The 127,336-nt window shown below is 39.7% G+C and overlaps 9 protein-coding genes across 10 annotated transcripts; 3 read left to right on the plus strand and 6 right to left on the minus strand.

Annotated features, from left to right (window-relative positions):
* Nucleotides 1–606: 606 nt before the first annotated feature.
* On the minus strand, nt 607–26,911 carry LOC131977428 (polypyrimidine tract-binding protein 1-like). 2 transcript variants are annotated; one of them, XM_059340722.1, is made up of 15 exons: nt 26,889–26,911; nt 21,341–21,374; nt 13,707–13,767; nt 13,318–13,490; nt 12,977–13,123; nt 12,757–12,885; nt 12,436–12,546; nt 12,169–12,343; nt 10,838–10,915; nt 10,074–10,207; nt 7,814–7,847; nt 5,377–5,469; nt 3,821–4,037; nt 3,624–3,701; nt 607–2,034 (listed from the first exon to the last, which is right to left on the minus strand). In XM_059340722.1, exons 1-15 carry the CDS (start codon nt 26,894–26,896, stop codon nt 1,902–1,904), a joined length of 1,605 nt encoding a protein of 534 aa, XP_059196705.1. In that variant the 5' UTR covers nt 26,897–26,911; the 3' UTR covers nt 607–1,901. The 2 variants fall into 2 exon arrangements, with proteins under 2 accessions (XP_059196705.1, XP_059196706.1); XM_059340723.1 differs by lacking the exon at nt 21,341–21,374 and having other exon boundaries at nt 26,889–26,907.
* Nucleotides 26,912–29,511: 2,600 nt separating this feature from the next.
* On the plus strand, nt 29,512–40,468 carry stil (STIL centriolar assembly protein). Its single transcript, XM_059340734.1, has 15 exons — nt 29,512–29,926; nt 30,732–30,842; nt 31,135–31,250; nt 31,343–31,518; nt 32,764–33,008; nt 33,251–33,334; nt 33,790–33,876; nt 34,157–34,328; nt 34,409–34,512; nt 34,595–34,691; nt 35,742–36,861; nt 36,942–37,158; nt 37,898–37,994; nt 38,106–38,377; nt 38,852–40,468. Exons 1-15 carry the CDS (start codon nt 29,847–29,849, stop codon nt 39,408–39,410), a joined length of 3,537 nt encoding a protein of 1,178 aa, XP_059196717.1. The 5' UTR covers nt 29,512–29,846; the 3' UTR covers nt 39,411–40,468.
* A 1,354-nt stretch (nt 40,469–41,822) lies between these two features.
* serpinc1 (serpin peptidase inhibitor, clade C (antithrombin), member 1) lies at nt 41,823–51,573 on the plus strand. The gene is made up of 8 exons (XM_059340726.1): nt 41,823–41,974; nt 43,361–43,727; nt 44,897–45,112; nt 45,195–45,332; nt 46,327–46,545; nt 47,409–47,583; nt 48,851–48,915; nt 49,770–51,573. Exons 2-8 carry the CDS (start codon nt 43,362–43,364, stop codon nt 49,944–49,946), a joined length of 1,356 nt encoding a protein of 451 aa, XP_059196709.1. The 5' UTR covers nt 41,823–41,974; nt 43,361; the 3' UTR covers nt 49,947–51,573.
* Nucleotides 51,574–52,255: 682 nt separating this feature from the next.
* On the minus strand, nt 52,256–64,341 carry zbtb37 (zinc finger and BTB domain containing 37). The gene is made up of 4 exons (XM_059340724.1): nt 63,986–64,341; nt 61,593–62,537; nt 61,416–61,515; nt 52,256–59,865 (listed from the first exon to the last, which is right to left on the minus strand). Exons 2-4 carry the CDS (start codon nt 62,516–62,518, stop codon nt 59,344–59,346), a joined length of 1,548 nt encoding a protein of 515 aa, XP_059196707.1. The 5' UTR covers nt 62,519–62,537; nt 63,986–64,341; the 3' UTR covers nt 52,256–59,343.
* A 2,023-nt stretch (nt 64,342–66,364) lies between these two features.
* Nucleotides 66,365–70,597, minus strand: LOC131977435 (uncharacterized). The gene is made up of 5 exons (XM_059340731.1): nt 70,515–70,597; nt 69,916–69,948; nt 69,503–69,793; nt 68,443–68,703; nt 66,365–66,964 (listed from the first exon to the last, which is right to left on the minus strand). Exons 1-5 carry the CDS (start codon nt 70,591–70,593, stop codon nt 66,783–66,785), a joined length of 846 nt encoding a protein of 281 aa, XP_059196714.1. The 5' UTR covers nt 70,594–70,597; the 3' UTR covers nt 66,365–66,782.
* A 2-nt stretch (nt 70,598–70,599) lies between these two features.
* Nucleotides 70,600–73,634, minus strand: LOC131977436 (uncharacterized). The gene is made up of 3 exons (XM_059340732.1): nt 73,314–73,634; nt 72,305–72,565; nt 70,600–70,926 (listed from the first exon to the last, which is right to left on the minus strand). The coding sequence occupies exons 1-3, from the start codon at nt 73,573–73,575 to the stop codon at nt 70,745–70,747; spliced, it is 705 nt and encodes a 234-aa protein (XP_059196715.1). The 5' UTR covers nt 73,576–73,634; the 3' UTR covers nt 70,600–70,744.
* Nucleotides 73,635–78,884: 5,250 nt separating this feature from the next.
* Nucleotides 78,885–85,012, minus strand: s1pr1 (sphingosine-1-phosphate receptor 1). The gene is made up of 2 exons (XM_059340728.1): nt 84,940–85,012; nt 78,885–83,085 (listed from the first exon to the last, which is right to left on the minus strand). The coding sequence occupies exon 2, from the start codon at nt 82,955–82,957 to the stop codon at nt 81,827–81,829; it is 1,131 nt and encodes a 376-aa protein (XP_059196711.1). The 5' UTR covers nt 82,958–83,085; nt 84,940–85,012; the 3' UTR covers nt 78,885–81,826.
* Nucleotides 85,013–98,412: 13,400 nt separating this feature from the next.
* dph5 (diphthamide biosynthesis 5) lies at nt 98,413–105,549 on the plus strand. The gene is made up of 7 exons (XM_059340729.1): nt 98,413–98,703; nt 99,081–99,205; nt 101,640–101,748; nt 102,506–102,626; nt 103,819–103,858; nt 104,245–104,348; nt 104,969–105,549. Exons 1-7 carry the CDS (start codon nt 98,569–98,571, stop codon nt 105,199–105,201), a joined length of 867 nt encoding a protein of 288 aa, XP_059196712.1. The 5' UTR covers nt 98,413–98,568; the 3' UTR covers nt 105,202–105,549.
* Nucleotides 105,550–106,470: 921 nt separating this feature from the next.
* On the minus strand, nt 106,471–120,468 carry slc30a7 (solute carrier family 30 member 7). Its single transcript, XM_059340727.1, has 11 exons — nt 120,315–120,468; nt 119,920–120,021; nt 117,895–118,008; nt 117,569–117,656; nt 117,141–117,270; nt 114,352–114,621; nt 114,162–114,209; nt 112,766–112,901; nt 108,518–108,608; nt 107,077–107,226; nt 106,471–106,985 (listed from the first exon to the last, which is right to left on the minus strand). Exons 1-11 carry the CDS (start codon nt 120,392–120,394, stop codon nt 106,938–106,940), a joined length of 1,257 nt encoding a protein of 418 aa, XP_059196710.1. The 5' UTR covers nt 120,395–120,468; the 3' UTR covers nt 106,471–106,937.
* Nucleotides 120,469–127,336: the final 6,868 nt, after the last annotated feature.

Genomic DNA, 127,336 nt, shown 5'->3' on the forward strand with positions numbered 1-127,336 from the left:
CATGTTGGTGGAATGTGAAGCATTTCGTCTAAAAGAGATTCAAGAAGCCAAACAAGAGTTTTAACCACGTTCATTTAACAATGTTTGACTTTAATTTGAGACACTTTGGACACTTAGTCCATCACACAGTTCTTCTGAGGAGCAGGTCTGAATCAGGATTTCTGTTCCGTTTGGTCCTGAAGAAGGACAAAGAACCTAAACTTGGCGACCGTTTGAGTTTCCCAGGTGTCTTGAACGCATCACGACTGCTTGGGTTCAGAGGGTGAAGCTCCGTCACGCTGAAGTTCAGGTGGACGTCTGAGCAGCTGGAATGTCGACGTAATAATATTAAGACACACAGATAAACCAAACCAGCACCTTCTGGTTTCAGTACGTTTGTGACGGCGGCGGGGATTCTTCTCCGTCAAACTTTCATTGTGGAATAAAGAGGAATTAATACCTGATGTCCGACTCGGCGCTGCGTTGAAGGCACTCCACGTCGTATCTGGTTTTGCGATAGAGACTGAAGTCGCACCAGCGGGTTGAATCCAGTGAAGCGGTCGAGAAATTAATAAAAACATTCCCACAGGAAAAACATCAACGCCTCAACCAGTTCACCGTCTTCCATCTTTTTTTTTTCATTTGAAGTCCTTAAAACCAGAAACCTGAGGCAGGCGGATTTGTTTGCATCTAGAAGGCCGTTTTTGGTTTCAGCTGTAGTGGATCACAAACTTATAAATAAAACCGTTCAGAGAGGCAACGCGAGAGACGAGACGAGCTAACATCGTGATTCACAAACCCGACACGACACGACAAGAGAAACAAAACAACATTCGTCAGATTGTAAAAAGCAGCAGAAGAACCGCCGAGTTCGCCAAGACACCAAAAACAAGTCAAAGTTCAGGAATGATTAAAATATTGCTACAATATTTGATTTGAATAAAACGTGATTGCATACATGGAAATAAAGAAATCAAAGAGGAATAGAATAAAATAAAAAAAAAGAGCATCTAAGGCCTAGAGACCAGCAAACCCGCTAAAACAGAATCCGTTCACATGTTTGTCGCTACAGTAACCAGCAGTACAAAACACTAACATAAAGGAAAACAACACCAATAAAATACACATAAAATAAGGATATATCTGAAATACATCAACAGTAAACCTTTTTCAACTGTAAACCTGCTCTTTGCCAATTTACAGAGGCATGATGGGAGATTTTTTTAAATTTTTTACATGTCAAAGTTGAGGTCATTCTGACTTCAGGAATAAGGCACAGGGATCATCTGAAGGCCGAACTAAGCCTTTCTTAACGTGGCCCAGACGGAGATCTGACAGCTCCAGGGTAAATACACGACTTCCCAAAAACCGCCAGAGCCGATAATTTAAAGACAGAAGCGTTACTTCATAGGGGAAACTTTAAGGGAGAGGATTAGGACCACAGGAGAACTGTGAAGCAGAGATTAAAGAAAGAATTCTGAGTTCATAAAGTCGGAATTTGAAGAACTTTAGTCAGTGATCCCAAGAAATAAACTTGTCTTTCATTCCAGAATTAAAGTCAAAAGGCAAGAGCGGCTAAAATGTAACAACTTCAAAACGAAGACACAAATAAACGACTGATCACAGTCTGAACTCCGACTACAATCTGAGGATTCAGGTTTGTTTTCCAAAAAATCCCCACAAACTGACTTTTTTCTTCGACTTCTGAGATTAAATCCCGAATTCTGACTTCCTTTCAGAACTCCACTGATCCTTAAACATGACCCTAATCCTCTTTAAAAGGCAAAGAACCTAAAAATGAATTTAAAAGAATAATTTAACATCACACCAGACTTCACGGTGGTTTCTGCAGACATGCGTTGGAATGATCGGAGTGTAGTGGACACCATCGAGTCGACGAGTCAGATGGTGGAGTCCGAGGCTCAGATGGAGGACTTGGAGAAGGAGACTCGCAGGTGGTGGTTCTCTCCCAGGTCGTGGTTGTGGAACTCGATGAGGGACTCGATGGCCTCCTCCACTGAGCCCATCTGGATCAGAGCCATCTTGTGGTCCTTCCTGAAAGAGAAACCAGCAGGTTGTCAGACTCTACACAGGTCACATGATGGAATATGATAAAGGGAAGAGATTTGAGACGAGGCATGAATTACTGGTTCAGGACAGGGCAATAGACAAAGGCTTCAGGGAAGGGATGAAGACAAGTACAGGGACTTTTGGGCAAGGGTGAAGGCTTCAACATAAGGAAAGCATGGGTACTTTTGGGGCAAGGATGAAGTCTTCGGGATATGGCAAGTACAGGGACTTTTGGGCAAGAATAAAGGCTTCGGGATATGGCAAGTACAGAGATTTTTGGGCAACGATGAATTCTTCAGGATATGGCAAGCACAGGGACTTTTGGGGCAAAGATGAATACATAAGGATATGGCAAGCACAGGGACTTTTGGGCTAGGATTAAGACTACGGGAAAAGGCAAGTACAGGGACTTTTGGGCAAGGATGAAGTCTTTGGGATATGGCAGGCACATGGACTTTTGGGAAAGGATAAAGACTACGGGATAAGGCAAGTATAGGGACATTTGGGGCAAGGATGAAGTCTTCAACATAAGGCAATTATGGGTACTTTTGGGGCAAGGATGAAGTCGTCAGGAAATGGCAAGTAAAGGGACTTTTGGGTCTTCGGAATATAGCAAGTACGTGGACTTTTGGGCACAGAAGAAGACTTTGAGATAAGGCAAATACAGGAACTTTTGGGCAAGGGCAAAGGCTTCATTGCTTTAGGGCAAGGGTGAAGCCCTAAGGACTATAGATCAATGGTGAAGACTTCAGGACTTTTGGGCCAGGGCAGGCACAGAGTCTTTGGGGCAAGTGCAGGAATAAGGGATTCAAGGGAAGGACTAACTGTTTGAGCCAAAATGAGGGCTTGAGAAAATGTCAAGACAGGTATAAGGACTTCTGGGGAAGTACAAAGGCTTGGAGGTAAAGACAAAGGAACAAGATGAAGGCGTCAGGATACTAAAAGAACAGGGAATTCAGTGCAAGAATGTGGGCTTCACTAAAACCTGAGAGATTCTGGATAGGGCAAATAGAAAAGGCAGGAACTTAAGGGTTAGGGTGAATGAAGCAAGAATAGCAGCTGCTTCAGAAGAAGGACGTGGGCTGCAGGGCGAGGAGGAGGAGCAAAGAAAAAGAAAATTCTGGCAAGCACAAAGACTTTAGGGTAAGGGGGCAGCTATAAATCAAATCAACTTTGTATCAATTAACACTGTCTTAAAGGGCTATATAAATAAAGTGCTGTACATGGTGGGACAGACCAACAATAAAAACAGAGCGAGTCTCAAGCTGGGTAAAAACCAGTAAATAAAAGTGGGTTTTAAAATTAATCTTAATTAAAAAAAAAACCCAAAGAACAAATAAAAACAAATAAAACAGAGCAAATGCTCATGTTAAGTTAAAAGCCAGTGAATAAAAATGGGTTTTACGATTTCTTTTAAAAGATAAAAGGTTGTAGGAGAAATGCTTCATGGCAAGAAAAACGCTCCAGAGAAATTGATGAAGGCTTCTACATAGACTGAAGGGTTTCAGTTACTTTAGGGAGAGGTCAAGCATCAATAAAGCTTTAAGAGCAGAGCCAGGAAACAAAAGACTCACTGGAAGAACTTGAAGGCCTTGACCATGGCTCCTGAGGAGGAAAACAGCATCTTGAGATCCTCCTCGACCACAGACGGGCTGCAAACACAAAGCAGTAAAATTAAAGTTCCTGGTACTTTCAGTCAGGTGTACTAAGTGTCCTCAGTTTGGACTGCAGGCGTTGAGGACGTTCTTGCTCCTGCAGCTGGACGACTTACGGGATGTTGGAGAGATGTAAGGTGGCGGAAGGCGGGAAGATGTTGGAGTAGTTTTTGGAGCCGGGCTTCTTGAAGCGGTGCAGCGGGGAGTTGCTGTAGTCTTTGGTCAGGCCCTGGTCCTCGTGGCCTTCACGGGGGAGCTGAACGCTCGTGTGTTTGGACGGCGTGATGCGCAGAGGCTTCCCGTGCAGCTGCTGGCCGCTCAGGTGGCTCATGGCTGCAGACAGACAGGTGACGAACTCAAGTTTCTCAATGGATAACAGAAGTAATTGCTTCATATTTCATTTTTCCTGAATTATGTGTTTATGGGTTTTTTAGTTGCTTGCCTCAACACATTTAAGGCGGGAAAGCATTACTGCATTTCTACCATTAAAACCGGGGCGCTGTTGCTTTATTCTACCATTAAAGCCGGGAAAGAGGATATGTCATTTTGTAGTATTTGTAGTTTTTTTTCCACCTATTTTCAGTCTCTTGGCCAATGAAATGCATCACAATACATGTAGGAGTGTCACAATGCATCATGAGACTTTTCCAGAACTTTGAAGTCATGGTGGAAGACGACTATAGTGGAGGGAGCTCAGATATAACAGCTATAAGCTCTCAAATACTTTTTGAATTTAATTTCTATCAGCAGAGGCTGAAAAATCTATTATTTAGTAGGAAGAGTTGACACTTCTGTTGAATTTACAGAAAAAAGGTTTTAGGGCAGGGGTCTCAAACTTGCGGCCCACGCACCAATTGTGGCCCTCACCTTGATATGAAAGTTTAATGTGAGTTTTATATGAATGGCACTTTAACGTGTTGTGTGTGGAAGGTCCCTTTAATTACTTTTTTTGGTAAAAACTTTTTAAAATAATTTTGTGTCTTTTTTGGGTCATTTTGTGTCTTTTTTAATAATTCTGTGTCTTTTTTGATAATTGAGTCTTTTTTGTGGTAATTCTGTGTATCTTTTGGTCATTTTGTGGCTTTTTGGTCATTTTGTCTTTTTTTAAGTAATTTAGTATTCTGTCAGTCAATTTGTGTCTTTTTTGGTCATTTTGTGTCTTTTTTGTGTCATTTTGTGTCTTTTTTAAAAATAATTTTGTGCCTTTTTTTGGTCATTTTGATACTGCCCCAAATGGCCCCCAGGTAATTTGAGTTTGAGACCCCTTTTTTAGGGGGTTATTTTAAAATCGCCCAGAGGTTTTCCAGGCATTTTTCCAGGCGTTTCAGGCCTAAATGGGTTAATATGGAAATGTTGGCTTTTCCTTCTTTTCCAGAACTTTGAAATCATGGCGGAAGACGACTATAGCGGAGGGAGCTCAGATATAACAGCTATAAGCTCTCAAATACTTTTTGAATTTAATTTCTATCTGCTACAGAGGCTGAAAAATCTATTATTAGTATGAAGCGTTGACACTTCTGTTGAATTTACAGAAAAACTTCAGGTTTTAGGGGCTTATTAGGTTTTACAGGCGTTTTAGGCCTAAATGGGTTAATATGGTATTTCTTCCAGCAAGTTTTAATTATTTAATTATCATATACAGTGTGTGTATGTGAGCGTGTGCAGTCGTTACCTAGCTGAGCCTGTGTGCAGTCAGACATCTGAACCAGAGCGTTCTCCTTCTTGTTGAAGAGAATCTTCACTCTCATCACGTCGCCATAAACACCTTAACACACAGCAGGAAGAGATTAAAGGTCACACACACACACATGTTGAACAGGAAGTCACACAACAATAATCTACTCAGCTGAGTATAAAACTGGTCTGACCGCAGCCTGCCAACACACTGACCCTTATTCTGATTAAACTGCTTGATAATAAGAGGCTGGGTGTAAAACCTGCAGGTGGAGCAGCAGTCCTCACAAACCAATTTGTGAATTTAATTTAGAAGGCAGCAGCTTCTGGGTGTTAAAACACAGGAAATGCAGTGAGGAAATTAAGGGTAAGGGTCAGAGAAAATTAAAATGGCAGATTCCACCGTGTAGGAGCTATGAATTATGGGAGTGTTGACCAGCAGCTGATTCAGCACTGAGGACATGCAAACTGAGAGAAACCCGGCATGCAAACTCAAAAACTTTACTGAAATCAGATGAAACACACAATAAATGCAGCTCGGATTAAAAACTGTCACTTTAAAACAACTGAAACAATATTTCTGAGAGTTTAAACTCTGCAGCTGAGCGTGTTTTGTTTGCTCACAGCTGTGAAACATGACTGAGGCTCCCTGTGGAGACACAAACAAGCACACCGAGACTCTCTGCAGCACAAAGTAGATTTGATATAAACTGTCAGAGTTTTCCTCAGTAACAGCAGAGTTCAGCAGCAGTTTATTGAATCTAAACAGTTTTACTTATCGGTTCTTTCTGCATTCAGAAACTGATTTTAACCTGATGAAATGTGGATTAAATAGGTTTCTGACTAGGGTTGTCAAAAGTATCGATACTCAAACGTTGTATCTGGATACAATACTCATTTTCAAAAGTATTGATTGAAAAGTCAACCTGCAACCAAACAGCAGCACACACAGCCGATTGTTGTTCTAATTGTTATTGTTTATTGCATTTATTTATTTTTTGCACTACCTCTGACCTGAAGCTTGTTATCATAGTTGCAGTTTCTTTTTGCATAACTGTTTATTATAAATATTTAACCTGTGGTTCTGTTCATTTTTACATGTTGCATTTTTCTTGTTAATAAAAATATTTCTGTTAAATTTTGGGGTCTTTGTTTTTATCCTGGTGGTAGGAAAATATTCCATATTCAGAAATAGGGTTTGTTTTGGACCAAGTCCACTAAAATCAATTAAAATGACCACACCGGGTTGCCTAATTGAGTCCTATTTTTCATGATCACTCTGGTTCAAACACTCACAGCTCTCTCCTTCTTTTAGTCACGTTGTTGTTGCACATTTATCAGTCTGAACTTGATCCACAACTGCCTGGTTTTATCTCACTGGTGTTGCATGAAAAGTGGCATGAAATAACTTCTCTTTTTAATTTGACACTTTATAAATAGAAGCCAAGAGTGCACACTTGGTAGTCCTATTTATATTTATGCAAACATTTAATGATACTTGCACACAAAAAACGGGGAGAAAAACTTTCCGTCTCTATAAAGTATATTCTTGCATGTTTTTGTGGTTAGTTGAGCTGCATAATTCTTGTTTTTGTTTGTAATATTAACTTTTGTGGCATATAACTTTACGGTTTAAGGTTTTGAACGATCTTTTTTTTTTTGAAGAGATATGAGTTATTGTTATTTTGTTTCCACTATTTGTAAATATTATCACTGTTGCACCTTTGAGTCCAGAATAATAAATTACACCATCATAGTATCCTCTGAGTACATTTGTGTTTTTTCCAATTTTTGAGCAGTTTGAACTTAAAAGAGAAGAACTTAAAACAGAACCAGACCCTGAGTCAGAACCAAGGGACTCTTTAAACTTTTAAATGTCATGTTTCATAGCTGTGAGAACAAAATAAAACTTAAAAACTGTTAAAATAGATGCTGCTGGGGGAGATAACGGGCGGCCTGTTTGTAATTTGGGTGAAATAAACCTTTATTCAGACATAAATATCATAAATCATCAATAATTGTTTGGATCAAACCTGAGAAACATATGTTCAGAATTATTATTATTCATCACTTTTTAAAACTTATTTTGAAAGACTGATTATAAAATAGAGCTTCCTGTAATCTGACAGCAGCAACTCTTAACTAATTTATTTGTTTATTTAAATGTTGATATTATTTTGAATCTGTAATAGTTTCTCTCTGTAGTTTTGGACTTTTTCAGAAGATTAAAATCTTTATTTTTAACGAGTTGTGTCTAAAAAAAACAACTTAAGAAAAGCTGCAAATATTGTGAATAAACTCAAATCAACACGCAGAATCTGACAAAACCAGCAGACACTCATCATTTCTTCATAAAAAAAAAAAAATTAAAAAAAAGGAAAAAAAAAAACAAACTTACTGAATAATTTCAAAATAAGAAGCTAGTGACAACATACCGAAGAGAATAAAGAGGCAGTGGGGCGTAACTCTCTTTAAAGACAGCAGAGAAGGCAGCGGAGGGACAGGACAGGTAAAGGTGGGAGGGCAGGACAGGTGGAGGGTCCGAGGCGTTTCCATGGCAACAAATTAAAAAAGGGGAGAAAAAAAAAAGACAGGTGAGGGGTCAATCAGAAGGTTAATTACCTTTGGAGAGGAGGGGTCAGATTACACATGACTGGACAGGTGTGTGTACAGGTGAGTGTGTGTGTGTGTGTGTGTGTGTGTGTGTGTGTGTGTGTGTGTGTGTGTGTGTGTGTGTGTGGACAACAGGGTTTAATGTGAAGTCATTAAAAACATTACAGGAAGTCAGAAGAATGAGACAAAAAAGGTAAAAACATCAGTGAGAACAGAACGTCCAGACAGCCAATCAGAGCCGACGTGTGACATCATCACATGCAAACTGACACATACAGGTGCATCTCAATAAATCAGAATATGATAGAAAAGTTTATTTACGTCTGATTAAATTCAAAAAGTGGAAATAACACATTATATAGATCCATTACACACAGAATGAAACATTTCATGTCTTCATTTATTTTATTTCTTCTAATTATAATGATTATGGCTTACATTTAATGAAGACCTAAAATTCTGTGTCTCATAAAAAATTGAATATTTCAAAAGACCAATTTTAAAAAGTATGTTTAATATGGAAATGTTGGCCCCTGAAAACTAGGTCTATGTGCAGTCAGTACTTGGTTGGGGCTGTTTGACTTGAACTACTGGAAATGGACTTTTCCATCATATTCTAATTTATTGACATGCACCTGTATCAAAAACTCTCCTACAACACATTAAAGTGTCAACAGTTGAAGGACAATTGTTTACATGAAGCTCAGAGTGAAGAAACCAAACCAGAGGAGACTGTTATTGTTCAGAATATGAATATTATAACTGATATCTGTTTGGAAGTTCTGCTGAAGACGTGATGTCCTTGAACACAACGTGCTGCTGCACCGAAACAGCTGGTTGATTGTTGTTGTTTTTTAAAGACGGTAAAAAAAAAAAAAAACAACTAGAGCCTGACAGATATATTGTTGGTGTTATCAAAGGTAAATCTGTGTGGAGGTAAATGGTGTTAGCTATTAATATAATATAATATAATATATGGCTATTAATATTTAGTCTGCACACAGAACAGTAACAATGTTTATTTAATGCCATATTTAATGCCATTTATTTTATTCCTATTTAATCCTTATTTTATCAGTTATAATTTATAGAATTGGCTGACAGTGTATAACAATGGAAAATTTTATTTCATAAAGTTTAATGTTTGAGAAAGTGGCTCTCTGGGTACATTTGCAGAGTGGTGAGGAAAAAAACAGATCAGTGCATAATCCACATAAAAAAAAGGCAGATTTTTATTCCAGCTCTAAAAAAATACTATATTAAAATAAAAATTAGTATCAGCATGTTTATATTTTGGTTGCGCTCTACAACAAACATATTTTGTGCATGTAAACGTAGAGGGTGGATTCTCTGCAGAAATAAAGCATCATTTCTGCTCTCCGCTTTTATTCATTCAGGAGATGTTTTATATTTTTTTCACATTTATGTGTGAATATTCTTTTTTTATTATTACTTTATTGCAGGTTATGAGATTAAATATTAGCAGCTTCATCACATTCAATTCATCCTGCCACATTTATGCATTTTTTACAAGAGACAGTGCCAAAACAATAAATAAATAAATAAGTAAATAAATATTCATGTTTAATTGTCTGCTTATTCAATTAATTATTTCATTGGGGAAAAGAAAAGAAAAGAGATTTTTTTTTTTTTTTTTAATAAATGTATGTGTGAATGTTCTTAAGGAAAAATGACATTAATATTTATCGTGATAACTTCTGGGACATCGCCTGACAAAAATAGTTATTGTGACAGGACCAGTCGTGTGTTTGTGCTACAAATTAACCACAGAGAGGACAGACAGAGGACAGACAGGGGGACTAACTTTGTGTGAGCTTTGTGGTCCTCTGTGTCTTTTATTTATTTGACTATGTTTATCTGTTTGATTGTATTGTTTTATTTATAGCATTTTAGATTTGTACACTTATTATTTATTGCTGATTGTTATATGGAAATGCTTGTTTTATTGTTGATTCTATGTACAGCACTTTGGACACGTTTTTGTTGTTTAAATGTGCTAAACAAATAAAGTGGATTGGACAGACAGACGGAGGACAGACGGAGGACAGACGGAGGACTCACCTCGGGGTTGAGGTTGCTGACCAGCAGGACAGAGACTCCAGCAGAGATGTGGGGAAAGCCGAGCCTGGTGGTCCCGGGGAGGGACAGGGAGGCCAGGGTCCCGGGCAGAGCGGGGACCAGCCCTGGGTAGTGGGCTGAAGAATATACAAATATTATATTTTAGACATTAGAATGAGTTCACAGGTGAATCTGACTGCAATTATCTGAATCTATGATAAAAGAAATAAAACGGAGCACAAAGGAAACAAATTGGTTTTTGTGTAATTTGGAGATTTGGGGAGTTCCTCAAGGTTCGTACGCTTTGAGTGGTCAAATTCAAGCGCTTTTCACAGACTTTCCAGGTTTATTTTCAAGCTTTTCCAGGACCTTACAACGGTTGTAAGTTGCATGTTTTAGATGAGTACTTACATGCTAAAAGGGGTAATTTCACTCAAGCATACCAACAGCGATGGTTTTACACTTTTAACAACCAAAAGTACAGTTTGCTAATCTCAATATTCAATTTAGTATTTTTTTCATTGAACATGTGATTATCTATAGTCAGATTGCAGGTGAAATACAGTAAGAATTTCAAGCATTTTCAAGAACTTTATCCAAAAGCAAAGCACTTTTTAAACCTTGAAAATACAACATTTAAATTTTCAAGGATTTCAAGCACCCATACGAACCCTGGTTCCTTTAATATTTTGTCCATTGTCTCATTAAATACCGTTCGTTAGGTCTTATTACAATAAACAACATGTAAGTGAAGCAGACAGACTGACCTGCAGGCTGCAGGTTGAAGGCGGGCTGGAAGGCGTGCGTGGCTCCGGCGTACGGTCCAGCAGAGATGATTCCTGGAGCTGCACAGAGAACATTTACTTTACATATTCATCTTCTTTATCAGAAATGTTTCATGTTATTTGTATTGAAAAGAAATGAGAGCTGAAAGACAGAGACGTGAGGAACGGCACATTAAACACGTTTTTAATCTTGTCTGACAATCCAACAGTTTCTAAATAGTTTTCATAAAGTTATAATAGCTGTAATACAGATTGTGTTAGACTTTTCCGTTCTGTCATTATCTATTATCAGTAATTTCCTTTTCTTATTTTAAGATATTAAATGGCAGTTAATTTTCATTTTTTTAATAATGAATATGAAGAAAATCTCACAGGCCATCATGCAGTTTTAAAGGCCGGGGGAGGAAAAGAAAAACGGTTTGGTGGTGATGTCACTTTTTTAATGTCAACACCATAACGCCTCAAAATAATGAACAGAGAAGAGGTGAAACGAGCTCGTCCTCCATCCTTCACAGCACCAATCCTCTTTATTTCACCTCGTTTACCAACTTCTTCACATTTACTCTCTTTAAAGACACTTACAGGACATTTTGCTATCGTGCCCAATTGATAATCCGTTAAAGAAGTTTCTTTCTAAAAAATATGCAACTAATTTGCATCAGACTATAATAAAGTCATTCTAAAATTTGACCCTTTTTGACAAAAAAAAATAAATAAAAAAATTAAAAATAAAAAAAAAACGACATACAACTTGTGACTTATTTTTTGGCCAATTTTCAGACATCCCATTATTTTGTGTTTTTCCGTCATTTATGGACAAACTATGTTCTGATATCTATCTATTGGTATGTGTTGTGTTGTGTGTGTTGTCTCCTCTATTTGTATCTTACCTATGTACTTGCTGTCTTTTATACTATTAATTTTTTTAGGGACTACGGATGCAAACTAGCAGCTTTACTATAATCCGGCATATTTACAAAGATGTTTATCGATGTTCATTAATGTGCACTGTCCCTATCCAAAAATAAAGTATTCATTCATTCATTCAAAAGATAATAATAAAATCATTTTTAGGAATTTTAAAATTTGACCTTTTTTTTCTGCATATTTTCTGTTTTTCTGTTATTAAAAGACAAACAATACAACTAATATGCATGAACAGACTATAAAAAAGTAATTTTTAGGCATTTTAGAAGAAAGCATATTTGAAGCTTTTCATTGAAATGAAATTATGACTGCAGAGATTTATTGCAACAATTCAAAAGTTTATGTAAAGTGACGTGTGTGTGTGTGTGTGTGTGTGTGTGTCTCACTGAAGGCGGTCATGGCCGGGTGCTCCATGGTGGGCTGGCTGTCCCCAGAGGGCAGGTCCGGCCTGGTGAAGTCGCGGCTCTTCTCGTTGTTGTATTTGACGTTGAGGCTGGTGAGTTTAGAGAAGCTGATCCTCAGAGTGCAGCAGCCGTTATAGATGTTCTGTCCATCCAGAGCCTGAGGACACAGACAGACAGAGGGACAGTCTGAGGTCAGACCTGGTTCAGGTGTGTGTGGCAGTGTGGGGACCAGCCGGGCGAGGGCCTCACCAGTTTGGCGGACTGTGCGGTGGCTCCGTCAGGATACTGCAGCAGCGCCTGGAACTGACTGTTCTTAGTGAAGACGATGATCCGCAGCACCGTGCCGAACTTACCGAAGATCTGAGGACAGGAAACACATCAGACTTTCAAAGTAAAAGTGAACTCAGAGAAAGCTCTTCTCTCAGGGACTCAAACACATCCAGTTGTTTTGTTGTTGTTGTTGTTTGCGTTTGTCTAATTCCTGTTATGTTAAGCGACTTTGAGTACCTTTAAAAGCGCTATAAAAATTGAATGTATTATTATTATTATTATTGTTGTTGTGTTGTTTACCTGGCAGAGGGCGTCCAGGGTGACGGGGTACACCAGGTTCTCCACCACCACCCTCAGCACGGTGCTCGGAGCCGCCACAGCTGCGTCCACATGAGTCGTGGTGAGGGCCCGCAGAGCAGCCTGGGCCCTCTGAGGGGAGGAGGGAGGAGGGTCAGCACACGCTAACACAGGCTAACAACAGCTAACTCATGCTAACAGATGCTAACAGATGCTAACGTACCTCCTGGTTGGGGGAGTTGTCCGTCTTCAGCTCCTTGTGGTTGGAGAACTGGACGTAGACCGGATGGTGTCTGATGATCGGCATCACTGTGGAGTAATAACCCACCATGTTCTGAGCCGCTTCCTCCGAGTTCATCTCTAAGAAGGCCTGCAGGGACATACAGGGGACATAGGACAGGTGAGGACAGGACAGGACAGGACACAAAGGACAGGACAGGTGAGGACAGGAAAGTTTGGGACATGCAAGTATTGGACAGTTGGGGACAGTTTTGGACAGGTAAATATGAGACAGGTTAGTATGAGGGGACAGTGTGGGGACATCTCCCTGTCGGAGTGACTGACCTGGTTTTTGGCTTTGAGCATGAGCAGGTTGGAGACGTCTCCGAAGGGCAGCCCGAGGCTGATGACCTCGGCCTCGGTGATGTCGTTGGGAAGCTTGCGGATGTGGATGACCCTGGACGGCAGCCCCGGACCTCTTATGTCACTTTTAAACTTCTTACTGTCGTTGCCATTGGCTGCAGAGGACAGGAAATGACATCATCATCAGCTGCACGTCAAGACCCTTTTATAACTCTTTTTAAAGAAACTCATTAATATCTCAATGTAAACAAATAAAAAATAATAATGTTTATGACATAATAAACAGTGAAGTTGATCAAATAAAGCATTCATTTTGTCTTTGTACAGTTTTTAATTGAATGTGTCATAAAGGATATTAAGAGTTTTCTGACCTGTGGTGCTCATGATATACGGGCCGTTGGAGACGCTGGAGAAAAGCTCGTCAGATCCTCTCTGAAACACAGTCAGGACACAGCAGCAGTCAGGAAACTAATCATCTGTCTAGAAAATGTCAGAAAAACGTCCCTGGTAAGTTCTCAGAGCTGCTGTGAACTCACAATGACTCACAAACATGTTTCATTTATCATCATGTGAAGAGGAACTAAAGCAGGAAACCTTCACATTACACATTGTTTAATTAATTCTGAAACATGACTTCAGATTAATTATGTTCGCCAACATGCGTGCGAACAGGCTGCAGCCACCAGAGGGCAGCAGAGAGAGACCAGACACAACATGCAGCATGTTCTTAATGTCCCTGATGTCCTCTAACTGGTCTGAGATCAGGCCTCAGGGGGTTCCTGTGGACTTAATAAAAAACAGATGGAGACATTCAGCTGACTGCAGACTTCTTCTTCTACTGTAAATAAAGACGGACGCTGTGTCTCAACAACATGGAGGTCTGAATATCCGGATACAGGCGATATCTGCCATCTTCAGCCAATTAATATCAGGACATCCTGATGTGGATTTTCAGAATTAAAGCCCTCTAAAATGGCCTTTATGAGCTGTAATTCCTTATGAATTCAGATTAGTTTACAGGAACAATCACACTGGTGGGTGATTCTCATGATGCCAGGCTTAGTTCTGTCTGTGAAGATTATAAGGACATACTTTATTAAACTAAACATATTTCACTTTTATATGAATGAATAATATAGCCACAATGAGGCACAATTCATTGTTTTGTGTCATTATATTTTCTATATTTTTGAATCACACATTCATTACTGTAATGCGTCCAGATAAAAATGTCCTGGTTTCCCCACACTTGCATACAATAAGTATTTAATAAACTTTATAAAAATAAATAATTTGTTTGAAAATGTATAATTTAACAGAATATAATCAAACATAATGGTTTTTAACAATTTATAAAGAACAAAATCTAAATGAAAATTGATGAGAAAAAATGGTTAAATGTTACGGTAATGATAGAATCGTTTGGCAAGCACTTAAATATGCTCAAGGGTAGCTGGTATCACCAAAATGTATTTTATTAAAATATACACATTTTTTAATGCAAAGAAGAAGAAAAAAAACATTTGTTGTTTTTTTTATTCAAAAATGTGTTACGGTAATGAATTTTGCTCAGAGTGTCTCCTTAAATTTTTTAAAATAGATTATAAATTCATATTAAACAGTGACTTTAGAGTGTATATGTTATAAAGGCTCAAAGTAAATATGTATTGAATGCTCTTGGATTTTTGCTATGAGCTGCACCATGTTCATGAGAATCACCCTGGTGATCATCTGCATTAAAGGGTTTAATCAAACACTTTTCTTATATTAAGAGAAAATATAAAAATAGTGAGAGAAATATAAAGTCTATTGCAGCACATCCTGATAAAACAGATATTTACAGTCTGTTCTGTTCCTGTGTGTGTCTGAAGGAACCTGATCAGCTCAGATCTTCTTTCAGCTCCTCACATGAATAATCCAGCAGAAACCCGAGTCTCCTCTGTGGATCTGATGTCTGACAGCTGCTGACTGACCAACCAACCACCAGCAGCAGCCCTCCACCCTCCACCTCCACCCACCTCCCTCAGGCTGCAGCAGGACAAAGAGCTGCAGAGGTCCATATCTGCTGTCTGTCTCCACACTCAGACTCAGAACATCCTGATAATCCAACATTTAACTGACGGGTTTAACCCTCTGGAGTCTCCAAAAGCTCCAAATAATCCAGACTTGTTGACTCCATCCAGACTAGAAAACAAAGCAGCGTGGAGCCCTACTGTACATTTACCTCTAAAGTTCTGGCTGTAAACTCCATGAGGCCAGTTTCAGTTTGATGATGATATACCAAGTAAAACTGGAGACAAGCTCAAATAGATTTAGTATCAAATGATAGAACTGGATGGAACCCTCTTATATGTTAGATTTGACACCTTTGTTCACATTTGCAACATTCAAAACTTTAACGAGCATGATAGTGTTTTGAAAGTTAAAAAAAAGATTCAAAATTACATTTTATGTTGGACGAAAGGACTAAAAAAAGAAACAAAATGACAATGAATGAAAAAAATGGACAAAATAGCCCAAGACTCCATAGAGTTAAACCAGAAAAACAGCTGTAAGAGTCCAGCTGGAGGCCTTCATCATCATCATCATCACTGAGGTGCCGTTGAGCAAGGCACCTAACCCCCTCACTGCTCCCAGCACGGTGTGTTCAATGGTGTTTGCAGTGTGGGTTAAATGCAGTTTCAGTGTGTTTGAGTGCAAAGTAAATCTTAATCTTCCTCGTCACGAACCGCCAGCGCATCACGATTTATATAAAAATATCTAGTTGTGATTATTTTAGCTGATATTGTCACAATGCGATTTATGCAATTTGATAGAATCATAAATTTTGTATCCTTTTCCCAAAAAACAATATTAAAATGATCATGATGTGATTGTTAATGACGATCTGAACCAAACAAAGATCAGGACAAGAGAAGAACCTTTTTTTTCCGGTACATTACTCAAATGTTTATTAAAAAAAACTGAATGTTCTCAACTCAATCATTCAGCTCACACACTGTAATAAACATCTCCTGCTTCAGACAGATGTTCTCAGGTATTAAACAGCGTCTGACAGATTTAACGTGAACTCTGAAGAACCAACGTGATTCAGTCAAAACCATTAAAAGAAGTTCGGTACCAAACCAGCATCAAGAAGTCTCTGCAGCTTCACAGAACAAATGTTTCATCTTCCTGCAATTCAGATATTTCACTCGCCCATATAGTCAACTGTGCAGCTCTACAACAACCCAAATTACCAAAAGAAAGTTGTGAAAAACACAATAAAAACAGTATGCAATAATTGGTAAATCCTTGAAAAATCCTTAAAAAATAAAAAAGATAATTCTCCGTTTTCTCCTCTTTGTCAGATGCTCAGAATCTTTCATAAGGTTCTGACGGTCGGACAGAACAAGACGTCTCGTTGCATTATTCCAGATCAGATCTGGCAACAGTCCCGTCCTCCTGAATGAAGGTAGCGTGTGCCAGTAGGACGGGTGATGAAACGCTCCAGGACAACGACAAAACTATAAAATTATCCGTCAACAACAACAGATGAGCCGTTTATTTTCCACAGACCACAACCAGCAGGTCCAGCTGACCTCAGACCAGCTGGTTTATAATCAGAATCAGTTTCTGGGTGAATGTAAACAAACTAGAGGAAGTCAGAGCCCTGACGTGTCCCTGCAACAGGTCCGAGTGTTCAGGTGGTTTCAGACGCCTGAGGAGGAACCAGATGCTGCTCCTCCTCCACATCACAGCCGCTCTGCCTTCATGTGGTTTTGGCTCAGATTCTGGTTCTGGTCCTAAAACCAGCGGCTCACATTCCTCTGTTTGGTATGCGTCCGGGACCGCTCTGCAGCCGGACGCATACCAAACAGAGGAATGTGGAGCAGAAGACACAGAACGAGTGAAGAAGAAGGAGAAGAACCAGTCCAGATCTGATCGGGTCACATTCACAGTTAGAACCAGTTTATCTACATCAGGGTTCTGTTAGAACAAACTGGTGCTGGTCCACAAATCCTGCTGGATTAAAAGTCGAAGCCAATCGGAGGATCTCCAGTCAAATATTTTTTTAGTTTACTGAACTTAAAAGCAATTAAAAAGCAGGTTTTATAAAGAATGACATCATCACGGTGTGTAGATTCATCGTGTTTTGGATTAAAAAGTAGCATCTTATTTTAAATTCCAAATAAAATAACAAATGAATAAATATTACTCAGTCAAAGTCCTGGAAACAAGACGGGCTCTGGGTTTGTTTTTAAAATCATCTGGGCATAAAAACCTCAAAATAATAACAATAATACCTCATCCACCTTCACAGATGAAAGGGTTTCCATTTATTGTGACATTATTTTGTCATCATTAGTTCGTTCTGTAGACTGTAAAAGTAAGTGTGTTTGGGAAAAGATCAAATTAGTTCAAACGACTTGTTTTTCTAAAACAAATAAGGCTTCTGCAGCTTTTTAAACTGCAGTTATTAGGATAACCGGACCGCTTACTAAGTCTCAGTTAATTAGAAGAAAGTGACATTATTCCCAACAACCCACCAGCAGCTTTAAAAGTATGTTTTCTTTTTTTTTTTAAATCCAATATTTGTGATAATTGTTGTCACTTGGAAAGGTGTTGTGTATATAAATTCTATTTTATTACAATTTCAAAAAAGAATTTGTCAAAGAGTTTCAACTTGTTTTTTTCTGTTTTTCTGATTTCTGTCATTCTAACTGTGTTATTCTGCACAAAGACATGTTGGAGTTGTTCCCACTTCTAGTCATGATTGTGCTGATTCCACAGAGCTGCAGGACTTGATGCAAGATGACAGGAAGTGATGTCATTCATTAAAGCTTCAAACTAGGTTTTAAATCCATCAGTGATCCATCAGTGAGTTTCTCTTTAACAAAAACATTTTAGGGATCTCTTAAAAACTCATAATCACATATAGATCAATATTAAATATCCAGAACAGGAACTCTCTTTCATTCATTCACTCTGATGTTCAGCACTTCATACTAATGCTCCCTTCAGAATAAAAGCCCTCTGGGGAGGATATACTGCCTCGTCGACTACAGGAAGACTTTTAATGCAAAACATGACATTTAGAGTCCAGGTCATCGATCAGCTGATCGGTGCTCTGAGTGGACAGACTGGTTCCTGCTGGTTTGTTCAGGTTCAGAGCTGAAGACACAGGAAGTGAACAGCTGATAGTCCCGTTTCCTCCGACACTTCCTCGTACCAAACTCACGACTCCGGAAACACCAGATTAAAATCGCCATTTCTGTTTCTATTAAATTATCGATCATCTGCGTGTTCACACATGATGTGTTCGAGGACCGTTGGAAAGATCACGTGAAGTTTAAGTTTGAAAAGTTTAAAAAAAAAAACATTCAACATTGACATTCCCAGGTCATGTAAGATCAAAGATATGATAATAACATAAGACAATAATAATAATATGCAATTTTGCACATAGGTTTTTTTTCCTGTTAGCTGCAACTCTTCAAAAACAAACTAAGCCTAAAAATATACATGTTTTTATGGGACTTTTTTTGTATATAGTTTTATTATGTTTAAAGTTTTCCTTTTTATATGTTCATATATGCATCCTATGTTTACATTTTCAAGTTCCAAAACAGTTCATTGAGCATATTTGTGGTTTATATTATAGTAGATAGTATCATTTTTCAACTCGGATTTCATGATTTTTGTGTATTTTTGGGCTCAATATGTTGAAAAAGTAGGTTAAAATGAGAAAATAATTGTCAGATCATACAGGTGAAGAAAAATGGACACCAAATATGGGTATAGTAAACATTTCTCATGTGGTACATGAAGGGCAAAATCAAAAGTATTCAAAAACGGCTCAGACCCCAGAGGGTTAAAACTAAAACTGACAATAACGCCGTTTTTTCTTCTTCTTTCTACGATAATCTGTGCATTTCAGGTGATTTTTAAAACAACACACACAATGCAAACCTGCCAACAGGTTTCCACTGAAGGAAACCAAAAGGTCAAAACCGAGTTGGTAAGTGTTGATGTCGAGCCGGATCAGTTATCTGCAAGTTCTCCCCTTTAAAATCGTACCGGCATCAAAAACCCCGGTTGGTTCAAATGCTCCTTTAAGTCATCTCATCAGTCGTTCTGGTCTCAGATTTCATTTGTCATTAATCATTTTTCATGCTGAATTAATTACTTCCAAGGAACTCATGGGCACGTCTCTGGAAACACGAGATTTAAAGTGCTAGTTTTTCTTGTGCATGTGCACACATGATCTGTTCGAGGACCGTTGGAAAGTTAAAACTGACAATAACGGGTGTTTTTTTTCTTCTTTTCTTTCTACAATAAACCCTGCATTTTGTATTTTGGGGGATTTTTCAAGGACGGCAACCAAAGGCCAGGAGTTGGTTGGCAACTGTAAACGTATCGTAGAAGAATGAAAACAAGTTTGGTTGTGGCGGAAAAGGGCTTAACATCTATTGTCCCTTTTAATGTATTAATAATAGGCACATTCAGTGAGGACGGAACAAAAACACTCTGTTAAACTCGTCTAGCCGTCATATGATGACACAAAAGTGATTGAAGTACCGATCTCCATCTGCAGCTGAGAACTTGATCAGGACGGATTATTTTGGCTTTTCTAAAACAGGGTTCGTACTAGCAGTGGTCAAATTCAAGCATTTTTCAAGGACTTTCAAGGTAAATTTTCAAGCTTTTCCAGTATCTTACACCTGTTGTAAACTGCATGTTTTAGACGAGTAATTACATACTAAAAAGGGGAGATTTCACTGAACCATACCAACAGAGATGGTTTTACACTTTTAGGAGGAATGGTCTTCATTTCAGATAGGCTACTCATTATTTTAACATGTGATTATCTATAGTCTATAGATGGATATAGTCAGATTGCAAGAGAAATACAGGAAGAATTTCAAGCATTTACAAGCACTTTATCCAAAATCCAAGCACTTTTTAAACCTTGAAAATACAACATTTAAATTTAAGCATTTTCAAGGACTTCAAGCACCCGTACGAACGTTGTAAAAGAAAAATCACGTTGCATGAGGCAAGATCAGCTGTGTGACGTTATATGATGAACTGGATTCACAGCTGAGACGCTCATTTATGGGTTGCTGGTTTGAACATTTGTTTTTTAAGGTAAGGTAGATTGGCTGATTTGTGAACTTGGTTGCATCTCTGTTAGGGTTGTCAAAAGTATCGACACTCAAAAAAGTATTGATACTAAAACGTTGTATCCGGATACGATACTCATTTTCAAAAGTATCGATGAAAAGTGTTATTTTCTCTCTTGACTTCCCAGAATGCAGCAGAGAAAAGTCGACTTATCAAGCTTGCCTAATATTGTGCACAGCATCCAGAATATTGTTCTAATTGTTATTGTTTATTGTATTTATTTATTTTCTGCACTACCTCAGACCTGAAGCTTGTTACCATAGTTGCAGTTTCTTTTTGCACAACTTTTTATTATAAATATTTAACCTGTGGTTCTGTTCATTTTTACATGTTGCATTTTTCTTGTTAATAAAAATATTTCTGTTAAATTTTGGGGTCTTTGTTTTTATCCTGGTGGTATCGAAAATGGAATCGAGTATCGAATATTTTCCTGAGTATCGGTATCAAGTTAAAAATCTTCGTATCGTGACAACCCTACTGTCTGATGATGCTGCAAACAACCAACAACAAGTGAGGAGAGAAAGCCTGGACTATTAGTGGACAAAGAGCATAAATGAACAGACGGATCTACTTTAGAGTTAAATGTGAGGAGAATTAGCAGGATTTATAGTGAACGGGCCAAACGGTGTAAAGAATGTGATAATAACCTGATTATCCTCAGACTGTAGAGGAATGTGACCAAACCACCGCTAACCGTTATAACACGTTTATAACCTCAACACTACGACTCTGATCGGTCCCAGATGATGTTCAGAGACGTTCACAGCAGAACACAAACCAACAGAGAGGAAGAGGAGGAGGAGGAGGAGGAGGAGGAGGAGGGAGCAGAGGTGCCTACCTTAGTACCAACTGTTATATCTTGGTGGACACTGCTGTGAAGAGAAGACAGCGTGTTAGAAGCAGCCGGGAGAAAAAACCCAAAACAACAAAGCCAACAAATGAGGTTAAAGCCTGAGCAGACGGAGCGAGGGGCAGAGGAACCCAGCAGAGAGGTCAAAGGGCAAACAGCTGATTGTTATGTCACTTTCTGTCTGTCTGGATCCAAACCTGCAGCCTGGCTTGATGCGTTCACTGTCATCACGTCAAAGCTGGAGGGGATCTGTTAAACTTAACGAGATGTGGAAACAGCTCGGCCCGTCCCCATAATAATTAATTATGATTATTATTAATTACGCCAAGACTTTTTACATTGGCACGCTGCATATTAAACTGAATATCTTTAGGTTTTAGACTGACCAAAGAAAAAATAATACATTTAAAGAAATCACCTGTGACATACATTACATCCCTTTCTTGCCCATGTTTATATTATATCTTTTTTTAAGTTTTTAAATTTACTTGCCTATGTTTATATTGTATATTTTTATATTTTAAATATATATTTTTTTAATGTTTCACTGCTTTTTGGAGTCTGCTTTTAATCTCATTGTACATGTTTATAGTGACAATAAAGGCATTCTATTCTACATTTTTCACAAGTATGTGATATTTCATAAACGATTAATCAAGAAACTAATTGTCCGATAAATAGATAATGAAAACTACTTGCAGCCCTATAATATATGTCATCCCGTCCAGATTAATAACAGTACAGACAGGAGCAGGGTAATTGTGTCTGACCTCGATATCTCCTGTTGTGTTTCCTGCAGGTTTGTTTACTGAATAATGCCACAAACACTTTCACCATCATGATCTGTGATAGACAGCAGCTTTAACCAGCTGTTAATACACCCGGACACAGCAACCAGGCCTAGTGAACAGGAAAAATTAATAATTTCTGGATCAAGATATCATCTAACAGAAATAGTTATCGTGAGATTCTCATAGACTTAACTAGAATTCACCAAACCCATGATTCCATCAGAAGTTATATTTTATGGTCATGGACGGATTGAACTTTTTTTCCCAGCAGTGAAGGCTCCATTGTTTTAACTATTGAGTATTTATTGGTGAAGATCAACAGAACTCTGACAACTTTCATTTACATTTTTAAATCCTTCTTTAATAGGATCGACTACAGTGTGATATAATAACTGATATTTGTTTGATGGAACGTGCCACATCGATCGCTGATCCTGCTTTTGATTTCTATGTTTTTTTAGTTCACAATTGAAATTGTGAAACTTTTAGTTTACAGTGAGCAGAGATCGAGAGTCCCAACAAATATATGTAAAACACTAAAATGTCCCAGTTTTTACTTCAAGTATATTGAGGATATTTTAATTTTCTTTTCATGTGTGAATATTCTTAAGAATCAAAAGTTTTATTGCTGTTTTAAAAAGGGATTTCTGGCATTTGTTCCCATTATTTTATCATGATATCAGCGGCATAAATTGGTCATAAAAATTGCAATACTATAATTTATCACAATCATTTAAGGGACATTATCGTGACAGATTACCGGACTGAATGATTTAAATTCTGATAGTGAAACGAGTGATTTCCAGGGGAAAATGTATCCCTCGTTTTTTTACAGACAATGTTGGTTTTTGGCCCAACAGGTGACGCTGTAATTGCAGCATTTGGTCACTTTGGGGCTCGTTTAAACATTTAGACACTAACGATAAACCTGGATTCACAAGAGAAAATGCAGAGTTGGGAGTCAGAATGGCGACGAGTTTCTCAGCTAATTGGTGACAACTCTTGGCACAAAATGTGAACGTTATTAACTGTCAAATATCAGAGAAAAACAAGACGTGTGACTTTGAGCTGAATACGTCTGTGGTTGCTTGTAGTAACTTGGTTTGAGAAAAACAAATGTGCAATTAAAAACCTAATGTTACCCGCTCTGTTCGTGTTTCTAACAGCTACCGATGGATTGATAATATTTGCTTTTTTTGCAGCATAAATTGTTCTTACAACTACAATAATAATATTGTTTAGCGCAATCATTTCTGGGACAATATATGGTCTAACAGAGATGGTGATCGTGACTCACAGCAGCTTAAAAGAAGAAAATAATATTATATTCAGTGGGGAAAACACAGAGACAGTAAAGAGACAGCAGGTCCAACCACACTCAACATCTGAGACAAATAATAATACGTTTATAAAGACAACAAGCAGGAAATAAAACAGACGAGCTGGATAATTATTTAAGTTAATACAAAACTCGGAAAACAAAAGATTGGAGGGAATAAACATTTTTCTATCTTTCATATTAAAATGATCGTTTGTTGTGCACCCACTGTGGAGCAGGATTCACTCTGTGATGATATTTAATAATTAAACTGATGTGAAAATATATCCGTGAGAAGAGGAAGTCAATAATTAAAGCCTCCGGACAGTATTACTTCCTGTTTAGTGTTTTCCCAACCAAACAGCTTACTCAGCAGTTTGGAAAACAGCGATATGATGATGAAATAAGAGTTTTCAGACCACAGATGAGATGAGAAGCAGCATCGACTATCTCGCTCTCTCGGCCAGTCGTTCTCCTCTTCAGCGCCTCCTCGCGGCGAGGAGGAGCAGCGCTGCACGCCTCCATACGACACACAGCAGGAGGGACACAGGTCTTGCTGAGGGACGCTGTTTTTGGTGAACTTTTGGAGGGTTTCAGCGTCTACCAGCAGCGCTCAGAAACATCTATCCGTCCTGCTGTGCGCCGTCAGAAAGAGACGCTGCAGCTTGATAACGCTGCACTCATCATGTGTTCATCTTTAAAAACAGGCAGCGTTTGGTCAAAACAGTCCCTTTTTATTTAATCAATCAATAACTGAAGCTGAATCACATGCTGGGACTCACAGAGATCAATAAACACTAAAAATGAGTCCCTGATAACAGGCTGAAATCTGGAATTTAATTTGTGTTTTGATGCATAATAATAAATATAGTGAGAGAAAATAAAAAAAGAAGGTGTCGCCACAGTTACGGGACAAATAAAACAGACTTTTGGAGAACAAAAATATTGTAGAAATATTATAAAATACGTCCAACACATCTGTCTTTAAAGACGACTAAAAGGAATTACAGACGGGGGAAATAAAACAATTCCAGGATGGAACAAAAGGAGAAATGCTCAACATAAAGCGTGTTCAGAGGACAGGCACGTGTACTCAGGACAGGTAGGCGTACGTGTCTCAGAGTTGGAGGTAAAAGGAGAAACCGGCTGGTCGGGCTGCAGAAGTCGACCCCTCGGGGCCTGAATGAGCCCTGACAGAGCACAAATATTCACCGGAGGAACCCGAACGCCTCGCAGCAGGCAGCTAACAGCAGCTTTAGCATATTCATCAGTGGACACGACCTCGCGGTCTGCAGAGGCGTGGTAAACAAACAGGTCAATAACAACAAATAGATCATTAATCAGGAAAAAACAAACATGTCCGTTTCCCCTCAACAGTTTTAACACCAACAGGAAGTGTAAACAGCTGCAGAACAGACAGGTCGCTCTCATGTTTCCTCCCTTTGACAACAACTCAGACCAGTTCTGACTCTCAGTGACTTCCACACAAATACAACATTTTAAATAAATTATGTTTGAGATTTAGAACTTAATTCAACCTACACTGAGCATGAAGAAAAGCATTTAATCTAAATAGCACATGTTAACAACATTTTAGCACCAGTTGTTTCCTCTCTGCAAAAAAAAAAAAAAAGAACATGACACCAAACTCCATGTGAGATATTGTCAAGTTTGAGTTTTCTCCCATAAAATCCAAACCACGAACCTAATAAAACATGATCTTTACACCTTGAACTATTCAACTGGAAACACTTTAATTCGGCACACATGCAACACAGAATTTCTCATTAATTCTTGATAAAAACTACAGTTTAAAAGTGACTTGTTTAGTGGTTAAAATTGGCTTCAATTTCGGCCTTCAGTCTGAATTACCCAGTTTTGTCATTTGACATCCGAGTATGACTTACCTCCATTTATTCTCGTGATAAAACTGAACTCCATATGAAATATGGTCAATTTAAAGTTCTCTTCCAAATTCCCAACACAATAAACCTGATAAAGAATGGCTGTTATAGTCAAACTAATCAACTAGAAACACTCTTCAATTCGGCACACATGCAACACAGAATTTTGCTTAAATTCTTAATGAAACTACAGTTTTTAAAGTGACTACATTTGTTGCAAACGCTCAGTTAAGCCAGCTTTAAATCCGGCCTCCAGTTTGAATAACACCCAAATAATTAGAATTATTACTATTGTTAAAATTATGTGATTACACCGCTTCACCAACATCTGGGCACACGTTACTTCCGTTTGATCCGAAGCACATAGGAAATATTGTCAATTTAAAGTTCTCTTCCAATTTCTCAAAACAATAAACCTAATAGAGCATGGTTATTATACTTAAACTAATCAACTAGAAACACTCTTCAAATCGGCACACATGCAACACAGAATGTATCATTATTCTTAACGACACTACGGTTTTATAATTATATTATGACAACGCTTCCCCAACATCTGGGCACCTCTTACTTCCGTTTGATCGGAAGGAAGTAAAATTGAACTCCATATAAAATATCGTCAATTTAAAGTTCTCTTCCTCATCCTCAAATAAACAAACCGATCTTATTATGACTTTTGTACTTTAAACTAATCAACTAGAAACACTCTTCAATTCGGCACACATGCAACACAGAACTTTAATATTTTTTTAATGAAACTACAGTTTTATAAGTGACTGAACACTTAGTTAAGCCAGCTTTAATTCCGGCCTGCAGTTTTAACATTACCCAAATAATTAGAATTATTAATATTATTCAAATTATGTGATTAAACCGCTTCCCCAACATCTGGGCACCATTTACTTCCGTTTGATCCGCATCAATAAAAATTGAACTCCATATAAAATACTGTCAATTTAAAGTTCTCGTCTTCATCCTCAAATAAATAAACCGATCACATCATGACTTTTGTGTTTAAACTAATCAACTTGAGTAGTTCTTCCATTCGGCACACATTAAACTCTTTCAACTGCAACAATTTAGACAAAATATGAACTTTTACAGAGAGAGTCTGTCCGGCAAAACAGCCTCAGTGGGCGTGAGAACCTCGCGAAGCTGCACTGCAAGTTAAAGCACGTCACTAAGTGGCTCTCACACACATTTATTGACCGATCAGATGTTATGGACCCGGCTAAGTGTTGGATAAATGTGTTCCTGCAGGTAAACAAGGCCACGGGTAGATATGAGGTGGTGTGGATGGAGTTTGGTGCGGAGCTGGCCCGTCCCGAGGCTAACGCTCTGCAGCTAACGCGGCTAGCTTCCTGCTAAAACACAAACTTCAGCGACAGTTAAACGAACAACAAGAACACCAGCGGCTCCGTGGAGGGACACGGTGTGGCGCCGTGTGTGTGTTGCTGCTGTCAGGTGTCGGTAAAACAGAGAGAAAGCACATTAGATATGCGGGAACACGGAGCAGAACTCACCCGTCCATTGCACAACACGGAACTGCGGAGCAACAGGTTCCAGCCACAAACACCAGCCTCCGCTCATATACACCGACAAAATGGCGTCCGGCCCGGAGGAGCTCCCTGATTGGACGGTCGGCTCAACTTGTGGGCGTTCCAGACCGGAGCCGGGCGCTGATTGGCCGGTTGGTCGCCGAGAGCAACAACAAAGAGCTGAAATTCCAAAGATCAGAGATTGTTTGTGGAGAAGATGATCCACTCAGAGCGGGAAAACCGACACGGGGTTTCTGTCCCGGGAAGTGGGCGTTGTCCCGATAAAACACAACAACGCGTTCACAAAAAAACAGTCCCGGGACTTCAGGGACAAGCAATTATTTAACCCTCTGATGTCCGCGACAATAAAAAAATATTTAGTAAAATATAAATTTCCGCTTTAATCTTTAACCAACATCATTTCTCAACCAAAGGTTCAATTATTTTCTAAATTTTAACCCTTTAAATGCCAGTTTACACAGTGCCACTGTTGTTGTTGTTATTGTTGTTGTTGTTGTTTTTAAGAAATAAAAGAAAACTGAAACATTGGACTTTCTGTTTACAAAATGATTGTTTTTGTTGTTTTTTCTTACAAAATTAATTATAACGATGAGATGATTGACAGAAAAATAATTGGCAACTATTTTATTGGGACAATGAGTTCAGTGGACAGTGTGTTTAGTGGACAGTGTGTGTAGAGGACAGTGTGTCAGCAGCAGGTTTGTGTCTGTTGGACTCGAGTCGAGTGACGCTGATAAATAATTCGTCACCTTGCTGCTTTTCAGAAGATTACTGTCTGTGTGTGTGTGTGTGTGTGTGTGTGTGTGTGTGTGTTGAATAATTCATGTGTGAGCAGCTGGCTCATCTTCCAACACACACACAGTTGGCTCTGCTGCATTGAAGGTTTTTTTTTCTTTTATTTGACAAACAATTGATCACATGATCAGGAAATCCCGTTTTCATGGTCATGTGACTCTGTGATGTCATCATGAAGTAATAATACATTTTCATAATTAAAACCATTCAGATGTCACATGTTATTTTGTAGAATAGTTAAATTAATGTATTGCCATGTAAACTGTATGTTAATATAAAGTGAAGTGTTTTTATTCTTATTTAGTAATTTAATTAATTCTGTAACTGTTCTGTATTATCTGGATTATAACAGCAGAAATCAGAGGGAATTATTATTATTTCCAGCCAGATTTTAGTTTGAGCCACTTTAGTAAAACATTTCCAGTCAGAAAGTCGAGTCACGAGGCCTCCTGCTTCTGCACGGCTCAGAATGGATTATGAAATAGATTAAGATTAAATAATTATATTAGGAAACATGTTGGTGGACACAGAATGAAAGTCGTTACAATTAATAAATATATTTATATTTTATGGGACTTGTTTCTATATGACAACAATTTACCAACAGTCCCCTTTAAGACATATTATTTATTTATTTTTTCATAATATTCACTTTATTTAAGCAATTTGAGGTAATAAAAACTTTTTTAAATCATTATTTAAATAATAATCCATGCCACAGAGGGTTAAAGATGGCACCTTGTGGCCCTGAGGAGTAACTGCAGTCTGTGTGCTGGAAAGTTTTAATGATCATTAAAATCTGAAATGCTACTCCCAACTGTTGGGAATATTACTGTGCATGAAACTGTTTCATCCATATAATGTGATATTTATAACACATATATTGGTTTAATTAAAGAAAAACATGATTCACAAGCTGAAAAACTAACTGATTTAATTATAATTAATGACCATTCAAATTTGAAATAGTAAAACTAACCATGAAACCAGTAACCATTTTATCCCCATATAATATAATATAATATAATATAATATAATATAATATAATATAATATAATAATTAATTTAATTTAAGAAAAAAAGCATCATAACAAAATGAAAATCCAATATAAAAATGTATTATTTAGATTATGTTGTATTATATTATAATATATTGCTCATATTAACCACTGATTTAATTATAATTAATTACTTTTGAATTTGAAATTGTAAAACTAACCATGAAAAGGATAACCATTGTATCCCCATGTTATATAATATAATATAATATAGTGTAATATAATAATACATATTAGTTTAATTAAAAACAACCACATCATAACAATGTAAAAATCAAATATAAAAACAGTTTATTTATATTATATTGTATGATATTATATTAACCATATCAACCACTGATTAATTATAATTAATTACTTTTAAAATTTGAAATTGTAAAACTAACCATTTTATCCCCATGTATATATATAATATAATATAATATAATATCATTAGTGAAAATCAAATATATAAAAACGTATTTATAATTAATATTTATATATTATTACATGATATGATATATTATATTATATTATATTATATTATATTATATTATATTATATTATATTATATTATATTATATTATATTATATTATATTATATTATATTATATTATATTATATTATTACTGTAGTTTTTATTCTGGCCTGTGGGGGCGCTGTTGGGCTTCAGTCAACTTCATCTGCCGCTGACGTCATTAGAACGGGAACCGAAGCGACACGTCATTGGTCAGAATCTCTCCGGCGGAGCTTCCTATTGGCTGGCTGAGTTGCCCCGCCAGTGGAGAGCAGAAACAGCGCCATAATTAAAACTACCTGCTGTTAGTGTCTGTTAGCGGCCAAACTTTAACAAACAGCTTCACATAAACGGCGCTAAACTCAAAGTTTGGGATTTTATTAAACGTTCATTTTTCGTCCGGATGATCCGAGCTTCGTGCCGTATCTGAAGCTACCGGAGCTACCGGAGGCGCTGATGCGGACCGAGCGGGGAGCTACCGCGGCTAACGTTAGCAGGAGTTAGCTGAAGCCCCCGCGGTGTTTCTGGCTCTCACTGACCGTTAATAGAGCCTCTCTGTCGGCCACAGCGGGGATGAGCTGCCCGGTGAACCTCCAGGCTCTACCCTCCGGACTGCTGGAGGCGGTTTGTACTCCAGAGAACCTGAGAGGAAGGTGAGCTGATGTTAGCACCTCCAGGTGACTGACACACCTGCACACTACGCTCAGGTGTGTGTGTGTGTGTGTGTGTGTGTGTGTGTGTGTTTAAAGGTGGAAGAAGTATCTCTACTATCCATGTTTACAACTGACCACATTAGGACTTCTGTCTTCTATAGCAAACATGTCATATACCACTTACATATATTACACATACATAGGGATATACTGTGTATATCTCTGCATATATTTAATTATATGTATTAATTGGTGTTCATACCACTTCATGCAAGAACTTATTTAACATGCTAAAAATATATTTTAATATTCACCTTTGAGATGTGTAGAATTATAATATTTCATAAAATGGAAATACTCGAGTAGAGCATGGCAATATATAGATATTGTGATATTATTCATTCCAATTTTGTCTCAAATTTTGGATATTGTAATATTTAGACTGTCACGATAACTATTTCTGTTAGACAACAAATTGGCCCAGAAATCATTATTAAATCATCATAAATTAAATTATTGTTAATTTAAGACCAATTTATGCAGCTGATAAAATGATAATATTACAGGACACTAATACCATTTTAAAAGAGAAATATGATAGTCAGTAAAACCTGTGTTACCAACATCATGTTGGTGACATTATTTAGCAAACAAACCTGCATGGAAACACAACAGTAGGTGGAGGTCCTGTATGTGTTCAGAGAGTATGAAGGGGTGAATTTGTTTGTGTGAATATCAACAATAACTTTAAGGATAAATGTGAGAAGTTATGAAACTCTCCGTTCTCTCTGCTGTCGTTGTTCAGAACCTCCACGATGAATTCTCTCACGCCGCTGAGTTTCCCCAAATCCAGATCAGCTCTGTGGGACAGCAGCCCTGCAGGAGAGAAGCTCCGCCTCCAGCTCTGCGCTCACAGGTAAACAAACACACACACACACACACGCACGCACGCCTCCTGCAACATAAAGTGTGGCATGTGATGTAAACATGTCTGCCGTCTTCTCCTCCTGCTGATCTTCCTTAATAGATCTGTCATAAATCTGTCATAAAAACAACATGTTAAAGACGATAGTTTTCATGGTGTTTTCACCTTTTACTGGATTGTGATTGTTCATACATCAGCTGGAAATAAACATCACGGTTGTTGTGTTGATGACATTTAATACGTTAAAATGTGTGTGTGTGTGTGTGTGTGTGTGTGTGTGCAGGAAGCCTCGGCTGGTGCTGCTGGAGAAAGCTATGCGTCTGGCTCAGCGCCACGCCCGTCACAGCAACAAGCCCCGCCTCCTCTGCTTCCTGCTGGGCTCGCTGTCTGTCGACGCAGGTAAGAGCTCATCCTCCGCTCTGATTGGTCCACAGCCACCCAGCAGGTCATCACTAACCTCCCTGTCTCCTCCTGTGTTTGTGTGTGTGCAGACGAGCAGGGGGTCACGGTGACTCTGGACCGGTTCGATCCGGGTCGGGACCAGGCCGGAGCCAGGGTCCCGTCTGCTCTGCTGCCCGGAGACGTCCTGGTCCCCTGTTTGTTCTCCACGCAGGCCGAGGCTGGCGGGGTCGTCCAATCAGAGGCTGAGCTGCATCACTGCTTCAAGGTGAGTCAAAGGCCACAACTAGGGACGGGAATAATTAACTGATGGTGGATTAATGGTTGTAAAGAATTTGGTTGATCACTTGGAATTTTTTTTTAATCGATCTGTCTTGTTTTTTTTGTTTGTTTTTTTGTTTTTTAATCTCTGACTGTGTATCAGTATCATTGAACTGAAACATGCAGATCGTTCAGTTCTGTGGCCGTACGTCAATAAGCCAATGAGCTGAGAATTAAGTTGGATAAAGCTACAGTTTATAAACTGAAAGTTGCAATAACAATTATCAAAAAAAGAGTATTATTATTTGAGCAAATCTAGATTCATGTCTCAAACCTTGCTAGCATAAATTACTGAGTTTAATTTGATCCAAAACATTTTCAAACACAAAACACATTTAAATATGTAAGAAAACTAACCTCATGCCTCTTCGGGGGCTAAAACAAAAAACATTGAACTCCTTTACGATCGACAGGATCAAGTCTCTTTTTGTCCTTTCAAAATAAAAGCGACTGTTATCAAATCAGGCTCTTGCATAGTACTGTATGTATAGCTTTTATTTTGCCCATGTATGCATGCAGAGATTAATCAATTAATTGATCGTTAATGTTAAAGATAATCAAGTTGGCAGGTTTCTTCCAAACACCCATCACTAGTCACAATCAGGGGCATGTTTACCCAAAATCTTCTGTCATTGACGGGATAATCTGAAGGTTGTTCGTCACAGACGGATCAGAAAACTGACGGCGACCTGCTGTCACTTCAAGTCGTTCAGCTCCCGTCCAGTCGGGGGCGTGGCCACAATAATGAGCTGTCGAGTGTTCAGCAGCTTCTCCTGTCGTCATTGTAACCTCCTGTTACTGTCACCAACAGCTGACTTCAGTTGTAGAACAGGATGCTGCTGTTGTTTTAGTGTTTCTCCACAGTTCAAACTGTGTCCTGGTTCAGTTTAAACCTGTTGATCACATGAATGATCTGCAGATGAAACTGTTTGTTTTTTAACTATGATTAAACTATTAATGACTTATTGATATACTGATGTCCAGCATCATTCTCACAGCACAACTGCATGTTTCTGTGTCTGTAAACAAATGCAGCAGCATAAAGATGTTTGTTGTTTTGGAGGATTTAGGGAGATTTTAGGTTTATTTAAACCTGTTTACAACAGTGAAGTTACCTGTCTGTCTGTCTCTCTCTCTCTCTCTGTCTGTCTCTCTCTCTGCTTGTCTGTCTCTGTCTGTCTCTCTGTCTCAGGCGCTGCAGCAGTGTGTGAGCAGCAGACAGACTCTGGACGTGTCTCAGCTGATAAAGGTCAGAGGTCGTGTCGTCTGCTCTCAGCAGTCTGACGCGGCGTCGTTCTCTCTCAGCTGGTCGGCCGTCTGTCCGTCCTCCGTCGTGGAGGTCCAGCCGGTCCGAGCCGTCCCCGTCATCCCCACGGCTCTGCTGAGGAGTCTGACCAGCGTCCACCGGCCGCCGCACAGCACCGGGCGCCAGAGAGGGTGAGCATCACTTCCTGTTTGGGGAAGGGGGCGAAGTCAGAGCCAGTCTTAAACTCAAAACCTGTTCAAGACCTGAACTTATAATATCTCCATCTTTATTTTTTTCTGCATTTTGTGTTTGTGTGTTTCTCAATTTAATGTTATGTTAAGTGAGTTTGAGTACCTTTTTAAAAGCCCTATAAATATCAAATGTATTATTATTATTATTATTATTATGATTTAAATGGTCTCTGTCCCTGCAGGTTCCTCACCATGGACCAGACCAGGAAGCTGCTGCTGCTGCTGGAGTCCGACCCCAAAGCCTCCAGCCTGCCGCTGGTCGGACTGTGAGTGGAAACATTCATCTGGATGTTCAGACATTAATTTGTTTTTAAAAATTAATTATTTTATATTTACATTTCATGAAAACCCACGGTTAAGAAGACTTATTATATATTTAGAAAAATATATTTTATATCTTTGTATGTATTTCTGATTTAGTTAAAGTATATTTACATTTCTTGAATATCTAAAAACTATTGAAATAAAACAAAAAATACAGTTCTTGAAAAGCCAATGTTAAAAAATATATATATATATATATAAAAAATATATATATATATATTCATTTTTATTCATTTTGAATATATCTTTTTTTAATTTACCTCGTTTTTGTATACATTTCCGTTTTTAGCTAAAATATATATCAATAATCTCTCTCTCTTTATCTCTATTCATATATATCTTGTGTTAAAAAGAAAATAAAGGTTGTTCTCTAACTGTGCTTCCTATCATGTTTCAGCTGGCTGAGTGGCGTCACACAGGTGCACCACCCTCAGGTGTGGGCGTGGTGTCTCAGGTTCCTGTACAGCTCCGCCCTCCAGGACAGGTGAGTCTTATCTTAATTTAACACTTTATTATTATCAAATTGTCAGCTTGGAACGACTCCAGCCCCCCACCACCCGAGTGCTGATAAGCGGTTGAGGATAATGAATTAATTATTATAGAAATATTGATGTATTTATTTAGCAATTTTTTTTTCACTCTGAGTAATTGTTGTAAATAATATTAATAATTATTAACATTGTTGATTATAATGTTTATTATAATAACAGCCATAGTTGTAGTTTTTGTCTCTGAATACTCGTCTGGTGTTTGTGGTGTTTCAGAGTTCTGTCGGAGCGTCGCTGTTTCCTGCTCGTCCTGTTCGGCTCCACACACAGAACTCCTCAGTTCTTCCAGTGTCGAGGACCAGAACCAGGACCAGGACCAGGACCTGGACCTGGACCACAGCTGGACTACCAGCTGCTGACGGCCTCCCAGAGTGTCACTCTGTACCAGGTAACAACACACCTGACACCACACACTGCACTGATTAATACTGATTATTAGTGATTATTGACGGAGGTGGCGTCCTGCAGCAGGTGGTCCCGGTGGAGGGTCAGACCCTGCAGTGTGTTCTGGGTTCAGAGGATCCCAGCAGACAGACTGAGGTCTTCAGAGAGGCTCAGACCTCCTTCAGCAGGTACCAACAATCTCTGACTGATTAATGATGATGGAATCAATAGTTCCAGCTCTAACTGTCCTGGTGTCCCGTCTGTCCTTAGAGCTGCTGGTCTGTCTGTCAGCGATCAGGACTCTGGAGTCGAGGACGAAGACCTGTCCCCCCGGCCGTCCCCGAGCCCCCATCCCCCTGCCCCGCAGGTCAGTCACAGGTCTTATGCTAACATGCTAACGTAGCTTTTGTTTTGTTCTGTTTTTTGTTTTGTTTTAACTTAAGTTAGAAGTAATTGTATCGTATTGCAGAGGGTTACTTAAGTCCTCTTTTTACCTGTAGCTACCCTTTTTCCTTGATAATCCACTTGTACTCATAATACACAGTTATTGTATTAGGAGGGGTGGGGGGGTGGGGGGTATTCTGTTTAATTAAGCCAACAAGTTAAGTATGAATCAGGGTTCGTGCGGGTGCTTGAAATCCTTGAAAATGCTTCACTTTAAATGTTGTATTTTCAAGGTTTAAAAAGTGCTTGGATTTTAGATGAAGTGCTTGTAAATGCTTGAAATTCTTACTGTATTTCTCTTACAATCTGTCTGTATCCATCTATAGACTATAGATAATCACATGTTCAATGTAAAAATAATGAGTAGCCTATCTGAAATGAAGAGCGTTCCTCCTAAAAGTGTAACACCATCTCTGTTGGTATGGTTCAGTGAAATCTCCCCCTTTTAGTATGTAAGTACTCATCTAAAACATGCAACTTACAACAGGTGTAAGATACTGGAAAAGCTTGAAAATTTACCTTGAAAGTCCTTGAAAAATGCTTGAATTTTACCACTGCTGAAGTGTACAAACCCTGATGAATATGGTTGGTTAAATAACTTAATTTGAACTACAAATTACAGGGCTGATTTTATGAATGTTTACCCTGCTGTGAATGTATCAATGTTATGTGGAAAAACAATAAACACATGCTTTAAAAACAAAAGCATGCTAATGGAGCTAACAGAGCCCCATCAGTTGCACAGAAGAGATTTTATGGATCTGACCAGAATGTGAAGCTTTGTGATTGGCTGTCTGAGTGAAATGCACCCTGGGAGTCGTAGTTAATAATAAGTCTCAGGACTTTTTATTTTTTACTCCAAACTTCAAGACGTGTCAGTAAAGGCTGGAGACTGAACACTAAACTATCTGATGAGTTAATTTGAAGACTAGAAACTTGATGCTGGTTAAACTAACGAGTGTTTTTGTTTCAGACTCGTAGAGTTCAGCCGTCTGTCCCTGAACTCTCTCTGCTGATTGACAGCAGCTTCATGTCCAATCACAGCGGCTGGCAGGAAGCTGGCTCCGCCCACAGACTGCCTCCTCCTCCTCCTGCAGACAGGAAGTCTGCTCCTCCACCCAGAAACACCTCCACCACCTCCTCCTCTGCTCCTAGACCTGCTGCTCCTCCTCACCTCCACAGCACCCCCAACTCCAACCTGCAGCAGCCCTGCACCTGCTGCTCCACCCCCCACTCTTACGACTGCACCTCCATCTTCTCCTCACCGGGACTCGGACCCGCAGCTCCTCCTGCTCCTGCTGCCTCCTCACATCATCATCACCACACTCCTCCTCCTCCTTCCAAAAGCCATGCATCTACTCCTTCTGTTCCTCCTCCATCCAGCTTCCCCCCTGCTTCTCCATCCTCCCGTCACAACACTCCTCCTCCATCCAGTCTGCATCCCGCTGCTCCTCCTCCTGCTGCCTCCTCCCATCATCACCACCACACTCCTCCTTCCACAATCCATTCATCTACTCCTTCTGTTCCTCCTCTCTCTAGTCTCTACCCTGCTCCTCCTCCTCCATCATCCCGTCACCACAGTCCTCCATCCAGTCTGCATCCTGCTTCTCCATCCTCCCGTCACACTCCTCCTCCTCCATCCTCCCGTCACACTCCTCCTCCTCCATCCTTATGTCACAACACTCCTCCTCCGTCCAGCAGCCATCCATCTCCTCCTTTGTCCTCTCATCTCCATTTTCCACCTCCCTCCTCCAGCCACACCTCCTCTCCTCCTCCCTCCACTTGTCTCTCTGCTCCTCCTCCTCCCTGTGCCTGCAGCCACCACCCTCCTCCTCCTCCTCCTCCTGCTGCTCCTCACCCCGTGTCTCCCCCCTGGCTCTCCCGTCCCTCCTGTGTGAATCAGTGCTGTGATCAGGCGGGAGGAGTTCTCCCGTCTGACACCTACCAGCTCCTCCTCCATCAGGACCGCCAGCTGCGCCTCCTGCAGGCTCAGGTCCAGATGCTGCTGGAGGCTCAAGGGAAACTTCAGACCTCCAGCCAGCAGGTGGAGGCGCAGACAGCCAGGAGCACCGCCAGCATCGCCGTGGGGACAGGTGAGACAGACAGACAGGTGTAGACAGGTGAGACAGGTCAACTTCACCTCTCTGTTGTTAACACTCGTCTTGTTTTTCAGGTGCAAGTCTCTTCTGGGGCAATCCTGTCCAGCCGTCCCTCCTCCATCAGGAGGCTCCGCCCTCCTACCCCACACCTCCCCCCTCCTCCTCCTCCTCCTCCTCGTCCTGCAGACCTCCCTCACACGCCGACCTGTCTGTCAACTTGCCGGTGGGCGGGGCTGAGGATGGTGACATCACGGGTCAGGAGGTCACCTGCTCCCCGCCTGGTCAGCACAGGTGAGACTCGATGTGGACATGACAGGAAATGAATAACTTGGCTGGATGACTTTAAAAACTGTTGTTTTTAAAATGGAGCCTGGTGTCTGAATGCTTTCTGAATCTGCAGACAGCTGATGGCATCTCTGTGTTGAAACTGGAGACTTGTTGTAAATAGGCGTGTTTCCACTGAGTACCTCTTGGAAAGCGGCTGAGTGTTTTGGCTCCTCCCACTAGTTAGTTCCCCTCTGCCTCTGTTCCCATGCAGGTACTTTTGTAGCGGCTAACCAACGGAGTTAATGTGACAACAGACCGACGCGGCAAACGGTGTTTCCAACTTCGTGACTTTGTCTCTATATTTAGCGAGTATTCAGACCCATTTAGAGTCTCTTTTTTTTTTTTAAAGCAACTAGCGACAAGTCTAGCAACTTTTTCTGTTGTTATTGGAGACTTTTGTAGACTCGTTCCTCTTCTTAATGAGTAGCAGGCGCCGTCCCAAAGCACTCACAAGCGGCCCAGTCCTCCTGCAGCAGTCTCTCCCAGCTGCAGTCAGAGCAGGAGATGTTAACCACTCAGCCTCCAGTCTGTACGAGTCTGCAAATTAATTAATTAACCGGCAAAATTGCCGCTCAGTAACGACTCAGAAAGTACCTACCCGAGGCAGGTACTTTCTGAGCTGTTAACTAGAGGGAAAGTACCTAATGGAAACACGCCTAATGACTCGACACCTGTTAAAGACTTGTGACTTGTGTTGTTGCAGTGTGAGCGGCCTGCAGAGTCCAGTTCTGGGAGAGAGTGCGAGCATGTACAGAGCTACAGACGACCAATCACAGCAGCGCTTCTACCACAACCTGATGGTAACAACACATACACACAGACACACAAACAACAACACAAACAACAACAACATGGAGTCGGTGTGATCGTAAACCTTTTAAATATTGATCATGTGACTTGTGTGACCTCAGAGTCAGCTGACCAGTCGTCTGCAGGAGTCGGACAGTAAACAGGAAGACGAGGAGGAGGAGGAGGAGGAGGAGTTCAGGAGGAGGAGCTTGTCTGTTGTTTCTGACCGCTCCAGGTCCTCACAGTCCTCTGAGTCCTCCAGGAGGAGGCGGAGCTGTGGAGACTCGGTGGTCAGCGCCACGGTGAGGCAGCTGCAGCAGCTCGGCGTCGACGTGGACCCAGAAGATCTGACAGAGTCCGACAGAGTGATCCACCAGACTATAGAGAGCGCCAGGTACACACCTCACCTGAGAGGAAAAATAGATAGATACAGTCATGGAAAAAATTATTAGAGGATTGTTAGATTGTTTTCTTCAATTTCTTGTTCATTTCAATTCCTGGTACAACTAAAGGTACATTCGTTTAGACAAATATAATGATAAGAACAAAAATAGCTGATAAGAGTTTAATTTAAGAGCTGATATCTAGACATTTCCATGGTTTTCTTGATAATAACCAAAATCATTATCAAGAAAACCACGGAAAATGTCTAGATATCAGCTCTTAAATACAACTCTTATGAGCTATTTTTGTTCTTATCATTATATTTGTCTAAACAAATGTACCTTTAGTTGTACCAGGAATTAAAATGAACAAGAAATTAGAGAAAACATTGGTGGTCTAATAATTTTTTCCATGACTGTATGTATATTTTTATGGTGAAATGTCCCTTTCTAAAGTGTGTGTGTGTGTCTGTGTGTGTTGTCAGCACGTTGGCGAGCATCAGCCCGGCGGCGGTTCTGTCCCGTCTGAGCGTGTCCGACCCGACGACCAGCTCTCTGTTCCCGGGCGGCAGCGTGGATCTCAGTCTGGAGGCCAACGCCATCGCCCTGCGCTACCTGAGCGACTCCCAGCTCAGCAGGCTGTCTCTGGGAGGCCACGCCCCCCAATCTGCTGTCACCTCCACCTCCTCCTCCTCGTGCGCCTCCCTGCTGTCACCTAACAACATGTCTCTGGCCACCAGGAAGTACATGAGGCGCTACGGCCTGATTGAAGAGGAGGACGAGGAGGAGGAGGAGGTGGTTGAGGCTCGCCAGCCGCTGACTGAAGCTCTGAACATGAAGCTCCTCCCACAGAGTCAGCTGATCCGGGACCTGCGGCCCAAAATGCAGCTGTTGGCCGGTGGCGCCAAAGCGAACGCCACCGACAAAGAGAACTGCTCCGGCAGGCGGCCATCTTTAGTGAGGGCGAGCAGCCGTCAGACAGAAGGATCTGTGGGAAACATCCTGGACCTGAGCCGCCTCAGACAGCTGCCCAAACTCTTCTGACTCCGCCCACGATCTTCTGACTCCGCCCACACCGCAGAACCAGCAGCACAGCGAAAACTCATGTTTTTTAAATGGAGTCTGGCGTGGTCTGACTCGCACCAAAACACTACAACACCAGCTGAAACCACAAAACGATGTTCAGACTGACGCTGTCGAAGACCTGCTGGAACATTTAAAAACTTTTAAAAAGGGAGTCTGGTCTGGTGGGACTTAAAGCGGCCTGAGACAAACACAAACACCAGCTGTCTGATGGTGCTGGTGACTTTAAAACAGTCATATTTTTAAATGGAGTCTGGTGTGTTCAGTATGTGATGACTCTGCTGGTCTAACTCAGGTCCTGGTTTCCATCGCTGGAGAAGAAACAGGAGCTGAGGTGCTACTGGATGATTTTAAAAACTATTACTTTTTCAATGGAGTCTGATGGAAACACTAGTCTGTTTTGATTTTCTTGGTGTGAAACAACAAGTCCAAACCACAAAACAACTTTCAGTCTGACGATGTTGAAGACCTGCTGGAACATTTTAAAAAACACGCTTTTTTAAATGGAGTCTGGTCTGGCTCACACCAAAACACCAGCTGTCTGATGGTGCTGGTGACTTTAAAACTGTCATATTTTAAATGGAGTCTGGTGTATCTGAAGTGCATTACGTATAAAAAGCCTGCTGGTCTGACTCAGGTCCTGGTTTCCATCGCTGGAGAAGAAACGGGAGCCAAAGTGCTACTGGATGATTTTAAAAACTATTAATTTCTATATGGAGTCTGGTGGAAACACTCTGCTCGTCTGATTTGAGTTGCTCGGTGTGAAACATCAAGTCCAAACTTGCGTCAACAGCTGAAACCACAAAACAAGTTTCAGTCGGGTGTGGTCCTGTTTTTTAAATTTTTTATTGTTTGACTGGTTTTACTGGAAATCTGCCACTTTTTATTAGTTTGTCTGTTTAAATTGTATCAGATGTTTTTTGTGTTGTTGTCTCACTTCCTGTTTTAATGTGAAATGTCTTTTGCACAGTTTTTTTTTAAATATATATTTATGATTTCACAATTAAAATTCGTAATACTTTTAATATGTTTATCCTCCTTTTTTGGGGTCAAAACTTCTCTTCATCTTCATGTTGTACTTACCAAACGGCAACCTCCAATTCCAGCAGGGGGTGCTGCCGTCGACTGCAAAAGCATTTGGGTTCATTCATTTAAATTGCAAAATGAGAAAACTTCTCACTTGATTTATTACCTCAGAATTTTTTTTAAGGACAACACTATGATCTCAATCTCTCGTAAAAAAATCTTCTTCAAGACAATTTGATGTCAATAGTTCTAATAATGGCCCCATTTAGAAGAAAATAGAAGATAAAGAATTAAATGATTTGGGGTGTGGCTACCTTTGATTGACAGGTGGCATCTGCAGCTCACAGTTGCACTGGATTTATTCACATACAGCCAGTACACAACTACACAACAGCTAGACAACTGTGCAACAACATTCCAACAGCCGACGGTGGCTGCAGAAGCATTTTGGTCCATTCATTTAAATACAAAATGAGAAAACTTCTCACTTGATTTTATTACCTCAGAAATGTTTTCTAGGACAACACTATGGTCTCAATCACTAGTAAAAAATATTCAAGACAATCTGATGTTAATAGTTCTAATAATGGCCCCATTTAGAAGAAAATAGAAGATAAAGAATCGTATGATTTGGGGCGGGGCTACCTTTGATTGACAGGTCACTAGCAAGGTGAGCCGTCATCAGGAGAGAAGCAGAACAATGCGTATCCACGGCAACGTCTCAATAAAGTTATATATAACGTTATATAGGTAATTTTTCTGAGGTCAGTAACAAACATTTTGTATTTGTTTAACATCCCAGTTAATGCTAACATGAATTAGCAGCGGCTTCTCTCAGTCAGGTTGAGGTGTAGAGAGGCTGTAGTCAGTGATCAGATCCCTCTCGCTCCTCCAAAGTCCAAATATGGTCTGCTTCCTGTATTGGAAACAACATGGCGACACAAGATGTTGACGAGTGTAACGATGAACTTGATGCCTCAAACGGGCCACAAACCAACGGGTGACGTCACGGTCACTACGTCTATTATTTATATACAGTCTGTGCTGTAAACGCTCATGTTTACTCACAGCTGTCACTCAGGTCAGACTGACCAATAGAGACGAGGCTCTCAGTGTTAGTCCCGCCCACCAGAGTTAGCTTAACAGCAAACAAGTTTTAGATTCAAAAGGAAAACTTTTTGATCCACTTTAAAACAATTTTAATCACAAATTTATTCAACTTGTGATAAAACAATTGAGTTTTGCAGACAAACCTTTTTCTGTTTTTTTAAATAATTAAGGCACAAAATAAACTTGCTCTTGCAGGTTTTTTTATATTAAATAAAACCCAGTTTAGTGTTTTTCAGTTAGTTATTGATCAGCGTTCGGTGTGCGTTTCTTGGAGCTGTTGACTAACAGATCAATGTCTCAAAGGTTGAAGCTGCAGCGCTCTGCAGGACACTGACCCGAGCCAGACTGAACACACATCTGTCTGAACAGCTGCACGTCTACCTGCTCAGGTAACTTTTATCATTATTAAACTCCTCAATGTGTCTGTGTGTCTGCTTCAACAATTTATTCTGTTGTTTTCCTACATTTCCCTCTTTATGTTTCCTCTTTCTGCTCTTGTTTTCCTATTTTCAGTGTTAAAAATTGCTGCAGCTGCAGAAAAAAATATTTAAATGTTTCATATGAGAGAAAAGCCAGAAATCTTTTGAACACAATCGGAACACGGAACAACTGTAGAATGTTTTTTTTTTATGTTTATTTATATATTTCCAGCTTAATTGACTTTGCAGTGATTATTATATTCACAGCTCAGATTGTTGAAAGTTATTATTCATGTTTTAAAAATGCAAATTTAATTAAAGAGTTTCATCTGATTCTTGTTTTTGTCTCTAAATTCTGACTTTAAGTTTCATGTTTTTATGCCAACCCAAAATCTGCAGAATTTGCACACATAAAGGTTTAGAGACAAATTAGACCAAACCTTTTTATTTTAAGTTTTTATTTAGAAATTTAACTCAGTCTTTGAGGTTCAATGTGGACAAACTTCAGTGTTTAATTAAAAACGGGACACATCAGATTTAGTTTGAGACAGAATGAAAGTTTTGACGCTTAAAGTGAGTCGAGGGATTTATGAGTAACTTTACAGTTTGTTTGGTTCAGTGTGTGTGTGTGTTGTCTAGGTGTGTGTGTGTGTGTTGTGTAGGTGTGTGTGTGTGTTGTGTAGGTGTGTGTGTGCTGTGTAGTTGTGTGTTAGTTATTGATGTTCTCCAGCAGTTGAAAGCAAATAGAAACAAGTTTAACCCTTGTGTTGTGTTCGAGAGCTGTTTCTGCCCTGTGTCTTCACAGGTGTTATACACACTATTATTTTATTCAGTTTACTGATTTATTTTATTTATTTAGTTTGTTTTTTTAAGAGATACATTTTTTTAATTCTGTTATATATATATATATATATATATATATATATATATATCTTTAATTGTATAAAGACATTTATTGTATTTTTCAGATTTGTCCCCCTTTTTTATTAGTATTTTTATTATTTAAAATAACGCTTTAAAATCTAATTGATTTTACTTCTTATGGTCTTTTGTATTTATTAATTTATTTTTTAAATTCTAATATATTTATTAATGTAATTGTTAAATTGCTTTTTGTTATTATTTTATTTATTATTTTTCTTGTTTTATTTTCAACTATCAGAATCAAATTTATGATAATAATATTAAAATTATATTCTGTTTTAAGTTGTAAAAATGTTTCACAAAAGGCAGAACAATAATATTAATTGAATTTAAAATATTCTAAATTTAGAAAACAGTATGCTCTTTTATAAAAAAAAATCTGATTTAAACTACAAGGGACTAAAGCTGACCTCTGATTGGCTCTCTGTGCAGAATGAGGGCTTCTGATTGGCTGCTGGTCGTGGCGGTTCTGCCACTCGTCTCCCTCGCCGACCTGCCGGACATCTGCAGCGCCAAACCCAAAGACCTGGCCCTGGAGCCGCGCTGCATCTGGCGCAGCCCCGACCCCGAGGGCACCGAGGCGCCGACCACGGAGCCGGAGCCGATCCCCGAGTCCACCAACCCGCGAGTCTGGGAGCTGTCCAAGGCCAACAGCCGCTTCGCCCTGTCGCTGCACAAACAGCTGGCGGCCAGCAGAGCGCCAGACACCAACATCTTCATGTCCCCCATCAGCATCTCCACCGCCTTCGCCATGACCAAGCTGGGCGCCTGCAACCAGACGCTGCGCCAGATCATGGAGGTCACCTTATTATTATTAATTTTATTATTAATAATAATATAACACTGCTGCAACCAGGCGCTGCCCCAGACCATGGAGGTCACATTATTATTATTATTATTTTTATCATTATTAATATTATCATAATTATTATTAGCAATAACCAAACACTGCAGCAGATCATGGAGGTCACATTATTATTATTATTATTATTATTGTTATTATTATTATTATAATTATTATTATTAATATTACACTGCTGCAACCAGACGCTGCAGCAGACCATGGAGGTCACATCATTATTATCATTATTATTATTATTATTATTATTATTATTATTATTATTAATATTACACTGCTGCAACCAGACGCTGCAGCAGATCATGGAGGTCACATCATTATTATCATTATTATTATTTTATTACTTTTTATCATTATTAACAATGACACTGCTGCAACCAGACGCTGCGGCAGATCATGGAGGTCACATTATTATTATTATTATTATTATTGATTAATAATAATCATTTATTATTATTTTATTATTTTTCATTGTTAATAATATCACTGCAGCAGATCATGGATGTCACATTATTATTATTATTATTATTATTATTATTATTATTATTAAAAAATAACTCTGCTTTTACCAGACACTGCAGTAGATCATGGAGGTCACATTATTTTAAAATAAATTAAATCATTATTTTATTATTTTTATGATTTGTTTTTGTTCTTTCAATAAATTATTTTATTTCAATTTCATGCAACTCGAAACACAGGGTTTTTAGGTCTTTAAGTTTTTTATTTAAAAATTTCCCAGGGTTTTCTCTTTAATTTATTTGTACATTTTGAGAACTATTAATCTGTCCTTAATTAAAAAAAAAAAAAAAAAAGAAGCTGTCTTGAATCAGCTGGAATCATCATTGTCCCAAAGATAAACAGCTGTTTTTCTGACTTTTTTTTTTCAGATATGTGGTTTGTAATCTTTGTCAAAATAATCCATAAAAACATAGAAAAGTATATTTGCAAAGTTCTTTGGATGAATTTCACCAGAAAAAGATAATTAAACAGTCAGAACTGTTGTTTGATATCACTTGGGGTTGATGAAAGTCTTTCATACCTCAGCTGTGCAGAAACTGCAGGTTAATGACTTCCTTTCAAACGACAGAATTATAATGTTTGTGCAGGTGTTTGAGTTCGACACCATCAAAGAGAAGACGTCGGACCAGGTCCACTTCTTCTTCGCCAAACTCAACTGTCGTCTGTACCGGAAGAAGGGCAAGACCACCGAGCTGATCTCCGCCAACCGGCTGTTTGGAGACAAATCTCTGGTCTTCAACGAGACGTACCAGAACATCAGCGAGACGGTCTACGGAGCCAAACTGATGCCTCTCAACTTCAAGGTAACAACACGAGTCCGCTCAGGGTTCAGATCTCAGAGGGTCTGCCTCAGGTGTCTGACAGAAGGTTGGTTCTGTGCTGCAGGAGAACCCGGAGAGTTCCCGAATCCTCATCAACGAGTGGATCGCCAACAAGACGGAGAACCTGATCCAGGACACGCTGCCAGTCGGGGCGCTGGACTCCAACACCATCCTGGTCCTCGTCAACACAATCTACTTCAAGGTATCTGAACCGGGGCCTCGTTCACACCTGCAGCATGTCATTTGTAATCCAGAACCAAATAATTATAAGTCAAATAACCTGCTGAACCTCACCAACCCGCCAGGTTTCTAAAATATGCTATTTACCGTAGAAAATAGGGCGTTATTGTCGGCATTTGAACTTTCTGACGGTCCGTGATTGTGAAAAATGGACTCTATAGAAGTCGTTACTCTGGTCCCAAATTAAATGTTTAAAAAGAAGCAGTCCCACTTTAATCAAGATTTAATTTATATGATAAAATGTTTCCAAGATTTTTCTTTAAACCTTCTTGGATCAGTTGGAAAAGTCAAACGGCTGTTTTTCTGACTTTTTAGAGAAACTTGTATTTTTGCTGTTTTCCTTTTGAAAAATGTGGTGATATATTTTTAGAATATGTTCTGGTCTGTTTATTTGTTTATTTTAAAGGGTTTTTCGGTCTTTAAGCTTTTTAGTTTTTCTAAAAAGATTTTTTAAGTTAAGTTAGACTTTTTTAAAGGCTTTTAGGTCTTTGTTTTTATTTATTTCACAGGGTTTTTGTCTTTAATTTATTTGTACATTTTAAGAAATATTTTTCGGTCTTTAAAGTAAAAAAAAAATCAGCTGGAATTGTCATCATCACAAAGATAAACAGCTGTTTTTCTGAATTTTGTACAGATATTATTAGTTTCTTCCATAAATGCATGGAAAAGTATGTTTGCAAAGTTTTTTTGGATGAACTTTACAAGAAAAAAATAATTAAATAGTCAGAACTGTTGTTTCCAAGATAGTTTTTGGAAACATTAAGCAGGAGATCGTCTGCATATGGGGAGAGATTTTTCCTTGAAATGAGCCTCAATTTAACAGCAAGTAGAACTACATTAGTACTTACAGTGGTATTACAGCAGTACAACAGTGTGCAGTTGTTCTTTATGAAATAATTAACTGAGTGATTATTTGGTTTGCGTGTGAGCGCTGACGTCCACTCGTCTCCTCTCAGGGTCAGTGGAAGAACAAGTTCAACCAAGAAAATGTCTACGCCTCAGACTTTGATGTCAGCAGCACTCGCAGATGCTCAGTCAACATGATGTACCAGGAGAACAAGTTCAAGTACGGGTACTTCCCAGACGACCACGTGCAGCTGCTGGAGATGCCGTACCTCGGAGACGACATCACCATGGTGATCATCCTGCCGAGCAAGGACACAACGCTCAGGAAGGTAAAACTCTAGAACTGCCTTTTAATGTTTCTTTCATTTGTTACAACCCTGATTCCAAAAATGTTGGACGTAAATAAAACTGAACACAGTAATAATCTTTTTTTATACATATAAACTCTTCTCATTTTTAAATATACTCTGAATTATGACAGTCACAAGTTTTATGGAATTTGAGGCGTATTTGTTGTCGTCGGAACAGTTTTACAGTCATAACAAATTATACAATGATTGGGAATTGGACCTCTTATATTGTAGGTTTATTAGAGATAATATTGATTTAATCATATTTACACAGTAAGTCTACTTCAGAGAAATATAATCAATAAAAGTTCTGTGTTATCGTTTGTTTTTCGGCTGATTCTTGTTCTGGTGTTACATCAATAATTGTAAGAATAACAGCATGGCCATGAATAAGATCATCAAGGCAACTTCTAGGGCCTCCTGGGAAATGATTATTGAAACTTTTGTAATATTTGAATAGTCATTTTCAAAATAATAATTTTTTTTACAACAAATGAAGGTGACAAAAGAGACGCCAGTATTTGACGCGTTTGATTCATCTTTGTTCGTATGGAGAAAGTTTTCATGCAGCCTCAATTTACATGTGATTAATTTTCAGGGTCTCTGGGAACGATGGAAACATAAATCTTAGTGTAATCTGCATAAAAGGGAAATTTAATTCATTTCATACAGGATATGGAGCAAATAAAAAGTAAAACAACAGTGGCCCTCATACGCAGCCCTGTGGTACTCCACATGAGAGAACATCACAATCAGACGACGTTGTTGATGTTAGATATCCAACATTAATGTGATACTTACACATTGTTGAATCCTGTTTACTTTGTGTTGTGTGTGTCAAGGTGGAGGAGAGTCTGGACCTGAACAAACTGACCGGCTGGTTTGACAAGATGAAGGAAACCTCCGTCGCCGTCCACGTCCCTCGATTCAGGGTGGAGGACAGTTTCAGTCTGAAGGAGAAGCTGGAGGCGATGGGACTGACCGACCTGTTCAGCTCTGATAAGGCCAGTCTGCCAGGTGAGGGGGCGGGGACACACTCAACACACCTGCAATCTCAAATGCTGCAGGATCATCAGTTTCTGACTGAACTGATCAAAATACCTTCAGAACACATTTCTTTCCACATTTACCTCACAATTACTAACTCATCAAACACTTTCAGTCAATATTTTATGACAAATAACTAGAGGTGAGGGGAAAAAACAATATAGCATAGTATCGCAATGTTTTGGTGGGTTAATATTATAACGATTCATGGCCGCCAAGTATCGATATTTAGCATTTTGATGGCCAGCGGGCCGCCAGAATTTTCACCATTTTTGTTTTCTTTTCCGGAGGCCGTAGTGAGCTCACTTTTAGGGATATACTGGTGATATCGTGTCGGAAAGTTATCAAAAATAACGCTGCAAAGTTCGGCTTTTTTATGTTTCATTCAAAAACATTGAGAGCAGTTAAGCTTGTTGTTTTTGAAAGTTTGATAAAATGCAGCAGTTGTTGTCGTCCATACGTTTGACTGAATACTTCGTTGGTCAGTCTGTGGGTTTGACTCTCATTGTGGAGGAATAAAAAGACTGAAGTGAGATGAACAGACTGAGAATTTTCTCTTATTTGACAAAACAATTCTTGATTGAATTTAATTTTGTGGACACAAAATGCAGTTAAACAGTTAAATTGCAATATATTGTATCTAAATACTCACCATATCGCAAAATGCTTAAAATCGCAATAATATCGTATTGGGATAAAATTGTATCATGGGGCCGATATGCTGATTTACACCTCTACAAATAACTCTGACAACTCACAGCTGCAGACAACATGTGCTGTTCAGGAACTCAAATGAGTGCAGGACATTCAAGAACTAAGATGAGTGCAGGTGTAACAGGAACTGAAATTAGTGTGGGGCGTTCAGGAACTAAGATAAATGTAGTAACGTTCTGGATCGAGACAGAATGTGGGGCATTTGGGAACTAAAACGAGGCATTCAGGATTTTAAGAATGTGGGATGTTTAGTACTATAACAAGCATGGGGCATTCAGGATATAAATAAATGTGGGGCATTTGGGTACTAAAGTGTGTGTTCAGGATCTATAACAACAACTCTAAACCTTCTTATTTCAGTGCTTGTCACGACTTTTAAAGAGTTATTTTAATTATATATATTCAGCTTTGTTTATTTTTAGCTGTACGTCTGTTTCTGTGTAAGGACAATAAAGCTGTTTTACATTTGTATTATTCATAATAATTCTCTTGTTCAGTTCAGTAACAATAAATTCTGTTTCAGGGATGCTGTGGGACGGCGGGGACGGTCTGCACATCACAGACGCTTATCATAAAGCCTTCCTGGAGGTCAGTTACAGACTGTGACATCACTCACAGCTGCTCACTGATTGGCTAAACCTTACAGCTAATTTAAACAGCCTTGGAGCTACATTGGACGCAGGTTCAGCATTCATAAATAAACTTTGTAATTATAAATCCTTCAACATATTTCCATAAGAACCTGGTGGACAAATACATAAAACAACTGACAAATATTCATAGTCAAATTATAATGTATTGAGTGTAAAATGCTGGAATTGATCTCAACATTTCCAAAAATTTGTCGGTTAGTTTTTTGATACTATACTACACTGTAAAAAAAAAGACATAAAAAGCATGTAAAGTCTGGCAGCAAAAGTTGCCAAACACAAAGCATAGCATCAAATAACAGTAAACAACCGTACGTTATTTTACACATAATTTCTTTTAAAATATGAATTATAAAGATTAAATATCTATTTTTTTTAAATATATGTCTGTAATTACTTTAATATGACAGTGTTTGGCAACTTTTTAACTGAGTTAACTTTACATTCAGCAATATGTGTATTTGTTGTATTGTTGTAGTTTTTAACATAGAATTCACTGTTATTTAGAATTCAAGACCATTAAGCAATTGAATAATCTTGTATTTAAAAAAAAAAAAACATCTATAATGCTCCATTTTAATAATCTACAGATTTCAACTTCCATTTTATAGTTGGTGATAAAAGTAATTTTTGCTTTTTTATTGCATTTGCTCAATGTAGAAAGAAACCCTGTAAAATAATACAACAACTTTTTGTTGTTGTTGTTTTAGGTACAACTTTTTAGATTGTACCTAAAGTGCCCAGACCCTGATCCAGAGTCAGATCTGACTGAACCTGTTTTGTGGTTTGCAGGTGAACGAGGAGGGCAGCGAGGCGGCAGCGTCCACCGCCGTGGTCGCCATCGGACGCTCCATCAACTTCAACCGGGAGATTTTTATGGCCGACAGACCGTTCCTGCTGCTCATCAGAGAGGCGACCATCAACGCCATGCTGTTCACGTCCCGGGTGGCCGACCCCTGCAGCCAATAAAAACTGTCCAGCTGCTGCTTTAACACCACAACCACCTAAATACCAAAACTTAAACACATTTAAACAGACTGTTTTTCTCTTCTTCTGTGTTCACTCTCTTCATATTCTGCAGTTACATCATCAGCAGGAAGTTATAGTGACTTTGTGGTTACTGGATGCTACTGACAGCTGCCTCTGAACTGCTAACTAGGACAAAGTGTTATTAATGAGTTTAAAAACAATTCTTGGCTATATTAGGATTAATTTACCAGAAAAAATACACATTTGCTATTCATGTTTATCCATTACCTTTATCTAACTACTTAAACCATTTCTGTGTTACTTGTCGCTAATTATTTCAAACATTTAACTCTTTAAACCATTTATCCATTACTTTTAATTGGTTCTTTTTAGCTAACTATTTTAACCGTTCATTCCTTACTTTAAGCCATCTCAACCATTTAGCCGTTACTTTAAGCCATCTTAACCATTTAGCAGTTACTTTTAGCCATCTCAGCCATTTAGCCGTTACTTTTAGCTATTTCAACCATTCATCAGTTACTTTAGCTAATAACTTTTAGCTAACTATTTCAACCATTTATCAGTTAGTTTTAGCTAACTATTTTAGCTATTTCAACCATTTATTAGTTACTTTTTAGCTATTTCAACCATTTTTCAGTTCCTTTTAGCTAACTATTTGAGCTATTTCAACCATTTAGCCGTTACTTTTTATCTATTTCAACCATTTTTCAGTTCCTTTTAGCTATTTGAGCTATTTCAACCATTTAGCCTTTACTTTTTAGCTATTTCAAACATTTATCAGTTACTTTTAGCTAACTATTTTAACTGTTTATCTGCTACCTTTAGCTATTTCAACCATTTATCGTTACTTTTAGCCATTTCAACTGTTTATCTGGTACTTTCAGCTGTTTCGACCGTTTATCCGATACTTTTAGCGGTTTCAACTGTTTATCTGATACTTTGAGCCGTTTCAACTGTTTATCCAATACTTTCAGCCGTTTCAACTGTTTATCCAATACTTTAAGCTATTTAACCCATTTAGCCGATACTTTTAGCTATTTCAACATGTATCAGGTACTTTTAGCTAACTATTTTAGCTATTTAAACCATTTATCCAATAGTTTTATGTATTATTTCTGTAATTATTAACTATTTGAACCTTTTAGCCGTTACCTTTTAGCCAATTATTACTTGTAGCTAACTATTTCAACCATTTATCCATTACTTTTAGCTAATTATTATTCCAACCATTTTTAAGTTTCTATGGTACACATCATCACCTTCCCTGGGTCCGTTGGCTAGCTGAATTGTGGGTAATGCGTATCAGTGAAGAAAGAGGCGAGTCGGTGGCGGTCGACACTTAAAGTGCTTTATTTCCTCTGGAGGAGATGCGACCTGTGAGTGATCTAGTGGTCATGGTGAAAGAAGCTTCTTCACATTTTTCTAAACTAATAATCAACCTTTGGCCTCACCCCCCCACCCGCCCTCCACCAACATGTTTTAGCAACAGAGACATGCAACATAAAAGATCTTCACATAAAACCTTTCCGGTTCCTTTACTACAGAACTTGTTAAGTACCTCCTCTTTAAAATAAAATGTACAGTATTAAAAAGTTAATTTACTAAACTTTTTTTCCTTTGACTCATTTTCTGCTTCGATATATTAGGATATACTTTGAGGAATCAACAGTAAAGAGTAATCTCATCAAGTGAATATATCTAAATGATTTGATTTATAATTAGGCATGTTGTGGTCAAGGTTACTGGATATTCATATAATAAATTCACACAGTAAAAAGTAAAAAGCCAGAAGCTGAAAAACATAAACCAACGTTTGGCGTTTGTTGTAAAGCAAACAGAGTCGATCAGAGAAGAAGTGAAGTCTGACCGACTCAAAGACACCGTGAAGACCAGAGGGTGATGAAGATGAAGGTGATGATGATGATGAGGTTGAGCTGTTTTCACAGTTTGACTGAAGATGAAACCGAAGAACCATCAAAGAGGAAAAGTCGGATTCTGAGCTGTGAGTTACTTGTCTTTACAAATTATTTATAACTTAAGTTGTTTGTCTGAACTTTGTTCATTTATATAAAACTGGAATCTGAAAGAACATTTATCTGAATATAATCAAAGCTACAAATATATATCCGCATCATTTACCAGCTGATGTTTGAACGTTTTCATAGATTCTTTGAAGACGAATGCTTTTGGATTTTTTCCCTATTTCATGCAGCAATGATTTACATGTAAATAATTCACGGGGTAGTCTGGAAGGACTGAAACACAAATCTTAGTGTCGTCTGCATAAAAGAGGATTTTTTTTTCACTAAGGATGTTGCAAAGTTGGAGCAAATGAAGAAAACAGCAGTGGTCCTCATACAGAGCCCTGTGGTACTCCACAGGAGATACCACTACAATCAGAGGTTGATGTTAGAAAAACGACATAAATCTGATGTTTACACGTCCCTTTTCCCCTGTATTTGAAACTGCAGATGTCTTAAAACTGCTGTGTCTTGTCTGAACTTTGTTCACACGTTTATTTACATAAACATTTATCTGAACGTTATCAAAGCTACAATTATATGGAAAGCTGAGATAAGCGTGATTCACCTGCTTATGTTTGAACTTCATGGATTTGAAGACGAATGATTTTATATTTTTAATGATTGTAATCACAGTAAGTGTAATTGTGTTTAGGTTTAAACACACGACAGTTCATGTAGAGTCCTGAACTCAGACCGTAACCCCAATCCGACTTTTCCTTCTTTACAGATTCTCCAAACGGGACCGACCGGACTGAACCGGATCGGACTGAACCGGACTGGCTGTTCTGGAAGCAGCGTTTTCTAGACTTAAACTGGCTTGAAATGATGATGATGATGCTGATCATTGAAAACAAAAAGTCACTACAGTCAGTGCAGAGAGGAGAAACTGAGGCATGACCCGGTCTGGACCAGTTCAGACCGGTTTAGGAAGTTTTAGTTTAATCTGTTTAGTGTCTAACGTGACAAATACTGTTCAGATGTTACTGGTGACCAAAGTTAACTTACAATTTCTTGCATAATTTGATCAGCAGCTGAAAAGACTTTCAGATGTAATTTGGATTAATGCGTTAATCTTTTCTTCTCTTTGCTGCACTGAGTTAGTCTGTTTGTTCCTGCAGGACCAACGTGTTTGTGTTTCTGTCAGAGCTGGGCAACATTTCATCTTTTTATGATTTATCTTAATAATCCTGAGGCATACTTTCACCTCGTTAGTTAACGATACAAGTCAGGATACTTGTATAATTTCCCCCATGGGGATCAATTAAGGAATTTCTTGTCTTAAGTATGAAGCCAGATTTATTTCTCTAGAATATCTAAAAATGTGCTTCAAAATGTCCTTCTATTTCTGGTATAGTCTGGTTTATCAACATAAGGCAGCTGAGCAGCGTTTACACGGTAATGAATCCAGAAAATATTAATTTTGTGACAAGATAATTATTTCAGAACTGTATTTTTAATGATCATTCAGAAGTTTTATTCTCCTCTGGAGGACATTTGTGGTTATTTCTGACATTTTAAAAAGTTATTGAATAATGAGAAATGATGGTTATAAGAGAAATAAAATGGCAATTAAACACTAAGCTCACAAACAAGTTCTTGTTGTGGAGATTACTTATTAAATTGTAAAATCATGCTAATAAAACGTTATATTAAAGTAATGTGACACATTTATCATCTAATTAATCTGAACATGAGCCAAAAGATAATTTAATTTAATCCAAATGGCTAAATTAAATATCTTTTTGACTTGTTATCTTGATCACTAACTGTCAGATTCACTACAGCTCGGCTCAAAACATCCAAACACAAACTGTCTTGCTGCCTCCGGTGGTTTAACGTCTCACCTGCGGTCATGTACAGGTGAATTGTGACATCACTGTTACAGGTGCTGAGAACCAGAGAGGTCAGCAACACACAGCTTAGTCTCCAAGTTTAATAATATTTCTGTATAAATCACGGTGTGCAAACTATTCAGCTGCCTTGAGTGAAACAGATATACTGTAGTTATGCACGTTTTCTGTAATATTTACAAACATAAACCAGGTTTTATGAGGATGGACGACAAATTATACTAATAATTGTAAGTCAAAATTTGTGCACAACAAACTAAAATTTATAGAGTTCTGTAAATAATACCTGCAGTGTTGGGTTTATATTAGAGAATCTAAGCCAAATGCGTTATTTAAAAAAATTCCTGACTGATGAAGATAACCTGCCAGCCAATCAGAAAGCAGTATATTCTGTTTGATTCGATGCTGCCCAGCCCTGTGTCGGAGTGTTTTTGTTGTCCTCTGCAGTGACTCGCAGGGATTTCTTACCTGCTTCTGTTGAGTTTATTTACAGGTGAGTTTTATTTCTGCGGCGTGTAGCTCGCACTGAGGTTTAGCCGTTAGCGTTCTGCTACGTAGGGAAAGGTAAACGTCCGATTCACTGAATAAAAGAGAGTCTGTATACCTGATAGTTCCTGGTTTAGCCTGAAGAGTGAGTGCGGCGGCGGCGGCGGGATCTGGGAGGAACACTCGGGTCCAGCCAGCCGGAGTGAGGACAGAGCCGCTGGCTTCACTTGCATAAAAAATTTACCGTCCACTGAGAATCTGATTCACAGCTCTGTAGAAAAACAGTAACAGCCGATCCATGTGCTACCTGCCGACCTGCCAAACATCTGGATTCAACTCCTCACTTACATTATTCATAAGCAAAAAAAAACATCTTAGTAGTTTAAATATGTCTGATAATATGTGATTTTATATTGTTCTGTTTCTATAAAAGTTCTGCTTTTGATCCCGTCTCTCTTTCTCTGATAAGTGCTCAAGTTGTTTTGGAGGGCCAACGCGGCCACGTCGTCTTTCCTTTGGTTGCCAGGTGGTCCGACCTGTTCCCTCCTCTCCGATAGGTGAACTGTGACCTCTGGAGGGTTTCTATTTTAGTCCAGCTCCATCGCCTGGCTACTACATCCATCTGGTCTGACAGGGTCTGGCTCCTCGTCCTGTCGCTACAGGGACCCGATCAGAACCGCCTGTCGTAATGACGCATTACCTCTACTGCACAACTGCACTCGGTACAAAGACGACGAAAATAAAAGCAGTAGAACAATATTTCAACAATGTTCACTAACATCAGCTAACTGCAAGCTAACTTATCTAGAGAGCGTGTGCGTTTGTAACGAAATTTGAAATAGTGTTATATTTCTATAGAAATTAACAAACGTTAAAGTTACTCTGCCGCTCAGAGAGTGTCGCTCTGAATAACCGCGCTCCGAATCTACAAACAGTCCAGTTTTTTTGCACTTAGAGTGACTATATTTACGAGCACAACCCGAGTTAATATATCATAGCGTAGAGCTAGGCTAGTAGCTTTCCCGTGCTTCCAGTCTTTGTGCTAAGCTAGGCTAAATCTACCTTTGTGCTGCACACACAGAGATGAAACTGAAACCTTCAGAAACACTATTCGTCCTCAAAACATTTCAGCTTTCATAAAAGCCTCCATAGAGTAAAGTCTGTCAGCAAACTAACATTGGCAAACTATATTTAGCTTGCAAGCTAACATTAGCATATTATTGTATATATAGTATATTAGCTAACATACAGCATTCTGGTTCTGAACTAAAATAATAATCAACATTTTATTAACAAGCAATAAACAAATTTTTAGGACTTATTACAACTGTTCTGTATTTCTGGAGAACTTTGTCTCGATTAATCTGTAAATAACAACTAACATATGAACGTTGATTTTCTGTGTATTTGCCTCAGAAACATTAATGTTGGTAAAGAACAGCTTAAAAAGAAGCTAACTCTCTGACAACTGTTAGGTCCTACAGAAAGAAAGGTCTGTGTGTTAGCTAACGGTAACTTTCTGCGTGTCTGCTGCCAGAAAATTAATGTTATATAATCAAATATTAGCTGTTTTAGGAAAGGAAGTTTAAGAGTCATGAATAACTCAAACCCAATGGAATAAAAACTGTATGTGAGAAGCAAAAAAGAATCTGTTAGCCTGTTAGCTGATCTTTTTCTGTCTTCCTGGATAAAAATAACTAAAATAAAATAATCAATGGTTGATTTACATTTAAGAATCAGCTTATAAATGTTAGCTTATTTATGGATATAACTAACATTTGTGGTGTTGAATGAATTATAGCTATTCGGTACTAGAGTAGTAAAATTTGTACACAATGAGGCAGCAAAAAATAGCTAGCTAACGTTAGCTAATGAGGATTTTTTACTTTATGTCTGCTTCAGGAAAACTGATGCCATTTAAAGTTAAGAGTCAATATCAGATAACTTGCTCACAGTTGTAAATTACATCAGGATCATTGAATTAATTACAGTTTTTCTGAAGTTGTAGAGTACAACGTGTAAACGATTAGTCAGCAAAAGTCAGTTAGCTTGTGAGCTAATGTTAATTTTCTGTGCCTGCCTATGAAAAAAAATAAAAAATCAACAGTTAATTCACATTTAAGAATAAGCTTATAAATGTTAGCTTTTTTAAGGATATACCTAGCATTTGTGGTGTTGAACAAATTCTAAGTATTTGGTACTAGAGTAGTAAAATTTGTACACAATGAGGCAGCAAAAATAGCTAGCGAACGTTAGCTTATGAGGATTTTTGACTTTGTGTCTGTTTCAGAAATACTGACATCAACTTAAGTTAAGAGTCAATATCAGATAACTAGCTCACAGTTGTAAATTATATCAGGATAATTGAATTAATTACAGTTTTTCTGAAGTTGTAGAGTACAACGTGTACACGATGAGTCAGCATAAATCAGTTAGCTTGTGAGCTAATGTTAATTTTCTGTGCCTGCCCATGAAAAAATAAAAATCAACAGTTAATTCACATTTAAGAATCAGCTTATAAATGTTAGCTTTTTTAAGGATATAACCAACATTTGTGGTGTTGAACGAATTATAACTATCCGGTACAAGAGCAGTAAAAATTGTACACAATGAGGCAGCAAAAAATACCTAGCTAATGTTTAAACTTTGTATCTGCTTCAGCAAAACCGATGCCATTTAAAGTTAAGAGTCAATATCAGATAACTAGTTCACATTTGTAAATTATATCAGGATAACTGAATTAATTAATTAAAGTTGTTCTGAACCAGTATAGTACAATGTGTATATGATGAGTCAGCAAATCAGCTAGCTTGTGAGCTAATGTTAATTTTCTGTGCCTGCCTATGAAAAAATAAAACCAACTAAAATCAAATAATCAACAGTTAATTAATGTTAACTAACCAGCTCACAGGGGTTAGCCTGTTATCCAAAGAACTAATGTTCAGGTGGTGTTGAACTAATTATAACTTTTCTGTGTTAGCTGAGTTAGCTTGCAAGCTAATTGTAATTTTCTTAAATGCCTAAAAGTAGCTTACTATGTCACCAACATTAAGTCTCTTAGCACCACTGCACAATAACTAAGCATACAATTAGTTTGCAAATTTTGATGATATGCTTGTAAGCAAGCTGTGTTTTTCTGTTTTCTGCCCTAATTAAACGCATTAATCCTCCGTCTACTTATCGGCGTGCAGCAGATTAATTGCGTCATTAAGAAACACGGGTTTCTGATCGGGTCGTCTCCTCCAACATGACCCTTCTGTTGTCCGTCACGCATTGTCAGAGCAAAAAAGTGTCCAAGAAAAAACATAAAAACAAAACAAAAAAAACACATGCTTTGTTTATAAAAATATCTGAGAAGACTGAAGGAGGTGTGAGTGTATCAGAGCGCCCCCCGGTGGTGCTGTGCTGTGCAGTGCAGCAGCTGTATTGCGTAGTGATGAGAGGTAACTGAGCTGTGTAGCTTATCTGAGGCTGGACGCCGTCCAGTTTTCCTGCTGTGAGTCCGTTCGGTCAACAGGCTGCCAGATGGTCCTTTCTCACCTACCAGATTCTTTAAAAACTCACTTCATTGTTATCGTTAATCTGAAGAATTTATTTTACAGCCAAATTAACTAATCCAGTGTGATCAGAGTTCGTCACCTGTTTCTTTTTATTCCCGGAGCTTTCGCGTGCACCCCCCTGATCTTCCTCCGGGGTTTGTTGAACAGGCGGTGAGGTATCGGTGGGGCTGAGGGGGGCCGTCCGTAGGCATGGACCAGGATTGTAATGCCCCCCCTCGTACGACCACCTGTTACCAAGGGACCCGAGTCCTGTACTGAGGGCACCTGATGACACCTGAGCAGGTTTGATTTGATGGAGAAGGCCATGGCGTGCAGTCAAAAGCTCCGGGAAAAGCCAAGTGCACCCTGATTTTAACATATTTAGTGCAGATGATAAAAGATGCTCATTTAGAAAACCTACAATAATTATTCTGCTTCCAATTTCTATTGTAATTAATTTAATATCTATAATTTACAGATTATTTTGTGTATTTTAGGAGGTTTTTTCCAGCAGATTTAGTTGGTCAGTTTGGCACATTTCACCTTCAAACTGCTGATCTCCTTTCACATTAGAACAATTATTTAATGCTCTATATGTTTATATTGTGTGGCACAATAAATAGTGACTGATTTGGCCTTTTCTGCATTTGAAGGCAAAGTTAAGGAATCAAGAGTAAATAGCAAAAGTGACAAAATCTGAAATAAACTTTGTTGAGAAAATATTTTAATCACGATTACTAATTTTGAGTTACTCCGATTACTGATTCTAGTATCTTATGTGACAGTAAAGTGAATATCTTCAGGTTTTAGAGTGTATTTTCTTACATTTTATGATTAATTTACTCTACAATACTGAAAACTAATCATGTTTCCATGTGTTCAGTTTTACAAACTGAGATATTAAATTTGTTTTAGCGTCACAAAAAGATGAGAAACTTTGATCACACTGGAACTTTAACAGTCGCAGTTTTTTCTCATTGAACCTTTTTTGTGCAACGACACGTTTTTCTGCCGACGTGGCACTTTGAAGAGCGCGCAGGATTATTATTATTAAACCAGCTGCTCCAGATTGTCTCAAGGCAAAAATGAAGGACTTGAACTGTTAAACTGGCACTGAGTAGTTTGGCAAAGTTTCCACCAGACAGACTGTTGTGTTGCTGCATTGTGAACCTGTAAAACCTGTAAATATAAAAGTAGAAATCTGTAACATAAACTAGACGGAGGCAAACGAGAACCACGCCATCGTGTGGTGTATGAGGTTGTTGGAGTGTGTGGCATTTCTTCATCTTAGCTTAATCTGTTCGGTTTGGTTAGTGAAGGTAGATGCGGTTTAAAGCGGAAAAATCTCAGTTCAGACTCTGAGGCGTCTTTTCTGTCGCTGCTTGGGTTTCAGCGCCCTGTTGGCTTCAGGTGCAACAGGACCACGTCCGTCACCCCCCGCCCCAGGCTCCGCCCTCCCCGGCTCCCTCCATCGGGGTCAGTCGGGCCCCGTGGTGGAGACCGACGCCTGGGGTCCCTCGCTGTACTGGCCTGCACCTCCGCTGCTCCCCCCACCCTCGGGCTCCTCCTGGCTGGGGGAGGCCTCGTCGCTGGGGCCCCCCCTGGACGTGACGGAGGCGGTGGTGGTCTCGGGGGAGGCGCTGTGGGCCTCCTGCGGCGCGCAGCCCGGGTGGTTCTTGCGGAAGTGCTGGTTGAGGATGGCCTGGAAGGGGAAGCTCTTGCCGCAGACGTGGCAGTGGAAGGGCTTGTTGCCGGTGTGCTTGCGGATGTGGTACTCCAGCTGGTCCTTGCGGGTGTACTTCTTCCCGCAGATGCGGCACACGAACGGCGTGATGCCCATGTGCAGGCGCATGTGGCGGTCCAGGCTGCCCTTCTGATTGAAGGACTTGCAGCAGTAGATGCAGGTGAGCCGGGGGTTGTAGCGGAACCAGCGGTCCCCCACCTGCTCCCTCAGGTAGTCCTCGTAGCCCCCCATGTCAAACGCTGCATGCTCCTCCCCCTGACAGGAAGAACAAGACAAACAAAAAGTTATGTATTTTAATCTCTGGGTGAACATTAGGGTTGCCAACTCCCTGAAAAGGAAATATGGGACACCTCATTGGCAGGGCCGGCTGACCTGATATATTTTTCAGCCCCTTTTTTTTTTTTAATGGAAATGATTTTTAACGTTTTGACTCGAAACTGAATTGAATCAGATGCATATTTTTGTGTGACATGAATACATGGTCTCTAAAGATGATAACAATTTGATTTACTCCTTTTATTGGCTTTTAAAATGCAGCATGTATGCAATTACATGGCCATTTTGGAAGAATTTGGCATTCCATAATCCCAAATTGGTTCAGTAAAAAGGCATTAAATTCATGTCATGAACACATGGGGGCCTGCTCTAAAAGAATGCACTGGAGTTTGCTGATAACAATTTGATTTACTTATTTTATTGACACAGCATGAATTCAATTGAGTGGCTATTTTGGAGTCATGCGGCTACCGTAAAGTGTGATGTAATTGCACACTAAAATTTAAAGTGCAGATGGCGTTACGGCAGCACTGGTAGCGTGTTGTTTCAGATCAATCAGTGCATCATGGGCAACAGGAAAAGAGCGCCGGCACACCATGCAGTGGCCTTATAGATGTTATCACGCACTTTTTCCCACCCAGGTGTTTCCTTTTTCCCATTCCTCTCTGTATTTTTGCATCCTTTTCTGTTTATTTCTCAGAGGAGTTCTAGTCGCATTGCTGCTCGAAGGTGTACCGCCCCGTAAAGCAGTGTCGGTGTCTGTGTCAGTTGTAACCTACGCATGCTGCTTTGTTGTCTTTCACTATTTTCTTCGCGAGCAACAGTACCTCCTCGACCAATGGGATGAGCGTATTCTGTATCGTCATACTCGTGTGTGAATATGCTGTCAGCTCATTGGTCACAGTGCAGGACGGGGCCTGGGAACAAGTTTACCGTAAGTTTTCATATAAAGCGCCCATTTTCCATTGGCATTTTACTGACTATTTTTTGACTGTCACAGTAATACGGGACAAAGTGCGTCCCTTTTCAGCTCAATACGGGACGGGTGCTTTTGTTTCTAAATACGGGACGATTCCGTTTTTCAAGCGACGGTTGGCAACCCTAGTGAAAATAAAGGACCCACTGTTGCAAAACTGTTGCACATTAAAATGAAATAATAAATAAATAAAACTTCATGTTGTGTCAGTCGAGAGATTTTCTGGATTTTTTTGCATTCGTCAAAAACCTTTAGAAAGTCGTTTGGCCACTTAGCGAACCATACGTGCAAACATCGCCACCTGATTATTTTTTAAAGAAATCAAAGGAGGTTCTCAGTCTCAGTGAGGAGGTTCTACTTGGCCTCCAGGAGGTTCCAGGGTTCCTAAAAGTTTGTTGAACACGTGTGAGATCGATAGTGAGATCTAAACTCTGACTAGCAGCATGTAACTGCAGCAAACAGAAGAACTCTTCTTGTTTGTTATCACCAAGTTTTCTAACACAAGTCTTTATCTGACGGCCTCTCCTGATTGGCTGCTGCTGTTGTCTGGTACCTGTGAGCTCGGCTGTCGCAGCTCGTCCGCCCTGCTGGGAGACTCGCTCTTCGCTCTCTGACGCTCTGCCAGGACGACCACGCTGCCGGTGGGACTGAACCTGGTGAATAAAAACCCTCATTAGTTTATACGGTTCAGTCTGAAGACGACCAGCTGCACGTCGTCGCTCTGACTCACCTGTCCGTCTCGCTGAAGCTGGAGGACGGCTGGGCGCTGCGGGTCGCCATCGTCCCCACCGGCCCCGTCACCAGCGTGCTGCGTCCCGACGTGTCGATCATCACCGTGGTCCCCTCCTCCACCGGCCCCCCCTCCTCCTGGTGCTCCCCGGCGCCGATCCACTCCTCCATCCTCTCCGTCTTGATCCGCACTCGCTCCATGCCGCCGCCCTCCTCGGCGCTGCCGGTCCGCTCCGGGTCGCTGCTCGTCTCCACGTACCACTGCCCGGCCCGGTTGATGCGAAGGATCGGCTCTTTGCTCGCCCTGCCCGAGGCGGACCCGGGCCCCTCCAGCCCGCTGTGCTCCACCGTCGGCGGCGGGCTGAGCGGCTCCTCGGCGGGGCTGATCGCCTCGCACACCTCCGCCCCGCTCCGCGCGCTGAGCAGACGCAGGCTGGCGTGATGTCCGCCGGCTCGCACCACGGCCTCCAGGGTCCTGCTGCTCCTGGAGCCCCGCCCCGCCTCCTCCTCCCGGGGCTCCTCGTCCAGGTCGGCCAGGCTGATCTTCAGGTGGATGCCCTCCAGGATCTGCGTGCAGCGGTCGATGATGTGCTGCATCTGCAGGAAGCTGGCGGCCGTCAGGTAGCTGATGATGTCGGCGAGCTGCAGGCAGAGGCGGCCCGTGTAGCAGAAGGACAGCAGCTGCTCAAACACCGACGGGTTGCGGATCACCGTTAGCGACACGGTGCTCATCTGGCCCAGAGACATGTGGTCCCGGAAGTACGGCGAGCTGGCGGCGAGGACCACCTTGTGCGCCCTGAAGCTCTGACCCTGCACGTTGACCACGATGTCGCAGAGACGGCCCTGAACACGCAGCTGGTTCAGGTGATTCAGAACCGAGTTACTGAAGTCCGGGATGTCCAGCTGGATGCTGCCGGAGCGCTCCATGCTGCAGCCTGCGGGGACACTGACACAACAGGACCAGGGTCAATCACAGGGACATTACAGGTGTGACATCACTAAACACTAGGGTTGTCACCATACTAAAATTTTCAACTCAATACCGATACTCAGGAAAATATTCGATTCTCAATACCATTTTCGATACCACAAAATGTAAAAATGAACAGAACCATAGGTTAAATATTTATAATAAACAGTTGTGCAAAAAGAAACTGCAACTATGATAACAAGCTTCAGGTCTGAGGTAGTGCAAAAAATAAATAAATACAATAAACAATAACAATTACAACAATATTTTCGGCTGTGTGTGTTGCTGTTTGAGGAATTATCGATACTTTTGAAAATGAGTATCATATCCGGATACAACGTTTTAGTATCGATACTTTTTTGAGTATCAATACTTTTGACAACCCTACTAAACACTAAAACCTTTATTCGTCATGTATTTAATACTCTGCATCAGACACAAGTTGGTGATTTTATTTACTATGTACTAAATAGTAAGGCAGTAGAAGAAGTGGTTACATCCAGATACACATGAGGTCGTGAGGTTTGGTTCAAGTAGGGCTGGGCGACAAGAGATTTATATATTTTCTATCATCAAAATAATATTAAAATTGTCTATCATGTATATTTTTCATTATTGTTTCTATCAGATGTTGAAATAACTGCAACTGAACTGTGTTACGGTTAGGGCTGGGCGATATGGACCAAAAGTCACATCCCGATATATTTAGGCTGAATATCGATATACAATATATATCCTGATATTTTTATCGCAGAGTGAGAGCAAATGTTCAGTCAAAGTCAAAGCTGAATATGACATGTCACAAGTAGTTTTATTGAAACCGTTTATTTAAGTGAACATAAATACTGTATAACAACAGGAGTACCTTTATTAAAAAAAGCAAAGCTCCATAAAGTGCACATTTAGATAAAAAAATATCTTAAATAAAAGCCGCAGCTTGCCTGGAGCAAGGACCATAGTTCAAATATCGATATGTGTGATATAGTCTAATTCCATATCACATTTAAAAATATATCGCAATATCTTTTATATCGATATATCGCCCAGCCCTAGTTACGGTAATATTCCTGTCATTTGGACGCTGCTTCACGTTCTCAATGTTGCAGGTTTGACTGAAGCTGCAGCTTTTTTTCCTCACATGGAGGAAATAAAAATAATCTTCCTCCTAATTTGCACTATTTATTTATTGAATTATGAGGTGGTGTTAGCTGTCACTACTGAGATATGCAACAACCTGTACAGGACAGGTTGGAGCCATGTCGCCCAGCCCTACATGGACCTGACAGGTTGCAAAAACACTCTTTCCAGTCTGACAGCAGGACCCAGAACCAGATCAGGACCAGATCAGGACCAGCCTGGTTCCGGTCGTGCCTGTCTGTCTCAGGGGAACAGGTAAACCTCCAGGTGTGCAGCCTGACTCTCACCTGAAGGGGGGACAGGGGGGAGATCGGGTCTGGTTTCAGGGTGCGGTGCAGTCGAGGCTTCAGTCCTGCAGCGAGCTGAGCATCGTCAGCAGGGCGGGGGACGACGACGGCTCGGCTCGGCTCGGCTCAGCACGGCTCGGCCCGGCAGGCTGCAGCTCCACCCGCCGCTCCTCCAGGCTCCGCAGCTCCGGGACTCCAGCGGCTCCAGCGGCTGTCGTTGACGGGTTCAAGGCCGGGGAACAGCAGCTGAGCTCCGGTCCGTCGGCAGCCGCTCCGCCGCCATTCCGCTGGAAGTCAGGCTCGGTTCGGGGTCGGTTCAGTGTCGGCTCGGTGTCGGCAGGCTGCCGCTGCTTCTCATCTTCCTTTTTCACGGCAGAAGGGCCGAGGCTGCAGGAAGGAAGGAGGGAAGGAAGAAAACGCGCGGGGCCTGCTGGGAGATGTAGTTTAATGTCCGAGAGGAGCGCTCAGCTAACGGCTGCGGGAAAGACTACACTTCCCGGCATGCACCTGCGAGGAGTGGGGTCATCACGGCACTTTGAGTTTGGCAAAGTGGAGTTCACTCACACACACACACACACACACACACATGAAAAAGTACATTTACATTGATATAAAAGTTTATTTGATTAATTTACTTTAAAAGTTAAACATTTTCACTCTTATGAACATTTAAACTTTATTATTTTTTTCTCTCAGGTTTGTGTTTGTGTGTTTGTTGGATACAGTAAATTTGAAAACATAATAAAACTGAACCTGAACATGCAGAGGATGAACAAAAATGCAGAATACTTCAAACATTTACAGTGGAATAATTCAATTAAATTTTATTTATATAGCCCTTTAAACCCTCACAGCTGATTAAACTGAATCAGATAGTAAACATAAAAACAAATACAAACGATCACATGAAATATAAAAATGTAAATGGTAAAACATTTCACAGTGGAAGAAGCAGTGGTGGAGAAGTATCCAGATCCCTTCTTAAGTAAAAGTACTAATACCACACTGAAATTACTCTACTACAAGTAAGAGCCCTGCATTCAAAACTAACTGAAGTAAAAGTAAAGAAAGTGTCAAAGTGTACTTAAAGTATCAAAAGTAAAAGTATTCATTGTGCAGAATGAACCCAACCAGATTGTTTTATATATTCCAAATATATTATTGCATATATTATATTATTATTATTATTATTTATGCATTTATGTAAGCAGCGTTATGAGGTTTGATTAAATCAAATGTCTAATCACTTTAAATATATCATGTTTTTCATGTTAAATCTCGACCTGAAAAGCAACTGAAGCTGTCAGCTAAATGTAGTGGAGTAAAAATTACAATATTTGCCTCAAAATGTCCCAGCAAGGCCAAGCGCAAATCGTGGCAGCAGCACCTAGCGGGGAGATGCCACGGCACATGCCACTAGATGCCACGGCACATGCCGCTGTTTGGGGGAGATAGCCGTGGTACTTCCATGCACCTGGTTTGAGGTGTGTGTGTGTGTGTGTGTGTGTGTGTGTGTGCGTGTGTATGTGTTAACTTTTTCCCTGTTGGTTCTGTTACTCTCCACAGCACGGAAATGAAGACACTATTTAGCTTTTTTTTTCCACTCTTTTTATTTAGGCTAGGTTAAGCCTCTTCCTCAGGTTCCTAGAACCTGGCAAAAACTTTGTAATTTTCCTCATCTAGGAGTTTCTCACAGAATTTGTCATAGTCTTTTTTTTTTTGAAACACAAACGTGAACATTTCTGCTGGCGAATCCTCTTCAACATCACATTTCCAGCCTACGAGGCCTATATGTATTTGGACCACACTTAATTTTTTCCTTTTCTGCAGGAAAATATCTTATTAAAAGATTGCATGACTGCAGCTGACTGGTGCAGCAAGGAAGACTTCAATGGAGGACTAAAACTTCCTGGCGTCCTTTCAATGGAAAAAGAAGAACAAATTGAGGCCCTCAGTGAGCTTCAAAACTGGAAATGTGATGTTGAAGAGGATTCGCCAGCAGAAATGTTCACGTTTGTGTTTCAAAAAAAAAAAGACTATGACAAATTCTGTGAGAAACTCCTAGATGAGGAAAATTACAAAGTTTTTGCCAGGTTCAAGGAACCTGAGGAAGAGGCTTAACCTAGCCTAAATAAAAAGAGTGGAAAAAAAGCTAAATAGTGTCTTCATTTCCGTGCTGTGGAGAGTAACAGAACCAACAGGGAAAAAGTTAACACATACACACACACGCACGCACGCACGCACACACACACACACACACACACACACACACCTCAACCCAGGTGCACGGAAGTGCCACGGCTATCTCCCCCAAACAGTGGCATGTGCCGCGTCATCTACCCCAAACAGCGGCATGTGCCGTGGCATCTAGTGGCATGTGCCGTGGCATCTAGTGGCATGTGCCGTGGCATCTAGTGGCATGTGCCGTGGCATCTCCCCCAAACATTGGCATGTGCCGCGACGCTAGCGGCACCTCGCTGTGGCATCCGGGGGTGCCACTAGAGATGCCGCAGCGAGGTGCCGCTGCCACGATTTGCGCTTGGCCTTACTCCAAAATGTAATGAAGTAGAAGTATAAAGTTACATAAAATGGAATCCTCAAGTAAAGTACAAGTACCTCAAAATTATACTTAAGCACAGTACTTGAGTAAATGTACTTCGTGATTTTACTTAGTTATTTTGAGGCATGAAAGGAACATTCTGTTTTTTTCTTCTGCTGTTTAAAGGTATATATTAATTAAATGTATTTATTTAATTACTCTGGATCTGTTAATGAGGTCTGAGTCTGGATCTGTTAATCAGGTCTGAGTCTGGATGTGGCTGCAGGTCTCGTTGGTCCTCAAGGTGCTGTTTGTGGCCTGAACTTTGACCGTCAGCCCGTCTTCGCCAACAGACGTCCAGCTGTCGTTTCTGAACGCCGGCATCTGGTCGTCGTCCACGGAAACTTTACAGTCGACAGACGAGGAGGCTTGACTTGTGTCTGCAAACAGACACGAAATCATCAATTCTGACATTAATAAGCTTCTCTTAAACCGATTCTCTATCCCGATGATTTCTTCTGTTGTTCTTAAATTATCATATCCAACAAATATTTATTTTTTATCTTTATATAAACAACATAATTACACTGTAATCAACAAGCTGATATCAAGTTGATTTTTGATGCTAACACGTTCTCAAACAGCTGCCCAAACACAAGATCATCCTATTGACAGCCTCAGTATAACATGTGAGGTTCCTCAGGGTTCTAGTCTTGATCTTCTATATTTTCCATTTATACTATAACATATAACATGTCAGTTTGTTTGTAAATAAACAAACACACATTCCTCCTACCTAAACAACAACAAAACCAGAGTTCAGAGAAAATACGCAAATAAAAGCAAGTATTTAAATGCAGAAAAAGGGTATTCTGAATGTGTTCAATTTCTTATTTCCTAAACCTGCCACCTTCTTCTGTTATCCATAAACTATTGAACCCATTATATATTTTATTTTATCTCATACATATAAATGACATAATTACACTGTAATGTACAAGCTGTTATCTCATAGTTGATGCTAACATGTTCTCAAACAGCTGCCCAAACACAAGATCGCCCTATTGACAGCCTCAGTATCACATGTGGGATACCTCAGGGTTCTAGTCTCAATCCTCTATACTTTCCTTTCACACAATAATATATAACATATCCATTTGTTTGTATATAAACAAACACAGTTCTTCCTACCTAAACAAAAACAACAAGACAAAATACACAAATATTACTGTGCTCAGTCTGAGTGTTGTTCAGAAAAAAAATAATTCAGTCCCATGTAAAGAGAACTATTTAAATCTGATGTTTTTGGTTTTTTTAGAGGGAGTTCAGTTTATAGGTTTTGTTTAAAATATTTTGGCAGAAAATGTTGCAAATACGTCCTTGTGGACATTTTTTTAAACTGTTTTCTGATATTTTATAAACAAATAAATGAATTGAGAAAAGAACAATCAATAATTTAAACATTAGTTGGTTGTAGTTCAGATCATTTTTACTTTACAGTTTTTTCTATTGTTTTTGATGTTGTTGTTGTTGTTGTTGTTGTTGTTGTTACTGTCAGTGAAAGTCATCTCTTCCTGAAAAGCTCTTTCACATTAAAAGCCTGCCACAAGAGGGCGCTCTTTAAGCTGCCGGATGTTTTCAACTTTCCTTGAATATGTAGTCATGTGATCAAATCATAATCTTTAAAAAAAAAAAAACTTGGACTTTAAACTGGACTGTTTGTTCTCTTTGTGATTTGTGATCTTTCCTCAACAAACACAGCAGATAAAGTTTTCAGAAGCTTCAAAAACAGATTTTGTTTTCTATGTGAGATCAGTCCTGCGTTTTATTTGCTCTCTCGGCTCCTCATGTGTTCACCTGTAACCTGGCTGTGATTGGCTGTGAGTGTGACTCAGCAGGAATCTGATTGGCTCCTTACCAACGACAAACAGCAGCATGTGGTTGCTGGGAGGGGACACGCCATATGTGCAGGTGAGGTTGACGGGGAGCAGCAGGGTTGGCTTCTTCCACCTGGCGAGCTGCTTTCCTGTCAGGTTTTTTCTGCAGGGCCTCGTTGCGATCCAGGCCTGATTCCTGAAGTACGAACATTCGTAGGAGTCAGCGTCACAGTGGACCTCCACGCTGTCCTCAGGGGACACAAACCGGTGGCTGACGCTTAGTTCAGGAGGGGGCACTTGCCCTGCAGGGGAGACCACCACCAGACAAACTCCCTCACAATCTGCAGTCCACATATCTATGATTCACCTCGGTTAGCCTAGCTTAGCATAAAGGCTGGAAGCAGGGAGCATAGTATACCATTGCATAAACACTGGGAACGGGAGATGGGGCTGTTAGCCTAGCTTAGCATAAACACTGGGAGCAGGGGGTTTGTTAGCCTAGCTTAGCATAAACACTGGAAGCATGGTGGCTGTTAGCCTAGCGTAGCATAAACAGTGGAATCAGGGGGGGCTGTTAGCCTAGGTTAGCATAAAAACTGGAAGCAGGGGGGCTTTTAGCCTATCTTAGCATAAGCCCTTGAAGCAGGGGGATTGTTAGCCTATCTTAGCACAAACTCTGGAATCAGGGGGAGATTGTTAGTGTAGCTTAACGCAAACACTGGAAGCGGGGGGAATTGTTGCCCGTAGCTCAGCATAAACACTGGAAGCGGAGGGGAATGTTAATCTATTTTAGCATAAACACTGGAAGTAGGGGGGTTGTTAGCCTAGTTTAGCACAAACACTGGAATCAGGTGGAGATTGTTAGCTTAGCATTAACACTGGAAGTGGGGGCCTAGCTTAGCATAAACACTGGAATCAGGTGGAGATTGTTAACATAGCTTAGCTTTAAACCTGGAAGCGGAGGGGAATGTTAATCTATTTTAGCATAAACACTGGAATCAGGGGGAGATTGTTAGCGTAGCTTAGCACAAGCACTGGAAGCAGGGGGGCTGTTAGCCTAGCTTAGCATAAAGCAGGTGTAAAGATCTGGAGGAGACTCACGGTGGACCGAGATGCCTCTGCTGTCGCTGCTCACTGACGTGTACTCCTGCAGCTGGTAGTCACACTTGAGGGAGAAGCGTCCGGGTCTCCGGCCGCGTCCCATCAGCTCGTCAGAGGTCACCTGGAAGACACAGCTCCAATCGGTTGCGATCATCATCTTGAAAGGTAAGCGGGCGTCGTCTTTGTACAGACGACACTCGCCGCCCTTGTAGTCGATGGGAAGCGTGCAGGTGACCCGCAACGAGTCCCCGATGAAGATCATGTCCTCGGGGAAGAGGATTTTCGGTTTTTCTGCAAAGAGATGACGCGTTCGGACAAGACAGATATAAACACAAGACTTGTTAAATGTCTAATTATAAGATAATTATTGACATGTTTTGTGCTTATGTGGATCACGGGTCAACGCGACTCACCGCTCCACTGCGACCTGGCAGCCGCCGCCCACCCTGTCAGCCAATCAGAGACAAACAGAAGTCAGCTGAGTTTTGTTTTTCATGTTGAAAAAAACATAAAACGAACCATCATAGTGACAGCAACCATGTTTTTATTGTTACAGCTTCAGTCAATGTTTGAAAACATAAAATATGTTATTATTATTATTATTATTATTATTATTATTATTAATGTTATTATGAATAGTTTTTTGTTGTTTTATACAACAGGTAAGATCGTCTGTGTACCTGCAGGAGTTGAAGATGTTAACTAAAACATGAATTAACATTTCTTTTTACATTTTTGATATTTATTTATTCATTCTAAATGTAATCATTAATTTGAAAAAATATTATATATTAAAAATAATCATTGGCTCCCAAGTTGTGTTTTAATATTTGATATATTAAATATCTTTATGTTATTTTACTGTTTAGATTTTTTGGACTAATTAATAAGAACATTATAAAATTCCAGTTTATGAAACAATAAACAATAAATCCTGAAGAGTTTTTGTGAACAGTGGGAAGAAATTTGTAATAATAATGTGTATTTTTCTAAATGAAAAGAGTGAACTCACAGCAGAGAGACAGAGTGAAGAGCAGGAGCAGAGACATCTCTTCCTCCTGAAGTCCAAATGATCTGTCTGGTTTAAACATTAAATCTTTGTTTGCTGACGCCCTCAAACTTCCGTTTATTTACTTTACAGATAAAACAAACTTGTATTTTTCACAAGGTTCTTTCAGGTCTTTCACAGCAACATTCAAAAACTTTAAAGGCTCCAAACCAAAACTTTCATTAAAGCTTTTATTAGGTCTGAGTCTGGATGTGGCTGCAGGTCTCGTTGGTCCTCAAGGTGCTGTTTGTGGCCTGAACTTTGACCGTCAGCCCGTCTTCATCAACAGACGTCCAGCTGTCGTTTCTGAACACCGGCATCTGGTCGTCGTCCACGGAAACTTTGCAGTCGACAGACGAGGAGGCTTGACTTGTGTCTGCAAACAGACACGAAATCATCAATTCTGACATTGATAAGCTTATCTCTTACAAATAAACAACATAACTACACTGTAGTTTACAAGCTGTTATCACATTTTTGATGCTAACATGTTCACAAACAGCTGCCCAAACACAAGATCATCCTATTGACAGCCTCAGTATAACATGTGAGGTTCTTCAGGGTTCTAGTCTTGATCCTCTATATTTTCCATTTACACTATAACATATAACATGTCAGTTTGTTTGCAAATAAACAAACACACATTCCTCCTACCTAAACAACAACAAAACCAGAGTTCAGAGAAAATACACAAATAAAAGCAAGTATTTAAATGCAGAAAAAGGGTATTCTGAATGTGTTAAATTTCTTATTTCCTAAACCTGCCATCTTCTTCTGTTATACTTAAACTACTGAACCCATTATATATTTTTTATTTTACCTCATACATATAAATGACATAATTACACTGTAATGTACAAGCTGTTATCTCATAGTTGATGCTAACATGTTCTCAAACAGCTGCCCAAACACAAGATCACCCTATTGACAGCCTCAGTATCACATGTGGGATACCTCAGGGTTCTAGTCTCGATCCTCTATACTTTCCTTTCACACAATAATATATAACATATCCATTTGTTTGTCTATAAACAAACACAGTTCTTCCTACCTAAGCAACAACAACAACAAGAGAAAATACACAAATATTACTGTGCTCAGTGTGAGTGTTGTTCAGAAAAAAAAAAAATTCAGTCCCATGTAAAGAGAACTATCTGAATTTTTTGTTTTTTTAGAGGGAGTTCAGTTTATAGGTTTTGTTTAAAATAATTTAGCAGAAAATATTGCAAATATGTCCTTGTGGACATTTTTTAACTGATATTTTATAAACAAATAAATGAATTGAGAAAAGAACAATCAATAATTTCAGCATTAGTTGGTTGTAGTTCTTATAATTTGTACTTTACAATTTTTCAATTGTTGTTGATGTTGTTTTTGTTGTTGTTACCGTCAGTGAAAGTCATCTCTTCCTGAAAGGCTCTTTCACATTAAAAGCCTGCCACAAGAGGGCGCTCTTTAAGCTGCCGGATGTTTTCAACTTTCCTCGAATATGTATACATGTGATCAAATCAGAATCTTTAAAAAGACAAACTTGGACTTTAAACTGGACTGTTTGTTCTCTTTGTGATTTGTGATCTTTCCTCAACAAACACAGCGGATAACAAAGTTTTCAGAAGCTTCAAAAACAGATTTTGTTTTCTATGTGAGATCAGTCCTGCGTTTTCTTTGCCCTCTCGGCTCCTCAGGTGTTCACCTGTAACCTGGCTGTGATTGGCTGTGAGCGTGACTCAGCAGGAATCTCATTGGCTCCTTACCGACGACAAACAGCAGCATGTGGTTGCTGGGAGGGGACACGCCATATGTGCAGGTGAGGTTGACGGGGAGCAGCAGGGTTGGCTCCGCCCACTTTGCCAGCTGCTTTCCTGTCAGGTTTTTTCTACAGGGCCACCTTGCGATCCAGGCCTGGTTCCTGAAGTAGGAACATTCATAGGAGTCGGCGACACAGTGGACCTCCACGCTGTCCTCAGGGGACACGAACCGGTGGCTGACGCTTAGTTCAGGAGGGGGCACTGGCCCTGCAGGGGAGACCACCACCAGACAAACTCCCTCACAATCTGCAGTCCACATATCTACGATTCACCTCGGTTAGCCTAACTTAGCATAAACACTGGAAGAATGCGGAGATTGTTAGCGTAGCTTAGCACAAACTCTGGAAGCAGGGGGGAGGGGTTGTTGCCCCTAGCTTGGCATAAACACAGGAGGCAGGGGGGCTTTAAGCCTAGCTTAGCATGAACACTGGAAGCAGGTGGAGTTTGTTAGCATAGCTTAGCATTAACACTGGAAGCAGAGGGGGAATGTTAATCTAATTTAGCATAAACACTGGAATAAGGGGGAGATTGTTAGCGTAGCTTAGCACAAACACTGGAAGCGGGGGGGGGGATTGTTGCCCCTAGCTCGGCATAAACACTGGAAGCAGGGGGGCTTTTAGCCTAGCTTAGCATGAACACTGGAAGTCGGGGGAGTTTAACCTAGCTTAGCATAAACACTGGAATGAGGGGGATATTGTTAGCGTAGCTTAGCACAAACACTGGAAACAGGGGAAGGGATTTTTAGCCTAGCTTAGCACAAACACTGGAATCAGGTGGAGATTGTTAGCGTAGCTTAGCATTAACACTGGAAGCGGAGGGGAATGTTAATCTATTTTAGCATAAACACTGGAATCAGGGGGAGATTGATAGCGTAGCTTAGCACAAACACTGGAAGCAGGGGGGCTGTTAGCCTAGCTTAGCATAAAGCAGGTGTAAATATCTGGAGGAGACTCACGGTGGACCGTGATGCCTCTGCTGTCGCTGCTCACTGACGTGTACTGCTGCAGCTGGTAGTCACACTTGAGGTAGAAGCGTCCGGGTCTCCGGTGGCGTCCCATCAGCTCGTCGGAGGTCACCTGGAAGACGCAGATCCAATCGGTTGCAATCATCACCTTGAAGGGTTTGTAGGCGTCGTCTTTGTACAGACGACACTCGCCGCCCTTGTAGTCGATGGGAAGCGTGCAGGTGACCTTCACCGAGTCCCCGATGAAGATCATGTCCTCGGGGATGATGATTGACGGTTTTTCTGCCAAGAGATGACGCGTTCGGACAAGACAGATATAAACACAGGACTTGTTAAATGTCTAATTACAAGATAATTATTGACATGTTTTGTGTTTACGTTGATCACGGGTCAACGCAACTCACCGCTCCACTGCGACCTGGCAGCCGCCGCCCACCCTGTCAGCCAATCAGAGACAAACAGAAGTCAGCTGAGGACTCTTTTTGTTTTGTTTTTTATGTTGTTTTCGTCTCTTAAAGAAGAAAAAAACATAAAACAAACCATCATAGTGACAACAACCATGTTTTATTGTTTCAGCATTAGTCAAAGTTTAAAAATATAAAATATATTATTATTATTATCAATAATGAGCGAAAAAGAACAATAATTGGAGATTTTTAAACGTCTACTTCTCCGGCATAATTTCACCTAGAGACTCCATTTAAACTTTAAACAGTAGACACAAGTCTTGTGTATCTGTGTATTAATCCACGTTTCGATAGGTCATATAGTTTTTTATCAATCTCTGTTCAATGACCATGATCATTTTTGGAGAAATTCTGAGATTATAATGGGTGTGTATTGCACGGAATGTTTGTGTCACAGTGTGTGACATCATCGCAGAAGGAGAGAAAAAATTGTCGAAAAATAAATTTGAAAACTGCACTCCAGGCCGCAAATTCCACTCTACAGAAATAATTTATACATAGATACGTTGGAAAATTTGTCTTCTCACTCACAATCCTCTGGTAAAGCTGTCAGAGTTATAGTTTGGGCGTACGACGCACAGATGCGCCACCAACACGCACCAACAGCCTCATTGGCTCCCATATTAAAAACGCAGGAAGATTTCTGAAAAAGGGACAGTTTTTTTAGATCGCTCTAACAAAGCTATTTTTTCATTTTTCTTAAAAAAAAAACATATGTAGACGTTCAGGAAGAACTCAGGACGCTCAAAGTAAAGTCGGATCAATGATAGGTATTATGGTTTTGCCAAAAATGCTTTCTGTTCGAGGCCAGAAATTCCAGTCTGTCCACCTCTGGCTGCTGTCACTGTTCCGGTACATTCGACAGTTAGTGTCAGTTAATTCTGTTGATAGCTCTGCTCTGATTTCCTTTGATCTTTGATGTGATTACAGTTACAGATACACACACACACATGCGCGTAAGCGCGCACACTCCTCACACATGCATACACATGCTTCAAACACACACGCGCGCACACACACACACACACACACACACACACACACACAGGTAATTTTATGTGATTTTCGCTACACACACACACACACTCCTCCAGATACACGTTTCTCACACACACACACACACACACACACACACATTTTGAGGTTAAAGGGCATAGTTATAAATCTCTTAAGCATCTCATCATAGTGTACACACACCGGCAGTAGCCCCCGTGGCCCTTTCAGAATTTCCCCAGAGGAAATTTTCTAGTTTTATTTTACTGTTTAGATTTTTTGGACTAATTAATAAGAACATTATAAAATTCCAGTTCATGTAACAAACAATAAATCCTCAAGAGTTTTTGTGAACAGTGGGAAGAAATTTGTAATAATAATGTTTTTTTTCTAAATGAAAAGAGTGAACTCACAGCAGAGAGACAGAGTGAAGAGCCGGAGCAGAGACATCTCGTCCTCCTGAAGTCCAAATGATCTGTCTGGTTTAAACATTAAATCTTTGTTTGCTGACGCCCTCAAACTTCCGTTTATTTACTTTACAGATAAAACAAATTGTTATTTTTCACAAGGTTCTTTCAGGTCTTTCACAGCAACATTCAAAAACTTTAAAGGCTCAAAACCAAAACTTTCATTAAAGCTTTTATCATCACAGTTAAATTGTTGCTCTAACTTAAAATTCACAGAATTAATTACTTCTAAATTCATTTATATATATAAACTATAACTTACATAAATGTATATAAAAACTATCAATTACATATATGTATATAAAAACTATAAATGACATATTTGTTGAGTCCATACAAATATGTACGTTGATAATTATGTACAGTACATTTAGTGACATATATGTCACATATATAAATAATAATTAAAATGTATAATATACAACTTGTACATACATACGTAGCATATTATTACATACATACAAAACATCAAAATATTTCAAAGTTGTTCTAAATGCAGAAAAACTGAAGTATGAAATTAATTCATATTAGTTTTATTTGAGTGCTCCTTGCTTTAAGTGCTGTTTTTACATAGAGCTGCAGAACCTATACATTTTTTTTTTAATATACATTTCATATTTTTTTCAATATTTCTATTAATATTTAAAAATATTTAAACATATGTATATGTATATATGTTTTATCTTTTTATATATTTTACTTACATTATAAATATATAATTATATTTTTTTGTTCTCTTTTTTAATCTCTGGTTCAGAGGGTTAAAACCCAAACTGAATGTTTATTGTAATGCCCTGATGTGTCCACAGGGGGGCAGCATCGAGCCACATAGCCTCTTCTTCTTCTTCTTCTTCTTCCACTTTAATATCTACAAAGTCAAAGAGAATATCTTGAGATAATTATTTTTCTGTAAACCTGGAAATTGTCAGAAGGTTTGAAGCTCCAGAAATACACGTTACGAAATGTCAGAAGACATATTTCAGATTCTAAACATTTTCTACATCACAATCCAAATGTAAGCTGATCTGTGGGACAAAAAGTCAGATCTGATCGACTCGTATGGAGTCGTTCAGGTAACTTTAACGAGCGCTTTACCTATGTCATTTTCTACTCTTCATCCTTTACATTGTGTCTGGGGTCCTGGGGGCCTCCAGCAGCTCCAGGGGCCCGGGCCCCTGCACTGACCCCACTGTGATGGATGGATTCTGGGTTAAAAGGGTCAGTTTGGATCCACTTCACCTCCTAAAACACGTACACTAACAGCTGGAGAACAGAGGGGGATTTAAGGTGGAACAAGGGTGAATTTAAGGTGGAACAAGAATGAATTTAACATGGAATATTGGTAAAATTAAGGTGGAACGAGGGTGAATTTAAGGTGAAACAAGGGTGAATTTAAGGTGGAATGAGGATGAATTTAAGGTGGAATGAGAGTGAATTTAATGTGGAATAATGTTGAATTTAAGGTTGAACAAGGTTAAATTTAAGGTGGAATAAGGGTGAATTTGAGATGGAATGAAGGTGAATTTAAGGTGAAATTAGAGTGAATTTAAGGTGGAATTAGAGTGAATTTAAGGTGGAATGAGGGTGAATTTAAGGTGGAATAAGAGTGAATTTAAGTTGGAACAACGGTGAATTTAAAGTGGAATTGGGGGGAATTTAAGGTGGAATGAGAGTGAATTTAATGTGGAATGAGAGTGAATTTAAGGTGGAATGAAGGGGAATTTAAGGTGGAACGAGGGTGAATTTAAGGTGGAACGAGGGTGAACTTAAGGTGGAATAATGGTGAACTTAAGGTGGAATAAGAGTAAACAAGGGTGGATTTAAGGTGGAACAAGGGTGGATTTTAGTTTGAATGAGGGTGAATTTAAGGGTGGATAAAGGTGGAACAAGGGTGAATTTAAGATGGAATGAGGGTGAAATTGTAATGAGAGTGAATATAAGGTGGAGCGAGAGTGAACTTAAGGTGGAATAAGAGTGAATTTATGGTGGAATGAGGGGGAATTTAAGGTGGAATGAGAGTGAATTTAAGGTGGAATGAGGGGGAATTTAAGGTGGAACGAGGGTGAACTTAAGGTGGAATAATGGTGAATTTAAGGTGGAATGAGAGTAAACAAGGGTGGATTTAAGGTGGAACAAGGGTGGATTTTAGTTTAAATGAGGGTGAATTTAAGGGTGGATAAAGGTGGAACAAGGGTGAATTTAAGATGGAATGAGGGTGAAATTGTAATGAGAATGAATATAAGGTGGAGCGAGAGTGAACTTAAGGTGGAATAAGAGTGAATTTATGGTGGAATGAGTTGGAATTTAAGGTCGAACGAGGGTGAATTTAAGGTGGAACGAGGGTGAACTTAAGGTGGAATGAGAGTAAACAAGGGTGGATTTAAGGTGGAATGAGGGTGAACTTGTAATGAAAGTGAATTTAAGTTGGAACGAGAGTGAATTTAAGGTAGAACAAGGGTGAATTTTAGTTTGAATGAGGGTGAATTTAAGATGGAATGAGGGTGAAATTGTAATGAGAGTTAATATAAGGTGGAGCGAGAGTGAACTTAAGGTGGAATAAGAGTGAATTTATGGTGGAATGAGATTCATTTAAAGTGAAATGACGGTGAATTTAAGGTGGTTTCATTAGGTTGTGACTGCTGATGGTAATATATATTTCCTACCAAATGTGTAAAAATCATTATTTACACTTGAACAACATCAGCCGTGAACCTCCAATCAGACAGAGAGCTGATATTTATATTAATGTTTCCCTGGAGACTCAGTGAGGCCCCGCCCCCCTCCTCTCAGAGGTCAGAGGTCACAGGCTGAGGAGAGTGTGGGGGTGTTTGGATGTCTGAGTTTGGTCGCTGATTCACACCTGAGAGTAGGAACTGCTAAAAACAAGTCACCAGATTAAGGTGGATTAAGAGTGAATTTAAGGTGGAATGAGGTTGAATTAAATTGGAATAAGAGTGAATTTAACATGGAACGAAAGTGAATTTATTGGATTAAGAGTGAATTTAAGGTGGAACAAGGTTAAATTTAAGGTGGAAAAAGGGTGAATTTAAGTTGGAAGGAGGGATAATTTAAGGTGGAATATGAGTGAATTTAAGGTGGAATTAGCATGAATTTAAGGTGGAATTAGCGTGAATTTAAGGTGGAATGAGGGAGAATTTAAGGCGGAATGAGGGTGAATTTAAGGTGGAATAAGAGTGAATTTAAGGTGGATTGAAGGTGAATTTAAGTTGGAACAACAGTGAATTTAAAGTGGAATTAGGGGGAATTTAAGGTGGAATTAGAGTGAATTTATGGTGGAACAAGGTTGAATTTAAGGTGGAACGAGGTTGAAACAAGGTGGAATAAGAGTGAATTTAAGGTGGAATGAGGGTGATTTTAAGGTGGAGTGAGGGTGAATTTAAGGTGGAACAACGGTGATTTTAAGGTGGAATAAGACTGAATTTAAGGTGGAATGATGGTGAATTTAAGGTGGAATTAGAGTGAATTTAAGGTGGAAGGGGTGAAGGGGTTTAATTTAAGGTGGAATAAGAGTGAATTCAAAGTGGAACGTAGGTGAATATAAGGTGGAATGAGGTTGAATTCAAGGTGGAATGAGGGTGAATTTAAGTTGGAACATATAAAAACAGCTCTTCGTGTGTGTTTCTATTTCTGTCTTTATTAAACGCTAACAAACCAACATTCAGGAGTTAAACAGTGCAGACAGACAGACAGACAGACAGACAGACAGACAGACAGACAGTTTGAATTAAAGGATAACTCGATCAGCTCCTGATAGAAGATGGAAATGGTTGCAGAGTAACAGAGTCCGATCTTTACGGAAGCTCATTGCTGCCAAAAGTGACGAAGCAGAAAGCAGAAAGTAAAACACACAATCCTTCATCCAGCTGTTGTTAAACTGTAAATGTTGACGTTTCATTATTTTACGCCTCCGTGTTGTTTAAAAGACCTAAAAGTTTATTAATGACTTAAAAATCTGCTAATGAAGCTCATGTGATATAATAAAAAGCGCCAGAACTGAGATTAATTTTTCCTCAAAAATAAACATCGATACTTACTTAGATTTTAATGTCTAAAAAAAAACAAGCTTTCCTATCATTTGAAATATAAAATTAACAATTAATGAAAAAAAACTTTTTTTTATTAAATAAAAATGTATTTCACAATTAATTTAATTTTTTGGCAGAATTGAGCTTCCGTACTTCTGAGACTGAACAAGCTTTTGTTTATTTGACAAACAAAATGTTTTTTCTTCCTGCATTCAAATATAAATTAATTCGGCTACACTGACGTCACTACTGACGACGACAACAACAACAAAAACAACAATAACAACACGGACAGGAAGTAGAAAATACATTCTGAACAACAGTTTCTACAACTTTTACAGGTAACACTTCATAATAACTATCATTAATAAATGGTTATTAAACTTTAATTAATATTTATTTTACCGTTAACAAACAATCATATAATAACTAATAATGTTTAATAATGATAAATGACGCTATAATTTATATTTAACAGATTATTGTTGCACATTTTAACATTTGTATACTATATTAAATATTTGTTATTAATTTGTAAAACAACTGTAAACATTATTTTGATCTTTATTATAAAGTTGCACCTGATGATTATAATAAACTGTTAATAAATGCTTTAAAAAGCATCTATAAACATTATTTTGATGGATATTAACTGTGAATAATCAGTTTTATAATTCACCAATAAAAGATGTACTAAAATAAAATTAATTTTACTTTATAAACCACTTTTTAATCATTAAAATAATTATTATAATCACCAGTTGTAATTTTATAATAACCATCCAAATATGAATGTCTTATTAACTCATAAATGCTTAATATGGTATATAAAAATGTAATAATATGTGCAATAATAAACTGTTAAAATAAAATATATGATACAAATAATTATTAAACATTATTGATCATCATTCAATTGTTAAACAGTAAAATAAACATTAACTAAAGTTTAATGACCTATTAATTAACCGCTTATTAATGCTGGTTATTATAAAATATCACTTTTACAGTTACATTTTACAGATTCGTCACAAAAACACATGAATTCAAAGTTCTGCTGTTTCTCAGATTTAACATTAAAGGTAATAAATATTAAAAACGGCAGCGAGATCAATAATCTCAACCTGTAAGGATCAATAATGTTTTTTTCTTCTTCTGGATAGAACACGCCACTTTATCGTTCAGATGTTTTCCTTCATTTTAAAATTTTAATGATGTATGAAAAACTGCTGATCTCTGAATTCATGTGATTTTTCACATGTGAAGTATTTTTAAAGGAAAATTAATTCATTTGTATCTTAAATATTCGACAGCTGCTGAAACTACTCGTCTAATTAGAGGGTCAGTACGACGTCTGATTCTTCTTCTACTGCGATCAATAACTTCATAACAGGCTCACACCTGATCAGCACAGATATCGATCAATAACTTCATAACAGGCTCACACCTGATCAGCACTGATACGATCAATAACTTTATAACAGGCTCACACCGGATCAGCATCGATACCGATCAATAACTTGATAACAGGCTCACACTTGATCAGCACCAATACGATCAATAACTTTATAACAGGCTCACACCTGATCAGCACCGATACCGATCAATACCAGACTCGTAACAGATGTTTACTGACTCGTTCAGACTCGTTTCAGGTGTTCTAACTCGATCTGACTTGAGGACACATTACAGGTATTACCTGACTCATTCAGACTTGTTACAGGTGGTTACTGACTTGTTCTGACTTGTTACAGGTGTTAACTGACTCATTGTGACTCATTACAGGTGTTTACTGACTCATTCTGACTCGTTACAGGTGTTAACTGACTCATTCTGACTTTTTCTGACTCATTACAGGTGTTAACTGACTCATTCTGACTCGTTCTGACTTGTTACTGGTGTTAACTGACTCGAGAAGTGTTCTGATTTGATGTCTAGTTACAGGTGTTACCTGACTCGTTCTGATTTGTTCTGACTCAATGACTCGTTACAGGTGTTTACTGACTCGTTCTGATTCTTTCTGACTCGATGACTTTTTACAGGTGTTTTATTGAGCCATTCTGACTCAATGACTTGTTACAGGTGTTTACTGACTCGTTCTGATTCGTTCTGATTCGTCCTGACTCGATGACTCGATGACTTCTTACAGGTGTTTTATTGAGCCATTCTGACTCAATGTGACTCGTTTACTGACTCGTTCTGATTCGTCCTGACTCGATGACTCGATGACTTGTTACAGGTGTTTTATTGAGCCATTCTGACTCGATGTGACTTGATGACTCGTTACAGGTATTTTATTGAGCCATTCTGACTCGATGTGACTCGATGACTCTTTACAGGTGTGAGCGTCTTACAAAGTGCGACCTGACTCGGGGGTCTCTGGTCCCAGTCGAACCAGTCTGAGAGTCTCCATAAGTGCTGAGTCCTGATTGGCTGAAGGTTCAGTTCGGGCCGTGACGACGCCGCTCGGCGCCGTTCACGGCTGCTTCCTGTACAAAAACAAACTCTACGTCTGACTCGCTACGACTCGTTTAGGACGACGAGGTGACGTTCCCCGAGGACGCCGCCGCCGTCGTCGTCGTCTCCCTCGGCGAGTACTCCGCCTCGTCCTTGTTGGGGTGGGACGAGTTATCGGACTTGCTGCGGCTGAACTCGGCCCCCATGATCGGCCCGGAGAACTTGGCGTTGGGCCGGAGGCAGGCGGTGCAGCACAGCAGCGTCTTGAGGAAGGCGCGGCGCATCTCGTTGCTGGTCAGCGTGTAGATGAGCGGGTTCATGGCCGAGTTGAGGACGGCGAGCGCCAGGAACCACTCGGCCTTGTAGAGGATCGGGCAGCTGAGCGTCTCGCAGGCGGCGTCCAGCAGCAGCAGGATGAAGAGCGGCGCCCAGCAGGCGATGAAGCAGCTCAGCACGATGATGACGGTCTTCAGCAGCGCCATCGACTTCTCCGAGCTCTTGATGTTGGCGCCGGCGTTGCCGCGGCCGTTGGTCACCTTGCGGAAGACGAGCTTGCGGCTGCGCGTGCGCACCAGCACGTAGATGCGTGCGTAGAGCGCCACGATGGCCATGAGGATGATGCTGAACACGGTGGTGCAGAACAGGATGTAGGTCTTGTGGTAGAGCGGCAGCACGGTGGAGCACGCCGTCATGCTGCGGATGCAGTTCCAGCCCATCACCGGCAGCAAGCCGAGCACCGCGGCGATCATCCACACGGTGCTGATGAGCAGGAAGACGCGGCACGTGTTCCCGTTGTTGTGCAGCTTCATCTTCAGCATGGTGAGGTGGCGCTCGATGGCGATGGCCAGCAGGCTGAAGACGGACGCCGCCAGCGCCACGAACATGCTGCCCTCCCGGAAGAACCACTGCGTCGGCGTCAGCTTGTAGGTGTTGGCGCCCGACAGCAGGATGTTGGCGGTGTAGACGACGCCGGCCAGCAGGTCGGACAGCGCCAGGTTCCCGATGAAGTAGTACATGGGCTTGTGGAACTTCTTGGTCCTCCAGATGGTCGTCAGCACCAGGACGTTCTCCAGGATGATGAAGCAGCACACGATGATGAAGACCACCGAGTCCGCCTTCAGGCCCGAGTCCTGCTGCGTCTTGCGGAACTTGCCGGTGTAGTTGTAGTGTTTGGCGATCAGGTCGGAGTAGCTGGGCTCGGCCATGGCCTGCGGCGGCGGCGGCGGCGGGGGTCCAGCAGGGGGCGCTGCGTCCTCACAATTCAGTCCTTCATGTCAGCTGGTCACCCTGCGGAGGAGCGGAGACAGTCCTGCTGCGGGACGGGGACATGGTCCTGTAGGGACACAACACAGACCAGAACTTTTACTTTTAAATCTGGGAATAGAATAGAATAGAATAGAATAGAATGGAATAGAATGGAATAGAATAGAATGGAATGGAATGGAATAGAACAGAATAGAATAGAATGCCTTTATTGTCATTATACACATGTACAATGAGATTTGAGAGCTGACTCCAAAAAGCAGTGCAACAATAAATAAAATACATAAAATTATACAATATAGACATAAACATACACATACTTAGGCAAGTAAATGTAAAGAAAAAAAAAAGATATAATGTAAAACATAGGCAAGAAAGGGAGGTGAGGTGCACAGTCTTCAATTCAATTTGCCAGAAGCAATAGAAACTGGTTTCAGATCAACAAACATCTACTTCTAAACCTCTAAACACAAACTTATTCATGATTTTCAATATTTTAAAAAGAAAAAGCATTTAATGATCAGAAACTTTAAACATTAAGTCATTACAATAAGTTTTGTGACTCTCAATAAATATTTAAAGAGACGGAAACATTAAAGCTTCAGTTTGGTTCTTTAGTAAATTGATCAGATAAAAGAACAAACAAACAAATAAAACACACTTCAGTAATGAGACGTTTCATCAGCTGACTGCTGCTGAAAAAACATCCAGAAAAACAATTTTTACTGATTTTTAACCTCAAACTGGTTTCAGATCAGCTCGTTAGTGGAAAAAAACGTATTTGCTAGTATTTATGACTTTAAATGTTTATAAAAACACGTTTTAATGATCAGAAACATAATACATTCAGACATTGAAATATATTTTATGGCTCTTTTTATGAGATATTAAAGAGACAGAAACATTAAAGCTTCTTGGTTCTTTGATAAACTCATCAAAGAACAAACAAATAAACAAACAAACATCCTGAAAAAGAACTTTACCGAGTTTTTACCTCAAACTGGTTCCAGATCAGCTCGTAAGTGGAAAAAAAACTTCCTAAAAAAACTACTTTTCCACTTCATTAACTGGATTTATGACTTCAAATGATCATAAAATCACGTTTTAATGATCAGAAACTTTAAACATTCAGACATTAAAATGTATTTTATGACTCTGTGGAATATTTAAAGAGACAGAAACACGTCAGGGGTTCATAGAAACCTTCTTTATGTGACTGAAGAACATTTAAAGCTTCAGTTCCTTAATCAGTAAACTCATCAGCTCATCAGATAACAAACAAACAAACAAACAAACAAACAAACATGTTTAACTTTCTTTCATCTAGCTTCCTGCTTCTTTCATCTCACCGCCACAGAATATCGAGAATAAATCCAGAAAACAAAGTATATAAACTTTATTCTGATGAACCGGAAACGCGTTTACCAAGAATGTATATAAATATATATATATTTTTTTATCATTTATGTTTCATAAACATTTAAACAAAACCGTCGACAGTTGCAGGACGGGAAAACTGCAGAAATGAATCAATAATATAATAATAAATGAAATAATTTTAACCCTTTAGTTCTTTATTAAACATTTAAATAAAGTCATTCAGGTTCATATTAACGTGTCAATAATCTTTAAAAACCCTTTTTTATGAATAAAATACACCATGACGTCACTGCATTGCGTTATTAATACTTAAGTTTTTCTTATAAATGATTTTATTAACACGTGAAGGTGTTTTTTGTATTTTTTAATTTTTCGTTAAAAAGCGGATTTCTTGCATCAAACCGCTGCGCGCGACTCGACACATAAACTTTCTGATTTTATTCGACCGGAAACGCGACTGAAGCTGCGCGTGAACTTTAACTTTAAAAGAGAAACATTTTATTTTTTATATTAAAGATTAAAAACATTAAAGAGAGTTTTTTACCTTCAGAGTCCGGAGAGAAACAGTCCGACACACAGAGAGCAGCCGAGACACAGAGAGAGGACACACACACACACACACACACACACACACACACACACACACACACACACACACACACACACACACACACACTGAGCCCTCCTCCTCCTCCTGCTGCTCTCCTCTTTTTGTATTTTTGATTTTTTAGTCTTCATGAAAACTGATCGGATCAATAATGTTATTAATGAAGATTATTAACAAATAATAAAAGAAACACAGTAAAACTTCCGAGGGATTAATTAGTTTAATATTAGTTTTATAAATAAAATAAAATGTTAAATAATAATAATATGAAAAATTAAAAAATAAAACGATTACAAAATAAGAAATAGTGATAATAACAAAACCCCAAAAAGTATTAATAATGATAATAATAATAATAACAAATAATGTGATGCTAATAATAAAATAAAATAAATGTTTATTTTATCATTATCAATAAAAGTTTATTATTTTAATATGTAATATTTAATATAATATAAATGTATCCATATTAATTATTCTAAATGAATGAAACATGTTTCTTTTTACTGTGTGAGTAAAATATTAAGTTGCCACTCTTATGTCTGATTTTTTATTTTTTATTTTTTTGATATTTTGTTGTTTCCCTCAACGTTCATATTGATCTTCTTCTAAAAAAATAAAACCTCCACGAACCAATAACATAATAATAATAATGTTTTCTGGCATAAAGGAATGAAAAGAAAAAAACAGGAGTTTTGAACACATTTTCTGTTTTTTTCTGTTTTTTTTCTCTGTTTTTACATACTTTGCTTAATACAAAATTATTCAAATCTGTAAAACAATAAACCAACAGAAATCTGTTACACTGACGTCAATATAAAACTACTTAAACTATAATGATGCATTTAATTATTATATATAACAATATAATCAAAGTATATTAATGATACAAATATCACATCTTTTGTTTCCTTTGTCCCCCCCCCCCCCCTCCATATTGACTCCTCTCTGTGAGCCACTGACCTCTGACCTCTGTGAGGTCACAGGGGAGGAGTCACGACATTTCAAACATGGGGGGGTCCTCACAGTTTAAATAGAAGAAGAAGAATATATTCTATATTAACACTTACTGAAGCTTTTAAAGCAACAGTTGACCCTTAGCTAAGCCCCGCCCCTTTGTTGTCAAACTCCGTCCAGTAAAGTGTTTGTGTTTTCCTCCGATGGGCTCAGATTGTTATAATTATTATTATAGTAATGAGGTTAAGGATCCTAGAGAGAGGAGAGAACCAGCAGCTGTGTCACATTCGTCAAATACACAAATCTCCATTGACGAAAACATTAATTTAACCTTATTATAAAACACACTTTATTAAACCTTCAAACCTGTCAGGATTTAAGAAAATCACCAAAAATACACTGTTTATTGTAAAAAGAAACTTTAAAAACAGGCATTATCGTCAGAGCTTGAAATTCCCTACAAAGTTTCCGTTATAAAAAGTGACCAAACGAAGCTTAAAATGTTGATATTTGTGTCAGAATCTCTTTATTCTCCATGTGTCATTTAAAATAAACCAGATCCTGTTAAAAACATTAAATTCTGCTCCTCAGAGACACTGAAGACATGATTGATTCTGCTGAGACCAACGGTCACGTGACAAATATTCACTGAGAATCTGTTTACACAGAGCTGAGAGGAGAGGACAGGAGAGGCTGTTTACACAGAGCTGAGAGGAGAGGACAGGAGAGGCTGTTTACACAGAGCTGAGAGGAGAGGACAGAAGAGGCTGTTTACACAGAGCAGAGAGGAGAGGACAGGAGAGGCTGGAAACATGACAATACTTCAATATGTGGAGAAAACTGTTTCCTTACAACATTCAGGACACTTGCGGGCACTTTGAAAAGTGTTTATATATAAGTTCCATTTTATTCCAATTAAAAAATATATATATCAAAGAAATTCACCTTTTGTTTGATGGTTAAAGAGCAAAGGTTTGACCTTCACGTTGCTTCGTCACTGGACAGAATTCCAGGTTCTGCGAGTCCTGACGTTCCCGTTTAACTGGCAGAAAGTGATTAAGTGTTGGCGCTTCAGGACAGGAAGTGTTTCACAGCAGCTGTGACATCACAAACAGGAAGCGATGACATCACCTCACACCTCTGTGGGCCGATGATGTTTTTATCTTTATTAACAGGAGCTGGCAGAGGTGCATTGTGGGATGTGTGCGCCGCGACCTCACTTCCTGTCCAGGCGGCTCCATTGTTCCAGACCTGCAGGTCAACTGGTCGAACTGGAGCAGCTGGTTAACTGCCGCTGGGGGTCGAGGTGACCAAACCAACACACGGCTCTTTACAACATGCTAGGAACACTGGGAATATCCAGGAATTATACTGGTGTCAAATACATGGTGATATGTTGGGGTCATACTGGGAACACTGGGATATAATTGGAATATTGGACCAAAGTGGGAATGCACTGACATTAAAATGGAAATATATATAGATAAAATATGTGGAAATAATGGGAATAAATTGGAACCAAACTGGGATTCACTGGAAGCAGTATAGTGGAATCATACTGGAGACACTGGAGGTTAAACTGGGAATACATTAACAATATGGAAATGTATTTGCAATTTTCCCTTACCAGTTAATATATTATAGAATACACTGGAAAACTCAATCTACTAATGGGACCATACTGGGAATATGGTATATTAAAAATCTTACTGGTTCCGTTCTGGCATTAGAGTGGAATCTTAACTGTAAATATATCAGTAATATTATTCTGGAATCATACTGGGAGCACTGGGTATGAGCAAGAGATACAAATATATTTGGACCAAAATGGGAATATATTGGATTGATACTGTGGCAATACTTGGAATATCCAGTAATTATACTGGTGTCAAATAAACAGTACCAGCACAATATGAATATATTTCCAGTTATATATATTGGTGATATACTGGTGTCATGCTGTTGACATACTGGGACCATACTGGTGATATACTGGTGTTATACTGGTGTTATACTGGTGATATGCTGGTGATATACTGGTTATATATATTGGTGACATACTGGTGATAGACTGGTGATACACTGGTGATACACTGGTGATATACTAGGACCATACTGGACCTAAACTGGCAATACATTCGGACCATACTGGTGATATACTGATGTTATTCTGGTGATATGCTGGTAATATACTGGGCCCATGCCAGTGATATTCTGGTGATATACTGGTGATATACTGGGACCATACTGATGATATACTGGTAGTATACTGGTGATACGCTGGTGGTATACTGGTGTTATACTGGTGTTTTCCTCGTGTTATAATGGTGATATACTGGCGATATACTGGTAATATACTGGTGATAAACTGGTGATATACTGGTCATATATTGGTGATATACTGGTGATATACTGGTGATATGATGGTGATATACTGATGATATACTGGGACCATATTGGTGATATACTGGGACCATACTGGTGATATACTAGGACCATACTGGGACCATACTGGTGTTTGGACATAACTTCCAGTTTGCTGCTCGGAGTCTGAATTTGGAGCTGAGACGAGGAGACGCTGTAGAGGGGAGGAGGGAGAGGAGGGGGAGGAGGTGAAAGGGGTTGTGGGTAACAAAGGCCTCTTTCCTCGGAGCTGCTGACTGTATTCAGGCTCTGCATAGCTGAGCGTCACCATGGAGACGGCTGGAGGGAACCAGGGGGAACCGAGCAGCGGAACGACTCAGAAACTGAAGACCAGGACCAGGATCACCTACAGACCCACAAACACTCCAACACATGACCTCCTGCGTGTTTCCAACCACTTTTCCTCGACATCATCACGAGTTCAAGGAAAGACGTGAAAGAGAATCTATGAGGAATGTTTCTGTCGGTCACAACTGAAGCTGCTGTTTCTCTTCATACAGTCTGAAGTCCCATCATGCACCAACCCCAGATTTAAAAACTATGTTTTCTTTAAGAAAAGATCATAGAAAACACCAGTTAAAACCGGCATTATTGTCAGACTTTGAACTTTGCAACGGTCCTTGATCGGATCACAGGCTACAAAGGTTTCCAGTAGAAAAGACCAAAATAAAGCGTAAAATTGTGATATATCTGTCAAAATCACTTCATTCTCTAACACACGACCTCATGCGTGTTTCTAACTGCTTTTCCTCAACATCATGATGAGTTCAAGGAAAGACGTGAAAGAGAAGCTATGAGAACGTCAGGAATGTTTCTTTCAGTCAAAACTCAAGCTGCTGTTTCTCTTCATACAGTCTGAAGTCCCAGCATGCATCTGAACCAAACAGTTGCATATTTCTAAACCCCACTAACCCCAGATTGAAAAAGTATGTTTTCTTTAAGAATTCGTTAAAGATCATAGAACATTCTCTGAGGAGTCCAACGTTGTTATCATGTGTTATTCCAGCTCCTGATCCGTTCTGCACATGTACCGGCTCTAAAAAACCAAGATGGCGGGGGCCAAAATGCTGAACTTGAGGCTTCAAAACCAGAGTCCGAAAAACCAACAGGTGATGTTCACTGTTATATTTCACTCACAAAGACCACGCCAATAAACTAGGATGATGTGGGAGAGGAGGATCGAGGTACTGGATGAAGGGATGAGGATCGATGGAGGGATGTGGGAATATGTCGGGTTAATGGATGGATGGATGGTAGAGAGAATGGAACCAGCAAGAATCTGAGTGGGGGAGCTGTCTCTGGTACAGAGATTGCTGTTATCAAACAGAGAGAGAGAGAATGAAGAGGTGAAAGTCCCTGAACTTTGTTTTATAGAACTGCATAGATAATGCTGAGTGTACTAAACCGTTCCCTGATGGAGAGTTTGTACAGGACTTCTGTGTAAAAATGCTCAGCATCAGAAGTCCTGACCCTGTTGAGGGCCTCAGTCAGTTATGGATCCATAAATCTGCATTCAGTCGTTAGAACTTCAGGAAACCCAGATTCAGAGAGCCGAACCCGCTCTCATCATCTCAGATACTTCAGCTCAGTTTTATCAGTTGGAAACCTTCATCAGCACTAAATACTCTGTTAGACTCATGAACCTGGTCCTTGTCTCAGTCCTGGTCCTGCTGGTCTCAAACATTTTTCTGCAGTGAAGCTTTAACTGCTGAACATCTGCAGCCTGTAATTATGGTTTGGACTGACTGTGTGTGTGTGTGTGTGTGTGTGTGTGTGTGTGTGTGTGTGTAACAGGAAAGCATTAGCCAGCTTCTTCCTCTCTGACTTCCTGCGATGTGATTCGTTGTTTCCCTGGCGGTGAGGAATGTGGCGGCTCGCCATCATTTCCCTCTGAGGAGGGGGCTGATGGATGTTTCTGTACAGTGAACATGGAGAAGAACAAACATGGCTGCTGCTCAGTGTGTGTGTGTGTGTGTGTGTGTGTGTGTGGTGTTAATCTGTGTGTGTGTTGTGTCTGGAGTGTCAGTGTTCACAACAAACACCACAGAAGAAGATCTCACCTTCTTGATCGTATCACGTGTTTCCAGGGTCAACAGTCTCACCAGGATCTGATCCTGGATCAGGTTCAGGTTCTGCTGTTTACATCATCAGAACAGAATCCAAGTTTCCACTGAACTGAGACTCAACCGGAGGTGAAGAAGTACTCAGATCATTAACTGCAGTGACTAAAAGGTCCTGCATTCAAAACTTAAAATATTATCAGCAGTTAAAGTGTGTACGTTGCAGTGAAAATGTTTCTGGCTTAATTTTCCTGCTGCATTAATGTGTTTGTTGAATTTTAATTCCTTTATATCCTGTTGGGCAGTTTTATCTACAGTGATGCATCATATTTTATAAGCTCATCAAAAAAACCTTTTTAAAAATATATGAATAAATTAAAGCCGATTTACGATAGAGTCCCCTTCTGTAGCTTTTAATCTGAAAGATAAGGTCCATCCCAAGATACCTGTAAACATACACTGACCATTGCAGGCTTTTATTTTGAAGGCCTGGCTCATCCCAGTCTTGGTGGCTGCTACCGTGATTGGGATGCTATCAAAGAACTAGTCTTGTTTTTTCAAAGAGTCCTAACAACAAAAGTTTAATATCATCTGAAAGAAAAGTCTCTGGTGAACGAGTTGGTGTAGGTTTCATGTCTGTAGTAAAAAAAAATGTGAGAAGGATGGCAGGTTAGAAAACTGTGTTTTTCTGTTTTCCTCTAGAAATGTCTGGTCCCAGTTCTCATTAGTCTCTATGGGACAGTTGGTTGGTGTTGCTGTCACATTCAGGCTCTCTGAGACAAATCTGTACGTCCGACTGATTCCAGAGTAGGATGTCTGTGAAGAGCATGAATTTCTCTACAATCTAAACCTAAAATGATCTATGAAGAGTGAAAGTTGTGGGAACAAACACATGTTTTTTAGAAACTTTTCAGGAAATGTCCCAGCCTCTCTCCACTCTAGCTGTGATGTCATCCACTCTAACTCTGAACATTCCATCCAATACACACCCATTATAAACTCTGAGATGCTCTGAAAAAAAGCAGAAAATGTAAACTGTGATTTTGTGAAAAGCATGCAGGCGATCAAAATGTCCATTTAGGCAAATAAAGTCCCAAGTCTTGTGACCTGTTTAAACTTTTAATCATTTCTCTACTTTAAAGTATAGCGAATTGGCACGGCCCCAAAGACGACTGGTTTTGAGCTCTGTTCCCATTATTGTGTATGTGGAAATTTATAGCCATTTTTTTGTGATTTTTGAGAAAACTGTGAGATGAACCTCTATGAAATGTCAACTGTAGAAAAAGAAGAAATATGAAGCTATTGTAGCAATGATAACTAATATTAGCATATCAACTTTTACATCTATTTTTAAGTTTGAGTTTTTATTTTTATTCAGTTTATTTGAATGTAATTATTTTATTCTATTGTTCTCAATATGTTTTGTATTTTACCATTGATTAACCAAAAAGCGAAAATGTGATGTGTGCGTCTTTAAAGAACTCAACAGAAAGAGAAACCATAGTAACGGTCACATGAGACAACAAACAAACACACATCAACAGGAAGTTAAAAATAAACACTTCATCATGAAGCAGATAGCTTCTCTGCTACTTTGAGTATCTTTAAAAGCACTATATAAATCAAACCAATTATTATTATGATTATTATTAATAAGAAGAAACACCGTCACCTGTCTGCTGACTCAGCAGGAAGTTCACTGCAAATAAAAGACAGAAATCAATAACAGATAAAATGTTAATGACGTCCTGTGAGAGCGTCGGTCTGCCGTGGGACGCCGCCCGAACAGGAAGTTCTCTCAGTGCTTTAATTGCTAAAATCAAAGACGGATGAGTGTAGAGAAGTCTTGATAGTTATTATATGAGACTCTTGGTCCTGCCTGAGATTTAAGGGTTAAGTTGATGTTAATATGTTTCTCTGACAGTCTGATGATCCAAAGTCCAGAGAAAAACTTAAAGATTTTGAGGATAAAGTCTTTTACTGTGTGTAAGTAGTACTTTTACTTCATTCAGGATCTGAGTACTTCCTCCATCGTACAGTTTGAATACAGGAAAGAGGAGACCCAGCCTTGGTGTCGGACTGTAGGGGAGTAGAGAGGGGTACAGGGGGCGTATAGGGGTGTATGGGGGATAGTGGGGGTGTCGAGGCCTCTTAACATTCAGCAGAGCGCTCATTAGACATGCAAAGCTGCAGAGTTGAAGCTGCTGGACTGAATGAGTTCTCTTTGTCCTGTAATTGGAGATGTTTCTGTGGGAGCCACAAAGAAACCAGGGCCTCCTCCCTCCCTCCCTCCCTCCCTCCTCCTCACCCTCCTCACCCTCACACTCCTCTCTGATTCATCCTCTCCTCCTCTCTCTGTTGTGTAACTTGTTGCATAAAGTTTCAGTTTCCTGGAAATCATCCAATTAAATTGACGAAACAAAAGAACATCAACCATTATCATCGCCATCACTATTATTATCATCAGCATCATCACATCATCATCATCATCATCATCATCACCTTCTATGTTCCCTCACATTACATCTGTTCCCTCACATTACTTCTATGTTCCCTAAAATTACTTCTAGGTTCCCTCACATAACTTATTTTCCCTCACATTACTTCTGTTCTCTCACATTAGTTCTGTTTTCTCACAATTTTTCTATGTTTCCCCACATTACTTTTAAGTTCCCTCACATTACTTCTGTTCCTCACATTACATTTGTTCCCCCACATAACTTCTACGTTCCCTCACATTACTTCTACATTCCCTCACATTACGTCTATGTTCCCTAAAATTACTTCTACGTTCCCTCAAATTACTTCTATGTTCCCTCACATAACTTCTTTTCCCTCACATTACTGCTATGTTCCCTCACAGTACTGCTATGTTCCCTCACATTACTTCTGTTCCTTCACATAACTTCCGCGTTCCCTCACATTACTTCAATGTTCCCTCAAATTACATTTATGTTCCCTCACATTACTTCCAAATTCCCCTACATTACTTATGCATTCCCTCACATTACTTTTGTTCCCTCACATTACTTCTGTTCTCTCACATTAATTCTGTTTTCTCAAATTATTTATGTTTCCCCACATTACTTCTATGTTCCCTCATATTACTTTTGTTCCCTCACATTACTTCCACGTTCCCTCACAAAACTTCTATGTTCCCTCACATTACTTCTGTTCCCTCACAACCCTTTCACGTTCCCTCGCATTACTTCTTTGGTCCCTCACATTACTTCTAAGTTCTCTCATATTACTTCTGTTCCCTCACAGTACTTCTGTTCGCTCAAATTTCTTCTATGTTTCCTCACATTACTTCAAGGTTCCTTCACATTACTTATGTTCCCTCACTTCTGTTGTTCTATGTGTCGAAAGCTGTCGCTCACATCACTAAACAGTTAAATCTGCTGTGAGGACACAAACCTTTGATTATGTTAAATAAAGAAACGTGACCATGTCCTGAGGTTGTTTTTTTAAAACCAGGTAGAAAAGCTTTTATTAAAAATCCACAACACGTGTGATTTATGAACATACAGCCTGCTGTAATGTCTGACTTCCTGTGATTTAGTGTCCTGCAGCATGCACTAATCAAGTGTTACTTTACATTTAATCTTGATGTGTCAACAGCTCAGTTATCATCACACCCACGGTCATAACCAGAGTTATAATTATAGCTACAGCAACGCCCTGAGAAATAAAACCAATATCCACAGCCTGTCACATCTCACCACACTCAATCTCTCATTCCATCTCTGTCCCTGTGATATCTAATGGTGTTAAAGAGTTCATCTATAACAGGGGTGTCAAACTCTGGCCCGGGGGCCAAATTTGGCCCGCAGTGTAATTTTATTTGGCCCGCGAGGCAATACCAAATTATTATATTATTATTGTACTATAAAAGCTGACCCACCGGTAAAAGGTTTATTTGATCAATGTTGGCCCGCGATTTTATTCAAGCTTTAAATTTTGGCCCCCCTGTGTATTTGAGTTTGACACCCCTGATCTATAATAATACAGCAGAATATATTTGTTGATTATGTCATTTTAATAATCTGAATTTGTAAAGTAAATGAAACTGTGAAAATGAATATCAAGATGTGACAATATTTCTAATAATAATAATAATTACAATAACAATATTACCACTACTACTGCTAATATTAATATAATAACATAATAATAATACCAACAATAATTAAAGTGCTGTTAATTATTGCAGATAACAGCGTCTGTCAGCTGGTAAGAGGTCAAAGGTCAGATTGTGCCTTCAGACAGATTCAGATTCCTTATCTGTGTAATCCTGTTTCTGTCTGAGTCATGTGACCTCACACACCTGAGTTCACCTGTCAGAGAGTCTGTTTACACAAAGCACAGAGCTTCACATCCTGTCTGACCTTTCAAAATAAAACTAGAGCTGCAGATTTCTGAATGTCTGGTTTCGGGGGTTAATACAGTGTTCTGGGTTTCATGTGTAAAGTTCTGGTTCTGGAATAAAGGCCCTAAAGTTCTGGTTTCTGAGCTGAACTTGGAATCAGAGGGTAAAGATCTGGTTCCTGAGCTAGACTCAAAGTCAAAGTGTTCTGGGTTTAATGGTGTAAAGTTCTGGTTCCTTAGCTCAGAGTCAGAGGGAACTTCAGCTCAAGAACCACAACTTTACCTTAGTTCTGGTTCCAACGGTCAGAGGTTAAAGTTCTGGTTCCTGAGCTGTACTCAAAATAGGATGATTCTGAGTTTAAGACTTTAAAGTTCTGAATCCTAACCTGAACTCAGAGTCAGGAGGTTCTCAGTTTAAGACTTTAAAGTTCTGGTTCCTGAGCTACACTCAAAGTCAGAAGGTTCTGGGTTTAACGCTGTAATGTTCTGGTTCCTGAGCAGGAGTTAAAGTGTTCTGGGGTTGGGCTGTAAAGTTCCAAGGGTTTTGGAAATAAGGCTCTAAAGTTCTGGTTCCTGAGCTGTACTCAGAGTCAGAGGATATTTCAGCTCAGGTTCTGGTTCCTGTTCTGGTTCCTGAGCAGAACTCTGAGTCAAAGGGTACTTCAGCTCAGGAACCAGAACTTTACCCTCGCAACCAGAACTAAGGTGAAGTCTTGGTTCCTGAGCTGAACTTGGAATCAGAGGGTAAAGACCAGGCTCCTGAGCTAGACTCAAAGTCAAAGTGTTCTGGGTTTAAGGGTGTAAAGTTCTGGTTCCTGAGCTGAACTCAGAGTCAGAGGATATTTCAGCTCAGGAACCAGGACTTTACCGTAGTTCTGGTTCAGAGGGTCAGGGGGTAAAGTTCTGAACTCAGAGTCAGAGGGTTCTGGGGTTAAGGCTATAAAGTTCTGGTTCAGGATTTCATGAGTCCACGTTCACATGTGAAGAGAAACAGTTAACAGTGAGACGGAGCGTTGATTCTCTGGATGACTGGAGCCGAACAAGCCCTGAAACAGACCAACAAAAGACCACAATCCTCCTCTGCGGCCCCCCGTCCTCACCCATCCCCCCCCGGTCCTCCTCCACGTCCCCCAAAAGGAGAGGAGCCCATTATGTAACCCACCAACCATCCCAGTCATTAACTGGTTCCCAGTTGAAAGAGTGAAGGGGGGCGGGGGGGTCACGTGGTCCAGAGAGGCTTGTTTACCACAACAAGGGGTGAACGAGGGAGAAACAGACTGTGAAGAGAGAGAGAGAGAGATAGAGAGAGAGAGAGATGGAGAGAGAGAGAGAGAGAGGAGGAGAAGTTTTTCCCACCGACTCATTCACAACTCAACTGCTTTCACACGCCGCGCTGCCGACCGCCATCGCTATGGAAACTAGAGACGGAGAGAGAGAGAGCATCAGGTTAACTCTGAGTGTTCTGACGTGACCATGTGACTGTTTCAACGTGACCATGTGACCCAAAGCGCCGCCATCAGAAACAAACCAGGCAAATGTTTGGGGCCCCCCCAAAAAATCTTTGGGAAAGGGCCCCTGACAGACACTCAAAGAGGCAACTACAAACCCCGTCACACCTCCTAAAGGCCCCACACAGAGCGCCACCGCCACCCAGAACGCCCTGCAGATGCTTTTTAAACCACGCCTCCAGGCAGATTAATACTTTACATTATCATCATGGATTTTTATTTTATTGGTTTACAAAAGGATTTAACCCTCTGAACCCCAACAAGAGTTTCAGGGTGTTTTTATTTTTTTGGTGGCTCTTTTTATATTCTCCTCTCTGTGTCCTTGTATTTCACTGTAATATATAAAATCTATATAAATCTGTAAGTCCTGCAGCTCTGTGAATCAGCACAATCATGGCCAGAAGTGGGAACAAAAGCTGGATTTCTGTGATCATTTAAAAAAAAAAAATTGAATAAAATGGAATTTATATATTCAACACTTTTCCAAGTGCCCACATTTGTCATAAATATTGAAGAAAATACATTGTGTTTCCACATATTGTACATATTGAAATATTGTCATGTTTCCAGCCTCTTCTGTCCTCTCCTCTCAGCTCTGTGTAAACAGATTCTCAGTGAATATTTGTCTCATGACCGTTGGTCTCAGCAGAATCAATCATGTCTTCAGTGTCTCTGAGGAGAATTTAATGTTTTAACAGGATCTGGTTTATTTTAAATGACACATGGATAATAAAGACATTCTGACACAAATATCAACATTTTAACACAAGTTTTGGTCACATTTTCTAACAGAAACATTCTTAACCTTTGATCTGTTCAAGGACTGTTAGGAAGTTCAAACTCTATTTACTACAGCTCTTTCTATTTTTGTCGATCTTTTAAGGAAACATACTTTTCGTTTCTTTACAGTTCAGAGGGATAGAGTTCAACAAACACATATCTAGTTGGCATTCCCTTTAAATGTTTGTTTTATGAGTCCGAAACTATTTGAAATGACTGAACTGAATAATCATACTGAGATTTATTTCTGATGGCTCACAGGACGAACTGTCAGAAAAGCTTGAACTGAAAACTGATCTCTTCAGAGTGAGAGTACTGCACTGTCAAACTGAATCTCAAGTTGTATTTGTCCCTACAAACTAGGTTCAACTGTACAGGGCCGGTTATTCCTACAGGCCACCAAGGCGGCTGCCTAGGGCGCCAAATTGGCAGGGGGCGCCAAATTGGCGCATTTGTACATTTTATTTATTTTCAGTCTTTACAATCAACAGATCTGTGTTTTCTCATTTATTTATTCTTATTTTCAATTCAGTTGTTGTTGGTAAAGTTCCAAAGTTTCTAAAAATTAAAATGTTGAGACCATTATATTGCCTGTATGTAGTTCATGTATCAAATATAAATGTACATTTAAATTTCATTTTTATGTTTATTTTTATTGCATTTGTATGTCTACATTTTATTTATTTTCAGTCTTTGCCATTCTTAATTTGATGAAGATCTGTGTTTTCTTATTTATTTATTCGTATTTTGCGCAAAATCTCAATATCGCCTAGGGCAGCCAATGGGCTAGAACCGGCCCTGCAACTGTAAACATACCATCAGAGAATAGCAGGCCAGTTTATATTTTATTATGGTGAATTTTGAACATGTCTCCAATCATAGCCTACATTTGGCATTTGTTGTTTGATTTATTTTAAACCAGTTTTTAAAAAAGACTTGTGACTCTATACATTCTGAGACATTAAAAGAGTCTCTTCAATTCGGCTCAGATTAAATCCACCAGACTCACATTTCCACAGATTTTAAGCGATTTTAAGTCGTTGAGTGCCGTGAACTTCTCTCATTTAAAGTTGAGCACGTTAACGACTACAGTGAATTATTCGATGAAACTTACTTATTTATAAATATTTTTTACGCCGGATTAATGTTAGCTTCAAGCTGCATCAGAAAATATATGAATGAGTTGTATTTTGTAAGCATAAACAGTATAAACACATGAGGCTTTATTAAATGTAAAGATTTGTCAACGGAGTCTGGTGTGACATCCGCCCACGCAAGAACAGAACGTATCGCGGCCGTCGCTGTCGTGAACGTAAACAGTTTACGGCATGCCGTATTCCGGTCGGTCCAGTCAGAATACACGTGAGAGCAGAACCAGGCTGATAAAAGTTTTTAATAAAGTGTTCTTGTTGTTGTGAGAGCAGCAGCAGCAGCAGCAGCGGGGACAGCGGGTCTGTGCGGCCGGCAGCATGCTGTACCTGGTCGGCCTGGGGCTCGGGGACGCGGCGGACATCACGGTGAAAGGTCTGCAGGCGGTGCGGAGCTGCAGCCGGGTCTACCTGGAGGCCTACACCTCCATCCTGACGGTGGGGAAGGAGGCTCTGGTGAGTCCAGACCGGGTCCTGGAGTCCTGGTACAGGACCAGCAGAGACCAGTCTGTTTATAAATATATAGGGAATATATAGTGTCTCTGTGTAAATATATGAGTATAAACACGATACTGCACGTTATAAAGAGTTATTACACCTGTCTGTCAATCTGTCTGTCTTTCTGTCTCTTCATCTGTGTGTCTGTGTGTCTGTCTCTGTGTGTCTGTCCTTCTGTCTCTCTGCCTCTTCGTCTATGTCTCTCTGTCTGTCTGTCTCTCTGTCTGTCTCCGTCTGTCTGTCTGTCTGTCTCTCTCTCTGTCATGTCCTCTTTATCAGTGTGTTAGTGACTGTAGTAACTCTATCAGGACCGTGTCTGTCCCGTGTGTCCTCAGGAGGAGTATTATGGGAAGCAGCTGATCCTGGCGGACAGAGAGCTGGTTGAACAAGGAGCCGACGAGATCCTGAAGGACGCCGACGTCACCGATGTGGCGTTCCTGGTGGTGGGAGACCCGTTCGGGTGAGTCACGTCCATGTCCACCAGGACAGTTGGAGCTCTGTGTTGTCCATAAGGACAGTTTGAGCTCCATGTTGTCCACCAGGACAGTTTGATCTCTGTGTTGTCCTTCAGGACAGTTTGAGCTCCATGTTGTCTAACAGGACATTTTGAAGACAGTTTGAGCTCCATGTTGTCCACCAGGACAATTTGAGGACAGTTTGAGCTCCATGTTGTCCACCAGGACAGTTTGAGCTCTGTGTTGTCCACCAGGACAGTTTGAGCTCCATATTGTCCATCAGGACAGTTTGAAGAAAGTTTGAGCTCCTTGTTGTCCACCAGGACAGTTTGAGCTCCGTGTTGTCCACCAGGACAGTTTGAGCTCCGTGTTGTCCACCAGGACAGTTTGAGGACAGTTTGAGTTCTGTGTTGTCCACCAGGACAGTTTGAGGACAGTTTGAGCTCCATGTTGTCCACCAGGAAAGTTTGAGCTCTGTGTTGTCCACCAGGACAGTTTGAGGACAGTTTGAGCTCCTTGTTGTCCACCAGGACAGTTTGAGCTCCGTGTTGTCCACCAGGACAGTTTGAGCTCCGTGTTGTCCACCAGGACAGTTTGAGGACAGTTTGAGCTCCGTGTTGTCCACCAGGACAGTTTGAGCTCCATATTGTCCATCAGGACAGTTTGAAGACAGTTTGAGCTCCTTGTTGTCCACCAGGACAGTTTGAGCTCCGTGTTGTCCACCAGGACAGTTTGAGTTCCGTGTTGTCCACCAGGACAGTTTGAGCTCCGTGTTGTCCACCAGGACAGTTTGAGCTCTGTGTTGTCCACCAGGACAGTTTGAGGACAATTGAGCTCCGTGTTGTCCACCAGGACAGTTTGAGCTCCGTGTTGTCCACCAGGACAGTTTGAGCTCCGTGTTGTCCACCAGGACAGTTTGAGCTCCGTGTTGTCCACCAGGACAGTTTGAGCTCCATATTGTCCATCAGGACAGTTTGAAGACAGTTTGAGCTCCTTGTTGTCCACCAGGACAGTTTGAGCTCCGTGTTGTCCACCAGGACAGTTTGAGTTCCGTGTTGTCCACCAGGACAGTTTGAGCTCCGTGTTGTCCACCAGGACAGTTTGAGCTCTGTGTTGTCCACCAGGACAGTTTGAGGACAATTGAGCTCCGTGTTGTCCACCAGGACAGTTTGAGCTCCGTGTTGTCCACCAGGACAGTTTGAGCTCCGTGTTGTCCACCAGGACAGTTTGAGCTCCGTGTTGTCCACCAGGACAGTTTGAGCTCCGTGTTGTCCACCAGGACAGTTTGAGCTCCGTGTTGTCCACCAGGACAGTTTGAGCTCCATATTGTCCATCAGGACAGTTTGAAGACAGTTTGAGCTCCTTGTTGTCCATCAGGACAGTTTGAGCTCCGTGTTGTCCACCAGGACAGTTTGAGTTCCGTGTTGTCCACCAGGACAGTTTGAGTTCCGTGTTGTCCACCAGGACAGTTTGAGCTCCGTGTTGTCCACCAGGACAGTTTGAGGACAGTTTGAGCTCTGTGTTGTCCACCAGGACAGTTTGAGGACAATTGAGCTCCGTGTTGTCCACCAGGACAGTTTGAGCTCCGTGTTGTCCACCAGGACAGTTTGAGCTCCTTGTTGTCCACCAGGACAGTTTGAGGACAGTTTGAGCTCTGTGTTGTCCACCAGGACAGTTTGAGCTCCGTGTTGTCCACCAGGACAGTTTGAGCTCTGTGTTGTCCACCAGGACAGTTTGAGGACAATTGAGCTCCGTGTTGTCCACCAGGACAGTTTGAGCTCCGTGTTGTCCACCAGGACAGTTTGAGGACAGTTTGAGCTCCGTGTTGTCCACCAGGACAGTTTGAGCTCCGTGTTGTCCACCAGGACAGTTTGAGCTCCGTGTTGTGCACCAGGACAGTTTGAGCTCCGTGTTGTCCACCAGGACAGTTTGAGGACAGTTTGAGCTCCGTGTTGTCCACCAGGACAGTTTGAGGACAGTTTGAGCTCCGTGTTGTCTCCCAGTTGTCCACGTGTCTCTGCAGCCTGTATTGATCCGTCAGCAGTTCTGCTGTCTCAGATGTTGATGTGACCACAGAGCTTCTCTCAGAGTTTCTCTCTTCTTTTCTGCACATTTCTCCTGAAACCGCGAGCTTTCTGTCAGAGTTAATAACAGACTGCAGCTCCGCGGCTCGCGGTCTCAAAACTCTGTTGACTTTTGTTCATGTGAATGTTGGTTTTATAGTTTACATGAAAGAGACGCTGCAGCTGTCTTTGTTCCTCTGAAGACTAAAAATGTCTTTTTGTTTCATCAAACTGGTTTCACCTCCACTGTGACCTCAGCATTTAGTTACTGTGACTCATTTAGTTACTGTGAAAAATTGAGTTACTGTGTGCAGTTACTCTGTGATTTAGTTACTTTGTGATTTAGTTACTCAGGTGTTTAGTTACTCTCCTGCAGGGCCACCACCCACAGTGACCTGGTGCTGAGAGCAGTGAATGCTGGGATACCGTACAGAGTGATCCACAACGCCTCCATCATGAACGCCGTCGGCTGCTGCGGGCTGCAGGTGAGTCGATAATCCTCGATGTGATTCGTTACGGATGCTGTGATGTCACTGACCACAGACGTCCACTGGGTGGCGACAGAAGTGATGTCATTAAGTTATTCGACACATGAATAATTTTTTTTCCAATAAAATCTCAATACGTTTCTTACCGTCACCTGGTGTTTGTTTTGGTTTTTAGAAACTTTATTACAATAATTGAGAGAATCCTCTTAATTCTGCATAAAGATGCAATATTTTTAAATAAATAAAAGCAGTTCTAAACACATTTAAATTGTATTCTTATATGTATTTATTATTCTAATTCCATACAATAAGATCCACTGAGGCAGGTCTGAGCCTGTGAGTCAGAGCTCAGGGCACCCCATCTGCTGATAAGTCATCAATAACTGACCTGTCAGATAGCAGCCAATCAGAGCGCAGGACCCAGCTGTACCACCACAGCGTCTCCTCTGGGAGGTCGTTAATATGTTAATGAGGGGCGGGATATGCAAATGAGCCCCCTGCTGTCTGAGGCCCCGCCCCCTCACCACATTGCCCTGTGTGGTCGATTCGAACGCCATCAACCATCAAACTTCAACCGCCACACAGGATGCAAATTATTAATGAGATGTTAATGAGGCGTTCAGGGACTGAGATGAGTGTGGAACATTTTACAGACTTTTTTTGGGTGTCTGTCCTTGTTCAGAACATGTGATAACAGTAAACAGTTTTCTCTTCATACACACACTTACCTTTGATGTGTGTGTGTGTGTGACAGCTGTATAACTTCGGGGAGACGGTGTCGTTGGTGTTTTGGACGGAGACGTGGAGACCAGAGAGCTTCTACGACAAAATCTGTAAAAACAGAACAGCTGGAATGCACACGCTCTGTCTGCTGGGTGAGACACACACACACACACGCACACTCAGTACACACACAATTTTTTATTGCCTTAGTCTGGTCACAGGTCAGGTACTTAGCGTGTGGCGTTCAGGGATTAAATTTAGTGTGGGGCTTTCAGGGACTAAACTTAGTGTGGGGTATTCAGGGACTAAACTTAGTGTGAGGAGTTCAGGAATTAAAAATAGCATGGCACGTTTAGTGTCTAAACTTAGCGTGGGGCTTTCGGGAATTAAAAACTGTGGGGCATTTAGGGAATTAAATACAGTGTGGGGCGTTTAGTGACTACAGGTAGTGTGGGGCATTAAGGGACTAAAGTTACTATGGGGCGTTCAGGGACTTAATTTAACGTGGAGCGTTCAGGAACTTAAATTAGTGTGGGGTGTTCAGGGTCTTAACTTAGTGTGGGGCCCTCATGGACTAAACTTAGTGTGGGGTGGTCAGGGACTAAACTTATTGTGAGGCATTCAGGGACTAAATTTAGTGTGGGGACTAAAATGACTACACAGTGTTCAGGGTTTTATTAAGGTGGACTGGATGATATTTGACTGAGCTTTGAACTTGAATGCAGCAGCTGGATGTTGCGTTCATGGTCGAGCAGGTTTTGCCGGGAGCACCACCAGGTGTCTGTTTATCCATGGCAGACACCCACCCCCCAAACACACACACACACACACACACACACACACACACTCAGACACCCCTGGGACCCCCGCCCCTTTAACTAACAGTCCTGTGGGAGCTGCTGACCTGCTGTGTGTTTGTGTAATGAGTGTGTGCGTGTGTGTGTGTGTGTGTGTGTGTGTGTGTGTGTGTGTGTGTGTGTGTCTCAGCTGGTTCCTAATGTTTATTAAAGGAAATAAAAGAATAAAAGCCCATAAAAACACAAAGAGACAGACTCATCCATCATTCGTCCCACACACCGACCTCTCAGATAAAAGATGAAAACACATTTTATTTAATAAATAATACATGAACCAATGAACCAATAAATGTGAAACTATTTGACCGATGATTTGAGGTTCTTCAAAATTTAATTCTGTTTTTAATTGTGTTGTGTTTAGTTTTAGTGATACGAATAAAAATCACAATAAAGAAATAAGACTTAATGCAACAGCAAACTGAATAAATACTAAAAGTAAAATATTAAAACTGTCTAAAAACTGAATCTGATGTGTTTTTATCCACAGATATTAAAGTCAAAGAGCAGAGCATCGAGAACATGATGAGGTAAGAACCAGAACCAGGTCCAGAACCAGGTCCAGGTCCTCCTGGATGTTTTTTAGTGTCTCTTAGTTGGTTTCAGGTTTTCAGGCTGATGATGTCATGATGATGTCATCCAGCTGGTATTTTCCAAGCGTGTGCGGTTGCGGTGACTGACAGGCGCTACAGATAACATGTAATATTAAGACAATAAAGTGGTTACAAAAGTGGTTTTATTTTGAACCAAAGGTGGTTTTAATTTCAGAATAAAAGTGGTCTTATTTTCAGAATAAAAGTCTGTTAAAGGAACCACTTCACTGTCCAGCCCTGTGCTTGTTTTGTTTTTTTAGACCAACTCTCAAAGCTGAGATTGTGTTGATTGATTGATTGATCGATCGATTGATTGGTTTCAGAGGGAAGAAGATCTACGAGCCTCCTCGCTACATGACGGTCAGTCAGGCTGCAGATCAGCTGATCCAGATCATCGAGAGGAGGAGGGGCGAGGGGGAGGAGCTAGGTGAGTGACAGCTCGTCTGCTGCCTTCTGATTGGCTCACCAGATCGCTCACACACACACACTGTTAGGGGAATAAATATCTTTATTGTAACAAAAAGTTATAATTAATTCAGTAATATTTTCAAAGTAACGCCTTTTATATATTGAGGATTTATTCATAAAATGTATGAAGAAAAAGTACAAGAAAATCACATTTTAAGAAAAATGACTTTTATAATTAAATTTGACGACATACTATACTATGACTTTTATTATGAAATTTGATGACATACTACGTTATGACTTTCTTTACATTAAATTTGACAACACTATATTATGGCTTTTATTATGAAAATTGACGACTTACTATACTATGACTTTTATTATGAAATTTGACGACATAATACATTGAGTTTTATTTTAAATGAAATTTGACACTATATAATGATTTTTATTATGAAATTTAATGACGTACTATACAATGCCTTATTATGAAAATTGAGGACTTACTATAGTATGACTTTTATTGTGAAATTTGACAATAAACTATCATATTTACAAGTCATATTTTGAGGAAGAAAATGTAAAGTTATATTTTGCGTGCTAACATTAACATGTTGTTGAACGGCGTGTCCCCTGCAGGTCTGACGGAGGACACGGTGTGTGTGGGCGTGGCCCGGCTCGGCGCTGACGACCAGGTGATCCGTGCGGCGACGTTACGTCAGCTGGTTTCCTGCGACCTCGGCGGCCCGCTCCACTCTCTGGTGGTCACGGGTCACCTCCACCCGCTGGAGGTGGACATGCTGCGAGTCAACGAAGAACCAGACGCTCTGAAACACCTGCACGCCATCGACAGCTCCACCTTCTGCTCCTAACGTCCAGCTGCTCGTCTTTCTGTACTCGTGAGGACTTTTATGAGCAGAATGCGCTTCCGAACCCCAAACACAAAACCGTAAACTGTTCTTTGAAATCCAAACGTCCCCACTATGATGATTTTTTTTAACACTTTGGTCCTCACACAGATAGAGATACAGGCCCAAACACACACACACAAAAGAAGATGCAGGAAGCAGCTGTATGTCATAAGAAAAATATAAAAATGTCTGTTTTGTTCTGTAAAAACAAAATGTCTGGACTAGTTGACTTCTGATGGGGGTCCCCAGTTTGTACCCTGAACCTGAACTCTGTACATTGTGATGTCATCAATAAAAATGGGGATCAATGATTGTCTCTGATTCATAATGAAAACATACAAAAAACTATACCGTGACTTTTTTTAATGAAAAATTTACATGACTTTTTATTGAGCCAGTCATTTTTGGACAGCTCATAATATGGGTTTCTTCCCCGCTATTTTTGGACAAACTATACGACCACATGTATCAACAAACTAACACTATGGTATTTTTCTGTCATTTATTGCAATATTATGCTCTGATATGTAAAAACAGACCATAATTGACCCACTATAAGCATTTTAAAATTTGATCATTTTTGAGCGGGCCATTTTTTTTACATCCAATATGTTTTTTTGCTACTTTTAGACAAACTATACTACCACATGTATCAACAGACTATAATTGACCCATTTGAAGCATAGGCATGTTAAAATTTGACCATTTTTGACAAAAATCAGCATGCTATAGTATGACTTTTTTTTGAGAGGGTCATTTTTGGACATCCAATATTATGGTGTTTTTCATTGTCATTTTTGGCCATATTATGCTCTAATATTTTAAAACGGACCATAATTGACCCATTAACAGCATTTTAAAATTTGACCATTTTTGACAAAAATCTACATGTATGACTTTTTTTTTGAGGGGGGCATTTTTTGGTAATCTTTTGGCCATATTAGTCTCTAATATGTACCAACAGATTATAATTAACCCATTTTGAGCATTTTAAAACTTGACCATTTTTGACAAAAATCGATATACTATAGTATGCTTTTTTTTAATGAAAAACTGACGACATACTTTTAATTTCACGGTATACCGTGCTTTGAGTTTTTTTAATTCAAAAACTTCATATCAATAACATATCTGGTTCAGTTAAACTCTGATATTAACTGGGTCCCCAGTTTGTTCCCTGAACAGAAAGTGAATACACTGTGACATCATCAATAAAGATGGAGATCAACATTCAGAGAAAAAAAAAAATATTTATTACAGTTGAAAAAAAGACAGAAACCCACTGACTGGTCACATGGTTTGGTCACATTGTTTGGCACGTTAAAAACACAGTGACATCACAGACGCACGGACCAATCAGCTGGCAGCGGTCTGGTCCCAGCGGTGATGTCATAGAGGGGCGGGGGTGGGGGGGCTCAGATTGTCTCTGATTCATGATGAAGGCACTTTACCCAGAATGCTTTGCTCCAGTCTACAAAGTGCAGGGCGGGGCATCTCGCTTCCCGCCGCCACGGACAGGTACATTTAAAAAAGAGGGGGAGGGGCTGTTTGAGTCGGGCTGGAGCATTATGGGAGATCAGTCTAGTTCCCCCCCGCTGGTCTCAGTCTGTCCTGCAGCGCCTCTGTGGGCGGGGTCAGAGGTCACCAGCAGCAGACTGAAGGTGATTGGTCCCAGGTGTTGAGAGGAGGAGGAGCTTCTACATGGCGGCCGTGTCGATCTGAACGTACAGCTGTCGAACTCCAGCCTGCAGACACACAGACAACAAATGAGTACAAATACTACGAAATAATACGACTACTAGCTGTGTGAAGGTGTGACACGGTGCGTTCAGGTACCTGTGTGAAGATGTGGTGCGTCTGGCTGAGGATCCAGCGGGTGTCGGCGTCGGGGGCAACCAGCAGCTTTAATGTTCCGATGTAAACGTCCGTACACAGAGTCCAGAAGTGAGGCTCCTGCAGGTTGTACACTCCCTGCAGCTGCTGCACCTGAACACAACACCAGCAGCCAGGAATTAGACTCCTCCCTCACAATCTAATACAACGGGCAGCTGCTCCAGGTGTTACTGCTGGCCGACTATACTGTCAATTTAAAATATACTGTATTATGACTTTTATTCTGAAATTTGACGACACACCATACTATGACTTTTTTTTATTACATTTGACAACATACTATACTATAACTTTTATTATGAAATTTGACGACATACTATACTATAACTTTTATTATGAAATTTGACGACATACTATAGCTTTTTTTTTTTTAAAGAAATTTGACACACACCATACTATGACTCTTATTCTGAAATTTGACGACATACTATACTATGACTTTAAATGAAATTTAAAAACAAACTAAACTGTGACTTTTATTATGAAATTTGATGACATACTATACTATGACTTTTATTATGAAATTTAACGACATACTATACTATGACTTTTATTATGAAATTTAAAAACAAACTAAACTGACTTTTATTATGAAATTTGATGACTTATTGTGAAATTTGACGACTGACTATACTATGACTTTTGTTATGAAATTTGCAGACATATTTTACTAGGACTTTTTAAAATTAAATTTTAAAAAATACTAAACTGACTTTCATTATGAAATTTGACGACATACTTTACTATGACTTTTTTAAATGAAATTTAAAAACACTGACTTTTATTCTGAAATTTGATGACATACTATACTATGACTTTTATTCTGAAATTTGAAGACATACTATACTATGACTTTTATTATGAAATTTGAAGACATACTATACTATGACTTTTATTATGAAATTTGAAGACATACTATACTATGAATTTTATTATGAAATTTGACGACATACTATACTATGACTTTTATTATGAAATTTGACGACATACTACACTATGACTTTTTTTTTAAATGAAATTTGACGACATACTGTATTGACTTTTATTGTGAAATTTGACAACATACTACATTATGACTATTATTCTGAAATTTGACAAAATACTATATTATGCCTTTTATTATGAAATTTGACAAAATACTATACCATGACTTTAAAAAAATTTTTTTTTACTAAAAATCTTATGGCATATTATACTAGGATTTTTTATGAATAACTTTATATCATACTATACTACAGGCTTTACAATATTTTTATTGAACAGTATAGGTAATACTTATAGGTCATTTAAACCTGTGTAGTTTTTATGGCATTATTTATGACTTTTTTCATGGCAAATTATACTAGTTAAAAAGTTTTATGGTAAAACCATGTCCTGTACTCACCCTCTGGTAACACTCCGGCAGGGCGTGGTCCAGTGATGGAGGCGTTCTCTGCATCAGGATCCCAATGGACTCTTTCAGTAAAGGCACCACGCTGAGGGTCAAAGGTCAGAGAGGACACACTGAGCATGTGTGAACACTAACAGCTGATTCAGATAGTTCAGAGGCTCCACCCCTCAGTGACATCACAACCTACAACCTCACAACACCCCGACACACACCGCTACTGCTGCTCTTTATTACTACTACTAATCTCTGCAGTGGAGCTCAGAATTTGTGGGGTTTTAACTGGAGTTTGGTCTGAGTTGTAGTCTGCAGTAGAGCTCAGAATCTACAGATTTTTAACAGGAGTTTGGTGAGTTGTACTCTACAGCAGTAGTTGCTACTTTGGGATTTGTCAGAAAAGACACAAAATTACCCCAAAAAGAATCAAATTGACCACAAAATCAATCAAAAAAAGACACAAAATGACCAAAAAATTACATAAAATTAAGCAAAAAAGGACTCAAATTGACCACAAAACGACTAAAAAAAGAAACAAAATGACCAAAAAGACACAAAATGACCAAAAAAAAAGACACAAAATGACCCAAAAAAAGGAAACAAAATGACAAAAAAAAGACACAAATTGACCACAAAATGATCTAAAAAAAAAGACACAAAATGACCAGAAAAGACACAAAATGACCAAAAAGACTAAAACACATTAACACATGAACACTATAACACAGTGGAGACAGAGCTGACTTCCTAAATTATTTGGCGACCCCCAGAAATCATCTTACGACCCCAACTGACGTCGGGAAAAAACATTTTTTTAACAGGAGTTTGGTTGAAATGTACTCTACAGTGTTGCTCAGAACCTACAGATTTTTAGCAGGAGTTTGGTGAGTTGTACTCTGTGGATGTTTAACTGGAGTTCAGCAGTTTCCAGCTGCAGTAGACCTCAGAAACTACAGATTTATAACTGGTGTTTGGTTGAAATGTACTCTACAGTGTAGCTGAGAACCTCCAGATTTGTAGCAGCAGTTTGGTGAGCTGTCCTCTGGATGTTTCCAGCTGCAGTAACCTGATGCCTGTGGTGGTGCAGGCCTCTCAGCTGACCACAGCTCTGCTCTGCTGACTGTTTAAGTCTGCAGCTGCAGCTCACTTCCATCCTATCAAACCACATCAGCACACATCATCTCCATTTATCACCGGGGCTTCTGGGAAATCTGACCGCTGCATTTACATCCAGAGGACAGGCTGGCCGGGCCCGGACTCCAGAACCGTTCCCGGCTCCATACCGGTGGTTTGGCATGTTGGAGCCCATTAACTACTAATTGCACATTCTTTACATTAGTGGAAACCATTTTCCAAAGTATCCATCAGGTTTCAGATTGATTTCCTTCCTTCCAGGCAGACTCCGTGAAACCAGAGAGATAATCCATCACAGTGACTGTTTACTGCAGTTTTCACTCAAAGTTCTCTCACCGTCACGTAGAGACGGAGCTTAGAACCGAGAACATTAACAAACAAGTTCAAGGAACTCTGTCATCTTAAGACTGAAGGTTTTTAATGTGAGAAAAGACCAAAGTGTGTGTTTCATTATTTCTTAGAAAGTCAGATGTCACTAAAGAGGTTCTCTGGTCACTGAGGACGTTCTAGCAGTTCCTCTGGTCTAATAATAGTTAGAAATGTTCCATTAACCCTTTAGGAGGTTCTAATGGTCACTGTGGAAGTAACAGGTTCTAGACCATGGGTCTCAAACTTGCGGCCCGCGGGCCAATTGTGGCCCTCGTGACGATATTTTGTGGCCCCCACCTTGATATGAAAGTTTAATGTGAGTTTTATATGAATGGCACTTTACTGTGTTGTGTGTGGAAGGTCCCTTTAATTACTTTTTTGGTAATTTTGTGTTTTTAAAAAAAAAAAAATATTTTGTGTCTTTTGTAATAATTTTTTTTTTTTTTTATAATTTTGTGTCTTTTTAAAATAATTGTGTGTCTTTTTTTTTAATAATTCTGTGTCTTTTTAAGTAATTCTTTGTCTTTTTTTGGTCATTTAGTTTCTTTTTTTAAGTAATTTAGGTTTTTTTCTGTCATTTTGTGTCTTTTTTTGTCATTTTGTGCCTTTTTTAAAATTAATTTTGTGTCTTTTTTTTTGGTAATTCTGTGTCTTTTTTAGGTAATTTTGTGTCTTTTTTTGGTCATTTTGATACTGCCTCCAGCAGCCCCCAGGTAATTTGAGTTTGAGACCCCCTGTTCTATACTTTCTTTAGAACTTCATAATGGTCATTGAAGAGGTTCTAGAGGTTATTAAGAGAGGTCAGCAGGTCTATGAAGAGTAAATCTGGGTTATTTGGGGTTATTGTAGTTGTAATTATCACTGGAGGAGTTCTATTGGTCCTTTAAGAAGTTCTAGTGGTCATTACAGAGGTTAAAGAGGATATTTCAGGAGTTCTGTTAGTTATATTAAATGTTCTAGTGGTCATTGAGGAGGTTCAAGAGTTAGTTTAAGTGGTTCTAGCGGTCACTAAAGAGGGTTTTTTTTAAAGATGTTCTAGTGGTCAATGAGGAGCTTTTACTGTTATTTTAAGTGGTTCCACTGGTCATCTGTCTGTCAGTGTGGTCTCAGCTGGCCACATGCTGCTGGCTGCTTACTAATACTACACTACAACTACAGTACACAGGTAGTACACAGAGTCCAAAAACAAACCAACCAAACAGACAAAAAAAACAACCAACCCAGAAAACAAACAACCAACCAACCAGTCCTTCGGCTGGAACAGAACCACGTGTTTCAGGTTCTCATGATAACAATAATAGTAGTTATAATAATAATTAAAGACAGATTCTGTCACAGAGCTTCTCTGAAATAAATTATTAAAAAAAAACACAGAAGCTTCTATAGTTGATGTTGAGTTATGGAGCTTCATCTGCTGCTACAGGTGTAGTACATGTACTAATACTACATGTATACTAATACTACATGTGTACTAATACTACATGTGTGTACTGATACTACATGTATACTGATACTACATGTGTGTACTGATACTACATGTATACTGATACTACATGTGTGTACTGATACTACATGTATACTGATACTACATGTGTGTACTGATACTACATGTGTGTACTGATACTACATGTATACTAATACTACATGTGTGTACTGATACTACATGTATACTAATACTACATGTGTGTACTGATACTACATGTGTGTACTGATACTACATGTATACTAATACTACATGTGTGTACTGATACTACATGTGTGTACTGATACTACATGTATACTAATACTACATGTGTGTACTGATACTACATATAGACTGATATCCGTGTCTGACAGTCTTTCAGCAGCTCTACTGTAATATAAACTGCCCCTCTGACTCTCAGTATCTTAGTTTATTGCTGCATCAGCACATCAAACAGAAATCAATGCGTCTGAATCAATAACACGTCTGACTCCAACATCTCTTCAGACTCTTTAAACTCTTCAAACAGGAGCTTAAACATGATGTTGGTCATTTTGTGTCTTTTTTTAAATAATTTGCATTTTTTTCAGCCATTTTGTGTCTTTTTTGGGTAATTTTGTGTCTTTTTTTAAAATAATTTAGTGTCTTTCTTGGTAATTCTGTGAATTTTTTTGTCATTTTGTGTCTTTTTTCGTAATTTTGTGTCTTTTTTAGTCATTTGTGTCTTTTTTTTTGGTCATTTTGTGCCTTTTTTAAAGTAATTTAGGGTTTTTTTCTGTCATTTTGTGTCTTTTTTGGTCATTTTGTGTCTTTTTTGGTCATTTTGTGTCTTTTTTGGACATTTTGTGTCTTTTTTTGATCATTTTGTGTCTTTTTTTGGTCATTTTGAACTGCCTCCAGCGGCCCCCAGGTAATTTGAGTTTGAGACGGCTGGTTTAGAGTGTTACAGCTGAAAAATGTTCAGTTAAGAATAAACAGTGTGCACTGGGAGCACAGGGAGGGATAAAATAAATATATTCATGAATTTAAACAATGAGTCATTTTCCTCTCCTGTCTGATCTGCAGCTTGTGTTGCTTCTTGCTGTAATTTTTAAATTTAGAAGTGGGTGAAATGTGATCGGGTTAAAAGCTTTTCACAAGAACATGCACAGGTGTTAATAAGACAGAGTTCACACAGACGGGTGGTAATAACCACCACCAATGTACGTATAGGAAGCCAGACTGTGTTCATCTCTCAGCTCCAACAGGTTTCAGTAATAACAGCAGAAGAAGAAGAGCGTCACCTGACTCCGATGAGGAGGGCGATCAGCATGGAGCAGATGGGGTCGGCGATCATCAGGTCGTAATGCTGCATCAGCAGAGCGGAGATGATCACGCCGACGCTGCCCAGAGTGTCGGCGATGATGTGCAGCAGCACGCCTGCAACAACACATTATAATATTATTATTGTTTTATTATCAGATCAGTTTATTGTCAGTAGAACCGTGGTTCTCCGAGGAGTCTGAGTGCTGCTGGTTGATTATTGACTGTGTGATGGTGTGACGGCGCCCTCTAGTGGTCGCAGCTGCTCTCTGATTATACAGTCATGGAAAAAAGGATTAGACCACCCTTGTTTTCCTCAGTTTCTTGTTTATTTTAATACATTATTTTTTTTAAATAGCTGATAAGAGTTTAATTTAAGAGCTGATATCTGGCCATTTCCCATGTTAAATGTCTAGATATCAGCTCTTAAATTAAACTCTTATCAGCTATTTTTGTTGTTATCATTATATTTGTCCAAATAAATGTACCTTTAGTTGTACAAGCCATTTAAATTAACAAGAAACTGAAGAAAACAAGGGTGGTCTAATATTTTTTTTTCTGTAAACTGTAAATGTTTACACTGTAACTCATTCCTGTTTGTGATGATCAGAAGGACACTTTCATCTTTCGTCTGTGAATGTATTTTACTTCACTTATTTGAATTATTTCTTTGTTGTTATTGTGGTGTAGACAGGTATAGAAGTATTTATTTCCACATGTAAATATGCACATGTGAAATAATAAATAAATCTGTAATAAATAATGACTTAATGAATCAATTGAGTAAACCTTTTAAGGTGTATAAAGGTTCGGAACATTAATGTTTGGCTTTCTGAAGTCCATTTCCAGCTCAACTATGTCTCACAGGTTGTTGCTGCAATTTTTGGTTTGATACCATTTGTTACACACATTTGGTGCTAATATGAGCTAGAACTTAACTGGAGAATCAGTAAAAAATGTGAAAAGCCCTCCAGAACATTACATTAAAACACCGAAACCTTTAGAACAGCGGAGAAAAATTAAATTCTGTGATGTGGTTTCAGAAACTTTTGGACATTTAGTAGATTTGTGTATTTTGTGCGATTTTATGGCGAGCACTTGTGTTGTGTTGCTGCTGAGAAAGCGCCTTTTTATGAATCTAGTGTCTCGGCCATCCATCCTCTGAATGCTGCAGGTCTCTAGTTTGTGGTTGTAAAGTTTCATGAGGCTGTGATTATCCTCGAGGCCACAGCAGCTCATTTTATACACTGAGCTCAAGTTCCAAGAAATGCTCTCACTGCAGTGAAATGCCAAGGTGGTGGTGGTGAAATGAGTCGTTGTTGTTGTCTGAAGTCTCTGTTAATGACATGTTCAGTGTGTTAAATGACCAGTTCTCACCCTGCAGGATCTGTTTACTGGATCCTTTCCCCGGAGTGTGCAGCTCGTCTGCAAGAACACAGAAACACTTTCAGTTAAAAACACGAGAAATCAACTTATTTAAAGATATTGATGACGAGGCGGAGACATCAGGAGACGGACAGACAGTGGCGTCCACTCTGTCTCTTCTTCCACTGACTTCATGTCTCACCGTGACAGTGCTCGTCATGTCCACCGTGTCCTCCGTGGCTGTGTCCATGATCGTCGTGTCCTCCGTGACTGTGTCCGTCGTGTCCTCCGTGACTGTGTCCATGTCCGTCGTGTCCTCCGTGACTGTGTCCATGACTGTCCTGTCCTCCGTGGCTGTGTCCGTGTCCTCCGTGACTCTTCCAGTCTGAATGTTTGTTGTGGTGGTCGTGTCCTCCGTGACTGTGTCCGTGATTCACACTGCCGTTAAACAGAGAGTGGCTGTGTCCGTGACCTGAGGGACAGACAGGTTAGAGACGTGAGGGCTTTAAAGAAGTCAAGTGAGGATCTACACAGTGACAGTGAGGTTCAACTGAAGTGCAGTGAGGTTCTACTCAAGTGCAGTGAGGTTCAAGTGAAGTACAGTGACGTTTAGTGAAGTGCAGTGAGGTTCTACTGAAGTTTAGTGAGGTTCTACACAGCTGCAGTCAGGTTCAACTTAAGTGCAGTGAAGTTTTAAAGAAGTGCAGTAAGTTTCTACTGAAGTGCAGTGAGGTTCTAGTGAAATGCAGTGAAGTTTTACTCAAGTGCAGCGATGTTCTACTAGTGAAGTGCAGTGAAGCTCTAGTGAAATTAAGTGAGGATCTACACAGTGACAGTGAGGTTCTACACAGCTGCAGTGAGGTCCTACAGAAGTGCAGTGAGGTTCTAGTGAAATGCAGTTAAGTTTTACGTGCAGTAACATTCAACTGAAGTGCCGTGAGGTTCTACTAGTGAAGTGCAGTAAAATTCTAGTGAAGTGCAGTGAGGTCCTACAGTAGTGCAGTGAGGTTCTACTAGTGAAGTGCAGTGAGGTTCTAGTGAAATGCAGTGAAGTTTTACTGAAGTGCAGTGACGTTTAGTGAAATTCAGTCAGGTTCTACTGAAGTTTAGTGAGATTCTACACAGCTGCAGTCAGGTTCTACTGAAGTGCAGTGAAGTTTTAAAGAAGTGCAGTAAGTTTCTACTGAGGTGCAGTGAAGTTCTACTCAAGAGCAGTGATGCTCTACTAGTGAAGTGCAGTAAAGTTCTAGTGAAATTAAGTGAGGTTCTACTCAAGTGCAGTGAGGTTCTACTCAAGTGTAATGGAGTTTTAAAGAAGTCAAGTGAGGATCTACACAGTGACAGTGAGGTTTTACACAGCTGCAGTGAGGTCCCACAGAAGTGCAGTGAGGTTCTAGTGAAATGCATTGAGGTTCTACTCAAGTGCAGTGAGGTCCTACAGAAATGCAGTGAGGTTCAAGTGACATGCAGTGAAGTTTTACTAAAATGCAGTAACATTCTACTGAAGTGCAGTGAGGTTCTACTAGTGAAGTGCAGTGAGGTTCTAGTGAAATGCAGTGAAGTTTTACTGAAGTGCAGTAACATTCTACTGAAGTGCAGTAAGGTTCTACTAGTGAAGTGCAGTGAGGTTCTAGTGAAATGGAGTGAAGTTTTACTGAAGTGCAGTAACGTTCCATTAAAGTACGGTGACGTTTAGTGAAGTGTAGTGAGGTTCTAGTGAAATGCAGGGAAGTTTTACTCAAGTGCAGTGAAGTTCTACTCAAGTGCAGTAAGGTTCTACTAGTGAAGTGCAGTAAAGTTCTAGTTAAATGAAGTGAGGTTCTACTCAAGTGCAGTGAAGTTCTACTCAAGTGCAGTGATGTTCTAGTGAAATGCAGTGAAGTTTTACTTAAATGCAGTAACATTCCGCTGAAGTGCAGTGAGGTTCTACTCAAGTGCAGTGAAGTTCTACTCAAGTGCAGTGAGGTTCTAGTGAAATGCAGTGAAGTTTTACTAAAGCGCAGTAACATTCTACTGAAGTGCAGTGAGGTTCTACTAGTGAAGTGCAGTAAAGTTCTAGTGAAGTTCAGTGAGGTTCTACTCAAGTGCACTGAGTTTCTTCACAGCCGCGGTGATGTTCTACAGAAGTGCATTGAGGTTCTAGTGAAATGCAGTGAAGTTTTACTGAAGTGCAGTAACGTTCCATTGAAGTAGAGTGACGTTTAGTGAAGTGCAGTGAGGTTCTACTTAAGTGCAGTGAAGTTTTAAAGAAGTGCAGTAAGTTTCTACTAAACTGCAGTGAGGTTCTACTAGTGAAGTGCAGTAAAGTTCTAGTAAATTAAGTGAGGTTCTTCTCAAGTGCAGTGAAGTTCTCCTCAAGTGAAGTGAGGTTCTACACAGCTGCAGTGAGGTTTCTACACAACAACAGTGAGGTTCTACACAACAACAGTGAGGTCCTACACAACAACAATGAGGTTTCTACACAACAACAGTGAGGTTCTACACAGCTGCATTGATGTTCAACTGAAGTGCACTGAGGTTCTACACAGCAACAGTGACAGTCTATGTGAAGTGAGGTTCTTCACGGCTGCAGTGAGGATCCACTAAAGTGCAGTGAGGTTCTACACAGCTGCCGTGAAGTGTGATTGAAGTGCAGTGGTGTTCTAGATACTACAGCAAGGTTCTATTAAAGAGCAGTGAAGCTCCACTGAAGTGCAACATGGTTCTACACAGCTGCAGTGAGGTTTAACAGAGTTGCAATGAAGTTCTCCTGAAGTGCAGTAAGTTTAACAGTGAGATTCTAGACAACTGCAGCAAGGCTCTAATGAGGTGCAGTGTGGTTCTATACAGCTGCAGTGAAGTTTAACAGAGTTGCAGTGTGGTTCTACTGAGCTTCAGTGTGGTGCTATAGAGCTGTGATGAGGTTCTACAGTGTGGTTCTATATGGTTGCAGTGAGGTTTCACAGAGATCGGTTCTGATCAGTGATGTTCTAGACATTATGAAGATATTACCTTCTTCTCCGTGTGAGTGTCCGTGTCCTCCGTGCTGGAAAACAAAGATCCCGACCAGGTTGACGAGCAGACCAGCGATAGAGACGGGAAGCAACCGATCGTGATGAACATCAGGAGGCTCCAGAGCTCTCTGACAGGGAGACAGGTCCAGAGAGACAGACGGGTTCATACAAGGAGACAGATCCAGAGAGACAGACAGGTTCATACAGGGAGACAGGTCCAGAGAGACAGACGGGTTCATACAAGGAGACTGACAGGTCCAGACATACAGACAGGTTCATACAGACAGACAGGTTTATACAGGGAGACAGGTCCAGAGAGACAGACAGGTTCATACAGGGAGACAGGTCCAGAGAGACAGACAGACAGAGAGACAGGTGCAGACAGACAGACAGACAGACAGACAGACAGACAGACAGACAGGTTACCTCGACTCCTTCAGAGAAGATGAAGAACGCTGTGAAGATCAGAAAGAGTCCGTTGACGAAACCAGCCAGAACCTCGGCTCTGACGTACCTGAAACATCAGAACACAGACCTGACTAACAGAGCTCAGACCCTCAGTCAGACCTGACTAAAAGAGCACAGATCATCAGTCAGACCTGACTAACAGAACACAGACCTGACTAACAGAACACAGAACTGACTAAAAGAGCACAGATCATCAGTCAGACCTGACTAAGAGCTCAGATCCTCAGTCAGACCTGACTAACAGAACACAGAACTGACTAACAGAGCACCGATCGATGACTGACCCGTAGGAGAAGCTGTCGTTGGATCTCCACCTGGAGATGACGGAGGCTGCGAGACCTGCCAGCAGAGCGGTGCAGTCAAAGAACATGTGGAAGGAGTCTGAGATCAGACCTAAACTAAAGAGGAGACACACAACAAACACACAGATATAAAATACACACATCAAACCCTCAGCATGTCCAACATCAACACAACCTTTATTTTGAAACAGGAAACAGTTTGAGTAAAATCATGAGAAAAGGGTGGTCCAAGTCATCCAATAGTTGGCTGTACAGTCGATTTGTTTATTGTTAAAATTAAATAAAATGTGTATTTCTTCATATACATTTCTGTTTCTTCTGTGGTGTAAAAAAAAGAAACAGCGTCAGAACTGCATTTTACAGCAATAATGACTTCATTTTGATGTTTGAGAGTTGCACAATATTGGGAAAAAAACTGACATTGCAATATATTTTTCTGCTAATTAAATTACGCTGCTCCACCAGGAGAAAGCTAAACACATCAATCTGATGACTTTGAGAGGAAATCCTCCCACAGCGAGCAGATGTCTCTGAGCCGCCAAGTTAAATCCTCCGGACGGACTCTACAGACCGTCTGTTGAGGATTAATCAGAGAACCAAGTTTTAATTTGGTCTCAAGCAGCAGAAAAAGTTGTAGCATGACGTTTTTGAGTTCATTTCTTTTACTTGACATCACACACACGTTGGTTCTGATCCTGAGACCCGTCAGCCTAAAAGAATGAGGAACTGATACTTAAAGTCGGGAAACTTCTGCTGTTTGGACGTGGACTGGCAACAGAATGTCAGACACGGTCAACAGCTAATCGTCTTATGGAAACTACCATTAAGCTATAAATACTGTAATAAACTGGATAATTATAGTGACAGCGCTACACAGAAGATGTTTTGTATGTTTTTCCTCTGTTGTATGACAATAAACAGTTCACTGAAGAAGCTGCACATATATATTTAGTATGATTGTTTGACACAATAGCACTTCCTACTTGTTCGTTGCCATGACACTGAATGTAAACAAAGCCGTTATTGTAAGCAGTGACGTAATGATCAGTGACTGTCACTAGCTGCTGATTCACACCAGGAGGCGTCAATAAAATATCATGTGTCTGAACCCTCGTAACCCCAACAGGCAGCTTCAGGCATTTTTCCTCCTTTTACGTTTTCCTCTCTGTGTCCTTGTTTTACATGGCAAAATATAAAACCTCTAAAATTGAATCAGCACAATCATGGCTAAGAGTGGGAACAACTCAAACATGTATTTGTGCAGAATAACACAGTCAGAATGACAGAAATCAGAAAAAAAGAAAAATTACAAGCTGAATTTATCTGATAAATTATTTTTGAAAAATTAAAATAAAATGGAATTAATATATAAACACTTTTCCAGGTGTCATGAAATTTTTAAAAAAATAGTGTCTCCACATATTGTACATAATATTGAAGTATTGTCATGTCTCCAGCCTCCCTTGTCCTCTCCTCTCTGCTCTGTGTAAACAGCCTCTAAGAGATTCTGACACAAATATCACAATTTTAGGCTTTTGTTTTGGTTTCTTTTTCAAATGGAAAGATTTCTCACTGATGATGCATTCAAGGATCATCAGAAAATTAAAACTCTGACAATAATGCCTGCTTTTTCAGTTTCCTTCTATAATAAACTGTCTTTTTGTCATACTGATACTACTGATACTATCCTTCCGGCGGGATGTTTCAGAGGGTTATTATTGCAAACCACAGAACGGGAATTTTATTTTTAAGGTATTTTCACGTCATATTACTGTAAATGTTCGGGCATGTTAAACCACCAGGGGACTCCCAAAATGTTCCCTGAGGGCTCTGAGGTCCTCTGTTGGTGAATGAGTAACTACACAGAGGTCCACTGTTTGATGATAGGTCGGTTAATCCCTCTGTCTCACTCACACACACACACACACACACACACACACACACAGCTGTATGCTAACACATACGTGGCACATCCTGATGCTAGCGGTGCTAACAGTGTTAGCTCACCTGTTGCTCCAGATGCCATAGGTGAGCTCCACGAAGGCGAAGGACAGATTCAGACACAGGAAGAAGAACAGGTTGCGGGACGTTTTATCCGCGAGGATCGACCTGCGGACACAATCACAGCACCTCCATCACTGACCCGGGACAGACCGGGACAGACCCAGAGACAGACCGGGACAGACAGACCTGGACAGTCCCGGGACTGTCCCACCTAACGGTCTCCTCCACACACAGCTGACTGTCAGTCACACCTGTCCACAGGTTAATAACATAAACACTGTTCAGCCTCAGGCTAGCCGGTTAGCATCGGGCTAGCCGCTCCGCTGGTTCCCCCAATAGCTCTGTTAGCTCTGTTAGCTCTGTTAGCAGTTAGCTCCGTTAGCAGCAGGTGAGCTTACCTGAACCATCCTGAGAGCTTCAGCAGCAGGTTGAACTTAGCGGGTTTGTACTCGTCGTCTTTGACAGATAATGGTAACATGTTCACACCTGAACACACACACACAGACACACACAGACACACACTCACTGTACCTAGCTACGGGTGCTAACTGTCAACTTCCGCTCTAACCGGCCTTCACAATAAAAGCTCCAGTTACTCAATAACTGGCTGATATTACCACACAGACTAATACTACTATTACTAATACTACTACTGCTACTGCAATAAATATTACTGCTATAACTACTAATACGGCTACTATTATTACTACTGATACTGCAATACATAGTATTACCATTATTTTTACTATTACTACTGATACTGCAATAAATACTATTACTATTACTACTACTATTACTACTGATACTGCAATAAATATTTCTGCTATTACTACTACTACTACTACTTCTACTGCAATAAATACCACTACTACTACTATTACTACTACTGCTACTGAAATTAATATTACTACTATACATAGTACTACTGCCAATATAAATACTATTACTATTACTACTACTGCTACTACTGTTATAAGTACTACTACACCTACACTTACTGCTATAAAAATGACTACTACGATAAATTTTACTACATCTACTAGTACACACATGACTACTGCTACTACATTCTGCATAATATAAATTATACTTTAAGTACTTTTTGATGCTGGAACTTTTGTATGTCTACTTTGGAAACAGGACTTTTATTTGTAGTGGAATATTTTCACAGTGTGGTATTAGTACTTTTACTGCAATAAAGGAAGTAAGTAAGTAAGTATTCAAATATGTAGTTCACAATCACAGAAAACTTGCCTGATAAATAAAATCTGAAAAACTTATTTTTAAATGAACTTAATGTTACACTTTGAACTTTAACTTTATATCGGCCTGTAAAACAGCTGAGCTGCTCTGACAGTACAATGTTTATTACACATGAGTTAATGATCTGTTAATATCATATCTAATATAGCATTAACCGAACCTGTACTGGCTGTATTTCAGAATAAAAGTCCAAACGGCTGTGATGCTGCGCAGTGAGCAGCAGGGGGCGCCACTGAGCTCTGTTTGTTCACTGAGGCCAAAGTCTGAACCTGCAGTCTTTATTCAGCATTAAATTAATTCAAATTAAACATTTAAACTAATAAAATGTTAAATTTGAATAATGTTTGTATATAATTGTCAGAAAAACGTCGCTGTGATTTCTGTTTATTTTTTTGTTTTGTTTTTTTGCCTAAATATCAAATCCAACTGATTGTGAAAACATTAATAATACATATTATTTTAATGTCTGTTTAATGTCATGACATATTTTTTTCTGTTATTATATTGTTTCATCCCTCCTTTTGATACTATTATTTTTGTTTCTTTTTATCCATTTTTTAGTTTTTTAATGTTTAATTCCCATTTTGTATTTTTTTTTTTAAAAAAGATATTAAAATGTTAAATTCTCCACCTCAGTAAACGCCTCGTCATTTACATATGGCAGAGGAAATACAAAAATAAATAATTAATAAAGAAAATAATAGTAATAATTTGGGGGGGGGAAAAAAACATGAAAATAAATGAATACAAAAATTAGTAATTTGTCAAATAAATACATTTTATTTTTTATTTTTCTATTTCTATGTATATTTATGTTCAAATAACCCTGCACACTTATTTTGTAATTAGAGGCTTTGATTCTACATTTATTTATTTATTGAGTCATTTATATATTTATTGATTAAATCATGTATTTATTTATTTATTCATTTATATATTTATTGATTAAATCATGTATTTATTTATTCATTTATTTATTGAATCATTTTATTTAATCATGTATTTATTCAATTATGTATTATTCAATTATGTATTTATTCAATTATGTATTTTTTTTAGAATTGTATATATATCTTTATTAAATAATGCATGTATTTATTCATGTATTTATAACAGTCAGTTATGAAATCAGCCTGTGTGTGTGTTTGTGTGTGTGTGCAGTGATGAGAGGAATCACTCATCAGTTTCCATAGCGACCACAAACCTCAGCGACCTCATCAGAGGAAGACGCCGACGCTCCATCAGCAGCAGCTCCGTCCTCCTCCACACCGACAGGAAGTGGAGACGGTCGGCCGGTCGGAGGTCGCAGTGGACCGAGAAAAAAAACATCCTGAAGAAAAGTTCTCCGCTGACTCGGCGTCTGAACCACAGCAGCACCCGGTGGCCGTCACAGGAACTGCAGCTTCACATCTTTTAACGACTTCACTTGTTTCCATCGTTCTTAAAATAAGAGTTCAGACTGCAGATCAGTTCATCATTTTATGTGACGATGACGACGTTCTAAGAAGAACTAGGAAGGCTCATAGCTCTAGAACGCCGTTTTTAGCTCCTGTAGGCGTTTTCAGACCAAACTGTCCCTCTGAGAACTACAATCCCTCAAGACCAGGACTTCACAGTCGCTCCATGTTTCTGTGATTTCTTTGATTTTGTTGCTACGAGTTGAAATTTGTGTTTTGTGGTTCTTCTGTTTCTGAGGAGCATAATGTCTGTCAGATCCGCACACACAGTGACAGCAGATCAATAACGGTGGACAATTCAAGAAATTTAATTCTAGAAAAGAAAGTAATGAAGACGTACCGAAAAAAAACCTGCTCAAACTTTCTTTCACAGAAGCACAACTCTATATGACGAAGCCTGCAAAAAGAGCGCAGAGCATTTCAGCCAACTTTTTGTAGTGGCCAGACAGAAGCAGAATAAGAAAAACTGTATTGATGGTTTTGGTCCATTCACTCCAACCAAAAAAGGAAAGAAAAAAGTATATATGTATGTAAAAATAATAATTATACAGGACATCTGGAAATCAACCAAACTTTAAACATCAAAACCCACAAAATTACTTGTTTCACTCTCACAATTTGATCCACTCGATCTGATAACATTTGGAAACTCTAGAAGAGCCGTAGGATTAAATAACTTCATCAGATTTATAAATAGCGGCACCTCAGCTTTAGTCTTTAGTGAGTTTGCTCCACGGGTCCGTGGATGCTGAAGATCAGGTAATTTTATACACAGAAGTTGGCTTCATGTGGAACGGGGTCCGGACATCCAGTTCTGTTTACTTTCTCTGATGTTTCTTTGGGTTTTCATGACTTTATGAATGAGTCATGTGACTGTGATATCATGAAATTGAAGTGATGAAACAGCGGTGACATGAAATATCAACAAAATTTAAACTGCAGTTTATTTAGAGCCGTTATAAAAAAGTCTGAAACAGAGAGGGCAGGAAGGAGTGACGGTACTAAAAAAAAAAAGTGCTGGTACTCAAAAGAAAAAGTGCCGGTATTAAAAAAAAGTGCTGGTGCTCAATTCAAAAAAGTGCCAGTACTCAATAATAAAGTTCCGGTACTCAATAAAAATCGCAGGTACTCAATAAAGAGTGTTGCTACTAAAAAAAAGTGCCGGTACTCAATAAAAAGTGCTGGTATTAAAAAAAAGTGCCAGTTTTTCAATAAAAAATGCTGGTACTCAATAGAAAGTGCAGGTAGCCAATGAAAATTGCCGGTACTCAATAAAAAGTGCTGGTAATACATAAAAAGTGCAGGTAGCCAATGAAAATTGCCGGTACTCAATAAAAAGTGCTGGTAATAAACAAAAAGTGCTGGTACTGAAAAAAAGTGCAGGTTCTCAATAAAACTTGATGGTACTCAATAAAAAGTGATAATACTCAATAAAAAGTGATGGTACTCGGAAAAAAAAGTGCCGGTAATCAATTAAAAGTGCCGGTACTCAATAAAAAGAGCCAGTACTCAATAAAAACTGCCAACTGCAAAAAAAAACTCCCAAAAAAAAGTTCTGGTAAGAAAGTCACGGTGTAGTAAAAAGTGCCGGTACTGCATTCAGGTGAGGATGCGTGAATAAACACAAATATTCACAATTGGTCAAACTCATCTGTAGGACAGGAGCAAGAGACTAAAACCAGCACCAGCACCAGGACCAGGACCAGCGTAGTGCCACCACAAAACCAAGACAGGGACCAGGTGCAAGACTAGTAGGTCTTACTCACCATCACTCTGCACTGACCAGGAGTGTAACAGGACCAGGATGAGTGTAGTGCCGTCCTGTTACTTTGCACTAGTCCAGGACCAGGACCAGGACCAGGACCAGGTCTCTGGACCATCACGCCTCTGAGGTGTAATAAAGTTGTGAGAGTTTGATGGAGCTGAAGCTGGAGATAATGAACTGGAGCTGACGGAGTCTCTTCAGGGAAAACAAAGCGCTCCATCTTCTCTCTGACAGGAAATTCCAGCAGATTAAAATGAGAAGACGCAGCAGAACGCTCCGTCCTCTTTTACACAGCTGAGGTCAGAAGTCACGGAGGCCCGGCAGGACACTGAACGCATCTCAAGGTCAAAAACAACAGAAAGACATTCATCAACACTTTAAAGTGTTTCAGCTGAATCATGAGACACAAACTGTGTTTGACCTCTGACCTACTGCACTCTGACTATTCTCAGAACTGATAAAAATACACAAAACTCCACTTTACAGCTGTGGAGTTACTTTATTATGCAACTAGACAAAAAAGCTTCAACACTGCAACCAACAAATGTTTGATTCACAAAATTCAAAATGTTTTGCAAATCTAAAAGATTTCTTTGCAAATCAAACTTGTTCTTTTTGTTTGCATGATAAAGACACAAAAGAAGCTCTGTAGTCACTGATGAAGACTATGAAATTTACATTTTTTCCCCCAGAAGTGACAGATATGTTTGTGAAAAACCAACATGAGAAGGGAGAGAGGAGAGGCGCAGTGAGAGAACTGAAACTCGTCCAAACATTCACAGCTCTGATCCTCATTCACACCTCCTGTTTCCATGCCAACGCGCTGAGGAGCCAATGAGCTTTGTGTGGAAGACAAAAACCAGAAGAACATTTAATTCATTCGTTCGGCTCGTTAAACAGCTAGCAGACAGACAGAGAGCCAGGAATTAGACCGAGCCCACAGAATCACACTGTTTATTAATGCTGCAGCGTGTTCGTGTTTTGACAGTTTTTATAAACCAAACACTTTTAATGATCAGCAGATTATATTGAAGATATTGTATATAATTATTAGTTGCAGCTCTTAAATCAGTTAGAAGTAAACAGCATGTGATCAGAATATGACCCAGTTTAAATCTCTCTATGTGGGTCTCTGGTCTCCTTATTGGGTCTCCTCGCTCCTCAGGCTTGTGACCCAGAAAAGAGTCCTGAAATGTCTCTCGAGGATCGATGAAGCTCACAAGTGTTAATCAGCAGTTATCATCCATCAGTCTGGATGAGAAGAGGTCTTCTCCACCTGCTGGTAGGTGCAGCAGGTTGTTATCAGCTCATTATAATAACGAGTGTTGTTGGTGGCGCCCTCTAGTGGCTGTACGAATTATGAATGGTGGCTAAGCGAAGGAGGAAGCGAGTGTAAACCACGAAAAGTTGCTTGTCAAACAAACCAGAACTTTCACCAACAGTTTTTACATAACCAACATAACTGGCTTTCTTCCCAGCTCTCCAAAAACACAATCATCAGGGTTTGTTTTTTTTTAACTCAAATGTACAATCAGCTCATCTCTATGGCTGTGAAACCTGGAAAACCACCAAAGCAATCATCATTAAATTGTAAGTATTTATTAACAACTGCCTCTGTGGAAACAGGAGCAAATCAACGTTCAAATCAAAAGGAGAAAGTGGAGATGGATCGGTCACGACCTAGAAAATAACCAATTTACAAAACCCCACAGGCTTTGGATTACAACCAACAAGGTAGGAGGAAGCCAGGAAGACCCGAGACCAACTGGAGGTTGGGCAGAGAGGATTAAGTCAAGTCATTCAATGTTACTTCCGGTGCATATTTCGTCTTCTTAACTAACTTTTTTTTAACTCTCTTTTGCCCTAACCCTTAGAGAAAAGTTTTGTACTGTAACAGTAAGGAAACTGCAGCTTTTTAACTCAAAGTAAGCACTTAGTTTTCAGCAAGTAGCCATTAAATGATCTGATAACAACCTGCTGCACCGACCAGCAGGTGGCTCAGGCTGCTACCTGTGCATGCTGATGGATGATAACTGCTGATAAAAGCACAATCAATCGTGTGATAATGATGAAACAGGTGGGTCTACAGTTACAAACTCATCAGGAAAACTGCAGGTTGTAATAAAAAAAAGTTGGGATACATATCTTAACCCTTTGATGCACAACATGGGTGTAAAGTGACCTGATATGTATGAGTTTTTATGTTCTATATCTTTGCAATAAATTATTTTCATCATTCAGCATTCCAGGTTTTCCTCAATTAGTTTGTTTTTGATCATCATACATCCTAATTTTATATTTTCCTTTATTTTTTAAATGAATGCCATTTTGTGTCCCTACTCTTTTAATGCACAACATGGGGCAAAAATGACCCATATCCATTTTTTTTTAGCTAAGTAGCTTGCTTAGCTAACTACTTAGCTAACTTCTTGGCTAAGTAGTTAGCTTAGCAAGCTACTTAGCCAAGTAGAATAATACAAAAACTTTTTTTCTTCATAAAGCGTGAGAGACAAAATGGAAATAATGATCTGTTGTTATAAAAAAAAACCCAAGATATTTAAAGAATACTTGGAATATTCAATAAGTTGATATCAAAAGATAGAGCACAGAAACACACAGCAGCATTAAATAACATGTGGAGTGAATGAGGGTAATTTTTGACCCATGTTGTGCATCAAAGGGTTAATAAATAAGTTGAAAAATCTGCAGTTGTTCTCCATGTCACTTTAAAATGAATCTCAGGGGTAACGTGGTTTTAATTACTTATTTAATTCTATAAAAAGGGGCTGTGATGTCATGATTGACAGCTGCTTGGGCAGTAACTCCATATCATCAACATGATGGCAGTGTCTGTTTCCAGATATTTAGTCCTCGATGTTAAACAGTGGGAGGAAGGGGAAACATAAACATGAACGTCAACATGCAGGTTTCAGGC

This window comes from Centropristis striata, chromosome 9 (genome assembly GCF_030273125.1).
Source record: "Centropristis striata isolate RG_2023a ecotype Rhode Island chromosome 9, C.striata_1.0, whole genome shotgun sequence".
NCBI lineage: Eukaryota > Metazoa > Chordata > Actinopteri > Perciformes > Serranidae > Centropristis > Centropristis striata.

Bases quoted from the DNA above. Each gene is read 5' to 3' on its own strand.
- LOC131977428 (XM_059340722.1), bottom strand. The intron at 4,038-5,376 runs GTAACGACTGCA...GTCTGTCTGCAG, and splicing joins CTGCACACAGGCTCAGCTAG to CCATGAGCCACCTGAGCGGC. The intron at 2,035-3,623 runs GTGAGTCTTTTG...TTTCTCTTTCAG, and splicing joins AAGGCCTTCAAGTTCTTCCA to GAAGGACCACAAGATGGCTC.
- stil (XM_059340734.1), top strand. From the start codon at position 29,847: ATGAGCTGCCCGGTGAACCTCCAGGCTCTACCCTCCGGACTGCTGGAG. The intron at 31,251-31,342 runs GTAAGAGCTCAT...GTGTGTGTGCAG, and splicing joins CTCGCTGTCTGTCGACGCAG to ACGAGCAGGGGGTCACGGTG. The intron at 36,862-36,941 runs GTGAGACAGACA...CTTGTTTTTCAG, and splicing joins CAGCATCGCCGTGGGGACAG to GTGCAAGTCTCTTCTGGGGC.
- serpinc1 (XM_059340726.1), top strand. From the start codon at position 43,362: ATGAGGGCTTCTGATTGGCTGCTGGTCGTGGCGGTTCTGCCACTCGTC. The intron at 45,113-45,194 runs GTAACAACACGA...TCTGTGCTGCAG, and splicing joins TGATGCCTCTCAACTTCAAG to GAGAACCCGGAGAGTTCCCG. The intron at 47,584-48,850 runs GTGAGGGGGCGG...ATTCTGTTTCAG, and splicing joins TGATAAGGCCAGTCTGCCAG to GGATGCTGTGGGACGGCGGG.
- zbtb37 (XM_059340724.1), bottom strand. From the start codon at position 62,518: ATGGAGCGCTCCGGCAGCATCCAGCTGGACATCCCGGACTTCAGTAAC. The intron at 61,516-61,592 runs GTGAGTCAGAGC...TTTATTCACCAG, and splicing joins AGCTTCAGCGAGACGGACAG to GTTCAGTCCCACCGGCAGCG. The intron at 59,866-61,415 runs GTACCAGACAAC...TCTTCCTGTCAG, and splicing joins TGCGACAGCCGAGCTCACAG to GGGGAGGAGCATGCAGCGTT.
- LOC131977435 (XM_059340731.1), bottom strand. From the start codon at position 70,593: ATGTTTAAACCAGACAGATCATTTGGACTTCAGGAGGAAGAGATGTCT. The intron at 68,704-69,502 runs GTGAGTCTCCTC...TCTCCCCTGCAG, and splicing joins CAGAGGCATCTCGGTCCACC to GGCAAGTGCCCCCTCCTGAA. The intron at 66,965-68,442 runs GTAAGGAGCCAA...GTCTGTTTGCAG, and splicing joins CATGCTGCTGTTTGTCGTTG to ACACAAGTCAAGCCTCCTCG.
- LOC131977436 (XM_059340732.1), bottom strand. From the start codon at position 73,575: ATGATCTTCATCGGGGACTCGGTGAAGGTCACCTGCACGCTTCCCATC. The intron at 72,566-73,313 runs GTGAGTCTCCTC...TCTCCCCTGCAG, and splicing joins CAGAGGCATCACGGTCCACC to GGCCAGTGCCCCCTCCTGAA. The intron at 70,927-72,304 runs GTAAGGAGCCAA...GTCTGTTTGCAG, and splicing joins CATGCTGCTGTTTGTCGTCG to ACACAAGTCAAGCCTCCTCG.
- s1pr1 (XM_059340728.1), bottom strand. From the start codon at position 82,957: ATGGCCGAGCCCAGCTACTCCGACCTGATCGCCAAACACTACAACTAC.
- dph5 (XM_059340729.1), top strand. From the start codon at position 98,569: ATGCTGTACCTGGTCGGCCTGGGGCTCGGGGACGCGGCGGACATCACG. The intron at 98,704-99,080 runs GTGAGTCCAGAC...GTGTGTCCTCAG, and splicing joins CGGTGGGGAAGGAGGCTCTG to GAGGAGTATTATGGGAAGCA. The intron at 102,627-103,818 runs GTGAGACACACA...TTTTATCCACAG, and splicing joins GCACACGCTCTGTCTGCTGG to ATATTAAAGTCAAAGAGCAG.
- slc30a7 (XM_059340727.1), bottom strand. From the start codon at position 120,394: ATGTTACCATTATCTGTCAAAGACGACGAGTACAAACCCGCTAAGTTC. The intron at 107,227-108,517 runs GTGAGTACAGGA...TGTTGTGTTCAG, and splicing joins TGCCGGAGTGTTACCAGAGG to GTGCAGCAGCTGCAGGGAGT. The intron at 106,986-107,076 runs GTACCTGAACGC...GTGTGTCTGCAG, and splicing joins CGCACCACATCTTCACACAG to GCTGGAGTTCGACAGCTGTA.